At 42.7% G+C, this 121,896-nt stretch overlaps 3 protein-coding genes and 3 long non-coding RNA genes across 7 annotated transcripts in view; 1 reads left to right on the forward strand and 5 right to left on the reverse strand.

The window, feature by feature from the left end:
• LOC147156385 (ATP-dependent RNA helicase DHX8) overlaps positions 1–2,465 on the reverse strand; it is an 8,137-nt gene extending 5,672 nt beyond the window's left edge. The window contains exons 1-7 of the mRNA XM_086064459.1: positions 2,270–2,465; positions 2,020–2,105; positions 1,868–1,940; positions 1,540–1,625; positions 927–1,459; positions 263–407; positions 1–192 (exon numbers count right to left, since the gene is read on the reverse strand). The exon at positions 1–192 is cut by the window's left edge and continues 15 nt beyond it. Of these exons, the coding sequence (XP_085920585.1) occupies positions 1–192; positions 263–407; positions 927–1,459; positions 1,540–1,625; positions 1,868–1,940; positions 2,020–2,105; positions 2,270–2,378 (1,224 nt within the window). The 5' untranslated portion in view covers positions 2,379–2,465. The remainder of the gene's footprint in view (positions 193–262; positions 408–926; positions 1,460–1,539; positions 1,626–1,867; positions 1,941–2,019; positions 2,106–2,269) is intronic.
• Positions 2,466–8,903: 6,438 nt separating this feature from the next.
• Positions 8,904–33,537, reverse strand: LOC147156386 (thyroid hormone receptor alpha-B). 2 transcript variants are annotated; one of them, XM_086063606.1, is made up of 8 exons: positions 33,352–33,537; positions 25,382–25,443; positions 23,464–23,564; positions 23,081–23,228; positions 22,667–22,872; positions 19,507–19,653; positions 18,458–18,716; positions 8,904–17,862 (listed from the first exon to the last, which is right to left on the reverse strand). In XM_086063606.1, exons 1-8 carry the CDS (start codon positions 33,405–33,407, stop codon positions 17,612–17,614), a joined length of 1,230 nt encoding a protein of 409 aa, XP_085919732.1. In that variant the 5' UTR covers positions 33,408–33,537; the 3' UTR covers positions 8,904–17,611. The 2 variants fall into 2 exon arrangements, with proteins under 2 accessions (XP_085919732.1, XP_085919733.1); XM_086063607.1 differs by lacking the exon at positions 33,352–33,537 and adding an exon at positions 30,339–30,448.
• A 9-nt stretch (positions 33,538–33,546) lies between these two features.
• Positions 33,547–97,069, reverse strand: LOC147156387 (uncharacterized). Its single transcript, XR_015091498.1, has 3 exons — positions 96,681–97,069; positions 61,157–61,237; positions 33,547–33,720 (listed from the first exon to the last, which is right to left on the reverse strand). It is a non-coding gene; the product is annotated as an uncharacterized LOC147156387 (long non-coding RNA).
• LOC147156388 (uncharacterized) lies at positions 96,663–102,235 on the forward strand. The gene is made up of 4 exons (XR_015091497.1): positions 96,663–96,813; positions 97,588–97,679; positions 97,741–97,896; positions 98,009–102,235. It is a non-coding gene; the product is annotated as an uncharacterized LOC147156388 (long non-coding RNA).
• A 7,775-nt stretch (positions 102,236–110,010) lies between these two features.
• Positions 110,011–111,726, reverse strand: LOC147156389 (uncharacterized). Its single transcript, XR_015091624.1, has 3 exons — positions 111,663–111,726; positions 110,686–110,747; positions 110,011–110,064 (listed from the first exon to the last, which is right to left on the reverse strand). It is a non-coding gene; the product is annotated as an uncharacterized LOC147156389 (long non-coding RNA).
• A 4,140-nt stretch (positions 111,727–115,866) lies between these two features.
• Positions 115,867–118,486, reverse strand: LOC147156390 (ORM1-like protein 3). The gene is made up of 4 exons (XM_086064456.1): positions 118,243–118,486; positions 117,633–117,827; positions 116,644–116,795; positions 115,867–116,403 (listed from the first exon to the last, which is right to left on the reverse strand). The coding sequence occupies exons 2-4, from the start codon at positions 117,804–117,806 to the stop codon at positions 116,268–116,270; spliced, it is 462 nt and encodes a 153-aa protein (XP_085920582.1). The 5' UTR covers positions 117,807–117,827; positions 118,243–118,486; the 3' UTR covers positions 115,867–116,267.
• Between the last annotated feature and the right edge of the window lie 3,410 nt (positions 118,487–121,896).

Genomic DNA, 121,896 nt, shown 5'->3' on the forward strand with positions numbered 1-121,896 from the left:
TTTTTCCGGATCGGATATCTTGGTGAGCCTCTTCCTCTCCAGCGTGTCGTCCTGTTCCAGCTCTCGGGCGGGGCCGAGGTTGAGGGTACTGGGCCCGTCGGGGTTCCTCATGTTCACCTCCTCGCTGCCGTCGGGACCCACGTTCCTCCTCCTGTTGGGGTTCAGGTCCTCGCCCGTCTCTTGATCCACATCCTGAAAAGACAAGACCGGGACGAGAAGCGTTGAGACAGCGATGGCGCAAAGACAATGCTGCCTTGCTCACTTTCATGCTGAGGCTGGTCTTGGAGCCAGTGAAGGACAAGACTTTGATCTTGACTCGTTGCCCTTTGCTGACCACGTCGGCCACGTTGGCAACTCGGCCTTCTCGTCGCAGTTCGGAGATGTGCACCAAACCCTCCCATCGTTTCCTGCAGGAGCAGAGCGCATAACATTTATTTAGAACACGCTTCTTATCAAAGAAATGACCAAAAATGTATGCCAAGCAGTCCAATGGCTTCATTTTTTCAGATTTCAGCCCCTATGTTGCCATGTCAATCTAATCTGCCTAGTCAGGGTTTTCAGATTCAGTCGTGCTGGCTGATTGGTTGGTCAGAGTAAAACGTGATATACTCTGCAAACTACTAGCAAAACACATGTTAGTACTGTACACAGTAATACATTTAAAAATCAGAAAGTCTGATGCATGTCATACATTTTATTTAAATTCTCTATCATGTCATGAGCTAATATTGAGTCCAAAATGATCCTGGTGGCTACATGGCACAGTTGTGTGCTGTTATGTTGAACCTTTGTACACTATTGATAGTTTCCACAAAAGGGAAGTGAAAGTGTCTGTATTGCGATCGGGTAAACGCGCCCTGGTATTAAAACGCGCAGACTGCCACTGCTTCCTTGCTAAGAGCACAGGTTGGGATTGCAGCACAAACCTGAGGCCCTCCAGTTGGACAAAGCATCCAAACTGCATGATGCTGGTGACTTTTCCATTGTAGATGTCGCCCACGGAGGGCTCCTCCGGTGGCGGGCGGTCCACGTGTTTGTCCTTCCAGTCTCGGTCTTGGTCTTTACGAGGGCTTGGTGAGCGCTCGCCCCAGCGAGAAGAGCGTTCCCGACGCCTGGATCGGTCATTGGGTCGGTCATTGGGTCGGTCATTGGGTCGGTCATTGGGTCGGTCATTGGATCGGTCATTGGATCGGTCACTGTCTCTGTGTCGATCGCGGTCTCTGGAGCGAGATTTGGACCTGGAGCGCGAACGAGAGTGGTGGCGCCTCCTGCGGTCTCTATCCCTATCCCTGTCCCGATGTCTGTGCCGGTCCCGACTTCTGCTTCGACTGCGGCGTCTGCTCTTCTCAGTGCGGCTCCGATCGCTTTTGGAATCGGTGCCGCTCACGCTGGGCATGAACATCTCCAACTCCTTCATGGCATCGGCCGCGACCTTCACGTCCTCTTCGTCCAGGAGTTTCTGAGGAAGACACGAACACTTAGCGCTCTACGTTCACACGTCGCGTAATCAGTAGGTGGGTCGCGTTGTCAAGCTCATACCGGTGGTGCTTCATTTGGTCTGCAAAGCGCAGGGAACAGCTCCTTTAGCTTGTCCTTCTCAGACGATGGCTTCTGAACTTCTGAGGCTGTGATGACATCATAAGTGATTCAGTTTAAATTTTTTCTTACTAGTGTAATCTCACAGAACAACACAATGAATATCTGGACAATGCTGCATAACAGTAAAAAAACAACAACAGCTTATTGTTATTTATAATTAATGCAATCAAATATCACTGTGAATTTATCTAATGTGACAAGAATAGGGCTGGGTCCAGCACTAATCCAGCTAATGTATGTAAAGTTGAGGGGAAACATGATAAATCACCTTTACTTGTGGATGACTTTGACGGGGGTCTCATGGTCTGAATGAGCCTGAGCAAGTTGCCAATGAGGGAGTCCTATCATGACAACAACACCCACTTTATAAGCAATCAACAGATTTGTCAACTCGTGCGACATATTTTGATGAGAACTTACTGTAAACTCGGCTCCATTTTCTAGCAGGAGCGCTTTAAAACCGTCAAAGGCAGGTTCTTTTTCCGCGAGACTAATGACGAATTCAGCTGTAATACAAGTAAGCAAACATATACCATCCTAAACAAGTCGCACACAACAATGCTAAATCGCAACTTTAACATGTAATACAATCATACAACACACGTAAACATGAGCTACAACTACGTTAGCTTTAGCGAGCTAGCGCGATAGTTCGGCGTGGTGGTCAAACCTAAATCTTTGTCGCTGATTCCAAGATGGTTGTCAAGCTCCGTGCACACTTTAGACACCAAAGATAAAAACTCAAGCTGGGAGAGTTCGTCGACGTCGACGTCTGCCATCCTTGCTCGGGTTTTTGTGTCTCGTTTGCTCACAACAGAAGCTAACAATCCATGCTAGTACATACAGCATACGTCTGCGAAAGAATTACTTCCGCTTCCGGCGTGGGCGGAAATACGCAAGAGCGTCAACTTGTGGACAAATAGATTTTAGTTTCATCCCCAAGGTGGCGCCCTCACTATTTCCAAACGAAGAGCTTCGGGGGAAAATGGTTTTATGAGGACAAAATAAAAATTCTCAGTATCTTTCGCACTACGCGAAAACATTTAAATTAATAGTTCTCTCAATCTTGTGAAAAAGATAATTACATACAGTTCACCTGCTTTTTCCACTCTGATTTTAAGGTCACATGCTATTTACGGAAAATACATACAAAATAAAATATATACAAATAGTTATATGTCAGGAAGGTCGTCAAGTGTGAAATTAAACAACTGAATAACCTTTATTTACCGTAATTATCTCCTTATTTCTGAAAAACTATGTGTAAGCAGGAAGTTCTGCACTTTCGTCCAAATGTTATTCCATAGTGGGGATAATTAACATAATAACAACGCCATATGAATTTTTCAGTGAATGACCGAAGTTCCAGAGTGAAAGAACGACTTTGAGGCGGAAGCTAAAGCACTAGCACGTCAACACAAAAGGTAAGCAGAGCTGCAGTGTTAACTCAGATTTATAGTGCTACCTAACCATGTTACATCATTCCTTGCTATTCATGCGGAATATGGACCGGGCCGGCCCAAAAATCTGCATTAAAAAATATATATATTTAAATCTTTCAAATGGAAAACTCCAATAAGCACTTTTCATGAAAACAGTGGTTGCTCCCCCTAACCGACCCTCCCCCAAAAAAGTTTTGGACAATTTATTCAGAGATGAAAGCTAGCTTAGTTCAGGCCCAAGCAAGCAAGAAAGCAAACAACCCTAACCCTAACCCTAACCCTAACCCCTAACCCTTAACCCTTAACCCCTAACCCATTTTTGTTAAGATTTTTAATTTGTTATTATTATTATTATTATTATTTTTTATTATTATTATTTTTTGTTATTTGTTATTTGTTTTTTTTTTTTGTTTTTTTAATTAAACTGAAGTGAGAGACATAAGCATAAGAGTTGCGGAATGACGAGCGCCAGCCAGTGCCTTGCCCTTGGTATCTTGACAACCGTCCAGTCAATATGATGAGGCGGGAGATACCCGGGAGTTAACCCCTTTCCAAAAACCTAACCCTCACCCTCACCCTCACCCTCACCCTCACCCTAACGAATTTTTGTTAGTTTTTACATATTAGCTCTTTCTTTTCTTTTATTGTGCCCACGCCTGAGGAAGACCTCTCAAGGTCGAAACGTCGCTACGGGCACTATTTTTTTTGGACACTTCTTTTCAATTTTCTTTTTCTTTTTTTCAAATCGTTTTTGTTTCTTTCTTTTGTTTTTGTAGAATAGATAGATTAAAAACCAAAATAAATAAATAATGAATTGAAAAAAACTAAACAAATATGATGTATGATAATGGTGATGACTGGACAGTATGGCAGACGTCGCCAACGATTTGGGGAACAAAATAGGCAGCAGGTCGACCACGCTGGTACCAGGGAGGGCGAGAGCGCTGGGGGATGGACAGTGCACCTCCCTCCTCCCGCGGAAGGAGGAATCCTGTTCATAAACCTAAACCTAAACCTAAACCTAAACCTAAACCTAAACCTAAACCTAACCTAAACCTAACCCTAACCCTAACCCTAAACCCTTAACCCTTAACCCTTAACCCTTAACCCATAACCCCTAACCCCTAAACCCTAACCCCTAACCCCTAACCCCTAAACCCTTAACCCTAACCCTAACCATAAACCCTAACCCTAAAATGGCCATGTATAGTAAGGCATTTTTTTTCAATGACCAAGTATAGTAAGGCGTTTTTTTTTTTAACAACCATGTATTTGAGGCATTAAAAAAAAAAAAAAAGACCATGAGGCGTTTTTTTTTAAAAATGAAAGTATAGTGAGGTGTTTTTTTTTATTATTATTTTTTTTTAATTATTATTATTTTTTTAATAAAAAATGGCCATTTGTGGTAAGGCATTTTCTTTCAATGACCAAATATAGTAAGGCGTTTTTTTTTTTTAAATGAACGTATAGTCAGGCGTTTTTTTATTTTTTAGGGTTAGGCCATTTGTGGTAAGGCATTTTTTTTCAATGACCAAGTATAGTAAGGCACTTTTTTTTTAAACGAACATGTATGTATAGTAAGACATTTATTATTATTATTTTTAAAACAACCTTGTACTTGAGGCATTTTTTTCACAACCACGTGTAGCAAGTTTTTTTCTTTTAAATGAACATATAGTGAGGCGTTTTTTTTTTTAATAAAAAAATGGCCATGTGTACTAAGGCATTTTTTAAAATGACCAAGTATAATAAGGCGCTTTTTTTTAAACTAACATGTATATATAGTAAGAACCCTAACCCTAACCCTAACCCTAATATGGCGGGTTTTTTTTAATAACCGTAGTCAGGCGTTTTTTTTTTTAACGAACATGTATATATAGTAAGATATATTTTTTTTTAAACAACCATGTATTTGAAGCATTTTTTTTTTTAAAAGACCATGAGCCGTTTTTTTTTTACCATAACCCTAACCCTAGACCCTAAACCCTAAACCCGAACCCGAACCCGAACCCAAACCCGAACCCGAACCCGAACCCTAACCCTAACCTGTCCTGCGTGTGTAGACAGTGAGAGAATGTCGCAGCAGCGCTCTGTACTCGGCTAATAAATGCCGCCACCGTGCCGGTGACGTGATGGATTGTGCGCGTCCTTGGTGGTCATCCATCCTCTTTTAGTTTGTCCTCAGATTACACTTGCTGCACCCTCCTTCTGTCATGTGGATGTGAAACTAATGCTTACATTCCCACTGCTGTAGTGCAACTTATTAAACACTGTTAAGGCGTGTTGGACAAGTTAGTTCTAAAATGTCACATTAATAACGTTCATATATTTTGATGGCGTTTAACAAGACGCCAATGCAACACATGACAAATGATAATCATCTTAGTAGGTCAACTTTTCTTTGAGTTATGTAACTTTTAGACTGAATCACACATCAATTTATTATTATTATTTTTTTTAAATAGCTCCGTAGATTTAAATAAGAAGTCCATTCACCAGCCTGGTGAGTGACGTGGGAGTCAGCCAATCATAGTCGAGCAGGCTACTAACTTGCTAACCGTTAGCTAGCTCCCATGGTGCTTGTTTACCTTTTGGGCAGCTAGCTAGCATCAGGGGTTAAAGCCAAACTGTGGCAGGGTTTTTACTTTCTGGACCGAGATCTGCACATCGTGCAGGAAAGCGGGACTTGATCAGAAACCAAAGACACACAGCGGCGAGTAATACATGCCGACTGAGTGAAAGGAAATCACAAACGGCTTAAAAAGAGGCATCAGGAAGTGGTTGAAAGCGATACCTTTGTTGCTGCCAACGCGACTTTTATGCCTTTCTGCGTGTGTTATTGCCTGAGAAGCTTCCAGCACAAAAAGGCACAAATCTCACATAAGCTCTTCAAACACAGGGCACCTTCCCAAATATGCCTGCCTGCGCCGCTGTACACTCTACGTGCAATTTATTGTCGTACCCTCAGCGTAAGACGTGCTTTATAGCCTATCTGAGAGCTTGTCAACAAACACACATCAATGCATTTTTTTTTTTTTTGTGTTTGTGCAGAGGAGACGCTTGTGTGAAAAGCTCCAATGATTATTTATTAAGCAGCACTGAAAACAATCTTGTCTTTGTATCAATAAAATCATTTCTTCCCCCAGTAAATAATGCACATACAGGCATCCGCAGGAAATGAATCCAATTCTGTTTGTGTCCACAAACGGCTGATGTTTACCGATCACACTAAAATCTCAGTGATTTACTCAAACCTGAGCACACTGTCTGAAGGTCGTCGTGTTATTGCTCTAATTGTTATTCTTCAGATGTACGAAAGGCCTTCATGGGGGCAAAAAAGGGAAAAGTCCCAAACCCTCACCAATTTTAGTAGTGTGAGGAAAGAAAATTTCAGTAGTGCATGAGAGTATTTTAGTAGTAATCATGAGAGTTTTAATAGTGAATGTGGGGGGGGGGCAATTGGATTAAATAATCATACTGGTATCAGTCTGAAAAAACATCTCTTATGTATAAGGGTGAAAAATGTTCATCAATGTGTGTCCATGTGTTTCAGTAGTATGTGTGAGCAAAATAATCTATTAGTGTGAGAGTTTTTCAGGAGGAAGTGTGAGCGCTTTCGTAGTGTATGTCGTGAGTGAGTGGGAGCAGTTCAGTAGTGTGTGAGTGAAAAATAAACAATAATGCATGTGAGAGTGTTTCAGAAGTAGGTATGAGGGCATTTCAGTAGTGTGTGTGTGTGTGAGAGAGTGCTTCAAGGGTGTGTGCAAAAAATTCAATTGTGTGTGGAGACGTTTTGGTTAAATGTGAGCAAAAAATTCAGTTGCTTGCATGTGAGAATTTCAGTAGCATGTGTGAGCAAAATCATGACTTAGTGTGAGAGTTTTACAGTAGGATGTGTGAGCGCGTTAGTAGTGTGTGGGAGCATTTCAGTAGTATATGTGAGAGCATTTCAGTAGCATGTGTGAGCAAAACAATTTATTAGTGTGAGAGTTTTACAGCAGTATGTGTGAGTGGTGTATGTGAGTGGAAAAAAGTCAGAAGAGTGTGCGAGCATTTCAGTAGTAAATGTGAGAGCATTTCAGTAGCATGTGTGAGCAAAACAATTGATTAGTGTGAGAGTTTTACAGCAGCACGTGTGAGTGGTGTATGTGAGTGGAAAAAAGTCAGAAGTGTGTGCGAGCATTTCAGTAGTAAATGTGAGAGCATTTCAGTAGCATGTGTGAGCAAAACAATTGATTAGTGTGAGAGTTTTACAGCAGTACGTGTGAGTGGTGTATGTGAGTGGAAAAAAGTCAGAAGTGTGTGCGAGCATTTCAGTAGTATGTATGAGAGCATTTTAGTAGTATGTGTGAGAGCATTTTAGCAGTTCCAATGTGAGCATTTCAGTAGTAGGCGTGAGAGCATTGAGTGAACACTTTGTACTGTATGTAGCGGTTCAGCTGTCTCGGCACGTCGTCCTCGCCTGACCTGATTTGCGGGCCCACGTATGTGCACCGGGACGGGAGGGTGGGGGGAGGGGCTTACGTAAGAGGAGGCCTGGATGTACACGGCTCACATGCTACATGCACATGGTCTGTCTGTGCTCATGCATTATTGGACACCGAGGGAGTGGAAAAAGTGAGCTGGGAGAAGAACACCGAGGATGTCGAGCGGGTCACGTGGCTGCTCATCGTTTTCAACACTTGAGCCAACACAAAGAAAATGAGCACAACAAACAAAACAACAGCAAGAGTGGAGAATGGGAAGCGCAGCTGGCTGCGGCCTTCGCGCTCTCAGCCCAGTGGAAAATTCCCGCAATGACCGAGTAGGGAGCGTGAAATGTGTATGAGGGGAAAGAAGGGAGGAGGATGGGAGGGGGTGCTCACGGGAGGGCGTGTCCAGAGGGCGGGTCAAGCGGCAGTTACCTGCACAGGGATTGGCTGAGAGGAAAGCTGCCCGAGTGAGCTCACGTACCCCACGACAGCCCCCACCCATCCTTCGCACCCCTCCCCTACCTCAGCCGCCCCCTCCACATGGCCCACTTCACTTGACAACAACATTCTCACAACTTAAAGTTCCACACCCATACATGCATCCATTTTTCTGTATCGCCAGCCTAACGACAGTAGAGCTGTAAGTGGGGATATGTGAGAGCATTTCAATTAATGTGAATATTGTGTTCAAGCAAGAAAAAAAGGTAATGTGGTGTGAGGGTTTCAGTAGCGTGTGAGTTTTTAGTGTGTGATTGGAAAAATATCTGATGTATGTGTGAGAGCAAATTTGTAGTGTGTAAGTGAGAAAATAATCTTTAGTGTGTGTGTGTTTTAGTAGTGTGTAATAAAAACGCAAGTATGTGTGAGAGCAGATCAGTAGTGTGTGCAAGTGAGAAAAAAGTAGTGTGCCGTGTTTCAGTAGAGTGTGAGAGCGTTTTAGGATGTGATTGAAAAAAAATCTCATGTGTAGCATGAGAGCAAATAATCAGTAGTGGGTGTGAGTGTTTTGGTAGTGTGATTTAAAAATTTGAAGTATGTGTGAGAGCAGATCAGTAGTGTGTGCTAGAGAGAAAAGAGTGTGAGAGTATTTCAGTATTACAGTTGTGTGTGTTTCAGCTGTGTATGTGGGTAAACATCAGTAGTGTGTGAGAGCATTTCAGTAGTGTACTGTATGTGATTGAGGTGTGTGAGACAAAAACAGTATATATGAGAGCATTTTAGTAGTGCATGTGATGGAAATAAAACCATATGAGTGAAAACAGATGAGTACAAATAATTTTTTTTAGCAGCATGTGTGAGGAAAAAAAAGAAGAAAAGATTGTGAAACTCCTATAACAGGAAAAATGCATTCTCTATCGGGTTTAAGCCCCAAAAAAGAAAAAGCCAAAGGTGTGATGTTTGAGGTTTATTAGTGCATCATTGAAAGCAAACAAAAAACAGACCAGAGAGGCGGTGAGAAGTCACATATTTATTACATAAATATCTCATTAAAATAGACCAGCGACAATTACCATAAAAATATTCTCCTTTGAAAAGCCTGACCCACAAAGAAAAGCTCTGAAAAACAAAAACAAAACAAAACAAACAAACACATGGACATTTTACACACAAACACGCTGATTGTCATATGCGGACCACCACACACACACACACGCACACCTGACCGCCCCCACGACAAGGGAGGGAGGTGTGTGTGTGTGTGTGTTTGTGTGTGGTGGGCGAGAGTCCAGCGTGTTTTTGTTTTGTTACATGAGAGGACATCACAGTAGATCGGCGGCCATTTTCCTGCGCGTTTTTTGTTTTTGTTATTTGCTCCTCCTGTGCTTTGGCCCCAACGCATCCTCAACGTCATTCGATTATTTATTTATTTGTTATTATTATTATTATTTTGCATGTTGGCACCCGACGAGCTTGCGTGTGAAAGAAAAGCCCAACGTTGCAAAGGTTTCTTGTCAATTCCTGAAAGACAAATGGCGTCCACATGAACCCGTGTGACCAGCGTGGGACATCGAGGCGAGAAAGGTCCCTGGTGTACATTTGACCCTAACACACGACCCACAAACATGGCAAAATCCTGCTTTTGCTGGGTTCCATGTGAACAAATTTTATTTAGTTTACTATTAGTTTGTTTTAGCCAGACATCGATATCTGATTGCAGGATTCAATGTCAACTTGCACGCATACATGGTATTTCCTGATTTTGCTGGGATCTGTGTGAAAAGTGAAAAACTTCTTTCTCCCGGGATGCCAACTTTTTTATTTTTTGCCATGTACGCCAGACGTAGACATCTGTGTTGCAGGCTGGGATGCCACCTTGCACACAGACACGGCTTTTGCTGGGTTCTGCGTGAAAGGTGAATGGGCCAATTTGAAGGATTTCTTTCTCTGTCAAGGATGCCAACTACATTTTTAACACACATAGCAGACGAACTTGCACGCAGACATGGCAATATCCTCCTTTTGCTGGGTTCTGTGTAAAAGGTATTCTGCTATTCTGCCAATTCAGCAGATTTCGCCTGGGATGCCAACCGCATGAAAACACAGTAGATCTTCTTCTTGGAGCGTTTGGCGTGGACCCAAGTTGTTTGTTTTTTGAGGACCCTTTTAGTTATTTTTGTCATCTGAGAACGTCTGCCTACCATCCTGACAAACTTTGACGGTCTTTGGCACCTTCCATCTAACCTCCCTGAGTGCATGCAGGGCCAGGCCGTGGTCACATGAGGCCTTCGGGAGGACTGGAGAGCATAACTGCGAGGTGGTTTGTGTGAAACTGTTATTTTTTTTGGTCTTTTTTTCTTTTCTAAAAAAAAAAAAGAAAAAAAAAAGGAGCGAGAACTTCCCAAAGAAGAAAAAGAGTTTTGACATCTGAAAATGAGGAATTCAGCGCGTTGAAATACTGCAGCGTTCACATTGCACAGCGCACATCGCGGTCGGCGTCTTTTTTTTTCTCGTCTGCGAACAGCGGACACACATTTTGAGTACAACGTCAGTGCGACACACGAACATCGATGACCAGCAACGCGAGCGCCGTCTTTTCCCGTGTGGCGGACGGACGACGTGAGCAAGCGAAGAAGAAGAAGAAGAAGAAGAAGAAGAAGAAAACGTCGCGGGTGGACGTGAGGTCTGGAAAAGGTGTTTGGACTTTGCTGGTGTCGTGTGAGGCGGCTCGAACCTGCTACAGAGTGTTTGTTTGCTTCTTTTTTTTTTGTGTCATCCCTTCGGTTTGGGTTTCCTGGCTTTGCATACGACGGAGGACTGACATCGTGTGCGGCGGATGTCGTCGTGAGACGGGACACGAATGAAGGAGACAGAAAAGAGAGGAGGGGGGTGGGGGGCTCGAAACACCCTCGGAGGCCCGTCTTTTCTGACCTGAGCCGTGAAATAATTTTTCCACCTGACAAACATTTGCATATGTAAAGCAGACTATAAAGCATCTCCAGTTCGTCCTCTCGATTGTGTACATTCTTTGCTGTCTAGGCAGGATCGTTTCCCAGCCGCTCCTGTTAAGTGCTCTCGGTTGGCTTTTGCCGGCCTTGGGCTTACATTTCACACTCCTTAAGTCCTCCAGTGGAGAAAAAAAAAAAAAAAAAAAAGGAGCTCAAAACCTTCTCAATGTGAAAATTTAGTGGCTCTCAAAGTTTGGGCCTGGAGGTTTGTGTGATGTAACTTGCCGTGCACTCGCTTCCTTCGAAAATGATTTCCTTCATGTTGTCTCTTTCTGAGACAGGACTAAAGTTGCTATTCACTCCCCCCCCCCCCATAAAGTGTGTTGTTCACAACTCTGACCAAAATCATCAAGTATATGAAATAAACCACTCAACTCAATTCTACAAAAAAACAACAACGAGGCGCTCTAAAGCTGCCACGTCAGCCCAAAGCCCACTCAAGTGAGTCTTATAAAAAAAAAAAAATCCTCCCTCCCCGCTTTTGCGCCTTCCTCATGTTATGCGTGCACTCATGGCCAACAATGTGGCGCTCTATAGCAGCCATGCAAAAGGATGTAGGCATAGCTCGCTAGCTCATTGAAACATATCTAACTACGACTGCTAATACATGTTAAGATGGTTGAATTTTGATTCTTTTAAGACATGAAGATATGAAGTTCCTGAATGCAGCCTTTCACTGCATCTTTTTAAGAGGTTTAGCCCCCCCCCCCCCCCCTGCTAGAATCTTCCGTCATGCTAACGGCTACTCAACAGTCTAATCAACCCCCTTGAGTTGTTTTTATGAGCGTCCTTAAGTTCCGTGAACGACGCCATGTAAATCTACGCTATAATTATTTGGCACCCGATGACGTCATCCAGACGTCACTTAATCTCCCGCGCGCGTTTAATCTCCTCAGCGACAAGTTTAAATATGAAATACGACCCTCCGAATTTGCGAATCGGTTCACTCGCCTGGCCTGAATCACAGCGGACACATGATTAGGTACATTCCTCCAAAGTGTGGCGCACTTGAGACGGGCCTCGAAAGGTGCTTTGAAGGGGGGACGAGGAGAAGGGGGAGGGGCGAGCGGCGAAGTTGCCAGACGTGCGCGCGCACACACAGACACGCAGAAAAGCAGGCTGGAGTAACATAAAAAAATAATAATAATAATCCAGATATGATTCATGACTTGCGGGTATAGCAGCATCTCATTCTTGACAGGGAAGAAAAAGATGATCAAAAATCCCACATGAAAATCACAATAATAATAATCTCAAATTATTTGATTCATTTGACGTGTTTAAAATGACATGTAGTGATGTTTGTTTCAAAGCATTAACGGCCCTTTCTCCACATTTTAGTAACAGCCTCGTTTCATAATCTGAATAAAAACATTTGGGACTCAAAAGTCTACACACAAAAAAAACACGTTTCAATGTCATCATGTACAAGTTTGAGGGACAAACAAGGATTCGGTTTTTAGAATAAGGCTGCAACCAGAAATGTGGGAAAAAGGCAAGCGTTAACTTTCACAGGGAAGCAAAATTCAACACATCACACAAACGAAAACAGGACATTTAGTCAACAACCTACTTGACGGACATGTTTGACGTTCCGGCGATGGCGCAACGAAAATGCCGGACGACGGCACGTTGAATGAAGACAACAAAAATAAACGTTTGTGTCCATCTAAGTTTCATCATCATTTATTTAAAAAAATGGTCTTTTACCTGAGAGAATTCTTCAACAGCTTTTGTTACCCAGTCACAAAAAAATGCTCTGTGTGTGTGTGTGTGTGTTTGCTTGCGTGCGTGTGTGTGTGGGCGTGGCCTTGCTGCTCTCAAGTGGGCGGATCACAATTCCTCAAGCGGATGATTCGTACGCGCTTCTTACAAAATAAGGCTGACTTTCCTATTGCACTCCTTTTAAAATCGTAAACTTTCAAAGTCAAAATCACAAAAACATGCAAATCACATTTGCCTCGTCGCAACCTTTTTTTTTTTTTTTGCGTCTTTTTGGAGACGCCCGCTCGCGTCCAAAGTGCTTGTGAGTTAAGTGCTTTTCGTTGGGGATTTTCATGACGTGTCGCTAAATGGAACTTCGGTGACGGCCAATCACGTCCGTTCGCGCACTTTACATTAACTTGGTCGCTGGGTAGAAAACTTTAAAGCTTTGAACGTCTCTCAAAGAGGCGAGGAATTTAGGGGGAATAAATCTAAATCTAGGGCCTTTTTTTTTTTTGTGGACCCGCCCAGAGTGATCAGAGCAACAAGTACACAAAGGCACACACACACACAGTTTACAAAACACCATCCAGTTCAGCAGCGAGGCTAAAGGTCAACTTGGGGTGTGAGGTTACCCAAAAGGCAAACGCAAAAAAATCGACAGATTCTTTCACAGTTAAGCATCGTCAATTTTGTTTTAATATATTTGGGAGCGACTGGACGAATTTTAGTCGTCCGTCTTTGAAGGACAAATGACTTCCTGCGTCTCTCTTTTGGTTTTGACTTTGAGACTTTTTCTTGCACTGTAAAAAAGAAAAAAAGAAAATATCACTTGAAAAAAAAATCCACTCAGAAATTCTAACTACATTTTACGAGGAGAGTTTTGAGTACATTTTAACCAGTTTATTAAAAAAAAAAAAAGAAAAAGAAAGAAAAGCTACTCAAGGGTTGAGGAACTAACCTTCAGGTTAGGAGACAGCCACTCCAGCACCCGAGCCACGCCGCTCCTGCTGTGTGTTAGTATTTTGATGGTGTCAGGCGGAATCCTTGTACCTCCAAGAGACCATTTTTTTGGTCTTATTTTGGACACACCAGCAATGCAGTACAGTGGCAAACAGCAAGATTGGCATGGCTCAGGCAGTAGAGTGGCTGTTTCCCTAGCTGAAGGTCATGAGTTTGTTCCCCTTTTTTTTTTTTATAAACTGGTAAAATACTTTCACTTTTCTTTTTTTTTACAGTCTACCAAATGTCATGTTAAGCGAAACTGGCGTGAAGGAAACGTGTAATTGACCAAAATCAGCCTGCAACGGGTTTTTTCAAGCCAAAATTAGCCTCTGGGTCTTTTCAGGCATGGCTTCTTGAGTTTTTTTTTTTTTTTTGGTAGGTCTACTCATGATAGACAAGTCCACCAAATGTCATGTTCTTAAGTTGAAAGTGACTTAAGGGACGAATGACCCTCGCAAAATGAACAAATTGACCTTCAAATGGCCTCTTCAAACCAAAATAAAAGGCTCCTTGTGTTTTTTGGGATATGGCTTCATGAGGTTTTTTTGTAGGTCTACTCATTATACACAAGTCCACCAAATTTCATGGTACGAAGTGAAAGTGGCTTCGGGGGCTGAATTTTCAAAAAAAAAATCAAAGGAACCCTGAAATGGCTTCGTAACTAAAATGTCTTTTTGACCATGTCGTCCTTTTTTTTGTGCCAAATTTCTTGCTAAGTGAAACGAGCTTCGGCGGCTGAATTGGTCATTCCGGCAGATTGCAGATTGAGTTGTGCGTGCGGATTGGGTAACCACACAAGTGAGCAGATGATGTTTCACTTTGGAGGGAAATTGCATAATAACATCGAAGCATGTCGGCAAAATAAAAATGAAATGAAAATAAAATAATCGCATGTCATTGAGTCACACGCGCACACACAAAGCCTGCATGACAACGGGTAGGGGTTCGAGGGGGTCAGGGAGGGAGGGTTGGGGGGGAGGTCAGGTGACGTCAGTTAATGTGTTGGACGGTTTGGCCGTGTTGAACAGACAACATTTGTCAAACACACACAAACACAAACAACAGCGCAGGTGTGTATGTTATGTGTGTGTGTGTGTGTGTGTGTGTGTGTGTGTGTGTGTGTGTGTGTGTGTGTGTGTGTGTGTGTGCACCGTCCTCTCTGCTGGTGTGTGAAAGGTTTTTTTTGGGGGGGGGGGGGGGAGGGGGGGGGTTCGGGTGCAGCCACCCCCCACTCCTGTCAGCTACATTCAATACCAGAAACACTCAGCCTTGACAAAACTCAAGACCACCCTGGACCCCCTCACAAGCGCGCCAGTAGAGGGCGCCGGAGTGTGAGGGCCCGGCGGGCGGTGTGGGTTTGTAACTTGTCAAAACACACAACAAGCGCACGACTCTCCTATCTTTGTTTCTTTTCCAAGCGTTCACATGTGCCGGCAACAAAACAGAAGACTCCCGCGCTCCTTTTGACTTGTTCTTGTGAGGTATGACGAGATTGTGTTTCAGTTCCGTTAGTTTTTTGTTGCTGTGAGTTTCTTTTTTCCAAAGACATATTTCATCATAAAAAAACATCAATATTTAAAACAAACAAACAAAAAAAAAGGGTCATTTCCCGGTTTTGTTGGTTGTAGGTCATTTTCCGGTTTTGTTGGTTGTAAGTTGCTCCTGATAAAAGGGGGATTCTGAGGTGGCTGGGGGGAAGGGGGGGTCGGACGGCACACGCATACACACACACATGGACAATATGGCGGTTACACTGCATGCGTGGTCCGAACGTGACGACGGCTCCTTGCCCCCCAAAATGCAACAAGAAAAGGAGGAAAAGCAAAAATGAATCCGTTTTTGTTCAGGAGTTATTTTAAAAGTCATCTCTTTCTTTCTTTGAATGATTTATAATTATTTATATTTGCTTTTGCTAAACCTGCTTCAGCAGCGGTTCTCAAACTGGGGTCACCGGTTCGACAGGGGTCCAAAGGCTGTACCTTGGGGGCCGCAAAATCAATTGCAATAAATTATTACGTCACATCATCACCAAAAAAAAAGTGCTTTTGGGGTCAAAATAATAAACCAGACTCATAAGCTAATATTAGTTTAAAGCAATGTTATTAAAATATATAAAAAAGTGGAATTTTTTTAGCACATAAAATGAGGCATGAAAATTGTACAATTTAGTTTGAAATAGTGTTTGAACCGCCAAAATATAAATTTTAAGGCTCCGGTGGGAGTTGCTAGCCAAAAGCTAGCCTGCAAACTAACAGGCCTTGTAAAAATAACTAAAACTATAAAGTTCTTATAGCGTGGGGGAGGCTAGACTCGTGGCGGACTCCAAAGCGCATCATGGAGCAATGTTTAGCCCCCCCAAAAAAAAAAAAAAATAATTAAAAAAAAATCAGGAAAAATGAAATAGAAAAGATAAAAATGTCTCCCTTGTAAGAGATCCCGGACCCAACAAGATTGAGAACCCTGCACTAAAGCAGCTTTGCAACGTTTGTGTCATACACGCACGCACACACACTCAGCCTTTTCCCCTCTTCTTGTCGAATTCCAAACCTGAATTGGCATTCTTTTTTTATTTTTAATTTTTTTAAACCCAACATCCCAAGGGCGTCTGCCTTGTCTCACAAGGAGGGTCCCTTCCCACTTCGGTAAAAGGTGGTGCTCAAGCCCCGCCCCTCCTCACCCGATTGGTGGATTGGACATGGTCGCTAATACTGACAGTCGTGAGTGTTGGGCTGAGCCCGCCGCCTCTGTCACACAGAGGCCGCTTCTTCTTTCTTTTTTCTTTTTTTTACTTGCACCAGTTGGGAGTAGCGCAAAAACAAACACATCAACAGCCTGGCTGAGTGGGGATTGGTGGGCGGGGTCGGGGTCGGGGGTGTCAGGGTTGGGGTTGTTGGTGGTGGCGCTCCTGTTCGTCTCCCAGCGTCCGAGCCACAAGTTGGGCCTGTTGGAGCTTCCGGAGAGGGAATGAACACGGATGCTCCCTGGTTCGCCTTTCTCCGTGTGGCGTCCAAGCTCTCCTTTTAGGCCGCTTCTTTGAGGTGTGTGTGTGTATGTGTGTGTTCCATGTGGATTTCAATTCTCAAAAAGACAACTCTTGGTCCCGTAAAAAACAAAAAAAATCCAAAAGTGATTCTAAGGTTTCCATCTTAGAGAAAGATGGCGGGCCCTCCTGTCTTCTTCAGTGGTACGTCTTTGCAAGCAATATCACGGAGGTGTGTGCGTGTGTGTATAGAGGTGAGGTAGTGCCCGGAACCAGTGGGGGTATGTGTCCACTTTTGAGGTAAATGGTCGCCATTTTCTTGGCGTGCTTTGCCTGCACTCAATGATGTCCGTGTTTTATTTTTTTAAGACGGTTTAAAAAAAAACAAAAAAACAAACCAAAACAAACAAAAGGCAAATGTGTATGGAAGCCTGTAGGAGGACTCTGTAAAGGCCCCGCAGGTTAGGACCCCAAAAGAAGAGAAACAACAAAAAAACAGCCACCGTGCAAGGCAGCCAATGAGGCATTCACGTTACTCTGAGGTGATGCTGTGTGTGTGTCACAGGCGCCGGTCCGATGACTTAAAAAAAAAAAAAAAAAAAACTTAACAAAAAGGTAGATATGGAGCCATGGTCAAGACAACAAAATGGAGTAGTCTGAAGAAGGTTAGCACCGGTGTCGCTTGGGATGGACTTGTAACGGCTCAGATTGACTTGAGGAATTCACGCAAGAACCGTGAGCGTAATACTGAAGAGGAGCTATGGCTGCCGTTTCTGCGTGAGGTGTGTGTGTGTTGGCGTAAAATGACAGCATGCTCAGACAGAAGGGCCGCCACGACTGTATTTCCTGTTTTGCTCCTCTCCCACGTCCTGCTGGTGAGTTTTTTTTTTCTTCCAGTTTGACAAACGTTTTCGCCCCGACGCGGGTCTCCCGCTTGTTTTTTGTTTGTTTGCGGCCTTTCCGTCACACCTCCTGGTCCTCGAAGACCTCCAGGAAGAGCGGCGGGAAGAGCTCGTTGGGGCATTCCACCTTCATGTGCAGGAAGCGGCTGGCGTGGCAGGCGCCGATCATGCGCAGGTCCGTCACCTTCATCAGCAGCTTGGGCCAGAAGTGAGGAATGTTGTGCTTGCGGTAGTTGATGTAGTGCTCGAACGCCAGCAGGTACGTCTCCTGGCACGTCTCGATCTTGTCCACGGACGTCAGGCCCGAGCGGTCTGAGGAGAGCAGGCGCGCAACGTCAATCGCTCGGCCCTCTCTTTTTCTTTTTTTGTGTTAACTTGTGTCAAAGATCCGTTTTTGCTAGGCTGGCAGTGAATGAGGTGAGAAGGAATACAGTGGTAAATCAATGTCATATTTTAATATTAATATTTCCTAATTATTCATATTTTTATTATTATTAATATATATATATAATGATTAATAATTATAATTTTTTTATTTACCTTTTATTTTCACTCACTTTTTTTAAACATAAAAAACAAGAGAAAGCACATTGTGTATTTGACCAGAACACAAAAGTTACAAAGGTTATCGCTATCTTAATGCTAACAAATAATGCAAAACAATCCGTTGTTAAAATTTTACAGCAAAGAGAGAAAAATCAACAAAAATCGTCAATGTTTGAATGTGATTGTTGTAACGTGTTAATAATAAATAAATAATTAAAATAGCATAAATTGGCCAGCCAATTAAACGGTCAGACCTTACATAATGTATATCAAATATTATGTAAACATACTTTTACACAAGTCAAATAAAAATATCCCTAAAAATTGTCATAACACCAGCAACCAGATCACGCCGACTAACCTGAGCTCATGAGCAGGACGGCCTGCAGCAGCGCCACCTCCGTGTCGTCCAGGTTGAACTGCGCCAGACTCTTGCCCAGGTCAAAGATGGCGTCCGACACCACGCCCAGCCCGCCGTTCTTGAGCTGCTCGCGCTTCACCGCCATCTCGCCGCTCAGCGTCAGCGTCTCGCTCTCGGGGTCGTAGCGCATGGCCGCCCGCAGCGACATGATCTCCATGCAGCAGCCCTTCAGCAGGATGATCTGGTCCTCACAGGGCAGCTGAGGGGGGGCGGGGGGGGGGGGGCGGCATAATGAGTACATGTACCAATGTTACATGATCAAGATAAAAAAAAAAAAAAAAAACACACACACCACGTAATCAGAATACATTTCACGCCGCGCTTATGCCTCAATTTGAGCGAGGCAAAACGCTGACGTCCGCAGATGAAAGTGCCGTGATGGATGCACACTCCAGCGCCCTCATATTAATCTTGGGACTGTGCAATTAATTCTCCTTAATGAACATTTCTCATTCCGCCGGCCAGATGTGTCGTGTACATTTGTTCCCGCTGCGCTAGCTTCAACGCACACGCGACGCGGATTAATTTGTATTTGAAAATGGTATTTACTTGTTTAAGTTTCCATGTAACTTTTTAAGACTTACTTAAAACCTTGCGCGCTCCTTTTTATTTTATTTTATAGAAATTTAAACTGAAATCTATTGTCTAAGATTAAAAAAAAAAAAGTTCAATAAGCAATAATGCTTTAGGACATTACAACAAAGTCAAGATTGGCATTTGCATTTAAAAAAATGTTTGCGCCAATATTTTTCGCCGACCGTTTTTTGTGTTTGTTCTTACTGAAAATTGAAAATCGGTTTCAAATATCGTTGACTACTAATAATCGGCAACCATATTGACCCTGAAAAACCCCCATATCGGTCTATTTCTATTTTTCAGCTTTTGCGCTGATTCTGAAACTCTTCTGTTAAACTGTTAATATGGTGAAATTCGAACCGTTTTTTCAGGAGGGCGTACATTTTTACGACTGTACGGTCGGGAGCTCTCACCTCGGAGAACATGTTCAGTTTTTTGGCAAAGTCGACCACTCGCGTGATGGCGGGAGTGATGATCTTGGTGAACTCGCTGAAGGCCTCCAGGTCCACCTTGTCGCCGTCCGACGTGGGCGCCACCGGCGATTGGCCGATTTTGTCCGGCTGCGCGGGAGTACAAACGAGCGACGTTAATTGCGGGACGCTTGAAAGCGGAATTAAAGAGCTGAAAATGGAGGAGGAGGAAAAGCAAAAGGGAGTGGAGAGAAACAAGAGCAACTGGAGAGGAATGGAAAAGGAATCTAAAATGAGGAGGTGCTAATTGATTATAATTACGGTAATTATTCAAACAAAGAAGAAGTAGTGATTGATGACAATCATGCTGGTTGTTTCAAATGAGGAGGTGCTAATTGAAGAAAACATCCTTTTGTAAGACAAACATTTTACAGTACGACACAGGGTAGCCAGCTAGTGAGGGAATGTGCTAACATTGTAAATAGGGTTGCAAAGCAATGGAATTTTTCCATAAAGTTTCCTGTAAATTTCCATGGGAACTCTAGACGGGAATGATGAATTTATGGAATGAACGAATGAATAAGCATCATATTCAAACATAGAGTAAATATGAACATTTTGTTTTGCTCTTAAAGGTATACTTGACTCATTGAGCCATTTTCAGCAGTAAAACATTAATATTTTGTCCAGGATAAATGTGATAACGTCATTATTTATTTTGTACTATTAATACCTTTAAAAACAAATGTTTCCACTTGCTGTCGACTAAAGATGACATAACCTGTGCTGAGGAAGTAGGTAAGGTCCAATCTTGGCTCAGTTTGTTGACCAAACCCAGAAAACATCTGAACCATGATTGGTTGTTGTTGATGTTATCTTCAATCAGCAGAAAGTGGAACATTTTGATTTTAAAGGTATTAATAGTACAAAATAAATAATAAAGTTATCAAATTCATTCTGGACAAAATATTAACTTTTCACTGCGGAAAATGGCTCAATGAGTCAAGTATCCCTTTAACAGACATCCATGCAAAATATATAGCTCCCCTTGCCCACATGCGAGGGCATTATGCTACCTTAGTTGCTCACTTCAATCAAGTGTGGCACATCTGAAGCTTGTTTGAAACTTCAATTTGGACAATCAACAAATAACTGGAAATTCCTTGGATTTTCCAGGCCCTAATCGTAAGACTCCACACACTTCCTCAAGTACTCCTCGTGGCCTCCTTCCCACCGCACCCATCTCCATCCTTCTAGTTGCCTAGCAACCACTCTGCACAACGGCTGCTCCGCCACCATCCCTTTCTCGTGCCTTCCCCTCCCGCCGGTCCCCAAAAATCAGAATCCTGCGGCGCAATGTTTGGGTGAGACGCTCGGAAAAGTGGAGTGATGTCAGAGGATGCTGACGAGGGCGAACCCGAGTTAACCTGAGAAACAACAAACTCCCCGAGCGAACCCCGCACGGGGAGGAAAAACAGACGGGAAGGTTCGCTGTGGGACGGCGAGCAGAGAGAGCGAGAGAGGAGAGTGGGAAGAGATTAAAGCAAAAGGAGGAGAACTGAGAGGAATTAGAAGCCCAGATGGATTATGGTGAATAAAGCCGCAGAAGACTGAGGCGGGAATAGCGAGAGATGCAGTCAAGATGGGACGCCAGCTCGCACGTATTGTTCCTGCCGTTTGTTTATCCCGCTGAGCCGAGACGAGCTCGCGTGCTCGTCTTTGAGGGCCTCGTATTGCAGGTTCCCATTGCAGGGAAGCAGCCGTTCCCAACATTAGCTGGCTGCCATTTTTAACCAAACAGCTTGAGGCAGACGGGCTGCTCCCCCGTCCCACTTTTAACGACACGTGGACAAAAGTATTGGGACACCGTGTGACTCCACTGACGAAATGACAGCTCAAAATAACTCAACACACTCCCATTCATGTTTAAACGGTGTGCAACAAAAGTGAGAACACCCCAATGTGAAATTCATTTCATTTAGTTCTTCCCTGTTGACATCCCATGAAAAGATTAGTGCTAACAAAGTTAAAGCGTTAACTAATTAATTAATCATGTATTAACGCAGATTAATCACACTATTAATTTTGACCACAGATGATCCTTGAGCTTGGCAGCGGATGGTTACGTTAAAGGTAGCACAGGTTTGAGCAATAAACAATATTACATGCATTAAAGGAAAGTAGTTAAATAATTTGCTTCCAAGAACGTAAAAATATGTTCTATTTTAAATATTACCATGCTCCCAAAGACATATTTATAGTTTATGGGTTTTTTTATGCGAGAGGATGCAGAAGGCTTTGATGCAGCCTCTGAACTGAAGAGAATGCTTGAAGCAATGGTAGTTATTACAAAAGCGGCCAGCAGGTGGCAGCAGAGTATAAGAGATCAATCAGGGTCATGTTGCAACAAGTTCTTTTTTTGCCAGTGTTTTTAACAGGTTTGTGAATAATGAAGAAAACGGAAACATATACAAATATTTAAAAAAATTCTTGATGAAAGAAGATTCTCTAGTCTTTCTTTCGGTAGGTTCCATGTTTTTATAGCAATAGAACACAATATTCTGTGGGCCTTGCAAAATCAGTCAAAATCCAGTAAAACAGCCGGGAGCAAAGGGGGTTGCTTCAGTGAAAATGGCTGCGAGTGAATAAGTTAAATGTTGAAAGAATTAACACATAACAGGTGCTCTTCAAATTTGGCGGGCAAAAAATGTTGATTTAAAAAGAAAGCCTTTTTAATTCATCGTGATTGATCAAAATTCTAAGATGTGATTGAACGGATTAAAAAATGTAATCGTTTGACAGCTCTAGTAAAGATATAAAAAAAAAACATTTGTATAACCGAAACTATTCTCTGCAAAAGGCACAGATTCACACGAAACCGCAGATTTTTTTTTTCTCTTTACCACACGATACCGCCCGAACGCCAGCCGGCGAGAAGGCAAACAGCAGGGTGACGGAAGATTCCAGCAGGCCAGGCTCCTTTTGACGCCGGAAAAAGCGGGTGGGTAGACTACTCAAGATGATGCAAAGAAAGGTCCCGATCGTTAATGGAAGCGGTGGAAGTTAATTAGTAGGAGAAAATCCCCAAAATGCACATTTGCAAATGTCGAGGGACGAAATTCGCCCCAAATTCATGCGACAGGAAAGAGAAATGTCTTCCTACCAAGAATTTGCGCTTCTGCTTCCACTGGGCGCCCTGAGCGTTGGTGTGCCGGTGGGCCTCCGTCACCATGTGGATCAGCTCCCACTCCGAGCCGCTGGGCTCGGGCCGGTTCTGGAGCGTCTTGACCAGCTCCTCCTTCTTGCGGCGCTCCCGATTTTCCTCAATCAGACGCCGCTTGGCCACCCGCTTGGAGTCGTCCAGCACCACTGCCGGAACAAGACGACCATGACCTTTTCTTGTCTTTAAACGCACGTACGCAAACATGCCAAATACAGTGGTGCCTTAAACTTACAAGCTTCAAAACAACTCAAACATCTCAAAGCACTTTCTTTGGATGCAACTACTACTTTCCTAACTGTAAAAACTGGCAAGTCAAGGCACCACTGTATACGATAACGGATGATGGAGACTGACGGTCCATGGCCATGCCCACAGCGATGCACTTCTTGAAGCGACACAGCTGACACTGGTTGCGCGTGATCTTGTCGATGATGCAGCAGCCTTCATACTTGCACGAGTAGGCGGGGTGCAAGTTCTTCTGGATGGTTCTGCGGAAGAAACCCTGCAGTGGCACAACAGATAACGGATGTGTTGATCTCGCGCCCTGCTACAACTTCCTCACTTTAGTTTTTCGCGGCCGGACTATGAGAAACTACTCATCCAAAAACTGACAAGTGTATAAAGTGTAGTGTATGAAGTGCTGCCTCCATGATTGAAAATGCCTGTCTTTTTTTTTTTTTTTTTTTTTTTTAACTTTCCTTGCTGCAAAGCCCTAAAGTTGTAGCCCGTGCGTGTACCTTGCAGCCCTCACAGGTAATGCAACGGTAGTGGTAGCCTGTGGCCTTGTCGCCACACACCACGCATGGCTCATCCTTCTCCAGGTAGCTGGGGATGTACCCTGGCACACAAAGACACAACATCAACAACTTTAATCTCCCCCTTTCTATGCATTGACAGTGTCATGGTAGTAAACTGAACATGATTTACTCCAGTCCACTAAGTGGCAGTAATGTACCTCGAGGGCAGCTGAACTACTACCATTATACACTAAATGACTGAAGTGTGAAATTAAACAGAAATTTGAGATTGCGTTTGCGCTCGTTGGCTGACAGACTTTTTATAATTTGTTTGTTGTTTTTCATTTAAAAACAAAAGTTATCCAAGGAGACTCAAAATGGGGTCAGCCGAATTTTTTAATAAATCAAACGTCATTATCATTTTCATTTTCACTACCTAAGCTTCTCTACTTAAAAACTGTGAATTGTCCCACGGGAATAACAACATTTTCTCCTACTTTGAATGATTTAAATGTCTCAACTTCATCAAGTGGGGTCCAAACTAAAAACAAATATTTTGGTTGAAACAAATCATTTCTATGGGATTTAGCAGTAGTTATGTTTAGTTGCCGTTTGGAATACCAGGGGGTCCTCAGGAAATAAAATAAAAAATCTCCCCAGTAGGGAGTACATCCAAAGTTTGAGTAAGGAAGCACAGATGGCAAGGGACTTTCATGCAATTTGCTACACTTAACATGGAACGGTGGGAAAAACGAAAGGCGTCTATATACAATGAAAGCTGACAGGCCACAAAAAGAGCGTTGAGGCAGAAAAAAAAAAGAAAAAGACAAATAAATGAACGTGAACATGATATGACCGATATGGAAATTGCTGACACAAACCAGAGAAAAGAAAATTACAGTCAAAGCCCTCAGGGAGCGAGAGAAAGGACAACAGTGAAATAATAATAATCACAAATAAAGCCGAGGAGAAGTGGACGAGAAAGAACCGAGAGTAAAGACAACAAAGACCTCAAGATAATCATCATCCCAGCAGCAAAAAAAAAGAAAAAAAGTCCAGCTAAGGCGCCAGTGTGTGCTTTCGGAAAACTGGAAGACTCGGATGAAGCTTAGCAGACTTCCAGCAACTACATCCTTGACAGAGATGAAGCAGCTTCTATCAGGGGTGAATCAAGGTTAGAACATTTCCCAGCATGCCTTGAGGCACCTTCATTATGATCTCTATGACTACGGATGAGGTTTAAACAGGACAAAATACTTTTTCTTTTTTTTCTTTTTGTACGAGAAAGGTCATTCTCATGAGGCTCTTTGCCAGGTAGGATTAAGTGAGTCTTGGCAAAGTATGGACATACTGTACCGTATACGTTTGTGCTGGTTACACAACCGGTCTTACGTTCCATTAGGGAAACTTTGACATTCTTATCATTCCATAGGACAAACATGATTAGGAGTGCTGCACTTCGGAAACTTTGTGGATAGCAGTGATTATGGAAGTTTGAGGTCCTGTGAGGTGAAGTGCAAATCGGTACGCTGGGTTCCAGAAATCACACAAATAAGACGTAAAAAAGAAAGAAAAAAAAAGTCCAAATAGCTATAAAAGTATATGCCCAAGCAAAAGATGGTGTTCTAACCCCCTGCTGTGAGGTAATTTTAACCAATCAAAAGCCTGAAGAAATTCATTTCTGGGAAGCTTGATTTTGAACAAACCTTGGAAACGGCCACAAGTGACCTTTAAACGGATTTTCCTGTTTTTTAGGAGATGGTCCCTTGGGACTTTTTTGTGGGTCTGTTCATAATAGACATTCCCACCAGATTTCATATAGCTGAGTGAAACTGGCTTTTTTAGGCTGAATTTTCAAATCCTTCTTAGTGAAATTTAGAGACAGTGGAGCTCACACTTTGTCATGCAGCTGACTCACCCGTCATATTCTTAACCGAACATTGGCTGTTCTTCCTCTTCCTCTTCGGGCCATTGAGCCACCTGAGCGAGTGAGAGACACAGAAAGAGAGAAAGTCAAGAAATGACAACGTTGTGAACGTTTTTGGTCTTGTCAAACCCATCTGGCCCAAAGGTTTCATCCTTAGCAGATGCTTTATTAGCCATTTAACTAATTTGCTCCCAAAACGTATGAATACGTTCTGTTTTAAGTGTCCCAAAGATGTATTTATACGTTAAAAATAATAATAATAATAAAAAATAATAATAATAATAATAAAATAAAATAAAATAAATAAATAAATAAAATAATGTTTTTTATTTGATTTAATGCTAGAGCATACAGACGGCTTTGATGCAGCCTCTCAACTGCAAGAAATGGTTGAAGAAATGGTAGTTATTACAGAAACGGCCAGCAGGTGGCAGCAGAGCAAAAGAGGTCAACCAGTGCCATGTTGAAAAAAAAAGCTAATTTACTTACAATTCTATCTAGATTTGTGAATAATGATCAAATTTAGCTATATTCTAATGCTAATTGCTGCAAAACAGAAACAAATATACATTTTCTCCTGATGAAAGAATATACTCTATAGATAGAACACAATATTCTGTGGGCCTTGCAAAATCTGTCAAAATCCAGTAAAACAGCCGGGAGCGAAGAGGGTTGCTTCAGTGAAAATGGCTGCGAGTGAATGAGTTAAAAACCAAAAGAATAAGTCACAATAGTCTGAATTAAAGCAACTTTCCATCAATCTCAACTGCTTTTATATCCAGTGATGGAACATTAACTTTCTTGTCTCTTTTGTTTTGTTTGGGAACCACCTCTCCATGCCATGTCAAAACAAACAGACCCGTTTGCAAGGAAGAACAACAATCGGGAATTCAACCTAAAGGAACTCAGAGTTGCCAGCGTACAGGCAGGAACACAAGACGCCCGTCAAGTTGAGAGGTAAATTCCGGCAGAGAAGAAAGCCGAGCGCAGATGGAGAAGGGTGGGTGGGTGGATGATGGTGGTGGTTTTGGGGGGGGGGGGGGGCGTTTGTGACAAAAGCCTTAGAGGAGGATGAGCGAGCGTCAGAGATGGAAGTGATTCCCAATTCCCCCGAGTCGCTCTGCTCTTGGAATCCGCCGTCTTGCCGTCACATCAAGGTCGTTTAATGGCGGCTCAGTGGAGAGGAAAGAGATTCCCATTTTCAAAACCTCACTCCAAGAGAAATGCCTTGCCGGTTTTTATTTTCGTAGCTTATTCAACCTATGCCATTATTACACTATTGATGTATTTTAACCCTAACCCCAACGCATACTCTCAATGTCCTGCTTGAAAAACAGCCTCCAGTCGCATTAGCTACAGCTGAGACGCTAACTCGCCTTTAGCGCACGTGCTGTCTCTATTCAAACAACTGGAATATGAATCACTTTTGAAAGATACAGTATAGAAATACAGTTTTCCATTGTGTCATAACTACAGGTGTCAGTCGATTAATTTTTTTAATCGTAGCTAATCGCAGGATTTACGCTTTTATTTTGTCAAGTTCGGCTGCGCATTGATTGTAAAGTGACGTCGCTTTACTGCAAGCCAGAGAGAGCCGCTCCGCTGCAAGTGACAGCGGGGCCAAGAGTAAGACTAAGTGTGACACTTAACGAGCTATTTTCTGGAGTTGCTGAATAAAATACGCCTCACATCTAAAGATCAAGTGGCTTGGGGTCACTCCAACTGACAAGACGGCGTCCATTGGGCTCTTGGCTCTCACAGGGTTTGAGAGTGCTACGGACACCTCTTGCTGGAGCAACCTAGCTCGTTGCTAACGGCTAATCGAATGCGTTCTTTCAAAGCAGGGAAACCGGCGGTCGTGCTACACAGTCCAAATGGCTCCTCCACGCTAACATTCTGCCCCTTAAACATTTTAGCGACAGTGTAGTACAGTGCATTTCTATTGGGTAATTTTGACGTGGATGTGCCTGGAATTCCCTTCAGTAGAGGCTTCGTTAATCGAGCGTTTAAAAAAATGAGTGCCGTTAAAGACACTTTAAGTTATCGTGATATTAACGCGCTAATTTTGACACCCGTAGTCATGACATATCATTTGTGTCATTTGCCTTCAGTTCAGTCACTCTGCTCACACACAACAAACAGTTTTTATGCTAACGATGCCGTAAAGCTGTCTGTCAATCCTTTTCAGGGAAATGACATGATTAGCTTTAAGGGTAAACGGGTTGGATTCAAGCCAAAAGCCATCAAATGACGTCTCACTTTTAAGGACATCTCAGCAGGCATTTAGCATCTTTTCATGAATCCAGTCGCCAAGCTCACTGGTACGATAATATTCCCGCTCGCCATGCGAGGAATGTGGCGCGGCTGCTCGGAGCTGACAAAAGGCTTCTTCCACTCCACAGTGTCGTCAGTCAACAACAAAAGCAGCAACGTTCCGCAAAGACGCCGCTCTGCCGTGACTTTGCGAGGCGGTGAACTATTTGATCTGTCACCAGAAGCTGGATTGTTGACTTCCAGAGTGACAGCAACATGACACCCAAGACGTTTTTATGGCTCTAGGGTCTTGCTGTCAAACTCCCAAGTGGCAGCTCCTGCCCTTGCAAGTCAAGGTACTACTGTACTTATTTTTTTTTACACTATCTGGAAAGGAAAAGCTTTCATCAATTCCACTTCTGTGGAAGTTGATGCAAGTTTATGCAAATCCGAGAAGTGGGGATTAAAAAAAGAAGAAGAACAAAGCTTGTTTTGAATAATGTCGCTGTCACTTGTGTTTTTCTATAAGGGGGAAATCTTGATGTTTTTTTCAATTTTAGTTTGAGTTATTTTGCTAGTTTTGGTCAACAAAGTTAAATGAGTTTAATGCAAAGTTATCTAAAGCGCCATCTGTTGGCCAAACTTGCCATCGCCGTATTTAGCACCAAAACACGACGCGTCTCACTTTTGCGTTTATACGAGGACGTAAAGCCTCCGAGAGCATCAAGCCCAAAATAGCGCCGATGGAAATATAAACACGGCTCGCTAGCCAAACATGATCTTAGCATTGCTGGCACGGCCCACGGCAGGAGAAAAACAAACCTTACCTTTAACTTTTTGATTCACACGAAAATACGCAAACTTATTCCACTTTGAGAGGCGTGTGGATTTGTAAACAAACCAAATTTGCCAGGAAAAGCGCATCCACCCATCCGCTTTCTGGACACTTTATTGGTCGCAGGATGAGCTGGAGCCAATCCCAGCTGACTTGCAGCCAAAGGCAGGGTACATCCTGGACTGGTCGCCAGTCACAATCACAGTTGATTTTATGACAAATTTTCTGCTGGGAAACTTTTTTTCCTCCTTTCTGCCTTCAAGAACTCTTTTCAAAGCAGTTTTTTTCCTCAAGGGGTCTTTTTCTTCTTTTCTTCTAGGGATGTTTGATAAATTTTTCAGACTGATAGCAATTAAAATTCCAATTAACATAAGGACAGATAATTGTGAGCAAATATGTTTCTGTCTTTCTGATGCACATAAAGATTCGTGATGTGTCGGCCGCAGTGTGGCACCATCTACTGGCATGGAAGACTAATTTGACATCAGATATTACTTTTTTTGCCTCGAGTATCGGTGGCCGGTATCGCCCATCCCTCCTTTCTTCCCTCCTCTTCTCACATCCATTTCATACAACGATCATGACAGCCTTCTTTCCTTCGCTTAAACTCGCTTTTCTGCCTTTTTTTTTGTACTTTTCACCTGCTTTTTTCTTTCTTTTTGAGCTCTTTACATCCTTGCTTCCTTCCACCTCCTGAACCTGCTTTTCTGCTTTCCTTATCACCTTCTGTCCTTCCTACGACCTCTCTAACTTTCTGTCCTTCGCTTAGCTTCAAGTGCTTTTCTGACTTCCTCTCCCCCCACTTCTTTCTTTTCTTTCCTCAAACCCACTTTAAAAATGTTTTTCATCCTTCCTTCAGTTGAACCTACTTTTCTGCCTTCCTTCAAACCTGTTTATACATAAAATTCCTTCCTTCCTTCACACCTATTTTTTTTTTTAATTCATGCATACTTGTTCCTCTTTTGTTCCTGAACATCATCCTTCCTTCCGTCTTGCACACTTCCTCCCTTTGCTCAAATCTCCTTTTCCGCCTTCAGTCCCTGTCCAACACTAGAATCCACTTTTTTTGTTCTTGACTCAAATGATCCACCAGTATGTTGAAAACAAGTTAATCTAAAAAGTGTGTACCTAATTGTGGCCACCCTTGTAGAAGAGACCGACAAGCACTCACACTCACGCTGTCAGTAAGCGGGAAGTGAAGCATGACATCGTCAGTGACTTTGTATGCACACTTTTGAAGTTTTCCAGAAAGCCAAACACCTGCGGAAACCTGTTTTTTCCCCCCTTTGGCCCTCCCACTGAAACCGCAAGTGCTTAAACGCGTGGAAAAACGAGACGGCGAGCGATGACGGGAGGTAACTACAGCCCCGGAGTGTCCTTGGGCGACCGGCGGTCATGTGACACGACGGCGGCGGCGGCGAAGGCAGGGGGTTTGGGTTCGTTTGCCGTGTGCTGAGCTTGTATTTTTCTTTGCCGCTTTGTTTGTTTTCGTCTGCGCGGCTTTTTGAAACTCAAAACTTTGTTTGGGGCAAAGCAAATTCTTCTTCAAGGCCAACATAAGTGGGCCCGCACTAGCAAAAGCGCTGCCAGCGGAATGCGCGTCGTCGCAAAGTGGAATCACGGCCGCGCTCGGCAAACACGCGCACACGCCAAAAGTCAAGCGCTGCACTGTAATGTGTTATATCTCTCACATGTCGTCTCCCAGTAACCTGAGCTAAACTTGCACAAGTGTACTCAAAGTGCAAACTCGCACTCCTTCAACACACACACACACACCGACACCCGAACGCACGCACACTCACAAATCAGCTGTTGTGACAGCAGATGTGACTGAAAAGAAAGCAGTGTTGTAGTTCTAACCTGGTGACGCAGCAAGGTGATAAGATATGCATGGCAAAAAAGCAAAACCAAAACAAATCAATCCGATGTCCGAGTGGAGCGCTGGAAGCTCTTTTCCCTGCAGCAGCAGTGACAACCGGTCTAAGTTTAACTCACTCATTAAACGCACCCCATGCGCAGCTTCCCACTAAGCTCCGCCCCTGCCGCTTCCCGATTGGCCCGCGCTCGCCCTTTTCCACCTGGCCTGAGGAGCAACTTCATTAGATGAGGGCATATGTTCCACATTCAGCCATAAGAAGTGAAAATATGCCATATCTGATATCGAATTATAAAAATTTCTTTAACCCTCATGTGATAGAAATAAAATATTTGGGGAAACAGAGTATTGATTATTTAGAGAATGCCCAGGAGCGATCATGTTTCTTTAATATTCCCAAAGTAAAGCAAATCAACAAGATCATGATCCCAACATGTGACCATCACTGATGCTCCCGGGGTTGCCTGACATTCAAAGTATAATGCTCGCATTGTATAACAATTACTGTACATATTTCCCATGAGCAGCAACACCCAACAAAGTTTATATACCGAGATAATGATGATCTCGCCTCAATTTTCGCAGTCAGTGTGTCGTGATTGTTGTATGAATAGCAGGTTCATTGAAAATTTCGAAATGTACCTTCTGCCATTTGTTTCAATTGTTTTCCCTGTCACTATACATCATTGGCATGGATAGTAAATAGGGCTGCTCGATTATGAAGAAAATATTAATCACGATTATTTCGGTAATAATTCAAATCACGATTAGAACAATCATTTATTTTTTGGTACAAAACACAAAAATCATAAAAAACTAATAAAAAAGAAATAAAATTCTTTGAAACGATATAATTATGCAAGTTCCTTTTGGATGAAACAAAATGTATTAAATTAGTTATTTAAAAATTAAATATTATTATTATTATTATTAATATTAATAATAATAATTAAAAAAAAGTTAATTATATAAATATAAATCATATAATATGATTATATATAATATAAACCATTAAATAATAATTAATTCAATAATAATAATTGAATTTTGATTAATTGCACAGCCCTAATAGTAGAGGAGAAATTCATCCGATTAATTCATCCCTATTAGTTTGACAAAGTAAAATTGGATAATAATCTGCAACAATATATCTATTTTTTCTTCTGAATGACTGCTCTATACAATGTACTTGTTTACATCACGAGATCAAGTTGGCATGATTAAACATGGTGCCTTATTGGCTATAAACTTTTTTTTATTATTATTAAGGGCGCGTGCCAGTCTGTCCGAATATGCAAGTCGTACATTTAAGTGAGTCATGGGAATTAATTTACTGTAACTGGATGTGCTGTTTTATACAAAGGCAGCACGGTATCTTAGTGGTTCGCACATCTGCCTCATCTATGAATCTTGGCTGCGGCCTCTCTGTGTGGTGTTTGCACGTTCGAGCTGTGCTTATGTGGGTTTTCACCGGGTAAACCGGCTTTCATTCCAAAAATGAGGAAACCGGATTAGCATAATATCTCCATTCTTATTTGCAATATTCTGAAAAATCACAAGCAAATTGCCTTGAGTGAGTAAATAAGGCAAATGGATGGTGGCCCTTGAGGTCAAAATTGCCTCTTTCCCCTCATAATTGCTATCACATCACAGTGAAGAGAAAGATTTTCACCAAGGGAGCATCTCCAGATCCCCTTCCCGTTCTATTACGCCACCTCTATTCATGGCTGACAGGCGCCCGCCTCGAGTGAACGCCACTCACGGCCCGACTGGATATTCAAGCCCCTCGGCGCACAAAGCGTCCGTGATGTAATCAGTCACACAATCCACAGTCAAGGAGACGCACAACAATGCTTGTTAGCGCGCCGTGACAGGACATCCTTTCGGGAAGGAAAACCTCAAGCTTGTTTACACTTGCGCACACATCTGCACAAGTCGAAATAGGACCAGGAAGACCTGGAGGCCTGATCTCACTTCATCAAATGTGACAAAGTCAAGACAAATGTGATTCATGTCTCATTGATTGATTGGCGGCTCCCAGGTGTCGAAACTCAAAAGGTTCCGGAGGACGGACGAGCGCGGCTAACGCAACGCGACGCAAGCGTCGGTTCAGGCGCATGAGACGCAAAACAAAGTCTCTCTCCTATTGCATTTTTTATTTTAACCAGGTTCGAATTAAATCCACGGTTAGCTCACAACAGAATGTCAATGAGCTTGACGAGCACAGCATTTATTTGATCGGCATCTTAAAAAGGTGAAGTTGGTCATATAAAGAAAAAAAAACACTTGTCATTTTTATTAGTACGCTAATAAAATGAAAATGTAAAAAAAATAAAAAATAAAATCTGCTTCAAGTTAAATCGTGATCAGATATGAATACACGTGTGCAACAGGTTCACGTCATTTTATGACAGCATGTGAGACGCTTTATGAAATAATTGTGTATGCCAATAATGTTTGGATTTTTAGGCAAAAAGTCATCTGAACACAACAAATGACATGAGTTTTTCCTCCCCGCAAAAATCTGATTTCTTATTTTGTATGAATGGACACTTTGTCTTTGGAAAAATTCAGAGTGATTGCAGAAAGCAACGTAAACAGCCGTTCTTCTCATGCGTCACTTTGTATTCGTCCCATTCGATAAAAGGCTAAAAGTGCGACAGCACTCCTTTCCCACACGCAAGGGCATTACAGTACCTTTAATGATGGGAACTTATGCAAATGTATACATAAATACACAATGTCCTTGGCAGAGGAAACAGGCATTCAAACAATAGCCTCCACACCTTTTTGTCTAGACAGAAGTCTATATTTATATTCAAACATATAGACTGTTATTGAACTTTTAATCAAAGCGACTTTTCTAATTTATTTCAGCACATCGCCTCTCTTTGCGTTCGTACCGGCCCGACTGGATGGGCCGGTCCAGATGTGACGAGATGCACGAGGCGTGGCGGTTCTGCGTGTACAGTACAGGTACAGCACGTGTTCACTTACCGTTTTTCTTCGCCCTCGAGTGGGTTAGGCTCTTGCTCCTTGGGCATGTGTTCCATTCACCTCAATTCCATCCAGCAGCCAATCACGAGAGACTGAGGCAAGCCCCGCCCTCGGATGCACGCTTGTCATTCGACGCTCGGGATGGGTCGGTCGCCGGAAGATGGCAGGGTCCAGACCCTGCGGTGTCAGGCGGGGGTTGGGTTGGGGAGGGGGGGTGAGGGGAGGGGAGGGGAGGCGGTGGTCTCCTGAGGGACCGGACCCCTCGTAGCGTGCGGTATGAATGGCTTTGGGCCTTGACGAATGACCTTGGAGGTAGCAGAGGGGTTGATGGTCGGCCTCAAAGTTGAGGAGGGGGAAGGGCGATCCAGCCTGGAAGACGACAGGACACATTTATAGCAATGTAAATTCAAGAAATTCAAAACAAGGTATACAATACAGGAAAGTAATATATAAAAAAAACAAGAAGCAACATAATACAAGACAAAAATAGCAATCACCAATTATGATGACTATTGACTACTTAAAGAGGTGTGGATGTGTGCTTTCTGTAATGATTTGAATGTGGTTTGTTAAATCTGGTTTCAAATTTGCACGACATGGCTGTATCGCACTACACAACAAACATTAGTGGACCAAAGATTGATCCCTGTGGAACACCATTGCGTCAGTAGGTATCAAATTGTGTCAACTTTGTGGTGTCAACTTTGCTCAGCTTGGAGTGCTCACAAAATGACATAACAGCGCTATGCTCTGGAGGACCAAAACTGCAAACATTAAAAATAAATAAAATACTAAATAAATACATATATATAAGGAAGAGTGGCAAAAATCCCCCAAAGTAGATGTGAAAGACTGTTTAGATAGATTTTTTTGTATTTAATTTTTGAATGATATTTTTTTATATCTGTTTTTATTTTCACTTTTATTCATTTATTTATTTTGAATTTGGGCAGTTTTAGTCCTCCATACAATGTAACTTGACATGTAGTGGACTAATCATCCAAATCGCTCCGTGCAAATGAAACTGTAGTATTATGACTGCTCGGTGGGCCAAGTCGAACACACCAGGAGTCGCACAAAGTGTTTAATTCTTTAAACTCTATTTAAATATGTTGTTACTCTAGGTTAAACTAAATAAATATCCCAGGCTGCAATTTCCCATGTATCGATGCAGACAACTCACTGCGACCTTCATTACTGAGCAATATAGGCAGGCCTGTGGCTTGGTCGTTGGGAGCACTGGATTGGACAACAACAACGCGAGGAAGAAAAAAACAAAGAAAGCTTAAGGGCGGGTCAATTCCGAGATATATACGCGGACGGGCAGCCGACAAACGAGACGAGCTTAACGAGGGGGAGCAAGCAACGGCGGCTGTCCACTAACGGGGCGCCAAATTAAAGAGCCTCTCTCGACGGCATGAACTGCCATTACACATGGCACTCGTGTTTGTTTGCGCCGCAACAATCGGTCACTTATCGCCGCGGGAGAGCGGGAGGACGGTGGACAGATGGCGTCTTTGTTCCTGCTGGAGTGAAAGAAATGTACGCGGAATAGATGAGCTAATGTTCTTCTAGCGTCAGGGCTAAAATGTACAAAAAGCCGAGCGGCGTGGGCACAGCGGGCATGCTGAGCATTTTCCTTCATTTTTCAAAGCAGATCTACATTTGAATGGAATACATTTTGGACATATCCAGAAATAAAGCTAAGACGGTAGCTGGTAGCATCCTTGCGTCATTCTCAATGGGATACAACTTTTTTTTTATTCTCCTTCATTATAAATACACGGTAGCATTGACCTACATTTACAACCTAAATTCTAATATTTGTTCCTATGAAATTGTATTATTTTTATACTTTTTACTATTTATTTATTTTAATTTTATTATTTATTCATTTATTCACTTACTATATATTTACTATTATATGTCAGGTGAATCCAAAACATACTGGAGCAGGACGCTGGCAGAAGCCTGCCTATTTTTCTGGAAAAACTCCCCCTATAACTCTTGGAAGAACTTTTTCTTTCCACCACGACGAGGGGAGTCCTTGAACGTCTCCTCCCGCAGTGGAAGTCACCAATAATACTCGTCCGGTTCAAGGTCGTAGAGACGAGAGTTTGGCCTCGAGACGGAGCGAGAAAGCGGCGAGATAACGAGAAACAACAGACGACGGCTCACACGTGCGAAGGTGAAATGAAGATCAAAACTCCTTTGTGTGTGAGGGCATAAAAGGAAAAGTTGAAAGGGAAACTCTGGAATGAAGGCAAAAAAAAATAAAAAATAATCAATGACAGGAGATTTAAGGCATACAGATGTTTTTGTGCTCATCTCCATTTGAAAGTGTGCTATGGATTTGTGCTTTGTGTGAGCACATGGCGTCATATTTAATGAAGATAAATGTGTTGACCACATCTGTTTACAATATTAGAATACGGCGCAGTGACAGGCTCATTATGACGCAAATTAATCTTATGCTTGCGTTTGACCTAAATAAAAAAAATAAAAAAAGAGGAAAGGAAACAATGCGAGTGTGTTGTGATGCACCCAAACGGAATTTCATTCATTTCTCCACACACTGCGGGGGCTTCTTTTCCCTTCAGGTTTTTTTTAATTGGACCTACACAAAAACGAGGCATCTCCCCGCAGCAGCTTTCACCTTTAATTGCGCACGCTGACACACATTCTCAAAATACTTCAAAGTTAGCACGAGCGAGCGAGCGAGCTAATTGTGAGAAGAAGCAGCCCCGACTTCACGACTTGGCATCTTCGCTTCACGTTTCAAATTAGGCCTGGGCGATTCGGCCATTTTATCGATTCTTTGGGAGCTAATTTGGCAGGATTACTTTTATTTTTTAAATTGATGGTTTTAGCGGCTTTCGCAGTTCAAAGCGGACCCCCTGCTGAGGACGGACAGCGGGGAGTCGCCACCATATTTAGCAACTTCTCCGGCTCCTTTAATAATTTTTCAAAATGACGATGAGCGAGTTTGATTCCCACTAAAAAATAGACAACATGAGCAGATTTATTTTCTGATTGTTTTCCAAATTTTCCGCTTTTGCGGTTTCTATTCCATTACTGAGACTGCTTAGATTAAATTCCTTATCAATTCTCATTGAAATATGATAATTAACTCATTCGCTCCCAGACATTTTCACTGAAGCAACCCCCCCTTTGCTCACGGATGTTTTACTGGATGTTGACCGACTTTGCAAGGCCCACAGAATATTGTGTTGTATTATTATAAAAACGAAAGATTAGAAAGATTAGTCTGTTCTTTCATCAGGAAAAAAAGTATATTTGTATCTGTTTCTGTTTTGCAGCAATTAGCATTAAAATATAGTTATAAAGTTTCATCATTATTCACAAACTTGTTGAAAACACTGTCAAAAAGAGCTTGTTGCAACATGGCCCTGGTTGAGCTCATACTCTGCTGCCACCTGCTGGCCGTTTTTTGTAATACTACATTGCTTTAAGCCACCTCTTTATGTCAGAAGATGCATCAAAGCCTTCTGTATGCTCCCCACCCATAAAATAACGTATAAATACGTTTTTGCAAGTGAAGGACAAAGTATTAAATAATGGATTTATAAGTTTTTGGGTTTGAATGCATTACTCAAAATCATTATATAAAGTGGGCCCCTGCTGTTCACAGGGGGCAGAGACTGAGCCTGATTGCAAATAATTGACACTACCTCATAACCGCCATGACAAGAAAATGACCCCGCCCCTAAAAAGCAAATAAGCGGCGGTTTCCCCCAAATAGTGGTCAGGTAACGAAGCGGGTTTGTTGACGAGGGAGCGTGAAGTGTGATGGCGGAGGAACCTCAGGTGGAGACAGGGAGGGGTGTCGGGGGTGTATATCCAGGAGCACGTGTGTCTGGGGGGTTTAGGGGGTGGTGTGGGGTTGGGTGTTCGCGCGCCCTCCAGTAAAAGGCCAAAAGATCAAGTTGCATGTCTCGGCAGACTAATGGCTGTCATGGGAATTTTTTAATAGGTCACAAGGGCTGCTGCAAGTGTCAAATGTTTGATTTGGGACGAGGATGGTTAAGTGACGTGGACAAAAGTATTGGGACAAACCACTCAATGAATCAACGTTAGGGTCTCCACTTTCCCAAACTTCTTGCAGGCGTGTCAATACTTTTGCCCATTTTCTTCCCTTTTCACTTCCTGTAAGCGCCCCAAGTTTTTTTGTTTTTGTTTTTTGCCTATGCAGTGTGTAATGCATGAAGCTACGTGAACTTTTACCTGGTGGCCTGCAGGTCCAGCGTGTATCATGTTCTGTTTGCATGTACAGTGCGTGTGTGTGCGTGTATACAGTGAGGCCCGTGGCAGCCAAGGACACGGAGGGCGTGCAGGGTAGAACATTCTATACGGGGCACAGAAAAGAGGTCACTTGGCGTCCCGTCGGTGCAGACGTTATTTGCTTTTGAGTGGTTTGTCTTCTTGTGTCAGTCGCAGCAAGTGCTCGACTCATAAATTGAAAGCCCCGAGGCGACTCTTTAACTTTGCTCACAGTTGGACGGCGTCCCGGAGTGGTCGCAGACAACAAAAGCGAGCGGGTCGGGCGCACAGAGAGAAGGAAAAGCCGCGTTGGAGCGCCGGTGACAGTTTTAAGAGCGCTGCGTCATCAAAAGCTGCTTGCATGCCGCAGCACTTTTTCAACAGGACGTTTCGTCAAACTTGCACAGATTCAAACACGTGCGCCTCGCAAGTTCAGATAGGGTCAATGTCTGGCTGGGAAAATAATTGATAGTTGGTTTATTTTCCAAAGCTCAACGCTTCTCCTTCCTTCCAAAAGCGCTAATTTTAATAGCAGCTAAGAAACAGACAACTTGAGTGGATTCATTTTCACATTTTGTGTACGTCAAGTAAGGAGCCCAGTGGAAGGTAATTAGTCTCAAAATCGTGCTGAATGTTGCCAAAGACAAGCCGTGCATTTATATGTAGCAAAAGCAGTGATTTTGTTCCACCTTTAGGGCTAAAAGTATGACACACTCATTATTGGATTACAAATAAAGTCAAAGCAAATTTTGCTTTAGGTTCATTTTTCCAGACAGACTAATGTTACTGCAGTCGCACGCACCACCGAGTGAAGAATCAAATTGCTCTGATGGTGGGGAGGCAGAAGTCCATAAAAAGACACAATGTCCAAAGTCTGTGAGCGTTTCACAAGTGCAACACCACAACAGCATGCCTCCAATTGCCAGCATAGAAGGTGACGTATCCATGTTAGCTAATTTAATATAGCCTAATATTGCTAATGCACCACACAAATGGTCCAAAACATGAACAAAATAAACATCTAATACGCACAAACTCAAAATGCAGACGTGAACAGCCAGCAAACTCCACACTCTCATTCCCTGACACCCACGTCACTCACCAGGCCTTTTAAAGCCATATACACTCACAAGTCACAGATACCACAGTAGAACGTGAGTATGGCGAATCCAAGTGGACAAAAATAATACCCGCACATCACAAGCCCATGTTATGTAGTGTTGTTACGATACAGTTTTTTGGCCCCTGATACCGATTCCGATACCCAGCTTTGCAGTATCAGCCGATGCAGAAACCATACCGATACCGAAGTTGTTTTTTTTTTCTCAACATGAAAAATCTGTCCTGCCATTGGCTCAGAGCATTCAAGGGCCAATAGGATATCTTAGCTCGGCATGCAGTGAACATGTCACACATCAGTGAATGTCGTGCATGAGCGAGACACAAGATGCTGCATCCAAAGTCCTATATTAGCGTCAGAATTATTGGTATCGGCATGTTACTTGTTAGTACTCACGATACCGATACCACTGTTTTAATGCAGTATTGGGGCCTCTGCCGATACCAGTATCGGAACAACACTAAATAATAATAAAAAAAAAGCAAAATCCACTTTTATCTAATTACTTGGATTATCAATAGAATCAGTAGAATATTCGAATCCAAATAAAATAATTGAACAGCAGAAGCCCTACTTGCATTTTTTTGCATGCTCAAATACAATGTTTACGAGTTTAAAAGGCATGATTTTAAAAAGCTTAAATATGTTTTGACTAAAATACTTTTGAGTTTCTCTGTATGGCAGACTGTGGGTGGGCCTGAAACATATTGGGCTCACTGTTGCGTGTCACTTGTTTTTACACTCGCGCGTTAAGTCAAAACTGTTGCTTTAAATACTGTCTGTAGAGTTTATAGCGACAGTGCAACCCTGGACCACATTATTCCCATGCATATATTTTTTTAGGGAAATGCAAACAAAACGGGAGGGTGGGTCCGTGTCCCTGAATGACCGCTTAGCGGCTCCACACCCAACAGCGTATGGAAGAGTGTATAATGCTTTCCCCCTCTCCCGCCGTTCCGAGCCAAGGTTCTGCCAAGAACGCGAGCGCGCCTGTGAAACCAATTGGGCCTCACTTCCTGCTCCTTGAAGGCCCGAGCGCCCGCCGCGGCTGGGGGATACGTATGCACATACGTACATACGCGTATGCCGCCCAGGTTTTTTCCTGCGCTTCCTTTTTCCGTCCTGGCTCAGCTGTTTGTGCCATCTTGTAATCATTGTCCTTGTGTGTGTCAACTTTGCCCTTTCATTACTTTCAAATGCATAACAAACAGATGTTCGAAGCCATTGAGTTCTTCTTTGGGATTTGATTAACTGCTTTAACCCAAATTAGTTTCATAAGACTGCAAGAAAACAAAAAAAGGGCATAAATAAATTAGATTTCTGTACAGTGGAGTCAACTGAATTCACTAGTGGCGGGCACTAATATTTTCAGACTCTCAATGGGTTGGCGCCACCAAGCGAATTTCAAGTATAACTATTTTTACAGCGGGATGCTTCTAAGCTTAACTCATTCACTAGCAGCCATTTTCACTGAAGCAACCCACTTCACTCCCGGTTGTTTTACTGGATTTCGACTGATTTCGCAAGGTCCATCGAATATTCGGTTCTACTGTTATAAAAACATAGAACCTACCAAAAGAAAGATTAAAGTTTCTTCTTTCATCAGAAAAAGTATATTTGTATCTGTTTCCCTTTTGCAGAAATTTGCATTAGAAAATAGCTAAGTTTCATGATTATTCACAAACCTGTTGAAAACACTGTCAAAAAGAGCTTGTTGCAACATGGCCCTGGCTGATCTCTTATACTCTGCTGCTACCTGCTGGCCGTTTTTTGTAATACTACTATTGCTTTAAGCGACAACTTCAGGTCAGAAGGTTCTTGCATAAAAAAACAAACGTGTAAATACATTTTGGGGAGTGAAGGACAAAGTATTAAAAAACGTATTTCTACATTTTTAGGTTGGCATGAGTTCAGTCCAAACATGAAAAACAGGGTCCTCTCATGTTCAGTTTTATGGCAGTTTGTTTAGGCAGCAAAAAAATCAAGTGCGCCCACACTTGGTTGTTGACATGAAGTTAAACAACATTAAACATGTTGATTGGCTTAATTCCACATGACGGTTTTCAGTCAATCAATGATGCCCGACTGGTCATGTTTGCGGCCACAAACTTTCTTCAGTCGATGAGCTCAAAATAGCTCGCCAACAAGCTAACATCCACAACACAAATGTTATATTTAAATATGTTAGCACCTTGCAGGCTAAGCAGTGTGCACTGTAGTTGTGTGTCTGCACACCAGTAAGTTCACAGTTTACACAAGGAGCTCAAATTAAAAAAAAAAAGTCAAAAAAATACAAATATATCCTCTACGATGGGAAAAGCAGCAGAAATTCTCTCCGTCAGGCCCTAAATGTGAAGGCGCTGTCCACAACTGCTCTGCGTTCTTTCCAGAGGCAGCTAACTTTAGCTGGCAGGACTTGAAATAGCAGATGCGGGACGGCAGAAACCTGTCAACATGCGGTCAAGGGGGCGGGGCCAAAGTTGTGTTGTCATCGCGTTCCTGTGTTATGGAACCACGGAGCGCTAATGTTGCACCTTGAGCAGCCGCAAAGTGCTGCACGATTGGACGAATGACTATAACATTAAATGGGGCAATCCGTTTTATCCTATGTTGGAAACCTTTGACTTCACAAGAAAAAAAAAAGAAGTGTTTTTTGCGCCATTTTGTTTCCTGAAAGTGATCACGTCTGCCCAAAAAAAAATGACGTTTTTAGGTCAAAGGTAACCAACACAGCCTTCAGTAGCAAAACAATAAAACAAACAGAAGTACAATCCCACGTTTTTGGGCTTTGAGGTTTACACTATTTTAAAGACTCAAGTCAACATAAAACCGTTCCTTTAAGGCGGTACACGGCACCACATGAATGGAGATACACGTGTCAAGACAGGCACGCGCGGACATGCGCGCACGCACACACAGCTCGCGTCACCTCTCCGTACCCCCTCAAGTGTTTCCATTTATCGCCACATCTCAGCCACCTCTGTAATGAGCAATAAAAAAATACTGTAAAGAAACCGCAAACACACACCACACACACCAGCATGGCCACTTGTCCCCCCCCCCCCCCCGACACTCCCACACCCCCAGGGGTATGGTAAAGCCTGGTGAGGCCCCTGTGCGCCCCCTCAGCCACACATGCTATAATCCCAATCTTTTTTCCTGAGCGGATCCAGAAAAATCTATGAAAGATGAGAAGGTGGCGTGGGAGGGGTGTGTGTGTGTGCGTGTGCTTGTGTGTGTGTGTGTGTGTGTGTGTGTAGGCGTTCAGAAAGGTGGAGGCAATGGACTGGAAGGTGATTTTCTTGGCAGAGACTTGGGCTGGGGCACCCAACGGCCAGGGGCCCCGTTCCACCGTTCCTTCCACCCCTCCCGCCGGACCCTCGCGAGCGTGTGTGGTCCTGGATCTGATTAGTCTTCATCTCACCCACACACACACACACTCTCATATATATATGCACAAACACACACACACACACATAGTACATGTGCCTTACACATGCGTGTCCAAGAGCACAACACAGTCGTCGGCCCCTTGAGACCCGCTTGTGTCAGAACACATCATGAAGTTTTCCGTCTTTGGACCGGAGACTAAGAGGAGCGCTGATAAGAAACAGCAGAAGAAGAGACGAAATGAGAAGAAGAAGTCATTTTCACATTCCGCATGGCCGCACACGTGACAGAATCCTCACAGGCGCGATTCAACATCACGCAACACGTCTGATCTACTGTGGTATGGATGACTTGACACTCGGAGAAGAGCGATGGGACGGTTCAGAGTGAAAGATCAAGGTCAAGTTAAAGGTTAAAGTGCAGAGTGAAGATTCATGTTGAAGGTTCAGGTTGAAGACTTGGATTTTGGATGTCCGGGATTTAGGTTAAGGGTCAATGTTCGGGATGAGGGGGTCAAAGCTTCAAAGTAAATTCAGTGTAGAGGTAAAGATTCAAGATGAAGGTTTAGGGTCAAGATCCGAGGTGAAGGTTCAGGTTCTGGATTTAACTGTTGGTTGAAGAGCCACGTTTAAAAGTTTCAGAGTGAAGATTCAGTGTCAAGGTTTAAAGTGGTGAAGGGTGAAGAATCAGAGTAACTTGAGTAAGGATTCAGGGTTAAGGTCTGGAGCCAATGTTCAGAGTCAAGGTTCACATTAATGGTTCATAGGTCGAGGGTGAAGGATTTGGAATAAGATTCAGGGTGAAGGTTCTGGGGGAAGATCCAGGTTGAGGGTTCATCTCGAAGGTTTAGGGTTAAGGATTCAGGGTTAATGTCAGGGGCCAACGTTCACGGTCAAGGTTGGCGGTAAAGGTTCAAAGGTTCACAGTAAAGATTCAATGTCAAGGTTTACGGTGGAGTTTTAGGGTGAAGTTAAACGTAAAGGTTCATTGTGAAGATTCATGGTGGAAGTTAACCTTCCCCACATTTATCCACTTCACCCTCTTTTTTTTTTATAGGATCGACTGTGCTGTTACCGTGGCAACAACTGGACACTTTGCATAAGGTCAACACCGGACCCTGTGAATACGCCGACCGAGCGTGCAGCCACATGCTGCCACGGATGACACGGCGTTATCCATGCGGCCAGTTTGGACCGTCAGCCAGCCGTCACGGTGGCCATATTGGCGCTGACAGGATTATAGTCTGTATGATGTTTCCGAATACTTGCAGAACTTTACGACTGACCCAGAAAAGTTGATGGGAGGGGAGAGATATGGGAAGAAGAGTTACCCGGCTCGTAATTCAGGAAATGTATGGAATGTTTATCGCTAACATGAGCTGAGATATGTGACGAGTTTATGGATGCACCATAGCTGCTTATTACAACCTGAAGAACATCCCCAGAATCGAAGACGTTTTGTCCATACAAGAGACGGACGGAGAAGTTGCTTCACGTGTTCATTTTCAGTTGACTGGACTAATTGAACGGGAGATTTACGGTATTATGCTTCCAACTTGGCAAATCTCGCAGCATACTGAGACTATGTTTATAACTTACTAATTTCTGTGTTTTCTTTTCTTGCTTAGATGAAATACAAATTGCGACTTTGACAAATTTCCCTTATGGGATGGCAAGGTTTTGAGGTAACTGACTTGTTTTTGGAATTGCTTATATTTCTCTGCATCTTCTTTTGACTGATAGTTGGAACTGTTCGTAAATTCCCTCCACCTTCTGCTGACTGGCATTTGGTTCATATTTCCCCCGAACCTTCTGCTAGAAAACAAAAACCTGGCCTTTGCACAGGGGTGGGAAGACTTGTTATGCACACTCTTCATTTTCTCCCCCCCCCCCCCCCAACCTAAGCTTTCCCATGTAAACCAAAACGGATTTGCCTTGTGTATGAAATGGCGTTGTACAAATAAACTTGCCTTGGGTTCAAGTTCCAGATCGGCGCAAGCGTTGATAGAAGTATGGAGGCGTGAACTTCATGCGGTGTACTGATGCGCGCACCCAGGAAGGTGGGGGTAGGGGGGGGGGGGTGCTGCTGCACCGCCGGCTCTCTGAGGCCACATGAGGTTCTGCCGGACCCAAGGAATGCTAAATATTTATCCAGGACTTTGACCCTGCGCATTACATGTGCACTCTACACTATGTATGTGCACATATACAACAGCGGCGAATATACAACACCACTTGGCATCCATCTGTGTTGCTTTTGTGAGAAGCATGTGCTCACTTTTTGCTTTTCTACATCAACCTCGCAGTCCATTTCCACAAGTTCCAGCTTCTCCAGAGGGTCACGCCGAGGCTAGTCCTCATAAAAAAGTCAGCGGATTGAAAAAAAAAAAAGAGCCTTCCATTAGCATGACAAATTCATACATACAGCATCAAGCACTTTACGTAGACCTGACATAACTGTCGATGGAAAGAAACGTAAAAAGGGTTGGCCACGGAAGGTTTACGTAACAGTTGCAGTCAACACGGAAACTATTCACAATCCCTTATTACATTTAAATTATTTTCCCCCTCAAAATTCCACACACAAACTCTGTGCACTGTAACATTAATTAAGTAATTAATTTATTTAATTATTTTATTTTAATTTCCATTAATGTGGAAAAATGTATCTGTAGTTATATCACGATGAATATTTTAGGATACAGATGAATGTTGATGACGTATATAACCAAACATGCACGTAACTTAGAGCTGTTAAAATTAATCGAGAAGTGATCGAATATCAAATTAATCGACTATTTTAATAATCGAGTAATCGTTGGCAGCCATTTTTTATTTAAAGTTGTCCAAATCCTCTGATTTCAGCATATCAACAGTAATTGTTCACTGAATTCTGTAGTGCTTCATGAAAGAAGACTGATTATCTTCTGTGTTTAATCAAAATGAGAAATTTGCGAACTTCAGTTTTTAGTTCGGAAAGCAAATACCGAACCAGTAACAGTACAACATCAATCCCGCCTTAAAAAAAATAAAATTACAATACGAATACGAAGTACGAAATAACCACTAACAGTAATCAGGGGGAAAAAATGCTTTCGTAATACACTTTACTGTAAAATTTAAATTAATCCAATTAGTCGATTCATCAATTAAATAATCGCTCGATTAATCAATTCAAAAAATATTCGATAGTGACAGCACTAATGTAAATGACAAGTCATGGAGTCCGGAAATAATTGCATCCATTTTCTTTATTGAACAATTAATTGATGTTGGTCGGCCTAGTTATATGAAATTCAATTTAAGTTATCCATGCAAAACGTTCCTGCTGTCCGGTATACACCGTTGTCACAATGACTCCTCCTTAGCAAGTCGGGCAACTCGACCCGCACTAAGACAAAGACGCCGTGACGCCGACACGGTCGAGCGACTGGCAAGCGTAAATGGGCTTTGGGGCGCGCGACATCAGATATGACGGCCACGCCCGCGCTTACCCATCGCTGTGTTCATCGGGTTCAAAGGAGCGTCATTATTCATTGGGCTGACATCAATACTTAACGACGAGTGCGCAGGCATGCTGGTCGACAGGATTTACGCTTTCCGAAGGTGTTTAACGCAACCCTGATGGCAAAGCGACTGCAACCACAAAGTTCCATCTTTAGATCTTCACAGCACGTAATCCAGGCCTGACTAGTTTTATGTCCCAATCACACACTTTATACTCTTGTATATGCTCCCAATAGCTCTCCTTTCCCACATTACATCAAATAAGTCGACGTTAAAAAACACATAAGAGAAATTAGGGGCTGCTAATTAATTATTGTTTCCATGTATCAAAAACAATTGACCAAATCTCTCTTTCTTTTTTTTTTCAACTCAGTAGGTTGATCATTTAAGGCCTGATGAGTTTGAGCAGTAAAGCCACGGCTTTAAACTCGGGGCTGGATTCGCCCAATCACAGGCCGCCAGCGCAATCGTCCAATCGGTCGGCAGAGATAAACGAGGAAGATAGACGCTGGCGGCGGAGAAGGGAGATAACAGGCGAGAGGGGGCATATAGGGGGAGTTCTATATGGGCTGCCTCTCCCAGACGATAAACACCAGCGCTGTGTGTGTGTGTGTGTGTGTGTGTGTGCCCTCGCGCTGCATTAGCGCATGTGAGCGCTGTGTTGACAGAACAGGAGCAAGACATTCTGGGTCATCCAGTCCATAAACAGACACGTGCACATGCACAAACACACACACACCTGCTGTACACTGTGTGTGTGCGTATGGTAAAGAGGGGAGGGTCACATAGTCCATGTAAAGGCTAGAACATTCCCTGGATTAGTGGAGTCTGACTGAAGAAGTTAAGTTAGGACAAGCCCTGCCTCGTTGTGTCCTCAAGCGACACGCACGCACTTACACACATATGTATCATATACACATATATACATATACACATTAGGGGTGTAACAAAAACAGGTTTGAATTGGGAAATCTTTTTTTCTTTTACAAGATGTGAGTGCAGAGTCAAACCAAATTATTCCAGTTTGAAATATATTGATACATGTATCGAATCAAAGGAAATAATAACATTTTTTTTTTTTTTATAATTAGGGGTGTCAAAATTAATTTCGAGTTAATTGAAAGTTCCTTTAACACCAATGATTGAAACCTGTATTGGTGGAATTCCAGTCGCAGCACGTCAACATTTAGAAGTCATAAATTTTATAATGTATATATTTGTGGAGAATGAGGTTGTATTTTACAATTTTAAAAATGTGCAGAATTTCACAAGTTACTTCATGTTAAAGATTAGCATTAACATGAAAAGAAAAATGCACTGAGCTGTCACCAATGTCTGAAATGTATGAAAACTTTAAAAACAATTATTGTACATTTTATTGTTCATTTAGAACAGGTATAAAATTTCACGCGATTAATTGCGATAAAAAAAATTGTAATCGCCTGACACCCCTAAATATATCATAATAGATATACTGTAAATACTGTATAAATTAATCACGTGTAAAGTACAACAAGTATTCAAACTTGATTACTTCCCTCAATTTGCTAGTTTTGAACCAAAGTTAAAAGGAAAATTGAGGAAAACTTTGTCAGGCCATATAAAATGACGTATGGGGCCAAATCTGGCCCGCTGGCCTTGATTTGGCCACCTGTTATATCGGCCACAACTGAATGCACTTTCCCATTGCGGTGCCGTCAAAGTGCCCGCGGCAAGCGTATGGCATGATCTCATGCGGGCCCGGCCAATCGATGCACTAGCGCATCGAGCGCGTTAGCATCATCAGCTCCGTGACTCACTCCGCCGGCGATGCGGGCTTCTACGAGCGCCAAATAGGTAACCTGGATAGCGGCCAGCGTGCCTTCATCTGTGTCACACGCACGACGCAGGGATGAGACGGAGCGGACGGCTAACGTGAGCGGGCGCGGACGGCCCGCGTCAAGACGGGAGACATTAGCGTCAAGCGGGACCCCGAAGGCAACTCTGGAGAAAGGACCCGAGTGGTCCCGCACGCACGCGTCCCCTGCGCGACCCCTGCTAATCACATTGTGTGCGAGCTATCTCGTTAGCCGCCTCATGAGTCAAAGCTAAAGGCGGGACTGAGGCTTTAATCGAGCGTGCCGCAGGGCATCGTCTCGTCTGTGGTTACCAGAGCAAATGTGAAAGGGCACGAGGGATGTTAAGCAAATATTTATATTTAATGGATTCTACAAGGGAATTTAAATTGGAGATTTTTGGGAAATATAAAATGAAAATTTTCCATGAGAACTATGTGAATTACAAAAAGAGCAAAAATATAAATATGGATTTTTTTCCTACGAATCGGTGTAGCGTTGTTGGATTGTATTTTCCTCCATGGAGGCAGCACTTCATCCCCAATGTCAACTAATCACTGCATGTGGCACATTGCAAACGACAAATATCCTGACAACTGTGATCATTTTGGTCACTATAATTGTGAAACGTTTATACCGTTTGATCTCGTTTCATCATTCAAGTCGGGTTGACATGGCCGTTTGCGCCTGGCAACACTCGCCTGTGATGTCTAATGTGTGTGTGTGCGTGTGCGTGCGTGGGCGGGCATTGCAGTCTCACAACAGACATCCAAGCCTCTAATTGCCCAGTCAGACGGGCCAGCTCTCAGCTCGTGCCAGCAACCTCAGCAAGCATTTTTTTTGGGGAGGTTAGTGCAAGAGTGGGTGTGTTGGGGGTATGTACCGGCGTCGACCAATGGGATCGCAGCGGCGGCAAGAAGTTGACACACGTGGCGCTGCGGCTAACGAGAGGGGAGTGAAATAGACAAGCAAAGGAAGTGGCCTCTGATAACGATTTTTTTTTGGGGGAGGGGGGGAGCAACACGCACACACACTCACTCTCTCATTGATACCTGCTTATAATTTACGTAAAGAGGCATTAAAAATGCAAAAGACGAAAAAATGTGTTACATGCATTGACTGGATTTAAAAATAGTGCCATCTGCTATATAAGTATTTATTAAATGCCAGTCATACACACCCTCTCAAACATCACTGACACATAATTATTTTGTAGAAATGCAATGAAACAGTAAAAGATGTGAAACGTTGCTGCATGCTTTAAATATTTTTAAATTAAGGCATACACACATACTATAATTATAATTTTAGTAGAACAAGACGCAAACATAGTAAAAGATGTGAAATTTTGTTGCATGCTTTGAATGGACAAAAATTGTGGCACATGCTGTATAAATATTTGTGAAAATTAAAAGCCAGTCACACACCCTGTCAAACATCACTGATACGTGTTTATTATTGTGTAGAAAAAAAAGCATTGAAAAAGAAAGATGTCAAATGTTGCTGCATGCTTTTAATGGAGATGGGGGGGGGGGTTACCCCCTATCTGTTATATAAATAAATGTATTAAAAAAAAAAAAAAAATTTAAGTCGCACACACACGCAGACACTGGAATATCAATATCATACATGTTTATCATTTTAGTAGAAAGTCCCCAAAATAGTAAAAAGAGGTGACATATTGCTGCCTGCTTTGAATGAGAGGAAAAATAGCGCCACCTGGTGTATACATTTTTCAAAAAATTAAAACCACACATGCTAAATATTTCAGTAGAAAAGGCACAGATGTGAACATTTTGATGCATGCTTCGAATGGGGAAAATGTAGCACCAGATGGTGTATTACTTTTGAAAATTAAAAGCCAGTCACACACACACACACTTTCTGCTAAGCCATTCATATACACGCACACACCAACCAACATGAATACTGGCTTATCATTTCAGTGGCGAGGCAACCCATGAAGAAAGCACTAAAAGGTGTGAAATGTTGCAGCGCACTTTGAAAGGGGAAAAAGCAGCACCATCTGGTGTACAAATACAAAATAAAAAGGCACTCATACACACTTTCTTTCAATCATTTCAGGAGTACGGTACATTTACAGAAAAAGCGTAAAAGTCTGAATCCCTGCTGGTGGGCAGCGGACAGGAGGGAAAATGAATAAGACACGCTACGGTTGTACGAGCAGTTGCACAGGATGATAAGAAAAACTACTGTGTAATGTGGAGTTCATAAATTCAATGAACGCGGCTCGTTGGATGTTGGACACTTATTGACTTGCTATGATGTAGTGTATCGCGGGCATGGTATGGATGAATAGTGTCCACTCGCTGTGTAAATTTTCCCAGGAGCGCCACCGTGCCAGCCAGGTCCCGCTCGGTCATGGCCTCCATCCAAATGAACAGGAAATTGCTTTAATGGCTAAAAAATAAGAAAAAGAAGGGAAAAAAAAAAGCCTTCCTCTCACACCTCCTCTGCTCCCGACGCGAGGACAGGAACAGGAACAAGGTTTTTTTTTTTTTTAACGCTCCCTCCCTCAACTGCCTCAAGATGTATTTCACATTATGTTGACATCTTAAAGTAAAATGTCGGAGCAGTTTGAACACCTTCTTCATAATAAAACCTCAACACCTGCATAAATTCTGACTGGGGCAAATTCCCCAGTTGCAGTTTGAGCCCTGGAGTTCACCCAAAATGGCCGCTTTAAACCAAAACAGATAGTTTTCTGTTAGCTACTTCACACAATTTTTAAATATTAAAACTTTAAAAATGTAGGTAGATAATTGTGCTTAAATAAAGTAAGATATTCCTCATTGTTTTGTCGAGATCATTTTTTGTAGTGAAGTACGGTGTACATACATTCATCCTAAAGTTGAACAAAAGAACAAAAGCAATTGAGACCCTGCCTCCCCCCCCCCCCCAAAGAGTCAGGCAGAAGAAGAAAAACAAAAAGAAGAACAAATGATCTGACACAAGAAGAGAGAAACTAATCAAACAAGCGTACGCCAGCGGGTGATTAAAGACACACGGAGGGAGTCATATTTCACAATAAAAGAGCAAAGAATGGAAGCCAACAAGCACGAAATTCACATCGGCCAACAGTGATGATAATAATTAACGTCGCAGAGGACACATGAAGGTGAACGATGGTGATGAACGTTGACGCTTTTACAGATCATGAAAAAAGGAGGACTGATTGGCATTGATGATATCAGCTTTAAATTACTCTCACAAGCCTTTTAGTCTACTGAGAGGCCTTTAAACTGAAGTAAATCTACAATCCACACAAAAATTATCTTTTTCTGCTCTTATGTTGAAAAAGTTACAAACATGCACTTGTCTTATATATATATATATATATATATATATATATATATATATATATATATATATATATATATATATAAATAAAAATAAAAGATGCAGTCAGATAGCGGTTAAAGGCTAAAAGCGAGCTAACAGAGTCTGGCCTGCTAGCGTAGCGCATTAGCCCACATTAAAGGGCGTCACGTTACATTTAGTCACGTTAGTGAAACAGCCCTAAGCTGTGTTTTTCTTTCTTGTGTCTATTTAAAGTGTTTGTTTGTTTTTTTCAGGCAGGAGGGGGACAAAAAGGGTTGCTTTGGAAAATGTTGCTAGACATGCTAAACTTTAGCCGCGATTGTCACGTCATTTCTGCTGAATCAAGGTAGTGGATGAGATGAAAAAGTCATTGTCAGACCTTCAGTCAGTTCCAAAAATTGGTTTGCTTGCAGAAGAAGGATAAAACCAGTTGGTGAGAACAAGAAAAAAAAAATGGTATCAGAAAAAAATAAAGCCAAACAGTATATCGGGAAACAGCAAAAGTAGTCCTATAAACAATAGGAAAAAAATTATTAAAATCAAAAATTAGATTTTTGTAAAGAAAAAAAGTAAATGAAATTTTTAGGTCATATGACCCAGGCCTATGTCATGAAAAGTAGGCGTCGGCCAAAAAAAGTAAATTTTTGCCAATTTTACATCTGTTGAATCATGGGAAGTGGAAAAGCGGTATCGCTGCCACACAACTAGGAAAACATTTGCATTAATTGCTTGTTCCCTATCGTCAGTCTCCGGGCCGTCAGTCCAAATGTCACATATGCATTTTGTTTCAGCGCCAGGAATGGTGAGGTTTGGAAGAACGAAAAAATGTAGCGGACTGTGAGGAAATGGGTGGGGGAGAAAATGCAGGAAGTAGAAGCCCCCGCAGCTTGCCTCATAAACGATTCTGCGGGGTCTGTTTGTGTACGTGTGCGTACGTAATTAACTCTTCAAACAAATACGGCGGCAGGCTCAGGCTGTGGGTGGCCTCTAATAATCCACATCATTACATTTGACTGCAGATATTTTCTAATGAACGTTTGTGCTCTAGTTATCCATCAATCTGTGAAGCACTAGGACTGCTGAAAGAAAGCAGACTGGTGCAAGTCCTAAGATCCCGCAAGGCCGGCCGGATAAAAATCCTCTCGCAGCGTCTCATCCGTCCCCGCGATGACATTTACGAGCTGATGGACGGGAGAAAGCGCAGACGTGTGTCCACTTGATGGCCCGCCTTCAGGAAGTGAACGCCAACAGAGAGGCGAGCGCCATTTTGAGCAGTCTATGTTGGACATTGCTTTCTTGTGGAAAGATGATCCTGACTGGGCTGGGGTGAAGTCCTTGTCATTTTTTTATTTTCCGAGGTTGTATCATAGGTAGGGTATTGCTCAAAGCCGAGACGGGTGAGAAATTTAACGCTTGCTTCTCCTGCTATGCTATATCAAAGGTAGAATGGGGCTACTTTGCTTATAGTCTCGACAAAGTGACTAACAAATCAATATTTTGTTATATATCAATTGCCCGGCTTTTTCCAAGTCGTCGTCATGATCAGACCCGACCAGGCTAAAGCAGTGTAGAAGACTAAGTTTATTATTAGCTCCGTCACGGCATGCGATGTAATGACCCGAGGAGAAATTGCGACGACGGGCCGAGTCTCTAACCTCAAAAGGAAAGTCGCTGCGGGACGAGGGAAATAAAAACAATAATTATCGGACAATAAATTAACATGCCGGATAGTGGCGAGCGGCGGTGAGACCTCACGCGGCGACGCAAAACACATCTCGCCGGCTCCCCGGGAGATCAAACAGCTTCCAGCGATGGCGTACAATAAAGCGCATTGCTTTCTTCTAACGTGACGCAAAAAAATGTAGCAATCGATCTAAGCCACAGCAAAGACGCTCGCCAGGACGTCACGCAGCGCTGAGAAGTGCTTGAATGATGACTAAGTCTTCTTCAAGAAGTTTGCATATCTAAGGAAAAAATCCTGATGGAAAAAACACTGTTGTCATGACACATTGCAATGTGATATTCCCTTTTTATGATGCTTTGTTTTTATGTTTCCTGTTGCTTTTTTCCAAGTTGTTTTAAATGTGGAGTATCCAGATTTGTGTGTGCCCCACCCCCCGGTCTATTTTACACTCAAAATAACATTTGACACGGTAACTCATCCCCTCCCAGCCATTTTCACTAAAGGAACCCCCCTTCACTCCCGGCTGTTTTACTGGATTTGGACTGATTTTGGCCCACAGAATATTGTGTTCTATTGTTATAAAAACATGGACCCTACCAAATGATATATTAGCCTCTTCTTTTATCAGGAAAAAAAGTATATTTGTGTCTGTTTCCATTTTGCAGTAATTAGCATTAGAATATAGCTAAGTTTCATCATTATTCACAAACCTGTTTAAAACACTCGGGGAAAGAGCTTTTTGCAACATGGCCCTGGTTGATCGCTGGTATACTCTGCTGCCACCTCTTGGCTGTTTTTTGTAATAACTACCATTGCTTTAAACGCCCTCTTCAGGTCAGAGGCTGCATCAAAGCTTTCTGTATGCTCTAGCATAAAAAAAAAAACATTAAAAAAAAAAACTATAAATATGTTTTTGGGACTATGGCACTATTTAAAATATAATTTTTTTTATAAGTTTTTGGGAGAAAATAAGTTTAAAAAAAGAAAAAGAAAAGAAAAGAACAACCCATTCAAAACGTTTGAATTGACTGAAACACACTTGGTTAAGTATTCCCACAGTGCAACTCTTAACTCGGACTAGCCGGTTTAAAAAAATAATGGAAAAACGTTTACCAAAAAGCGGGACGATGAATCGCAATATTACGAAGGTTAACTGCACATTCCAAATTACAATGGATTATAAAGTTATTAAGCACACGTTGGGCGCTCTTGAGCCCGACTACTCTGCTCATACGGCGTGTTGTGCTCTCCAAAATGCTCCTCAAGGAGCTTAGAGAAGCTCAGAGGAAGCCGAATCGGAAATACCACCGTGCAGTCCAAGCGGTCTTCTCTTTAACCCGGCAAAATTGGAGGCCTCCTTGTGCGTGACAGCTGCAAATACCCGAGAGCGTCGATAAACAGCTGCGACGGACGACGTGCTGTGTATTTCGCGGATGATACGTTCAATCCCGACTTAAACGATTGCCCATCAGGGTACGGGGTGAGCGAGATCTCCCACCGTGGATGCGGCGAGCAAATGGTCGGCGGTGATCAATGAGCTGTGGACAGCGGAGCAGCAGCTTGTTAGCTGAAATGATAACGCTTGGGCCAGATCCTCAGCGGGGGGGTAGGAACAATATGACATCGCTAACAAGGCCCTTCTGTGCAAGAACATACGAACATGAACCGTCCGCACGTTAAAAGTCCATGATCTAGTTAATGCTTCTGTCTGCTAGCACATCACGCTATACAGTGTGTTTAATCGCTCAGGTCTATTAGAGGCTAACGCTAATCCGTGCATCTTACAACAAAAACACATAAACCACTTGTACTCACGAGAGACTGAAACGCCATACCAAAGTGCCAGTGATGACTTGCTGATGAGAAATGCCGTAGAGCCGCCAACAAAGCCTCCAGCTACAGCAACCCAGACAATCAGCAAGTCTACAATGAGATCCGCTCACACTCCAGGGGCGCCACCGAGACGTTGGAACTGCTAAGACCACCGCCGAGCCTTGCACAAGTTACCGTCACAGAGAGACCATCAACCTGCCGGTTATCCGACTACACCGGTCACGCTCAACAGTCCTGCCATGTGTCGTTATCCATATGCGCAGGGAACCGGATCGACTGGAAGTTTAGCATAAGATCCAAGTATGCCTTGAAGGAAAATTATACCGTGGACTTGGTTTGCAAGGGTAGAGGAGTCAGACTTTTCTGTATAGATGTTTGTTAATTTTGGAGTTAAATGATAGGATTATCTGAATAAAATAAAAGACAAAAGCTCAATTCAGTGGACGGTTCAGGGCGAACTCAAGCATTCATTGTACTGACTTCAGGTTGTTTCGAATCATAGTCTTTCACTTTAAGCCGCTGGAAGCCTTTGGCTTTGCACGAATGCCTGCTCTAGAAGTTCAGTGGTTTCATCTGGTTGGAGCATTGTAACAGCTAATAAATCTTTCCAAACGTAAAAAACAGAAAAAGTGTTGGTATAAGTTAAGCACATTGCATACATTCTGCCCGTTGAGTTATGATTAAAGCAAAAAGTAAGATCTGTGTTGATGACAGTGTTCGTCATTCACCAGCGTTGACAAACACTACAACTTAAATATATTACAAATGCAAACTTGAAATCTAAGAGTGCTATAGAGTCGCCAGGTGCACTTTGCGATATTTGCGTTAGAAATTGTGACAAGAATGTCAATATTTACTCAAAATGCGGCAGCAAGCTTTTAGCCGGATCACCAGCGGATTGGCCATCACTCACATCAACAAACATCCAAAGCGTGTAGCTGAAGGAAAAAAAAAAATATATATACATTTTGCATCAGGGCATCTATAGACACCCTCGTGATATGTGAATGTTGTTTTGGAACTCTGCAGGAGTCTTTTTGAACGGGGACGCAAACATCCCTCTGTCAGTTTTGGTTCCATAACAGAAGAGTCACAGTCAAGATGTCAGATGGCAGCTCTGTGTGTAAAAAAATGGAGTATAATTTTTTAGCACACTATTTGCCAATGGGATGTATACTTTGATCGGCATCATTGAACTATCAATTTTCCCCATTAAAATTAATTGAAATTCCATTCATCAGCAGTACCATCACCACCATAAAAACCCTCATTTTGCTCTAATACTGGTTGTACATGAGTAGTTCTTCAAACTCTTTCAGACGTCAGAAAGCAGCTGCAGCAGTCATCAGCTTCTCTGACAAAGCACAACTTGTGGGGGGGGGGAAATGTGGGGAAAAAATGTGGGGGAAAAATGTGGGGAAAATCTCTTTTCCCGGGACACCCAACAGGTGGAAAGATCGTGTGTGTCTTTTCCATATTGTTTCCTAAGCTTGATTGAGCCAAGGCACACATTTGACACGACAGCAATCTCATGGCACACAATCAAACAAACAAAAAAGTCACGAATAGAACAGTATACGGCAATGTCATTTTATGGCTTTTTACAGTCAACTCTCTTCATGTAATGCCCTCGCAGGTGGGAAAGGAGAGCCACAGCTGCCGATGCACTTCTTAGCTGTTTATTTAAAGCAAGATGAGCGCTTGGGAGCACATGCAGACTCGTTATTGACACCGCTCGAGGCCTCGTCTCTTAAAGTGGAAGTCAACCATAAACATTTCTTGACAACAAATATCTTATAAGTGACCTCACTAGCCTAAACATGACATTTTGATAAATATTACATTTGTGGAATATGAGTTATGAAGCAAAATCTATCTCAGGGGGCGGCCATTTTGCCACTCTGTCGACTGAAGATGACATCACAGTTGCTCAGGGCTCAGGCAACAACCAATCACAGCTCACCTCTTTTCTGAAGCTGAGCTGTGATTGGTTGTTACCCGTGATGTCATTTTCACTCGGGCAGTAAGTGGCAAAATGGCCGCCTTTTGCTGCTTAACTCATATTCCAGTAACGCAGTATTCATCAGAATGTCTTTTTTTAAGACTAGTTGGGGCTGCATTGAACATTTTAATATCAAGAAATTTAATTTTGGGTTGACTTCCCCTTTAAAGGCACATGTATGAACAACAACACTACAATAACAATATGTCAAGTATTTTCTACACAAACAAACACTAAGCTGTTATTCTGTTGTATGAATGACAACAGGTGGATAGTCAGGTAATGTTTTCTGCCATCTAGTGGTGGGAAATGTTATTCTTCTGCCTGTCGCTATACATCACTGGCATAGATAAGATGAACCAAGATAAATTATTGGTAGTAAATAAAGAATAAATACACTGGGTATTTTCCCATGGCACACTAATATGCCAAGGCACGTTTTGTTATGAATCACTGCTGAACACTCACAGGACAGAGAAGACAAAAAAAAAACAGTTTTAAGGCATTGCAATCCAAACGTGACGACTAAAGCCAGAAAAAAGTGCACCACTTTTACTTTATTGCGAAAAACTTAGCAGCAGTGTAGAATTATAAAGTTTCTGTGACTTGCTCTTTTCCTCCTACGCGACTTATAAAGTCGACTTTATGAGTCCCAGCTATTGTCCCCTCCGTTCCACTTTTAGCCAGTTTTCGCATAGCAGCTCGTAATTAAAGTTGGGAGGCTGATGAAGTGATGACCTCCACAATTGAAGAATGCTCAGCTTGACACTGAGACATTGTTAGATCACACTCACTCAGCCTTTCTTGCAGTCAAAATAACAAAACGGAAAGAAGGCCCGTACACCTGAGCTTCCTACTCCATTTTGAAAATCAAAAACTGGCATCATCTAACCGTTTTGTTTTCATGTTCACGTCAAACGCTCAAATTAAATCGAAACGTCAGATCTTCAGTATGCTGCGGCTGAGTTGCGCAAGCACAATAACAAGCTCATGTTTAAGGTACACTGTCAAATGTGCTGGAGGCAACGAGTGCTCCGCATAGCACCGGACCCACACAGTCCACACAAGTACAGAACGTCCTCTAACTCCTCATAAACGTTCTGCTTATTGCACAACAGCACGACACACAAGAAGAGCAATTAGTGAGGACTTTGCAGGTGTTTTTGTTTTTTTTTCAATATTTTGTTGAGCTCTAACAGATGACTTCATGTCGAACGCCGCTTCAATGCGGCCAACTGCACACATGCAGAGTGCTGGCGGCTGGTTTGGTCGCAAGGAAAAATTTGACTCACTGGTGAATGCCGTCACAGATTCAACGTCACGGATTCAACAGCCAATCAAAAGGGCACTTGAGCTTTCACCAAATAAAATGAGTTGCCAGGTTTTTACTGTAATCAAAATACCAACAATTGTAGACCTCCATGTATCATTTGACAACAATGCATTGGGGGAAAGTTGCATGTTTTTTAACCTACTAAATTCAACAACCAAAAAATGGGTGTAGAAAAAAAATGAATATATATATACATATATCAGAATATGTGAATCTGCGGGTGCCGAATGGGGGTCAACTGGCTAGAAAGCAGTAAAAGTGTGGGGAGTCTCTGTTGCTGAAACGCATGGGTGCAGTCATTGAATGGAGCGATAGATCATTGGCAGCAGACTTTCAAAATATCCACACTTCTTTTTATTTGAACTTGTTTCCTTTTGTTTGTGGCCATCTACATCTTGACAATCGCACCATGTTTTTATGGTTCTAAATAAATAATGTAACAGTGCAGTTATTGTCAGTGGAGCACGTCGGCTGACATGTTCAATCACTTGGTGTGCAGCTAAGAGTCGGCAAATGTAATTTTTTCATGATGGTCCACTTCAGTTGCGTTTTGTTGAAATCAGTGCCACCCCCTGACCATCTTTAAAAATGACTGATTGGCTATTTACCAGTTCCTAAATATGCAATCAAGCAAGCTCAACATTTACCGAGGTGCTGATTGGTCCTTTGCAGGAAGACAAGACAACTCTTGGACGGGAAGCAAAATGGATGCCGCTGGCGCAGCGGGCGGACACTTGAGAAGGTGCGTTTGAAGGGGGGATGGGAGGGGGGGGGTGTGTGCATACAGACATCAGGCGAACACTTGAAGGTTTCGGGGGTGGAGGGCGCCTTTGAAGGGGCGCAGCGTGCTCATGAGCGCCGACCTTACAGACCCCCCCCCCCCCCCCCCCCCCCCGCAGTGGGCTACAGGCGAGCTCTCTTAACACCTCATAAACCTCACCTGGTGCTGTACCACCGCTGCTGACATCTGCGCGCACACACACACGCACACACCAACTATGAAGTACATCATACTGTACATCCGGTATTGTACATACTGCGAGTGTATGAAAAGTAGAGTGGAAGCATGATGATTTCATTAATTGTTCAGCCACATTAACAAAAAAAAAGTGTTTTTTAGAGGGGTGGGGGTCAAAGGGCGCTGTAACTGACTAATGTAATTTCAATTCATTCCATTTGGAAAATGTACTTAAAGTACAAGTAAATTAAATTACAATCTTGGTCATGAAACAAATTAAAGTAATGAGTCAAGGTAGCGCCGTACAATGACGTCAGCATGATTTCTAATAACGGACAGTCAAGAACCCTATTGAGGTCGAACATGTGCGCGAGCACGCACACACTTCAATCACGAAAGGAAGAAGCCTGTTGATTTATTTTCCTGTTATATTTTCCTTCAATTTGACCTGTTTGAAAAAATTCAGATTGAACTTCCTTTGCTTTTCTTTCAACAAAAACCTGTTTAACGTGTGTTGCTATAATTGTGTTTTTTTTTACGCTTATACAAAGGATGAGCCCGACTGACCCATGAACGTCATTGGCAAGATGTCAATTCTATAGAAGGGTTTCAATAAAAATAAATTAACTATCTAACAAATTTGATGGTACAGCGAACCCTCGCTATTCAAATCTGCTGCAAATGTCATAAAAATCACCTTTTTTGTCACTACGCGTGAATAAGGTTTCTGAGACGAGTGAAGTCAGCTCATCAATAGCTTTGCGAGCATTTGTTTTCATCCGTTGGACTCCATGTTGACACGTTTTTCCACGAGAATAAAGTACAGCGAGTCCCTAAACATCTGTCCGGTCGACTCGGACTCGCATTAGTTGCTACTGGAGCGCCGCTTGGGGATTTATAGCGGGATTAAAGTGCAATTACGCCCTCCAGATGTGCGGCCAGATGAGCTGGCCGGGCGCGACGTTTGACCGGAGGAAAGTTCAAAAACGGATCCCGACAGATCTGAGCTGTGATTGGCTGCGGTTGAAACGTGTTTGTATACAATTGCCTGCAAGGTACAGGATGTCTCAACAAGAGAGACAAACACATGGCTTCCAATTCCAAGACCTCCAATTTCCAATTGCGCTCTTGTGACAAGTGATGTCATTAAGTCTACCTGTGATACCATCACTGACCACGTTACTCTGAACAACAGTTCAAAAGTTGATCACTTTATCAATTTACGTATAATTTCCACACACACAAAAAAACAGGTCTTACTCTGCTCCAACAAAATCCACCAGGGAAAAAAAAAATCTGTGGAACTTTTGCCTGTTCGTGTGTGCTTCAACCTTACAGGGGGGACCCGGCCATCTTGAATGGATTCTAATCATAACAACAGACGACATAATGAAACAGAAACTATTGGCTCCCTCCCCTGCTCTGCGGAAAGCACCAAAATCCACATTCATGAATCACTCTGTCCACACATTATTCCCACAAGCGTACGAGTGACATTATGTAACGGCAGCTGGCTTGCCATCAAGCGCCCGGGGAGGACTTTTCTGTTTTTTTTTTTTTTTGCCCTCTCCTGGCAGCACCGTCCCGGCCGCGCTCCAACACGAGCTCGGAAGTTCTGCGTCGGCCTCCGAGGGCAAAACATTGGCGAGAACAAAGTGTGAGATGCAAAAAAACAGCTCAAAAACGTCCTGCTTTTGTTGATTTGTTGACCTAGTCCCCTTTTTGCATGGCCAGGATGCAATGGCCTTTTTAACTGCAGTCAAAGCGTGATTAAGCAAAACAAACCTCGATGAAGTGCCAACACACACTCAACCAAAAAAGGCCACAAAGTAGTCGCCTGAATAAGAAATGTCATTTCAATTCTTTGTACCTTGTGCCGTTGTTTCAATTCCCAGTTGAAGTTTACTATCAAACTTAAGATCAAACCACGAGAATTAAACCTTGTGTATTTAAAACAACCACATAAAGTTGCCTTCCTATCTTAATGCTAACCAGACAGTATAGCACTACTCACAGGCATAACTCATTAGCGTTGGCGAAGAACAGCTAATATTACCGCGGCTTACTGGGGAGTTTTGTCCAGTGCCAAGTATACCCGTATGTGTGCATTATAGCACCCCCTAGTGGCAGAGGCATGCTCACCAGAAGGAGCATCACGATGCCCATTGAACTATAACAAAAAAATCTCAAAAACTATTTTATTCTTTAGGTTACGTCTAAATTCAATTTTATCATGTAAATTCTTTTTTTTTTTTTTTAAAGAGCTTATATCGACCAATTAAACTACTTCCCTGCACTGTTTATTAAATAAATTGAATGACACGGCACAAGGGTGTCAGAAATGTGCAAATGCAAATATTCTTTTGCATTATATGTCATACAATACACGTCGTAGACAGACCTTATTTCACTTCAATTTAACGCAACGCATTGGATAAGTGCTTGGCGTTTCATGTCCAATTTACATAAGAGGAAGCATAAAGCGTGGTAAAAAGGGAGGCGTAAGCGTCGGCCCACCTACCAGTCATGTTGCGTGTGTTTGCGTGCACGGCTAATTATTTCCTCGGGCCTCCTGCGTGGCACGGTCCGCCTCGTCTCCACCCTGCGGGACATGAAAAGAGCATTGTGAGGGCGGGTGGGCGTTACAAAGGGGTGGAGGACTGGGGGTGGGTGGGTTGTGATTCCTTAGTGTATAGAAAAACTAACAAGGCCGTACAGCAATTCATCACCGTCTCCGCTCCATTTCCGCTTTTATTTCCTCTAGCCTTGGCCAGTTTGCTGGAACGACAGGAGATGCAACCAGTTCCAAAGAGGCTCGCATCACGGTCGCGTTATGACACAAAACGGACTCACGCAGCTAGCACACATGCTAAGGGACTACTGTAATCCCCCGCTACATTTCGGATAAACAGTGTTGCTATACAGTGAAGCTGTTTATTACATGGGATACAGTAGGGAACCACCATAATACGTGAAAATCTGCAATATAGCGAGACCTGCTTATTGGTGGATTTTTGGGGTACACTATTCTATGTTACTGGCTGAAAAGCCACATGTAATTTAAAAATATTGCTTTGGCACCATCTCAAGGCCAAAAGACTAGTAAAGGAAAAAGGCTTATTTAGTCAGGCCATATCCTTGTCTAAATGGAAAAAAACCCCTACATAGCTTACTTAGCCTTCCAGTCCGCTACCTAATGCTAACAATACTTAGCATCAACATTGTGGTGCTTTCATACCAAGCAATGGATTCAATACAAACACTGCAACAACAACAACAACATGTAGACAAACATAGCAGTGCTCAGTCAATATTTATCCTCTGCATAGAAGGACTAATATTAGTGCCGCACTGATGAACTGAGAGATGAATGGAGATGTCTAAAGAATCAATATTATGAATCCCACGTGAGTTCTGGGCAGGACACGTCCACTGCAATATGAGTGGCTGCAGCATCCAGGCAGGACTGACTAGAAATTGGGAGTGGCAGTCATAATAACCGTTCCATGAACTGTAACATAACCGCCTGTCTGCCTTATAGTGCCCCCAGGTGGCCATGGTGGGTCCATCACAAGGAGCAGCACAACGGCTATTCAATTGATGGTGTGACAAAAAATATTTAATTGTTTTGGAGACCTATTTTTCACATTAAAATACACACTACAAGCATTTTTGTTGTGGGGGTAAGTCTGGAACAGATGGAAGGCATTTCCATTCATTTTAATGAATTTGATTCAACCACTGTACGTTTTTAATTTAATATACAATATATTGTGGTGCTTCTGAGGGAATAACTGACCATCAGAGAAATGAATGTGTTTTTGGGTGCAACCTTCTAATTTGATTCACTGACTGGGCTTAGCAACAACAGTGAAATTCTACAACACCAAACCACATTTAATCATTTAGATATTATGATAAAGTACTCCATTAGGCAGTTTTATACACAAACAGCCGATTAGATCTTCACTCATGCAGCATGTAACGCTTGTGAATCATATGCGAGGCGAAGTAAGGAAGACAAATGGATAAAGACGTTGATGAGCTTCATTTGCGGAAGCAGATAGCTAGAGATTCTGTGAGGGACAAAGAGAAAGGACAGCACTAAAAGATACTAAGTGCTTTGCAACAGGAAGGCAAATAGGAAGCTAAAGAGGAAGCTGCCCGTGACGCAACGAGTATGAGGCTCACTCATTCGCTACATTAGCACTACAGTAGTCGTCATCTGATAGACGAGTTAAGCCTTTGTTTTGACTTTTATAGCTTCTAATTGAGCTGTTCCAACTTGGCAACTGTGTGGGCCACTTTCCTGTAAACACCACCATGCAAGCTTTCGTCATATTAGCATGTTTGCTGCCTAAACGGGCTGCACTACAAAATGAAAGGCAAAAGGTGTGATTCACTCACACAGAGCATTACGACTGTAATATGGTGGAAACAGCATGGGTTGGTTATTTTCAGTAAACGTCAGCTTACGTCATATCAGCTGGTCTGCTGCCTAAAAGGGCTGCGGTAGAAACTGAAACAGGGAAAAAGAAGCGATTAAGTCATCAGCGTGATTGCAGTACTATGGTGGAAAAAGCGGAGGCCTGATCTAAACAAAGTGCAAGCTTGCGTCCTATCAGCTGCTTTGCTGCCTAAACGGGCTGCAGTACAAAGTGAAACAGAAGGCAAAAAAGAGATTTACAGTACTCCTACAGTATGACTACGGTGGAGTGGAAATGTCAAAGGCTGGCATGTAAGCTCGCGTCTATCAGATAGTTTGCCGCCTAAACGGGCTGCATTACAAACTGAAATAAAGGGTCAAAGAAGTGATTCATTAATGCAGAACGATTACAGTAGTATGAGTGGAAAGAGCGCAGGCTTGATATTTGCTGCATGGTCACATCCTATCAGCCGCCTAGACGGGCTGCACTACAAACTGAAATAAAGGGCAAAAAAGCAACTCATTCATACAGTAGTAACACAAGTGGAAATAACTCCCTGTAAACATTAGTATGCAAGCTCGTGAATTAGGTATTCTATAAAAGTCATTAAAAAAAGATGCAAAACAGCAGGGACCTGCTTTGGTTGTCTTTTACGGTTTCCCCGACGTTCAAAAAAATTCTGCTTTCTCTCACTCAAGGGAATTACAGGAAGTCTACTGTAAAGACTTTGCTCGTCAGGTGGTCGGTTATGATGTTGCTATGTGAAGACGACATGCCACAGTAGGTCAAGTTCAGCTTGTGAGCTGAGCTGACAGTTTGTGACAGAAAACCGCCTCGGCTCCTGCATCCCTTCGCCACGCAGCGTGATGGACGGCCAGCAGTCGGTCGGGCGAGTGCGCGTTTCATTGTGGGCTCGCACGCGGTAGGGAAGCAGCTCGGGTGTCACTGGACGAAGACGAGGTTCAACGCCAAGATGTTCCTTCCTTTCGCTGCCCGCAGTCACCAATGCGACCTTTTGAGCGCTGCCAGCATGAATAGACCCCTTTGTCGCCGGCAAATTCCACAGGCAGGCCTCTTATTAGCTGGAGGCTAGCACCCCTGTGGCCCGACAAAGACGCACGGCGAAAAGGTAGAGCGAGCGCTGCTGAGGGAGTCGCGTTAGTCCAATTAGGAAGTCGGCACAATTGGTTTAAATTAAACTCGTTTTTTTTTTTAGCATGATAGCACACATCAAAAACATTGAAAGTAAATTAAAATAGTTTCACGCCGCCTACTGAATTCTGCCTGTGGCCATTTTATTTGCTTTCAAGTGTAGCCCATTACCCATGATGCACTGGCTGCAAATCCTCCTTGTGCAAGTCCACAACATCGGATTCCAAACTTGCAATATTGAATTCTCTTAAATAAGAGCATGGATGAGGAATCTCTTGTTCCCGTCTTTCACGAAACAAGATCAACCATGGTTGACTTTTTCTCCCTCTGTCTTCATTATAGTCACAGAGGTTGAAATAAACTGGAGACTAGTTGATTGTTTTTTAAAAACAGATCTTAAGTTAGAACAGTTGAAAAGTATCATCACTTCACCATAATTCCGTGGCACAGATGACTACTTTCCTACTACTTTTTACGTGAAGTGTGGAACTGGGAGTTGAGTCTTTATTTACAAAAAAACAAAGTAACAACAGAGAGCTGGGCTAGATTCAAAACGTCGACGTGCTGACAAAAGGGTCCTTCAAAAACTCCAGCTAGGGTAAGGCACAATTCTATAAAACAGAATAAAGGTCTATATGACAAAATACGAGTGACTATTACAGGAGTAACTGTATAGCAACTGTCAACTTCATCATCATAAGGGACAGAGAAACCGCATAGCAACTACAAAATAAGAGTAACTAGACAAAATACAAGTGACAAACACATCTCCATCATTAGGGTCATAATACAAGACCATAGCAACACAATGACCCCATGACCCAACCCCAAAACAGTCATAACACGACCCAGGCTTTGACACCATCTTGTGGCATCTTAAAGACCACAAAATGGTTACATAGAAACAAATGTGACTTTGAGATTTTGTGACTAGAAAACCTCAAAAAAGGTGCTACTTGGCTTTGACGTTGTGTTACGCAGTCACAGAAAGTGTGAAGAAATATGAATGAATGAAGTGGTTTCGGTTGCTATGAACCGCAAAACTATTACGCAAACAGACGGGTGAAAAATACTCCATGCGTAATTTGAGCTTTCAAAAGTGTGACGCTTAAAAGCAATCCCTACAACAAGTTGACTTCCGTCTGCGTTTTTAATATGATTTATGTCGCTGTGGGTTCTTGTGGAGTGGAAAAGAGCACTCGCTCTGCTGCCTTGTGTCCAAACCAGCACCAAGACAGTTACTGCATGCTAAAAAAAGAAAAAAGAAAAACAAATCACACGCTGTTATTCTTGATGAAAAAGCGTTCCGATTACAGCGCCGCGCGGCCTCGCTTCCGCCTGAAGAGTTCTTTGATAAGTCACGCGAGACGCCCCCTTGTTTTCCTCACGCTGCGCGCGCCCTCCCTGCTCCCCCACCTCCCGCCGCTTGGATCTCGCCGGCGAGTGTTCCCCTGCGGAGGATTTGCAGGCCCAAAGCGGCGGGCAGGACAACTTGCCACATTAGAGGACGTCCGCCTGAAAAAAATAAATAGGGGGGGGGGGGGAAGACGGGGGGGTTGGGTCAAGTCAGTCCCCGAGAGTCCGCCACGGCGCCCGCTTCACTGGCGGCGAGCGGAGGGCTTTGATGGAGTCTTTGCGTGCCTGTCAAGATGGGGAATTATGATAAAAAGAGCCGCCCGCGGGCAGATGAGCCTCTGAAAATGGAGGACTAAATATGGTAAAGACCCCATTGCTCCTCCGGAGGGAGCAAAGTGACATCTTCAAAGGGGAACGAGGTAAGACCGGGTTTCATCTTTTCACATGTAGTGAAAATGATCATGTCAAATACTTCCATTCGAGCTCAGAGAGAAGCTGTCGAGAAAAGTTGCGAGCTTAGGTCTAAGAACTGAACCCGTGGGTAAAACCAGTGATTGGTCTGGACTCGTGGAGTTAAGGCAGTGTTTCAAAGGTTTAGACCAACTAATTGGACCGTTCCAAGGCAGTCATGGCAACCGCATGGGACAGTCATTTGATGTAAATATCACAGTTGAAGCTTTAGTCCTACCAACTAGCTTGCTGCCTCAACGGGCTGTGGTAGAACCTGAAACAGCCAGTAAAGGTAGCGATTCCCTTGTCCAGTGCATTATTACTACTGTAGTGGTCGTGAAGATAGCTTGGTCCAGTTATTTCCTGTAAGACTCACCATGTAATTTGACAGCGGATCAGCTAGTTTTTGCCTAAACAGGCTGGGGTCCAAACTGAAACAGTGGGTAAAAGTAGCAACTCGGCAAAAAACACATTACTAAGTTTGAACCTTTTTGTTCCAACACTTTGCTTAAGTGCCAAGTTTTGCATACTTTCCACAGAATTCCTTCAGACATCTTGTAGAAATTCTTCCCATAAGAATGTTAGTAACTTCAGCGTGTGACAACAACTCCATTTTGTTGACTTCCTGTCATTAGAATGTGACCCAATACTTCAGTCCACGTGATGTCATGACACGATGACGGCATGTTCATATATGGTAACATGCGGGTGCCCGGCACCGTACGCCCCGAGAGGACAAAAACAATATAGCGTGCATGACAACACTCTGCACATCTGGAAGCAATGTGCACTACATTTGTTGTTTTGTAGCATTCATTCAAAACAAAACCGGTTTCAGAACCAGTTTTCAGCAAACTCCTGTACCGGGCCTGGAAATATTCTGATACAGACTGTCCATTCTCCAGTAGCGGACTGAGAGACGCTTCTTCACAAGCTTCAGTCCAAACGCCCTTGACTTGTCCCCTTGTGTCAATCTGCTGCTGAGTGTTGCAAGGGCGCTTGTGTTTTGTGCCACGGCGCACGCCATCAAACGCACAACACCCGGGAGGTGATGACGAAGACCGAAAGGCAGCGCGAGACAAAAGGACTTGTTGATGGGGCGCCTGGTTCAAAGAGGCATGAAGGGAGGGCGAGGAGGCCGCGGCAAACAAGGCGGAAAAGACGCAGAAAGAAAATGGGGCCGTTGCTCGGGCTGCAATTAGCTCGGCGCCAAAGCAACGCTGCTTTTATGTCGGAAGAGTGTGGACATGGAGGAAAGTGGACCAACAAGCAATCAATTCATCAATCAAAGGTTGGCGAGCAGGGATACCATCAAGGCATGCCGGGGGAAATTATCTAATTTCATTTAACCTTTACTTACAGTTCATTTTCCGTGCGCATGTACTGTATGTTCCAGGTCTGCCCGTGAGGACATGCGTTATAGAAAATGGACGGCTAGATGGACGGTGTCCAAAGTCACATGAGGTTCGAACCCTTTCGACTACCCCATGCATAAATCATCCCGATGAGTTTATTGACGTCATGCACATCGTGGACTTTCTCCTCATGATGCCGCCATTACCGACATGAGGTAAACATTAGCATCTGGTTCTGGCAGAACAGAACCTCCTCTGAAGCCCTTTTCCCAGAAGCCTTGACATGTTTCCAATTAGGCGTCTTCAGAATCAAACCAGAAGTTGAAACGTGTTTTATGTTACATGTTCTACCTTGAAACGGCGAGTGACGCCATGCATGAACGCCATTGGCTACTTGTGACCTGATGCACAAGACAGCCCGGGTTAGCATGTGTCTGCTAATGTGTGTTTATTGGACAACTGGAACAGAGGTTTGGCATCATGTTTCTTGTCAAGAAGCTCCAAAGATTGGTGCAGTACATGAAAATATCAACGTTACGACAACAGGAATGATGCGGGCAAGAGGTAAAGAAGCTAGGTAAGGTAGCATCTTGCTAAGATAACTTGATTAGCGTCCACTGATAATCTGGCTTTATTATTTCCTTCTTAGAGGAGGTGACAATTGATCAACGGGATTAGACCACCACTTCTTGGCAGCAGGAGGAAAAGGTCCGCATAAAGTGAAACAAGAGTTGACAAATGGGAAAGTCCAGTCGAAAATTGGTGCGGTGTCATCTTACATCTGACAAATGCTAACATACTTCAAGAAAATATATGGTTTCTGTTAATGGTTCAACCTTGGTGGAGGGCTGCGTGACATTCGAGTTTCTTAACTCATTCACTGCCAGCCGTTTTCAGTTGCCCGTACTGGCAGCCATTTTGGAGCATTTTGACTGATCAACTCAACTTTATTTATAGAGCACTTTAAAACAACCACTGCTGCTAAAAAAGACTATTTGCTCTTCTTATCGAGGCCTTTGATGAGACGCTTATCATACAGAGCAGCTGAGACCATGAGCCAAAAACAACACAGACACCATGCCAGTAACACTTTTCTGACATAATAACAAAATAACCCAAATGTAGTTCATTGGTCCAGAAATGACTTATATACTTCAACTAATTATTTTTTGTTCATCTATCTATGCCAGTGACAAAGTGACAAGCATAGAGTTGGAAACGTTCCATGGGAATAATTTGTAATAAACCTGAAACTTACAAAATTGAAGGTTGGTTTTAATAGTGAACTTAAATAGAATTTTTCATGTCCATATTGTATCTTTGCCGCCGCGGGAACGCGACCCGCACAGAACACAACGCCAACCCAGCACACTTCAAACGAAAGCCGCTCTGTTTAGTTTGCTTGTGTTGACATAATGAAGTCCGTTAAGCTCAAATATCAAAGATAAGCTTATCAGCTTTATCGCTCTGCAAATAAGTGTGCGACCAGTGCATTAATTATGACTTTGACTACATTTAAAAAGATCAATTATGTTCTACTTCTTACAGGATTTACTGAGTTAATACCATTTATAACGCATACTTTTAGATTGAGACTAGCCCCTTTTCAGGCACTGCTTTCGCACCATTGAGGCATAACAAGAAGAGCCGGCGTTCTCTTTTCACACAGAATGTCACTCAATGTCAGGGCAAATATAGACAAACAATGGACTGGTCGCCAGCCAACCGCAGGGTACATATAGATCCATCCATCCATCATCTATAGTCCTCATGCTAATTAGGGTCACGGGTGAGCTGGAGTCTATCCCAGCTGACTTTGAGCAGGGTTCAAAAGCAACCGTTAAAAATGGCATTTCATTAACTTTGCCTTATGATAAGGCTCTCCATTTTACAGCCGTGTTATAAACACAGAAACACTTCTTATTTGTCAAGTGGCCGCTTTGCAGTCAGTCATGTAGCGAACACAGTTCTATCAGATAACATCATGTACAGCCTGCACATGCACACGTGATGGTTTCATGTGTTGGAGGGCTGGGTAATTTGACCTTAAAACAAAATCTCCTATTTTTTACCCCACTAAAATCTAATTTCTGATTAAAAAGCCCCCGTTTGCTAATAGGAAAGCAAATAATAATTCAAAACAGATTTTGCTCTTTGGTTTTTTTTGCTCCCTCTGAGATACCAAACTAGCTTCTAAACATCTTTTCCCCCCAAGCATTAACCTGTATCAAGTTGCACAAATTAGGGCTGTGCAGTTAATTGAAATTCAATTACAATATCAATTATTACACTCAAATGACTCAACAATTAGAAAATCAGCATAATCGCAAAAAAAAAGATTGTAATAAAAATGTTCGAGTTGTTTAAATTTATACATTTGCACCCTTTTAAAAACAATTTAAAATAACTATAACTAATTTATTTTTTTACATCCAAAGGAACTTATATTTATAGTGTTTAAAAATAATTGTATTCGTCTTAAAAAAACATTTATTTGTTACGTTTTTGCCAACATAAATAAATACAATTATAAATATATAATAATATAAATTCTGTTTGGTTCAAAAGGAACTTACAAAATTGTAGTGTTTCTATTTTTTTTAAAAATTGGTCTTAATATTTTTAAACGCTTAAACATTTTCTTGTTTTGTACCAAAAAATAAATAATCGTTTGAATAATCGTGATTTCAATAATTGGCAAAATAATCATGATTATAATTTTTTCCATAATCAAGCAGCCATAACAGAAATAATTGCATGCATTTAACAATAATTACAGATTTCACATGATGGTAAATGTTAAAACATGTCAACACAATTTTTACATGGAAAAAAAAGAGTAAACGCAGCTGTGCTTGCAGTTCTCTCATGCTCTTTTCTCATGTAACGCTGAACAGTCAAAAGTTTCTCATGTGGACAAATCACTGCTTTTGCAACGTATAAAAGGACACAGTGTCTTTGGCAACGTTCCACGCGACTGACTCCGTGACTGCCTTCCACTTGGCTCAAATCTCACCATATGGAGAACAATGGGAAAATTATTCTGCTTATAGTCTGCTTTGTAGCAAGAATTAAATAAATAGTCGCTAGCGGCGCTGGGAAAAGTCCCGACATATAGCAACCGAATCGCTAAATTGGCAACACTGACGGCTTTTGTGCACGAGCTGGATCAAATCCATTAATTACCCAATCCTGGTATGTTGTTGCCTCATGGCTCCAAACGTGAAGCTGCGCAAGAAGTGTGCAAAGCAGCAAGAGGAGCGTCCTGTCCTGCCTGGAGTCACGTGACCTCTCATCCCTCCCGGCACCGAGGTCAATGCGGGGTTATAAATCGTGGAAGTCGATCAGGTGGGACGCCCCGAGGTTACTCTTATTTCCCGCTAATGATGGAGCTTTCCTGTACCGCCTGCAGTTTGACACCTCTGGCCCCGGCCTGGTGGGCGTGTGCGAGCATGAGGTCAAGGCGGCGAGCCCCTCGTCAACTACAACAACACACAAACATGACCTCTCACCTTTTGCGGTCAAGACCAGAGCTACCACCAATTATCAGCTGACACAGCAGAACCTTGTTTGACCTTCGGGATTCAACACGTATTCATCAAAAGCTGAGATCAGGTCCAAGATTTTTTCTGTATCAAATGTTACTTTTGGAAAGCCTTGCACAGCTGGGTGACTAATTGATGCACACACGCAGACAAATTCACTGGTCCATATTTATCAATAAAAAAAATATTATAAGACCCTGTGCTAGCTAAAATTGAGTTAAAAAAAAAAGAAGAAACGAGTGAGACATTGATTTGTGTTGGTAATTTTTCTGCCACTAGATAGCATAATTGCATTTGTAAGACATTGGTGACAGCTCAGTGTATTTTTCTTTTCATATTAAGAGCCATCTAATCTTTAACATGAAGTAACTTTTTTTTGTAATTTTTTAAATGATAAAATACAACTTGACCCTAGTCTCCACAAATATATGCATTATTATTAAATGTGTTACTGCATTAAAAAAAAATTGTTAAATGAACTTAATTAACTCCGAATTAACGCATTAATTTTGACACCCCTAGTATATGCTGTACATGATTGGTGCACCTGTTTAGAACTCTTTATTCACTTTGCTACAGTATATCACACACAGAATCTTGTGCCTGGAGAAATATATTAAATCCCAAAAGTGGGGAAAATTTGTTTTGAACAATGTCAGTGTCATTTGCTTTTTCTAGAAGCGAATGCGAAGGGGAAAAAATCAATTAAAATCGGAGATTATATTTAATGTCGCTCAGCCGTAGACACATTTAACATTCACACATTGATTAACATTCTTGTAATCTAAAATCCCTCCAGTCCGCCATGGACAAATCACAAGACGTAAAGGTTCCAAACCTAAGGCTTGTAGAAACGGCCGAGTCACATGATTACCACGGGACATTACTGGAGATGCAAACAGCAAAAGGCTTTCTCATGCTCGCAGCAGCATTTGGAATCAAACTAAAACTTTCTACTCGCGAATCAAAAACAAGCACTCCCGCTTGATGACATCGTAGTCAACAAAACCAAAACATTTGCTAGTAAAAAGCAAAATGTGACCTCGTTTGAGGGTAGTCAACGAAGATGTGAATTTTCATATGGGTTCAAAAATCAAGATGACTAGTATACACAGTAGAACCCTGTATAGTGGATAGGGAGTGATTACAAGCGCATGGTAGTCAACAAAAGCTAAACATGTGCTCCTTTCATGACACGCTGAGTCACCCAGAAGCTCATGAAGGCTGACAAGCCAAATATTTCCAGCTGATTGGCGCCAAGTTTGTCTTTGGGCCAACTCCTACTACCTTCCTCTCTTTCTTTCTCGCTCTCTCTCCTCTTCCTCCCTCGCTCGCTCGCTCGCTCACTAGCAGGCCACAGACTCATGGCAACGTTGCAAGACCTTGGCAGGAGAACTAGCTCCACTAAATCCTTTCGCCGAGTCCGAATGGGCCATCTTTGGCGGTGGGAGTGTGTTTAATAGAAAAGTGGTCATGTTCAGAAGAAATCCAGTTGAGGTCTTAATGTGGTTTTCCACACTGTTATAATTGATATAAGCACTGTTGAGACTCACGATTCTATTCCGATTTTTGGGTCTGCGATTCGATTCAGAATCAATTCTTGATTTAAAATTGTTCGATTGACAGTGACTTCTGCTTCAATTTATAGATGTGCAAAGAATCATCATGATCTACTCCAGTCTGACTCGCTAATGCTAATTAGTGCGCTACTCGTGACACTTTTATCACTCAAAACAACGGCTATTCATCCAAAACATTACTCACAGGCATACGCTCTTTCTACGTTGCAAAAAACAACAACTTTATTTATTTATTATTATTATTTATTTTTTTTTTAAATAACTTGATCGTGACTTTTTCCTTTTCTCTAATGTGGCTACAACTGAACAGTGTATCAGAAGACGTGGAACCACACTGCCCCTAAGTGGCCAAATCGTGTACAACATGAACAGCGCTCCCAATAAAGGCACACACAAACAAGGGCAAGTATAAAATAATTTAAATAAAATCGATTTTGGAACATTCAAAATCGATTCTGAATCATAATAAATGAGACTCGCGATTCTTATGAGAATCGATTTTTTGGCACACTCCTACTGTTCAGTTTCAAGAGCAATAATTCAGTAACAGATTCCGCCCATCTAAAAAAGTTTTTCTAAACCAGTTATGAGCATGGTCATGTAACAATTACACTCATAAGTCAAGGTACCACTACTGTATTTGGCAGCACACATAGTCGCTGTGGACACCTGGTGTGAAAGCTAGACAAGTTATCAGGTAATGAAAAGAAGACAGAGAGGATTCTGTCTTTTGTTTGCGAGTGGTCATGTTTGGGGGCGGGGTGGCGTTTAGGAAAGCAGAAATGGGAAAGGAGGTCGGAGTTGTGATTGTCAGTCCCTTCTGGGAGCCACTAACGCTCGGGTGGGGTGTGTGTGTGGGAAGGGGGGGGGGGGGGTCCTAGCGCTGGCGTGCGGGGCCGACAGACTTGCAGCGAGGGGGCCCGACCCGGTCCGACCCGCCTCGCCCGCCCCCAACGGCAGCCTGGAGTTGATTTAGGATTCTTGAACCGCCGCCAACATTCCTGGAGGAGCGCTGTAAGAGGAGGAGCCGCGAGTGGGATGTGTTGAGAAGAGAAAAGAGAGGGAATGTGGCAAATATGGAATTACTCTGCATGTGTGTGTGTGTGTGTGTTCACATGTGAGAACACGCATACTGGGTTGCTATGGTGAAACAAGACTGTGTGTGAGCGTGTATGTGAGAGAGGGGGAGGGATTGGGAGAATTCCAAATGGGAACATTGGGACTGCTGTGTGCACAGGGAGCCAAGCACAAACGTGTGTGCGTGTGTATGCGTGTGTGATGGGGTGTTAGTGAATTACAGTAGAGGTGCAAGGGGGGGCAAATTGAGGCCACCTTTGACAGCCAGCAGGTGAATTGGAGGATTTGAAAAGAAAATGAAAAGTGTGTGTTGGTACAACACGTAATACCTTGAGTTAGATGTTTAATTTGTTCGGCGACCAAATTTAAAACTCAGCTTACTAATAGCAAATCAATAACATCCATTGACATGAAACGGAATTTCATTAATCCACTCCAGAAACAAAAAAGTCTGACATGTTTTCAATAAAGATAAATGGCGCTGTGTTGAATAAAAACTGAAAAAGAAGAAAACTGGCTTCATAAAACGACATTTCGAGGGTCATGCTGAACTTGAAAGGCCAATGCTGATTCCAATATTTGGCAAAATGGAATTCTAAAAAGCGATTAATCAGCAGATTGATTTAAAAGCTAAATAGAAAAAAATAAAATTACGTATTTTTTTGGTACTTTAACGCTTACAACAATAAAGATACGAGTTACAGGCAGAACATTTGACCGTTTAGAAATACTTTGTCCTTTAATTTTACAATATATTTAATCAAAAATGTAATGTTTGTCTTATGTTGCATTGTGTTTATATATATATATATTATACACACACACACAAACACACACACACACAGTTTTTGACTTCTTTAAAAGACCCAATGTCCGCAATTAACTCTTTGACTGCCATAAACGTTATAAAACGTTTAGCATAAACCTAGGGAAGGGCGCCGAGGACGTTAAAAGACGTCCCCTATGTTTTTTTGTTTTTTTTTCAAAAACGGGTGCAGGAAAGCCTTGGGCAGCTGTGCTGAAAGAATCAGGCTGATCTGATTAGTCAAAGACTCGTTTTGGCCCCTAGAGGGCAGCGATGACTCTCTTTGCACAAGGTTGGATGGGCCGCCCACCGTGGGCGTCAGTAGAAGACGTGAGGCGGAGCTAGAGTGTTGAGGAGACAATGGCTGATCCAAGCCACAATGGCTAGACCAAGCAACCGGTTACAAGCAGCTCACGCTTGAGCATTTTTTTCAAAGACGGAAAGCATCAATCAATACTAAAAAGCGCATTGATGTCAACGATGATGATGACAACGAGCTCTACGCCAAAGTTGGAAGCTTTGGCCTGTTACTATCACGTAGTAAGCCTCACCGGCTACGCGCGGCTAGCGCGGCTAGCGCTGCTAAGGCCGGAAAACGCGCACAATAGCCGGCCGGTTACTTCTACACAATCGGACATTCGATCGGGCGATGGAGAGTTGGCATCGACCAATGCAGATTGATGATGATGATGAAGATGACAACGAGCTCTACGCCAAAGTTGGAAGCTTTGGCGTGACTGTTATGAACAAGTAGTAAGCCTCATCGGCAAAGCGCGGCTAGCGCGGCTAGCGCTGCTAAGGCCGGAAAACGCGGAGCTGCACAAGCGGACATTCGATCGGACAATGAAGAGTACCCCGAGTCCAATGCATATTCATCGGAGGAGCGGGTACAGTCTGATCACGGAGAAGACACTGTTTCTGGACTACGATGCCACCATGAATGGAGTGGATAAAATGGATCAGAATATCTCCTACCAACCCGGTATAGCAACTGAAGGACACGGGGAAGCGAGACGTAACACCACCGTAACGTAACCGTAGCATGATCCTGATATTAGACGTGATGACACACTGCAGTATATACTTGCTATTCCCCGGAAAAAAACGGCCTGCAAGAAAGTGGCACACGCGAAGAGGCAATCTGTTGTGCAAATGCTGTTACGTCTCTTTGCACGCAGGAGAGTGTTACAAAAAGAAAAACTGTCGTTGAAACATCCACATATTTGTAAATAGCACCACAGTTGCACACATTTGTAAATAGTTTGCCAAATTGTTGTCAAATTGTTACACTGTTGAATGTAAATAAACGTATTTTGCTATCAAAAAACACTTTTTCATTCTTGGTGGTAGTGTTTTATAGAAGTAAAGCACTATTTAGGTGTTTGTGGCATCATTCATGGACAAAAAGAAGTGTCAAATTCACTAGAATGCATGAAATAATATCGTTTCACTAAAAGCTTGATTTCTCCGTATTTTGGTCCAACACGGGCGAAATTGGGTCAAACTAACCATTTTCTATTGTTGATTACTAAAGAACGGAATAAGGTAGAAACAAACTCTTTTTTTCTGATGAAAGATGAAAGTCCAATCTTTCATTTGGTAGTACGTGTGTTTCCATAGTCCAAACAGAACATTTTCTGTGGACCTTGAAAATCAGTCAAAATGCTTAAATCGGCTGGCACTGGCAGCATCCCTTTTCTGAAAACGTCTGGCAGTCAAAGAGTTAAATCGGCTGGCTGATTTTAATGGGACGCTGTTTCATGAACACGGCCAAAGTAATCAGATAAACATGGATTTTTCATTGTTAAACTTGAGGTCGCCTACATCACATTCCACACTTTAAAATCTGTGACTGAATGTGTGTGGCTTTAAAAGGTTGGGCCTGACCTGGTGAGTGACGTGGGAACCAGCGAATGAAAGAGTTGGCCGCTATGAGTTGTGTCGTGGCCATTGTTACTTGTGTATGAATGTGCTTTTTATCTGTTTATTCAAATGAGCTAGCATACACTTTGTGTTGGCGAATGTAGACATGCTGTTGTGGTAAGAATGCTCGTTATTAAAATTTTGGCTAGCAACAAAGAAAAAAACGACCAAGCAACTGCTTGTAACTGGAAAAACTTGAGTTAGGGCACTAAAAGTCCACTGTAGTAAATTATACCACACAAAGAAACATTGACATTGAATTGGTTGTCATTTAGTCTAACAGGAACAACAGGAAGTGGTATGTTTAGATTTCCCGCGTGTCCAGCGCTGAACAGATGCCCGGCAGCACAGCAAGGCTTTGGCGCGCCGCCATTGGAGCGGGCGCAGCGTTAGCGGAAGATTTAGCCTCACGTTTGTCGCCATGCCAGCTGGAGCGCAAACCTGTTTATACGTGTTGATATCGACACCAACTCTGCTAGTTTATCTTTTCAACGGGACTTTTTGGGCATCTTTTCCTTTGCCCTCTCATCTCATCAGGTTTTGTTTGTTGAGTTTAGATTCAAGTGTGAAGGATTAAGTGATGTTTGCTGTCCACAGCCTTAAGGAAGGGAATTTTTTTATAAATCAAATTTAAGAGCTACGTGAACATAATGTGAACACATAAAACAGCAAGTTCATCTAAACATTCAGCATTCACATCCGCCTGTGCCGCTGTAAACGTCAAACCAATCATCTTGGTCAAGTGATAATGTAGTAAAACAGTAAGCCATCAAAAGCTAGCAAAAATTATTTATACTGACAGCAGCGGGTTTATATCGCTCGAGGGGATTCTCACGCCTTGAGTAACGTGTTGAGGCAATGAAGCCTTTAAAACTGCCGATAACGGGCTGAATACCCAAAAGGTATATTGGACACCTTTTGCAGGCTGGATCAGAAGACTCCAGTCCGACTATGATCTGTACAAGAAGCTGCAGAAACAGAAATCATCTTGTTTCTACACACATGCCTGTTGTGCTTGTTGAAAGCGGAGCAGCTTCAGCCCGCTGTGGCCCGGGATAAAGGCAGCCCGTTAGCCCCCGGCAGCGTCTTCAAACGGCAACCGGCCTGGTGGGTCCGTTTCAAACCCGTTGCAGCAGCAGCTTCTTTTCTCTCTTCTTCTTCCCTTCCCTGGTTATCAGCGCCAGCTATTTATAGCTGCTCCACTGCAGCAGCAGCCTCGGTGGAGTACAGTATGTTCCACACAACACGGGCCTCTCCTGACCACATACCCCAACAGGCCTCATGCTTTCGCTGCTCGGTAAACAGGCAACGCTGCGTACACAGTCAGCTTTTTTTTGCGGAGCTCCGAGCATCGCCCTACAACATCAATCACGTTAAGACAAGCATGCAAATCCTTGGCAGGAGGTTCAGAGGTCGAGGACGAAGCATACAGTGACTCTGCAATAAAAGATAAGTCCGCACCAGACGTCCTAGCATGCAAATGAATGTGCAGAAACCTTTAACCTCCACACAAGCATAAATGAGGAGGGGGTGTGGGCGTGGCCACCCCCGCAGCACCAGCCTCACCTCAGTTGCACTAGCTCGCCTCAGACATTAAAGATGCAAGCAAGACTGATTTGAGGTGAGCGGTTTATGGTGAGTCATCAAATTTGGCCACCATGCGCTGTCCACACGCTACGACCAAAACTCAAATGCTTGTTTGCAACTGAGACTGGAAATAATCCTAAACACGCTGCTTCAAACCAAAATGGTAAACTCCGTCTTTTCAGGCATGGCTTCTTGAGACTTTTTTTGTGGGTCTACTCATGAGAGATATGCCTACCATGTCTTATGTTGCTAGGCGAAACTGGATTTGGGGGCTGAGTTCTCAAAAATATTCTAAGGACCCTGGAAATGACTAAACTGACTGAAAAATGGCTGCTTCGAACCAAAACATCAGAGACCCTGTGTCTTTTCAGGCATATCTTCTTGAGACTTTTTTGTGGGTCTACTCATGAGAGACATGCCTACCAGGTTTCATGTTACTAGGTAAAACTGGCTTTGGGGGCTGAATTTTTTGGGCCAATGCACTTTCCAGAAATGACTTTGTAAGGCTTCTGATTGGCTACAGTGGCCTGACTTGTATGTTACAACTAATGGCACCCCTTGTTGCTTGGACAAGCACCTGACAGCCAGCAAAAGTGTTTTCATGTAGGCTGATGCAATTTTATAGCCGGCAGACTTATTCCGAAAATAAAAAGACGGATTGGCTAACGACGACGGACGAAAAGGGCTTTAACGAGTCACGGCACGCCAACTTCCTTAACAAGGAGGCACATAATACTGTTCACTGATCTGGAATCTGTCCAAGCACTGAACAAAAAGTCCGCTTGTGAATGGGGCTGATGTATGGAGTGTGTGTGAGCATTCACCTGGTTTCTATCAGGACCACTTTAATGGACCTCCTGCATCAACTAATGAAGAACATGTTACTCCACAAAGCACAAACATGACAAATTTGGCCTTAAGAAAGCGACTGCCAGAACAACGGTGAATAGAAGGAAAGATGCAGGACAACAAGGTGGATATTAGTGTAGCGCAGAGGCCAAAAGGCACAGAAAAATGTGTTTGCGGTCTAAATTGGGATCCATAAGATGCTTTCCCCATCACTCCTAACCACCACTATCATCATCATCATCATTATAATGGCCCTGCATTTGTCAGTATGTTCCAACATGTTTGCTCCGAGAGGATATGCAATCACGTGAACCAACACAGCTGTTAGCGTCTCAGGCCAGCCACATACAAAGCGATGTGCCCGAAAACAACTTATGCCAATTGTTTGAGTAGCCAACCGATGACCATTACTTTTGCTTTGATATCAATTTGAATCACCGTCACATTTAAATAACTTAACAACTTCATGATCCGTGTAATATAAATGAAAAACTCGAAAGAAACACCAAATTCAAAATAATTAAATGAAATATGCATCCATGGTCACCTGCTGACGTGCACTGCTTCCACTAACAACATGGCTGCAAAAAAAAAAAAAAAAAAAAAAAAAAACTATGTGGGAAATTATTCACGTTGTTTTTCCCGTATGCCAAGAAAAGAGCCTGGTGGAAGGCAATCTCGAAGCTCAACATTGCGAATAGCACCCATTTATACAATCCGACGTGTTGGAAATGCCCCGAGGTGCCCTATTGAGCTTCCAAGCCGCAAATATTTTGTTGAGATCGCCTTGCCTCACCTGAACAACTCTATATGAGAAAAGAGCCTGACAGAACTACAAATGATGCAAGCAGGCATAAATCTCACTTTTATGTGACACTTCATAATCATAAAAGAGCTTTTAATTGGCCCAAGGCTGAGGTAGAGAGAGTAACTGGATTAGTAGGTTTGTTTTTCTGGTGCGCCTTTTCCCAAACGGATGTTTGGTTGGGTTAGTAATTCAGCAAAACCAAATGGCTGGCCAACTAGCTAAACGGCAGCTCAGTAGCACAAGATCCATTTCACTGTCAAAAAAGTACGTTTGCGCCAAAAGTCAATTAATTACAGTTTCCAAATGATCCTGTTAAACGTCTGAATTTCCCCCCACGTAGTGCAGACAATGGACTTTACCTTTACATATTTGCTCTGGAAGAAGTGACACCTGCTTGACGGCTCACCTTGCATGCCGACATCCACCACGAAAGGAGGCGATGAGTGACACGAGCCATCCGAGGCCAATGCTCGCCCAGCGTTTATTCGTTTGCACGTTAATTTTATTGTCATGACGTCACGGGTGCAGGTACATAAGACACCTCGCATTAGATCATCACAGCCCCCAAGGCGAACTCAAACGGCAACTTTAGCATGATGTTTGCGTTCTATTGTTATGTTACTTTTTTTTCTTTTCTTTTTTACAGTTGCTTCCTACATATGAGGGCATTACAGTAAGTACACCCTAAAAAGGCATCAATAAACCACAGATTTTCACGATATAGCAACGCTTTTAGCTTATCATTTAAGACCCTAGTAGCTAGGCGCTGTTCATGCTAGCTGCTCACATCCTCAATCCCATTTAAGAGCGGGTAAGCTATTTGCAGCATTACACAACAGAGGATTCCTGCTTGACATGATTGTGGTCTAACATCAAAGCCTCTACAAGTGACAGACGAGAACATTGCGTGTCTTACCGTTGACACGTCACAGCGAAGAACACAACAACAAAAAGGAAGTGCTTTTTTTTTATTCTGAGAAATACACACAAAAACCACTTCCTGCCCATCAATGAAACACGCGGCTTGCCAAACCAAACCACACAAATCGAACCCAGCACCCTCTGGGTCCGAAAGCAAATGTTGCGGTTACGGCCCTATGTACCGTCACACGTGGATACTGATGTTACTGCTACTCAAAAGCAGCAAATGTCAACTCCCAGCATGCTTTGCCGCTAAAGCAAAGCATCTTATTAGTGGCACTCATTCAAATGTCAGCGTCACAAAAGCAGACAGTAATTACAATACTTAAAAGTGCCCGCACTTTTTTTTTTTCTCCACTTGAATGTCACCGGGCGTTGCCCGTATGAAATAAATACGTATAAGACATTTGGATATCTGCATACTGTATGTACACAACGTATGCATGCATGAAAAACTTGCTTGTCCACATACTCAATAGAGGGAAGTGTTGACTCGAGTGAGGCAAAACAACAGAAGGCAAAATGCATTTTATTTATTTACTACAAATAATGTGTTTGTTCATCTATCTAATGTCTGTTGACAGCAATATGAATGAAAGTTTAGAAGTTGCAACCTAGTGATGCTCTGCTTCTTCGTCTTGAATCATATTTTTGGTATTAGAAGTATTTGTACTTATGTTTAGGAAATTCAGTGTCTTATCATTTTCCGTCATATATCAATCAGCTGGTATCTCGGAGTTCGGCTTTTTAGCCCAACTATATCGGTTATCCCACCCACCTGAATAGCATGACAAGAGACGACGCGCGATTGTTTGGCCTGGTGTTGCGGCGCACGGGAGAGTGAAAGGGGGCTTAGAGGCAGCGGATACTGATAGTGACAGCAGTTAGCCAAATCCCAGCAGGAACGCTACGATGCGGGAAATCCGCCGCCAAGCTCGGTTATGATAGGGGAGGTGTTCTAGGCGCCGGCACGTGGTTTTCTTGTCTATGCAAAGCGATGCTCCATTTTTTCCCTGAGACCAGCTTAGCACTAAAAGGCTCAGCAGGCTAATCCTTTAGCCAAATGAAGTGTCTAACCTGAGGCTTAGGCTGCCCACGGGAATCACGGGGGTTTAATAGTCGTGCACACCTCACACCTGTTCAGCAAAGACAGACACAGATTTGTCAAAAACCTGTGTGACCGGCACTGACACGTTAACAAGCTGCGCCAGTCAGTCATCGGGCCGCAGCTGTCAAAAGATAACATACATAAATGTCCTTAAAGTCATGTCGGGTTCAAGAAAACCTCTGCACCACGGACTAGGATCCCACAAAGACTTTACAAGTGCATAAACATCCCCCCTGAATGTCAGATTCAATAAGTTTACAGCTAAGCCGACCAATTGAATTAAGCGATGCTCTGTTTTACTGGAACTCTGCAGCAGTGGAACACATTAAAGCCGTTAGATGACATATGACAGGCTGAATGTCACATGAGACCTCCCACTTCCTACATTTTTGATCAGATATCAGGCAAAATCAACTCGGAACAAAAATCCTCGTTACGCTTGAAGGTTTCTAACTGTAAAAGAAGTGATCAAATATTCATATTCAATGTGATTTGATTTGATTTTTTTTTTTTTACAACCGATGATTTCAAGATGATCAGTTGAGACAAAAAACAACAACTTTGGTTTGAAAATTATGATTATGGAATAAAGGTGTCCAGGGTTTCCCGCAGTGCTTTATAGGACTGGCAGGGCCACCAATCTTTTCTTCGAGATATCCTGTTGAAAATTGTGACTGCTAGAAGATTGACATGAAACATATCTAGGGTTGAATACAGTACTTAACATGAACACGAGCTCTGCTCCAACAGAGAACAGTGACATGAAACAAGAAACCACAATCAATCAACAGGATTATTGTTGAACAATCTCTGATGGGTTTGAAGATTTTAAAAAAAATGTGACTGCTACAAACATGACAAGTAACTAGTCTGTATATGTCGATAGGATCAAATATCTGGCAAATCAATCAGTCCAACCCAACAGGAGCCTTACTGTGACAAAGATGTGTGAAGATGATTGGTTGAATGTTTTGGCCAATAGTGACGTAAAATACGCAACCGCAAACATCACGATACGATGTTATCACGATATGAAGGCCACAATACGATAATTATCACGACATTATAGGGAGGTTGGCGATATAAAAAAAAAAAAAGGTCATAATATTGCTCATACTGAAAAAAAAAAGACTTATATATTGGGCTTTTGTGCATAACATCAATGCATATAAACAACCTACAATCTCTAATAACACTTCATATTGAGGCACTTGCTAATGCACACATGCATTGCGTTCCTCCACATATTGACTCGGTTCACAAACATATAACGTTCTCCTTCATCTGACCATTAGCGTGGATTTTAAACATAGAAGGGCAAAAACATTCCTGTTTAAAATTAAACAGCACTAAAAAACTAGCCACCAGAGGGTGCAAGAACTGTAGAAATGGAAATCAACCTGACTTTTTAACAGATATGCTGCTTTTAATATCATGACATGACGACGACGATATTGAATTTGTTATATCACGATATCATGATACTGCCGCTATCGTTACATTCCTATCAGATACGAAGGAAAAATTAACAGAAAAACAACACATGGCAGATTTGAAGATGAAAAGATGACACATACTGTGAACTTTGGCCCATTTGCAGTTCTCTATTATCTCTATAGTTTTTACTGTGGAACCTATCCTTAGTTGACTCAAAACTCACCCCTTTGTGGTTTATGGTTCTTTATGAAATGCTAATGCTAATGTCAAAATTGGTTGTCAAGGAAGTATATTGAAATCATAAATCTCAACTGCAAGTCTTAAGATTTTTGTATTTCAGGGAGGAGCCAAGTTTAGTCCCGATTTTAGTGGAAGTTACGAAAATTCTTTGAGATTCTTAAAGACAAATAAGGTTCGAGGTACTGAGACACTCATGCGTCAAAACACTCAACGTGGCATCAACATCTGCTCAGATCAAAATTTAAAAATTACAAATAAAAAGCTATCAGTGCCCTCCAAACAGTGTCCGTTTGAGCCTCCGCCGTTTGTGCGTTTAACAGCCTCGAACGCAGGCAGCGGAGGACACAAAGGACACATTGAGCGCTACAGGCGGCGCCGCGTAAACAAACGTCGAACGCGGCGTGACGGACGAGCTTGCGCGGTGCTTGGCTGACTCCAAACAATCGAACGTTTGACAGCGCAAACAGCAGAAATGAAGTTAAAAGATGATGCGTTGCTTCTGATGCCCAACACGTCCTGCTGGCTCACGCGTAGGAAGAAAACCAAAGAGGAAAAGGTTGACAACTTGCAGGACGAGCCTTTTAGCGTATATATTTTTTTACAGTTCAAACGTGTCAGTAGTTATGTGTAGGCGAAAGAAAGACGTGAGAGAGTAGAATAAAATTTTTCCAGGTTGCCGTACGGAATTTGATTGTCAGTTTACAGTTGAGCGGGGCGTGATTTCAGCGCATTTCGCGCAAAACACCCCACAGCGTTCCAAGAGCAAAGAGAACGTCTTGATCTTTAACGACGTTGAAGCCTCGTTATATGCACTTGACAATTTTAATCATTCAAATTTGGCAGAGTTGTTTACAACACTTCTGTGATGTGTCAAATTTACAAGACATTTATTTTCCTTTTACAGGGATTTGAAGCAAAGGTTGAATCAGTGCTTCGACTCTGAGCAGAGTAACTTACTTTTACACGAGTATGTGTAATTATTTTTAAGTACAGAGTGTTGCGAGTATTTCTGCCACCTCAGTTCAGTGCACGCGGTGGTTGCTAGCTCTCCAAAACCGCAAGTGTCAAAACCTGCGAGACGCCGAGCGGCATCCCACCGCCGCCTTTTAGTTGCCAGGTTTACACTGCGGAAAGGATCTCTTACTCGCTTTTTTGATTTTGTGTGACAGCTACCGCGAGAGATCTCGACAAAGCGGGCTTTGAGCGAATTCTAGGGGAGAAAAAAAAAAAAACATTTGTGGTTAAAGTACTTGACTTGAACGGTTTCAAATTACAAACACTTCCCGCTTTGCATTGACAGAAGTTCGCAGCCAAGTCGAATGCCAGCACACCAACGTGGATGAGCGGGGATTGGCTAAGAAAAAAAAAGGATGATTATGTGACTGAATTAAAAAGTTCAAGCTAATTATTGCTTGACAGTTGCTATTTCTACAGGTTATGGATGATGCAACATCTGCCCTGAATTATTTGCGTTGATTGATTCTTGGCCTATTTTGCATTACGTCTCTAGTAGTGCTGTCAAGTGTTAACTAATTCTTTAATAATTGTTTTCTATTTTAAATTTTGCAAAGTAATTAACTGATTAGAAAAAATAAAGATGAGTGTGTGCAGTGAATAAATGTTTTTTTGAAGATATTCTAATAAAATTAAATATAGAAAAAATTAACATAAGAGGTGCTCTTTAAATTTGGCGGGCAAAATTTTTTGATAAAAAAGCCTTTTTAATTAACTCATTCACTCGCAGCCATTTTCTCCGCAGCAAACCCCTTCAACTCCCGGGTGTTTTACTATTTTTTCAATGATTTTGCAAGGCACACAGAATATTGTGTTCTATTGCTATAAAAACATTGAACCTATCAAAAGAAAAATTTGAGTCTCTTCTTTCATCGGGAAAAAAGTACATTTCTGTCTGTTTGCATTAAAATATAGCTAACTTATTAGCATTATTCACAAATCTGTTTAAAACTTGATCTCTAATACTCTGCTGCCACCTGCTGGCCATTTTTACTACTAATAACTACCATTGCTTCAACCGTTCTCTTCAGTTCAGAGGCTGCATCAAAGCTTTCTGTATGCTCTAGCATTAAAAACATGAAAAAAACGTACAAATATGTTTTTGGAACGCCGGTAATATTTCAAATAGAACGTATTTATACATTTTTGTGCGCAAATGAGTTAAGCGATTAATCATGATTAATCAAAATTCTAAGATGTGATTAATCTGATTAAAAATTTTCATTGATAGCTCTAGTCTCCAGTAAATATTGTTGAATGTCTTTTTTTTTTAACAGAAAAGAGTGGAAGCCTCAGGAAGGCTTCAAAGCGCTTGAGCGCTCGCCTTGTTGACACTTTAATCAGCACTTTGGCGCAAGTGTCGGCGCGTCTGCGTATCGTTTAAATCTCTATTAATGAACCAGCGTGTTCATTAGTGCGCTGAAGCCCGACACTTTCACGCGGGCTAAAAGCGGCTGGGATTTGCATTACAGCCCCGCTTGCAAACTTGGAAAGAAAATCTGGTTTGAGCGCAGCAATAATCCAGCGTGTGTTGCCGTCTCGCTCTCTTTCGCAGCAATCTGCTTGTTTGCATAGTTGAAAAGCTCAGCTCTCGCATGTGGACTCACTCACTCACTCACTCACTGGCGGCGCTGTAAGCGAGCCAGCGCAGAGATTGATCAACTGGGCCACGTCCAAGCCGAGGCCTTTTCCTCCGCGGGCTTGCCAAGCGCAACAACTCTCGCCACGCCTCGCCTTTTTACACCGGCCCGCGCTGCCGCGATTGACCCCGCGCTCACCGCAGAAAACATAACGGCCACCTCTCGCATGACTGACCCACTTTCTGCTCACCGGCAGCACGCGCAAAATCGTTTATCATTCCCTTTTTGAATCCAACACAAAAATCTCTATCTTCTGATCCCTGCTCACCGTGCATACCACCACCTGCGCTCTCCATTCCAGCATTTTGTTAAATTCCATTATTCAATTCTAATCTTGGAGCAAAAATACAAAGAGGGCCACAGGACTGAATTACATTTTAAGAGTTAGTTGGTCGGGCGGCACAGCGGCCAAGTGGTTAGCACATCCGTCCCCAAATTCAAAATCAGCAATTTACCGCTCATCCTGTGCTGGGTCATGGCAGAGTCCAGCTCAGCTGACGTGCAGCGACTTTGCCAAAAACTACACTGACTCCTTACTGGAAATGTATAACTTAAACAGACATGTCATCTCCATTTCAACCGCATCCGTGACAATGAGCGCATGACAAAATGGATGGATGTTTGGTTGCTAACGCGCGCCCTGTCATTAGCTGGTGGCGACTCCAGGGTAACATCAGTGTACCCCACTGCTCGCCACCTCGGCTCCAGCTCACTCAGGTTCCAAATGAGGGCAAGCGGTACAGAAAATGGATGGTTTTGATCGGTTTTGTTAACTGGACATGACCCTGAAGTTTGCCAACGAACATCAGTAAAAATATGCTAGCTTGTTAACGACCACGACCAAGATTAATCATCATTAGCCTACATTGCGTAGGCTAACAGCTACGCTAAGCAAACGTTAGCGCTTTTGCTTAAGTCATTTTAAAAAAACTGTACTGTCACAATTTAAGTAAAAAATATGAATGTGTTCTAAAAAATGTGCTTTTTTTTATTTATTTTGCTATCTAAGAGTAGCTCCACTCCGTTTAAAGCCAAATGGGGGGGACTCATGTTGGCGTTCGTTTCTCGCATGTTGTCTGCGTGTTCATCATTATGCATGATGGGAGCCGATTAATTAATCACATCCTGGCTGGCGCTGATTACACAATCAGCTGGCACACACAAATGCGCTTTTCACTATTGACATCTTCATATGAAATATATTCCTCTGATGAGTGAGCTCATTTGACTGTGGCAGCCGTGAATGCTAACTTACATTTGAAACGTATTCCTCTGCTGAGTGACTTCATTCTCCAGCACCGCAACGTTTAACATAATTCACCTCAAATATTTAGGGGACGAAACCCGAGCGTGCTAACAGAACCAGAACAGAACGTTTTGGGGTTTTATTTCATCTTATTGTTTATTTGCCTAGATGGATCCCATGTGAAACATCTGCTGTGTAAAAAGTTAAGTTATATTTGACTAATGGTCTGAAACTGATTTGAACGTTTTCATGACTAAAAAACAAACGCAAACATGCTAGCGACAAACAAGTGCCTGCTCTAAGCTTTTATTTAGTTTTCTGCACACACGTTTTTACATTTATGAACCTGTGCGTAGGGTTGTGCCATATAACTTTCAAATACAATCTCCGATTTTAGATGCAAAGATCCAATTTAGGATTTTAATTGATTTCAAAACATGTATGGGAACGCATTGAGCATGGTCTATATGTAACTGTTGAAGACTAAATGATTTTCTCCTATAGAGTTTAAGGTGAGGCAAGGAAACCTCACCTACAATATTTACACCCTTAAAGCACATACAGTACTTTGCATATTTTCAATAGCAATTAAGTCAGTGATTGCTTTCCACTGCATTACATTTTCAAACACAAAGCAAAATTAGGCAAAGCGCAATTGCTGCAGAAATTGCCGGGGAATGCTGAAAAGATGAATGCTAAGATTTGAATGTATGTGGTTATGAAGTAAATTGAAAGATAAATGATGTGATTTTTTTCTTTTGTTTTAATTGTAGTTAACTGACAAATGAATAAAAAGAATAGTTAAACTGCAATATGTCTTAAATGGGATTTAATAATTTCAGAGAAAATATAATAATTTTTCTGATCCAGTCGGTTAGTATTCGAAACATCGAATGTACTAAAATGTTGTCGTGAATTTTTGAAGCAAGTTAAAATTTGAGCGGTGTAACTCGGAAGTATTATCTGGGAGTTGTTACCCGGCAAATAAGTGTGGAGAGTAAAAATCACAATAACACATATGAAATGATTCGGAAAAGGGTAACAAAAAGTTGCTTAACTTAACGACAAATTCTCGATGTTGGCAGCCACGTTATTAAAAAAAAAAAATCTAAACCAAAAAAAATCCTGATAAACTTGAATCATCTTCTTGAGGCAAGGGACACACATATGGCAAATGTAAGATGAGCTAACGCAAAGGTTTTTCAGGTCAGCTAAGCGCTAATGCGTAGAGCAGAGGATAGCGGCAGGCAAGGTTAAAGGGGAGCAGGGGGTCGCCTCTGGTCAACTCAACTAATCACCCCCCCCCCCTGCCAGATAAAGAATGTGCACGCCTACAACACGCACGCAAGCAAGCATGTGTATATTTATAAACGTACAGTATATATGAGTGAGGAAAAGGAGGGGGGGAGGCAGTGGAGTGCACACAATGTGCTCTCGCAAACAGACACATGAAGTCACTTTGCTTTAAATGAGCGCGGAGCATGAAAGCGTATAGCACAAACAAACACTAAGGCTGGTTCCGCCGTGACACGCCAGATCACAACAGACGGCTGGAAGAATCTTTGACTTGCGCCCGTGTGACATCATTTGGGGGTTTTTTTAGCGAGGGACGACACACTCTGTTTTGTCAATCATTACACAGCAGGGGGGGGGAAAGAGGGACAATAAAATCCTTTCGTAGGCTAGCGGCTAAAAAAATTTGGCGGCAAGATTAGCATGCGTGATAAAACTGTATACGATATAAAAACTGGATGTTAGTGATAGAACGATTATTGGCTGACGATATTACGCATTTGAAGAATCATAGGTCATCATAGATAATGGATCAATTTACAAAAGTGTTCAAGGGAGAGAGAAAAAAATCAGGGAACTAATTATTTAAAGTTTTCAGAGATGCTTCGGACCCTGGGAAATCTCTCTGCACCTTCTGTCTTTGTTTGAAATTAAAACTAGATAAGTACAATTTTAATACTTCTGATATTTTAAATTTTAAAAAACTATTTACTGTAGCAAACAATAGAGAGCTATTTACTTCATTTTTTATTTAACTTTTGAAGACATGCTACTGCCCCTGGAAGATTCCTGAACTTTTTGTTAGATTTGTAAAACAAAAATGTTTGTTTGTTTTTAACTCCAATATTTTACGAACCCTAAATGTTGTAAAATTAACATATGCTTAAAAAAAGTATAATAATAAGAGCTGGAGTTTGTTTTTGTTTTTTTTATGCCAATTTTTTTTCCTTTTAGCAAAAATATCGGCTCCAAATATCGGCTCTTTACTACTAATAATCGGTATCGCCCCTAAAAAAACACACATCGGACTATCTCGACTGGATGCGTACAGAAAGCTAACATTTGCTAAATTTAGCATCCGCTAACTGCTTAAGCATCAACGTGGACCTCGGTTCACGAAGGCCCCTGCTCATGAACAAATCCGGTTAAGAAACTAAATTCACAAACTGGTGTTTCACTCTCGCTAAATTAATCCATCACAAATTCATATCGTTACGGATTTTCTCTGTAGCAAACATCAGGGGTACGCTGTAATCCTGCTTCCATTCAATTTAATGGGGGAACTTGATTCAGTTCACAGACACTGGAACAAATTAAGTTTGCGATCTGAGGATCTACTGTACCAGTTTCCCTCTGTGTAGTCAAGTTGTGAACCTCAGCAAGAACACACTTTAAAATACATGAACCACCCCACAAAAAAAAAAAAAAAAACTAACAAATGCCGATAAATAGACTCACTAAATAGTCGATCAACCCTACAGCCCCACACACGCCTTTAATGTGTTCGTACTTCACAAGTCGAAATGAACTTGCCAGCTCATTTTCACGCAAGCTTGCATTCAACCTTGTGAATGGACAAAATAAATGAGCATGTCGGGTGTGTTGGTGCTCAAAGGACAACTTAAAAGAGCTGCTAAAGCAGCAATCAGGTATACTGGCGGCATGGGGGGGGGGGGGTTGGATTGAGCGAGATAATGCAAAGAAAACGACAACACACAACTTGCGGGGGTAAAGTCCGGCGCCGGCAGGGTGCAGCTTTACAGTGATCAAGTTTCACGGTGTGTGGAGAGGAAACATTAGTCATGCCGTACACAACAGTCAACAGTCCTGCACGCACAGTATAGAAAAGGCACGTTTAATTAAGCGTTCAGTTTGCACAGCACCTTGGCGGCGTTGTGACAACAACAAATACGAGCAGCTGCCAGATTAGCAAATCTCTCCACACGGGTGGCGCGTGAGTGGCGAGCCTGCCGTTAAGTTGGCGGCGCGAGGCGAGGCGAACCCAGACGGCGAATCCAGCAGGTGGAGATGAAAGATGATGGCGGTACGCTGAGTGTTAATTATTGTCAAAATGACCCACATTTCTCCCAAGTGCGGTCTTGAGGCTCTGAAAGGCTTAATTAGCAAAGGAATTGTTGTGAGGTGGCGGCTCCGCGCACAAAATCGGGATTTAATTATCGTTGCTTTTTTTCACCCTCTCTCTCGGGGGAGAAAGTGGCAGCAAGGAGAGTTGTATTTATTTGGATTATTTGCTTGTTTCACACCCCCAGCTTAACAAATTCCCCTTTTCAGCCGACAATGGAGCGTGACGCCACACAAGCGCCGACGCGTGGAATTACTGCGCTTTGCTTTTCTTATTAGTGGATGATTGGGGGAAAAAGCAATCTGCATTATTACCTTGCTTATCTGTCTTGATGGCGCCGCGTAATTGCGGCGGCAACAAATTATTTTGGCAATAAAAGGAGACGAGTGTTCAAAGGACAAGAAGTGGGGCGCGCAGCCAACCGTTTTTTTTTGTGTTATTCTATCACTTATCGCAATTATCACTTCAACAATTAACGTTAACTTCTTATTGTTTCTTTTGTTTGTGAGCTGAAGGATGAATGAGTTGACGGCTTTACGAACGGTAAATATTGCAGTACAGTGCAGTAAACAGCCGGGTCGGGTTGGACTATTAGACAACATTGCAACATTTCTAAGACCCGGGTTTCGGCACCAGTTGTAAAGATTAGATGGGAACTTTCCCCAGGTTATTTTATCTTGAATGCTCGCTATGCTAATAATGACAACCAGGAGACTGCATATTCTCAGTTGAACTATTTACTGGATGCCAGAAAGATCGAGTACACAGCTGTGGACAGCGTGGAGCCTTTTCCGCTGAATGCGGAAGAAGGTCTTATCTATTCAAACTGGTCTCTACTCTTATACTGTCTTGGCCGCCCACCCACATGGGGGTGGTGGGTCAATTTAGCCCATACGAAAATGTGTGACCTGATGGTCTTAACTGGATAAGTGCGCCACAGTGCAGATAGATAGGAAGACGCCAAACAAGGACTGGTCACAGCGACACAACGGCCTAGCTCATTCAATCATTAAGAGAAAATCTCATTTCAGACTCCTTTAAGGATTTTTGAACACCCGAGCACAGGGTTCACCGACCTTTTGGAAGCGGCAATAGACAGAGAGGTCTTGGTTCCCAATTGTTTTGTTATTGTGTTAATTTTATCTATCTAAATTGGTATTCAGTATTGGTGAGTGAATACTCGTATTGGTATCGGTCTAGAAAAAAAAAAGGTATTGAACATCACTAGTAAACATACATATCAATATGCAACACTTTAAATCTGTGCCAATTAAAAAATTCCACAGCATTCTTAGGAAATCACAATGTGTCGACCCCGATGTGCTACAGGCGTGCTGGCTACTCATGTGGGGGGTTCTTGGGGGCACTACATTGGCTCCCTAAGCTTCTCGGGTTTGCGCCTCAATCATGGCAGTTAATGCTTATCACAAAAGTTGTAATCTCGTTAGCATAAAAAAAAAAAAAAAGACAACAATTTGTGGATAATTTGACACAATGGACATGCCAACTCAGGTTATTTTCCATAAAGTGGAGGATCTCAGCTGCATTTAGAAGATAATTGAATGCTGAAGTGGTCTCCTTCTCTCCCTAAGAGAGTCTGCACTTTAAATGTTCATTGAAAGGGAAAAAAAGCTTTGAGGGGCTTAAAAGAGCAACCGAAAAGGTCATCAATGACATCACAGACAGGAAATACGATGATTCAAAATGCATGTATATAATTTCAGCATATTATTGTCGATGGGTTACCCACATATAACTATTAATTCAAGTGTCATTATTATAGTCCTCGGAGTGGGGGGGGGGGGGGGGGGGGGCTAGACAGAGCCTCAAATTGTTGATCCCACTTGAATCTCTGCCCACATGAAGGGGATTCCTCGCTTTGCCACGACGCCAAGTGTTTATGACATGTGACAAATTTACGATCCTGGGAACCGCCGGAGCAAGCTCTCGACTCCACTTCGAGATCCACGCCGAGAGCGTCGCTTCAGCCGCCTGCTCCGGCCGGCGGAAGCGCACCTGCCTGCCTCTCTCGCCAACGTTACGTCTCGGCGGCCGTTTTGTTGGAGCAGCGGTAAACGCCTCAACGCGACAATAAAATAACAAAACGTGCCTCTCCCGGGCCGGCAGGACGCGTCGACTGATAACCTCTTGTCTCGCGCTGCATGAGGCCGTGCTTATCAGACGGCGGCCCCAGAACGCAACACGCCGCAAGTTGACCTCATTCTTCACCACAATCAAGGACAAACATAGTGGATGGCTTAACGACGTGGATTTTTTATTTTTATTTTTTTAATTTATTTTTAATGGTACTAACAGTTTTACGACGGCGCATTAGGGCCACGTCAAATTTTTGTTTTTTTAGAGGGCGGGGGCAATATTTCGAAAATGTGCCACTTTATTGCGACTTTATAAAGTGGCAAATTACGAGAAATACACGTAGCGTACTACTCGGATGTACGCAAAATGGCAGACTCGGTGTTCTTTCAGACATGGTTTCTTGAGACTTTTTGTTGGATCTAATAATGATAGACAGGCCTACCAATCTTCATGTTGCTAACGACACCGATACTGGTATCGGCAGAGGCCCCCGAAACTGCATTAAAACAGTGGTATCGATATCGGTGAGTACTAACAAGTAACAGGCCGATACCAATAATTCTGACGCTAATATAGGACTTTGGATGCAGCATCTTGTGTCTTGCTCATGCATGACATTCACTGATGTGTGACATGTTCACTGCATGCCGAGCTAAGATATCCTATTGGCCCTTGAATGACAGCTTTTTCATGTTGAGAAAAAAAAAATGACTTAGGTATCGGGTATGGTATCGGCATCGGCCGATTCTGCAAAGCTGGGTATCGGAATCGGTAGCCAAAAAACGGTATCGGAACAACACTAATTGATTTATTTATTTTTTAATACTGTATTCAAAGGACCCCAACAAGTGACCAAAAGGAGCCTATAGTGGCCATTTTGGAGCAAAACGTCTTTTTTTGGGCACAACTTTGTGGTGGGTCTGAAACGGAAGCTAAAAAAAAAAATCTAAGGAACGACAGAAATGACCATGATGAGTCTTTCATGGCAGCTTCGTAACAAAATTACAGACTTCCTGTGTCTTTTCAGGCATGGATTCTTGGGACCATTTGGAGGCTCTACTCATGATAGATATGCCTACCAATTTTCACAGTGTTTTGGGGGTTGAATTTTCTCCCCTAAAAAATCTAAGGAATCCCACAAATCACCAATATAGTCTATAATGGCCACTTCACAGCAAAATGGCCGACTCCATGTGTTTTCAGGCATGGTTTCTTGACACTTTATGGCTGTACATATGACAAACACTCTTATGAATTTAGGTTGTTCAGTGAAATTGGTTTCCAGGAGCTGAATAAAAAAAAAAACATATCCAAAGGACCCCTGGAAAATGGCCAAGCAAGCCTATAATGGCCAAGCTTAGAAAACAAAATGGAAGATCCCTTATGGTCTTTTTTGAGCATAGCTCCTTGAGACTAATTTGGTGGGTCTACTCGCGATAGACATGCTATTCTATTTCATGTGGCTAAGCGAAACCAGCTGCGTGGGCTGAATTGTCAAAGAAGTGCGGTTGGCATGGCTCATCGAGAGGATGCGGCGAACGATTGAAATCGGTCAATAAACTTGATCAGGCTGTGGCTGTCACCAGGGCGCACGCAAAGGAAAACATGCTAGCAAACATGCACCCGTGACCCGGCCTATAGTCAGAAGAGGCAAAAGTATCGGAAGGACAGATACTCGTGTAAAAACATATTTCTCCCCTTAGCGGTTTGGCTAGTTCATGTACAAAAAGTAATAGGAGGACGTACTGACTCAATTCCTGTAAACAGGTGACGTTTCAAAAGTACAGACAGAAATATGCTAAGTACAAAACATACAATGGCAAGAAAAAAACCTCCCTTGCACACCAAAATAGTTTCCCCTCTTTTATTAAATTATATAGTGCTCATACTTGGAAAGGGGGAAAAAAATGACTTATGTCATGTTTTATAAGAGCTTTTTAAGCTATCAAAACAACATGTTCTCATAGTTTTGTTGACATTGTGAAGTGACTAGTAAAATAAAAAATAAAAAAGCTAATGATAGAAACTGAAGAAAAAAAATACACTGTACTTTTATGCTGCTGTCCCTTTTTTGCAGTTACTGCAGTTGACTATCTCTCTCTACTTGGCTTTTTTTTTACGTCATGTCAGACTGTAAAAAAAAAAAAAAGTACTCTATTTTTGACAAATTAAAGGAGTGGAAAGTATAGACAATCTATTTGAAATGTAGGGAGTAAAAGTGAAAAAAAAAAAGTTTGAACTACAGTCAAGTACAGAGAGCTGAAAAGTCTCCATACAGTAAGTACAGTAACAAAAGTACTTTATTACTTTCCACCAGTGGCGATACAGCGATTTCTTAGCCCAGATGCGGCGCGCACACCCGTGATGATCAGATGACATTTCACTGTTGGCTTCGTTCTCCCGCACTGAATGGATCTTATGAAACCGCCCACAAACCAGCAAGCATATGGGTGCTATAATCTAATTAGGCGGGGGCAAACAACACACACACACACACACACACACACACACACGGGCAATGTGGGAAAGCGCTCAGGGCCTGCCTGGCTCCTATGGGACGAGCAGCAGTCAAGTCAGGTCACACTGGCTGTAAACAAGCTAAAGAACATCCAGTACGTCTAAATGAGGTCACCAAAGGCAGCCATGTGAACTACTCAGCAATCCATCGTCCACTTGTGAGGGTGTTCAGAGCTAAAAGAATAGCAATGCTCCATTTCCTTGGGGGAAATGTAATTGTAAACAAGGCCTACAAACTGATTTACAGGTCGACGTATGCAAGCTTTGCATAGCACAAAATATCCAGAGTCTTAACGGCGTCAACAATGGCAGCTATGTGAACCACTACACTGGAAAATGAGAAAACGTCGTCTCAATGAGCTTGACAGGGTCCTACTGACGAATACCGACGGCGGATTAAGCGCCGAGTCCGGCAGGTGAGGGAGTCAAAAGGCCATGTCCCACTTTTTCCCAGCATGCCCTGTTGCCTCTCCAAGACACCTCTGACATCATTAGAGCCGACCAGAGCGAGAAGTCAAGGTTATATAATAGAAGGCTCCATGTTTCGGAAAGTTGGAGCGCTGTTGGCCCGGCGAGGGGGACCTGGCGGGGATGGAGGGGGGGGGGGGGGGGGGGTGGTAAGAAAGAGAAGGAAAGGAAGCCAAGGATAAAGGCACATAGAGGAGAGAAAAAAGCAAGAGGCCCTGCTGGGGTGCTGGCTGCTGGGAAAGAGCGATGAAGGTCAGGCGGGGCCCCTGAAGGAGGCCCGGGCGGGAGGAGAGAGAAAGCAGGTCGGGTCACGCAGGGTTCCTCAATGTACAGACGGCAAACTAACAACACATATTTGGAAGGATTTATGCTAGGCTAATAATCAATTCAGTGGCAGAACGTGTATATACGAAGCTCATAGCTAACGATTGGCTAGTTGTCGATGAACACTCTCAGCACATGCTGTAACATTTATCCTCGTGCCTGTCTGTTGGCAACATGTAAACATTTCTTCTCCACTTCAAGAGCATGCAGATGAGCTGCTAAAAGGGGTGTGTGGTCCCCGCGCATGCGCAGTGCGCGCCACACCGTTCTGTTTTCCTGCTGCGCTCCGTGTGGCTCTGTCCGTGCAGCTGACCACCCCGATGGCTCCTCCGGCGGAGGAATGTTGAGACGGCCCAATATGTGGCCGGATGATAAGCCGCTAATGCGGGCTCGCATGACGGATAAAGATGTATCGAGTGCGCGTTAAGCGTCGCGCTGTCCCGATTACTGACATACGAGTCGATTGCGAGCACCCCCCCCCCCCCCTCCCCCGGCCCGCGCGTAATGCAGAACTAAGTATAACATTTCATCACACCGATCGAGGGACATCGGCGCTTCATTACGCTAAAGTGATCCGGATCGATCTCCGCGCGCGTGCGAGCGCCTAAGCTTCAAGCGTGAGGCGGCAGAAAAGCGCCAGAAAAGCGCCATTAGGGGCCGAGGGGGAGGAGGAGGGATGAGATCAACTCATCTGTCAAAGCCGCTCGCTCGTTCACGCGCTCGTTCACGCGCACGCCACTTACCGCGCGTTGCATGGACGCCGGCCGGGGAGGGAGTGCTCCTCCGCTCCCTCGGGCGGACACTGTACTGAAGAGGGGGGGGGGCCCCCCAAAGTCGTCGCGGGTGCTTGCTGGGCTCCGCCACGTCCAAGTGTAGGTAGGCTGCGTGTGTGCGCGCGCCCGCCCTCCCCCCAGCTCGGCGCCGTCCGGTCCGCGTCCTCGAGCCCACGCGGTTTGGGGAGGGAAGGGAAGAAAAAAAAAAAAACACAGCTCCCGTGTGGGCTACTGGACTTTTCTGCTTTTCCGGCTTGTCGCCCCGCTTTGCTCGCTGGCTTGCCTACGACGCCAGTGAGGGGCACGCCGAGGCACAGAGGGGTTCGTGTACGCGCTGGATGGCTCCGCCCTCCTGCATGTGCGTGTGCTGAGTAAAACCATCTAGCGCCCTCTACAGGAGCCTCAAACTCCAAAGTGCAACCTCTGAAATGTGTTGAAGTAGAAAAGTCCAAATAAGCAATAGGCTGCCCCCCAGGTACAAATATTGATAATTTGGCACAACAGTAAAAACTTCTCTGCACTTTAAAAAAAAAAAAAAACATATAGAGGTTTTAAACTGGTATTTGACTTGCGAGCATAAACTTGAAATTCTTCGTGACGTAAAAAAAAAAGAAAGAAAAAAAAGGCTTCAAGCCACTCTCAGATGAAGGTTACTGTAAAAAAATAAAATAATAAGTGTTCTCGGGCTTGGACAGACTATTAACATTTAATGCGTTTACGCTAATTTTTCTGGTCTCGCACAGCGTCTCATAAAACTAGTATTGATCTGAATTGCTGGAAATTTTGCAAAAAGATTTTTCTTTGCCCACCTCACGCTCTAGTTCCTGCGATCCTTCCGCTCAGGCTCAATGTTCCAAATGTTCCTTTTCAAATATAGTGTCCCAGGAACTTCATTGTCGCCTCTCAATGCTGTCTCCCGGTGTCGTGACGCGGAAGGACCTCCTCATTGGTGACGTGATCGACATACAGGTAAGAGATTCTCAGTATTCGTCGATAAAACCGCATTTCTGTGGCTTGTATGTTGCTTTAGGTTTCCGGGTTTAGAGTCCAAGCTTCAGCTTCATACAGCAGGTCCGACCCCAGAAATGCTTTGATTAGTTGTGATCGACAGCTTTGGGATCTAAGAAGATTGATCTCCTTCTGATCTTTGTCTTGCCAATGCTTCTGCCATCATTGTGGTTCCGAGGTAAGTAAACGAAGAAACTTGCTCCATAATTTTCGTTGCCTGAGGTCAGGATAAATTCGGGTTCCGGTGACAACTCAAAATAAACATAAACATAAACGTTGTCTCTTTGCAGTTGAGGCTCAATCCCTTGCGTTTCGCCAGAAGCTTCTGCAGTTTCAAAGACACCTTGGACACCTTCATCTGTGTATCAGATATTGTTCGTTTGCGTTCCCATTGGCGACCATATCTTCGCGGGTGTCCTCAAGACGTAGAAATTGAACAAGTCTGGAGACATTCCACATCCTTATCTGACTCCTCGTAAAATTCTGTTCCAGTCGGGTAACGTTTTGTCTGGAAGGTGGATTGCTGCTTCTGCCGCTGCATCTAATCAAGTATCTTTTAGCATCTTGAGAAGCTCTTTGTACCAAACCTTATCAAACGCTTTTTTTTCTAATCGATACAGGTTATGAATAGGTCTTGCTGAACTTGTCTGTCTTTTTTTTTTTTTTGCAAAAGCATTCCGAGGAGAAAGATTACATTGAAATCAAAGTATTACAAGCAGTGTCCGCTACCCGAATGCTAACATACAAGGGGTTAACAATTAGCATCCGTAGCGATCTTGTTACCATTTTAACAACAGATATATGAACACAAACAATGGAATGAACACAAACTCACATTTTGGGAATGTGGGCGGAAGACGGAATGCCTGGAGAAAAACCACAAAAGCACAATAAGAACATGCAAACTCCATACAGTAAGGCCAGAGCAGAGATTTGAACCCAAAACGCACCACTGTGAGGCAGATGTGCCAACCGCTATCAAGTTGATCCTGATGCTGATTTTTCTTCAGGCAGAAAGATTTTTCCGGCGGTCCAAGTGACATTTGAGTTATTTGTGGAAAGACAGAAATATTCATTGGCGCAACTTACAGTAGATCAGTGATTGCCGACCACTGCGGCGCAGCACATCAGTGCGCCGTGAGATCAGGTGCGAGGAGCATTGATGACCCACGCTTGCATAAGCAGCCGTCAGCCTCCGGGCCTCGCACTCAGCGTGACCCCGGTGTGAGCGTCGATAATGCGGCAGACACGCGGCGGGGAGCCTTACTGGTAATTGGCCGCCTCGCCGGCGGAGCTTTTTTCCTCTCGCTTCTAAATCGGACACAATGTCCAGAAAAAGACGGACACGTCGGCGCGCGCGCGCGTGTCATCATTGGTAACTGTCGGTTTCTCCGCGACGATCGGGATCAAACGCTGATCTCGGGTACAACATTTACTTTAGCGAGCAGCTTTACAGAGCACAAGTCTCGTGTGTCATTCATCCATTTGGATCTTGCCGTACGGCGTTAACGTGCCCGCGAGGCCGGCCGGGGCCGCTTGGGTGGAAAAGGACATCTGGCCTGGAGGACGGTTGGATGAGTCGCCGGGACGGCCAGATGGATAATAACCGCGCTATGTAAATCTCGCTAGAGTGCAGAGAAATACGGACCCGGGGTTGAGAGCCACAGTCAGGTCGTTTGCGGCGCAGCTGTCGGCAAAACGATTGGACGTGGGCGCGCTCGAATTTGTCGGAAGACTTGCATCGCTTTGAAATGTGGCCTACTTGAATATGGGCACACTGCACAGTTATTATCAGTTAATTGTTGTTGTTGTTTTTTTGGTTCATTATATAACCTGGATATATTTTGTAATGATGGGTACGGGTTCGCTTTCTGGTAAGAATTCATACGATAATGTGAAGCCATTAAAAACAATGCGTGAATCCTAAAAAAATATATATATACACTGCTTTGTTTCAGATAGATGGCAACCAGGTTGGCAGCATTTTCGAACCCCAATTGACACTTGTTGGAAAATCAACACATCCGGTTAAAATATCTCGTTATGTTTAAAATCACAGATGTTCACTTATGATAAACGTTAAAGCCTTGGCGGAGGACGTATAAGCTCTCGTTAGCAATCTTTTTTTTTTTTTTCCTGTTGTGGGCTTTAAAAATAGATAGTTTCTGGAACGTGTGCATAATTTAAAAGCACGCTTGCTCCTCTGCGAAGCACAATGAAATGTGCCGTATAAACGAGGCTAAGCGCTTGGTGTCTCTAATGTTGGCTGCACAGTTTGTGTTACTATTCGGTTTTAGAGCACTTCATACGGAACATGTTACACACTTGACTCTTTGAATAATGCATACGCGAGACGCACTTCCAATGCTCGGCCACTCCATTTTGTAGATTGCCGACAATCAGTCAGCTGCCATCTTAATGTCACCCATTTATTCTCGTGTCATTTGCTGTTGCTTCAATTATTAGTGATGCTGTGTTAGCAACTATGTCAAATAAAAGGATACGGCAGTCCGCACATCAGATTTGATTATTTGTCCAAACGAGACTGCTTTGTCATTATTAAGTCGTTTGATATGAAAATTGTGTATATTCAAATATCAGAGTTGCAATGACAGTTGTTAACTATGTTAGCATTAAGCTAGCAGGGGGCAATTCTTCAGGCATTGCTGTTTGGTTGTTTTAAACAAGTTTCTCTTTGTTCAACTCTGAGTGGCATTTGTTGTACACATTGAAAGCGTGATTTAAACATTCCATTCAAGGTGTTTACGTGAGTTGATTACACAAGCTTAGCTCCAATTCTTCAGCATTGACTATCAGTATTATTTTACTAATGTCTTTTTGGAATTGTCTTTTGAATACGCGTCGCCATGTCAGCTAGCGTTACCTCACGACCTAACAGAAATACCAAAGTGCATTTTTGGAAAACATTGGGAATGCTATTAAAAGTATTAACTAATTTTTGTTCCCAAAAACATATGAATATGTTCTATTTTAAATATTACCATGTTCCAAAAGACGTATTTATATGTTGTTGTTGTTTTTTTTGCTAGAACATACAGAAAAGGCTTTGATGCAGCCTCTGCAAAGGAATGCTTGAAGCAATGGTAGTTATTACAAAAACGGCCAGCAGGTGGCAGCAGAGTATAAGAGATCAACCAGGGCCATGTTGCAACAAGCTCTTTTGCCCACTGTTTTAAACAGATTTGTGAATGATGATGAATGATGCTAATTGCTGCAAAACAGAAACATATAGAAATTTACTTTTTTCCCGATGAAAGAAAAGACTAATATTTATTTTGGTAGGATCCATGTTTTTAGAGCAATAGAACAATATTCTGTGGGCCTTGCAAGATCAGTTAAAGTCCAGTAAAACAGCCGCGAGCGAAGGGGGTTGCTTCAATGAAAAAGGGTGCGAGTGAATGAATTAATATATTATTTTACTTTATTACTAATTCAGATTTATCTTTCAGTTTACACTTAGTGTAATTTTACTATATGAATGAATACTACTTTTTGAAATCAATAATTAATCTTCATTAATTGTGATTTCAATATCAATCAAAATAACCGTGGTTATTTTTTTTTCCATAATCAGCCCCGCAAATTTCTGCGAGAATTTCCCTGATCGAAAATTAAATCACTTTTCGTGTGGAACAACTCGGCGTGTGGCTAGCTTTAGCCGCCCCATTATTGGTGACCCCGCCCCACTTCATGGAGTGAGCGCACAGGTGTGCCTTCTGAACACTCGCGTTATCTCTGATGTTATTAAGGAGCGATATAACACACTGCAGCTAATAAAAGCCAGCTCGGCATGCGTGTCAAGGGTCAGGTGCGATACGAGCAGACTTGTGCGAGGCTTTCTTGACATTGTTCTCAGCGGAGTCATGACAGAAGAGATATTAAAAGACAGCAAGACGGCCTTTATTAAGAAATTGTCGAATTGTGTTCTCCAGAGAGAGGGAGAGAGGGTGGACTACCGCTTTGATTTCTTGGAAGTTTTTCTGCTTTTGGAGTTTTGAGTTTAGTCGCTTCGTAGTGTAGGGTTGCATGTGGCGTTAAATGGAAAATCATTTTTTTCTTAAAAAAAATATATTTTTACTATTGCTGACAGAAAGAGCAAATTACATTGGCATTATTCATTTATTATTTCTTTTTTTATACAATGTTTGTACTGATACTAAAGTAACAAAAATATGCTGTGGTGCCAATTTGTGACGTTTGAAACAATCTGAAGTGAGTTGAGGCACTTCTTTTAGACAAAAGTAGTGCTTTGCCACCATCATGTGGTAATTAAAATCAACTTCCATATTTACGGCGTGGCCCCTGTCTGCCGCAAATTCACGGTAAATCTCCTCACTTTTTTTTTTTTTTTCCATTCAACACAATTTATGCTCGACCATCTTAAGAGACACCCACACACACACACACACACACACACACCCACCCCCTTCTACGCTCACATGCAATGGTGGCGTCTACGGCGCACCGGAGACAGACGGCTGCTGACTAATTATTCATGGTCACCACTGGAGGTCCATGCAGAGGCGAGCGCTTTCGCCATTTTTTTTCGCATGGACGCATTGGATGTTGTCAACATAAAAGTCTGCTTGAAAATAAATGTCACATTGGAAACCTCCTCATAGCTAATCATCGTTTCTGCCTTAGCTTCAGCAAACTGAAAATGTTCATCTACTGGAGTATCTGTTATCACAGGGGTAATACATTTTTGGGTGCGGAACCCAAAAGTCATCTCTATATCATATAGGATCCCTTTTTCCTTAAATAAATAAATAAATACATGTGTATGTATTGAATAAAACACTAAGATGGAATAGCTACAAGCTTTTAAAACAAAAAACAAAAATAGCATAAAATGAAGTCAAAATTAGAATGATTTGCCCATGATGAGTAAGAGAAAAGCCCACACTAGGGGGAAAAAACTGCAATTTTGGAATCAACATGTCAATTTTAGCTTTAATCAGGATTTTATTTATATTTTTTAAGTCAACAGCAGAGGTGGCAAATCCAGTTCCAGAAAGTAAAAACCCTGCCAGTTTGGCTTTAGCCTCAGGTGCTAGCTAGCTTGCTAGCTAGCTCCCAAGCTAGCTACCATGGTGCTTGTTTACCTTTTTAGGGAAATAGCCAGCTAGCATCAGAGGCTAAAGCCAAACTGTGGCAGGGTTTATACTTTGTGGACCTGGATTTGCCACTTACAGTATGGTCAATAGATTTTTCTTCTTCTTCAAATTGTTACCCAGTGTAATTATTGGCTTTAATTGCTCATACAACAACGCTTTGTTGTGTCGTGGCTATGTTGTGATGCAATGTTTGGCTTAGTAGTATCACTTTTATTATCCTACGCCTTGAATATCGCTTTCAGGTATTTATCAGCTTGTCCGCCGCTCTAATCGGCGAATTAGCACGAGAAGTCGCTGTTTTTCAGCGCGCTTTTGCGTGCGTGAGATTCATACGTATGTGTCGGGAGGGGATTTAGTTGCTAAAATGTATTGCAGTCTCTTCAGGAATGAAACAATGTTGCCTGTAATCAACAAATGATGCCGTTTAGCTTCATTGGGATTCTAATCGACGGACACACATAACACATATGAAGGTGATAAAAAAAAAAAAAAAAAAGTTTGTTTTTGTTTGTTTTTGAATTCAATTTATTCTAATCAAACTGACAAGGGCTGCCAAAAGCCCAGCTTGCCTCCCGGCGTATTGAGTGGGTGGATGCGAACACAGCAAGCATACATGCGCAACACATGCACACTTTGCGTGTTGCTTTTCCATGGTTCCTCGCCAAGCTTGCTCAATTTATGCAGCGAAATCAGTTGGATACTTGTGAGAAGCCACACTTGAGGTGTGGTGAGCGTCTTCTGACAAAAAAATGTCGACCAAACTCTATTAATGTGGCCCTCTTTAGAAAATAATGTCGGTTTGCTAAATGGCTCTTTTCATTTCGGATGAACATCGATGCTGTTTTCTTCCCGCTGTGCCGACCTTTCCCCGCTGTGTTGTGATCCCAACGACATGTGGCTGAGGTGCTGCCGACCCAGGAGGATTCTCACGAAAAGTGTCTTCTTCACTCAAGACAAATGGCGGCTTCTTACCCATTTATCCGCACGCGGCGAGATGGCGAGGGGCCAAATTGGAGGCCGCCATTATTCGCCTCGAATTTCCCCCGCTCGGATTGCTGATGGATGAGCAGGCCGGCGTACCACCGCCGCGTTGTGATTCACGCCGCTGCTGAGTGTTGATAATGTGTCGCAGCCCGCCACTCGCCGCTGTTAACTGGAGACTTCAGACTTTGCGCATCCATCAGCAGAGATTTGCGGCCCTCATCACCCCCCCCCCCCCCCCCCCCGTTGCCGTTTCCCAAAGCAGGGCAAATCAGTCTGCGGGGCCACTGAGCAGCGCCTGTAATAAGATTTGAGACGTCAAAGTGTCTCTCCTTTTGATGAGGGGAAATGGATCTGATGGAAATGAGCCCGAAATGCAAATGTCCTGCTGGGATGATGAGGCCGGGGCACAATAGGACGCGAGCGTGACAGAAAAGATGAGCCGTTCCCAATCAAGTGTTATCATCGACGGATTCTACACTGATGTTCATCTCGGAAGAAAGACGGACTCTTGCTTGAAATCATCACCCAGACCCCTTTTTATTAGGTCGGAGTCCCAATCACTGGGATTTCTTCAAAGTTGCCTCTTACAGGACATGAGGTCGAGTTGAGAGTTTTCAAGTGGATGGAGCGGCACAGTTAAAAGATGCGGGACCGCAGGTGCGCGCAGTTTACAGGATTTATTTGCACATGCCGTAAGCTTCGATAAAAAGGCGATCAACAAGTGTTCCGAAGAACTGACGCTGAATGAGAGCCAAAGTTCTTTTTGCGGTATTGATCACTTGACAATGAAAAAGAATCACGCTCAGGCAGAACAATGAAATATCCTTTCACGAGATGGCAGAAGATGCAACTGAGCAGGCCAAGATTTCCCATGTAAATGTTAACGATGTCATCTGTATTTAAGTATATGGCCTTTTTTTTTTGTTTTTTGCCATCTCTGACAATTTCAAATATGCGCCTTGGCACAATAAAAGTTGGGATCCACTGATCTCATTAATGTAGCATTTCAGCAGAGTGAAATAAAGCTAATTAAATCTGCAACTAATCCCCCCCCCCCCCAGGCGAACAGCGGGTTTCGCATCTCTGCCGTCGATAGAGACTGCGTAAACCTTTGACATGTCAGCCACGTTAGCTCCAAATCAACTTAATCAAGGCGAGATTGGGAAGCTGCACCGGCGGAGCCACAAATCGGAGGGATGCATTATTCAGGGGGCCGGACTCTCCACTATCAGCCATTTGTCAGATTAGCTCTCACTTGTTTGCATTGGGTGGGGCGGTGGAGGGAACCCTGGACGTGCCGTAAAAGCAAACAAACTCAGAGCTAATTGGAACCATTAACATCGGGGCCTGCGCTCACTGCGGCTGCCGCATTCATATTCAAAAAGCTTTTGGCTTTCGAGGCTCTGCGAGGGAGAGACGAAGTGCGGCAGCTGCAGTCGGACGCAAAGCTCAGATTTCCTTTTCGTTAGATGTGAAACGGCACAAACAGTAAGCCGCCTCATTCCAGCATTTCAAGAAAGGTAAATACGATTTAATTTAAACAAGTGCATGGTTCAAAATGCAAAGAAAAAAAACATACTGAATGCAAACACCACCATCACACATTCACTTTCAGCCATTTTCACTGAAGCAACCCCCTTCGCTCCCGGCTGTTTGACTGAATTTTGACTGATTTTGCAAGGTACACAGAATATTCTGTTCTATTGCTATAAAAACACGGAACCTACCAAAAGAAAGATTAGAGTCGCTTCTTTAATCGGGAAAAAAAAGTATATTTCTATCTGTTCCCGTTTTGCAGCAAGTTTCATCAAATCTGTTTAAAACAGTGGGGGTAAGAGCTTGTTGCAACACGGCCCTGGTTGATCTCTTTTACTCTGCTGCCACCCGCTGGCGGTTTTTGTAATACCTACCATTGCTTCAAGCATTGCATCAAAGCCTACAGTATGCTCCAGCATTAAAAAAATATATTTAAAAAAAAGTATAAATACGTCTTTGGGACACTTAAAACATTTAAAATATAACATATTTGTAAGTTTTTGGGAGCAAATGAGTTAAAATAATAAAAGTTGACGTTTACTGACAAAAAAAAAATCTGTGTAAATAAAACAACTGCATAACTTTGCAAAAAAGCTTCAACAGATATTTAATACAAACGGGTATATATTCTTTATCCTCTGCGGAAAAACGACTAATTTGACTGCAGTGTACTGACTCAAGTCCTGTAGTTGTAATCTTTTATGTTTACAGTCTGCATGACTGTATCATAGTGCCCCCGGTGGCCAACTTGCGCATGTCAGAAGGAGTCGCAATGAGTAAATTTTGATGCACAAATTGTTGAATTTGTTACATTTTATTTAATTACTATACGTTTAATAAAGAATAATTTTCGGTGAAACTGGAACGGATTAATGGCCTTTCCACTTGCAAGTTTTGAGTCATGGAACGAATCTCAAGGCACCGCTGTATATTTGTATAAAGAGCGAAGCGTTCCGGAGAGTCTTTTCTGCCACCGGAATTGGATGCTTGAAAGTCGGCGCTCGTGCGGTCTATCATTGACAACCGCCTCTCAAAAAGCCATCAGCCGCTCCCAAGTTCCATCCTGCAGTCATTTGCAAAGGATGAGGCGTGATGGCAGATTTCAAACCGACAAGATGAAAAATGCTCTTTTCGTCACCCTTTTCCTCCTTTACAGAACAGCCTTCAAACTTTTCCCCAATAAGGACAAGGGTTCACATTTTTTGTTGCAGTTGAGTTTGTTGCGCGAAGGTCAGTTGTAATTTGTCGGCGATTGTCCGTTCCCGTCGGCAAGTTTAAGTGGACGTCCCGTGGCGCGGGGGAGGAAGCAGAGAGGCGGACCGCATGATCTCCCCGCTCATTCATTATTCACAAGTATAAGTCAAAGTACCTCTGCGGACAAATTAGAGGGGCGCAATGGGTCAAAGGTCCAAAGGAGCGGGGGCGGCGACTGGAAGTCACGTGTTGACCAACATGAATATTTCATTTAATTTCAGTCAGCAACTCTTAAAAGTAGAGCGCGCATGTATTCATGCAAGAAAGGAAGGAAGTCCAAATTGAAGAGGAGTATGCGATTGCTGCTACCTGTTAATGCGCGGATGTTGAGAGCGGGTGCCAGATGTTCCTCATCTGGGTATGTACATGACCGACATTTGCCCATGAAGGACGTGAGGCCGCACAAAGTGCCTCATAGCGAGACAGAAGTTCATTTGCTGTTTGATTTGATGCGGTGGAGCAGTTCACGTTATTGATCAATTCGGGATTCTTGTTTTCTTTTCTTTCTTTTTTAAATAAATCACTGCCGTGGAAATGCATATATTCACTACTTGGATTCCAATCTTTTACTGCCATTGACAGATATATTCGTTTTTCAACAGGGATAAGGTCTCACCCAGCTTGACTATGAAATTCAGGTCGGCAGACAACTGTAATGACAAACAAATCCCTGTAGATGGCAGCATTACATTGATTTGGAATTGATTGAAGATAAATATTAGAGGGTGAATCGGCAAATAATTTATTTTGCAATCAAAAGCACTCAAAACATAAAATAACAAAAACAAGACAACGTTTTCCCGCTTGGCATATTCATTTTCACAAAAAAGCTCGTTTCCTCTGCTTTTGGGTCAAAAACAGGTGTTTTTGGTCAAACCAAAGCATGTTCTGCTGATGATGAGTAAAGAATAGAAAAAGATAGCAACAAACATTTTTTCTATTGGGTTGGTTCCGTGCTTTTTCCACAGAACACATTATGCTGCAGGTTTTGAGTCAAAATGGTGTAACGTAAGTGTAACGGGGACCTCTGATTTGCAAACGGCTGGCAATGAATCAGTTCAGGATCAATGTCTTCATTTTTACAAGAGGAATTCTGAATTGTATGTAAAGAAATGCTGTTTTATTTCTACTATTTCTGTTTACGTTGCTGGTAATGCCCTTAAAAAAACATTGGGAATGTAATCGTCATTCGCTTTTTCTACAGGCAATAGCAGATTAACTGGTTCAAATAATAAATCTGAAAAAAAACAACTGAGATTTTGATTTTTGCCCATATTGCTCCTTTCCATGTATGACGGATGGCTAGGATAGGTAAATGTGCAAATATGTGCGCATTAAGGAAAAAACGAGGCGGGCATCAAGACAAATAGGAACCGGGCATTGTGTCCAATACAAACAACGTTGCCACGGAAACGGCGAGCTGGGCCGCAATCTTCTGGCAGGGGGAAAGAAAAATATCAGGAAATGATTTCTTGGCGCAACAACAAGAGCCAAGACGGCTCGTTGAATTGTGGGAGTTTGGCGGGCGCTTCTCTCGCTTTGCATCGGCGTGCGTAAACACCGTAAAGCTCGGAGAAAGATGGAAAATCAGGCCCGATGTGGCGCGCCTGGATTAGCGGCTGTCGCGGTCCATTGTTGCTCCCAGCAATAAAGACATCAGCAAATAATCCCGGGAAATATTCTCATATATGATTATTCTCATCTTTGGTCCGCTCGCGATGAGGACGAGCGACGCCACCATCAGGCTCGCTCGTGCTCAAGACCCGCACATGGATGGATACAGCTGCATGGTCCTAATTGGTTGTTCCCATGATTAGCACTCAGCCACTTCATTAGGCACGTCATTATCCGAAATCCAACATTCATCATTAGTAGAGATGGACCGATTTTTTTCAAGGCCGATACTGATTATCACTCGTCAAGGATAACTGATATTTGGAGCCGATATTCAATTTCAGTAGAAGGGAATAATATTGGTGTAAAAAAATAAACAAATAAATACAAATTCCAACTCTTTGTTGTTCAAATTAGCAAAACGTCGATTTTTTTATTTTAATTTTTTTAGCCAATTGTCATCTAACAAAAACTTCAGGGAGCTCCCAGGGTCATAAGTATGTCTTAAAAACTAAATGAAAACTTAAACAAGTAAATATCACAGATCCCTATAGTTTTGTACAGTAAATATTTTTCACAAAAATTTCAAATAACTGAAATGTTCAACTTTCATGTATCTTTGTTTGACTTTCAAACAAAAACAAAAGATGCAGAGAGTTCCTAGGGTCAGCAGCATCTCTCATAAAGTTAATTGAAAATTTCAATAAATAGTTCCCTGAGGTCAACACAGTTTTAAATGGATCTATTATCGGCTGTCAGATAAAAAAAAAAAAAAAAAAAGATAATGCCGATAATCAGTCTATCCCTAATCATTAGGTCGTAAACCAAACGTAGCCAATCAAAGAAGCGGCTTGACTGACCAACAAGGAAGTGGCGGTAAATAAAACAAAATGTCCTACCTGATGGACGGGGGTTTTCGGGTGTTGTGGAGGCTGTCGATACCAGACACAGATACTTCAAAATCTGGCATCGATTAAGTCCTCCTTTGCAGTAGGTGGCACCATATTGCAGTTTGATACGTCGGTGAATCATCATCTGCGTCAGAAAGAAAGGGTTTGTTCACAACTTTTTCTGTCATTGCGTTTAAGAAAATGCATGTGGTATTCGCTATTGTTGAGTATTCAAACAAGGACTGTTTTCACAGTCAACTTCAACTGCGGGGTTGGCAATAAAAAATTGTTCACTATCTGCTGCTTGTAAAGTGAGTCGAGTCGACTGCAGGCTGTACTTTTTGTGACTCCGCGTATGAGATGTTATTGAGACAAACGCCGCGTGGGAGGGCGCAGGATTTGCACTTAATTACAATCTGCACGCTCGTTAAGGCGAAGCGAGCGACTTGTTATTCATCAATTATAGTTGGGGACTAATGAGTACAGTGATGCATCACTCCGCGCGGAAACCAGACAACGAGGCGGCCTCTGGATGTTTTAAAGACAATTGACTAATCCCGACGCTTATTAGAATATTAGCAGTAACCCGCACACGCTGGAGGACGAATGTGGATGTTGTTTCGACGTCAGGAAAAATAAATACAAAAAAAAAATCACACAAGAAGAAAAAAGATACTTCGGGCGGATCGCGTTTTCACAACTCAACTTCACAAGGGACGCGTTGAAACGCAAATGACATGACAGGGCCGTGACGAATGTTGACAAAAGACGTGTACCCCGATTTTGCGAGAATTCACCTGTAACTGTCAAAAAAGCTGATGATTCATCTATCTACACGGGGGACCTTTTCAACGAATGTAATTGTGAGAGTGGTACCTGAATGCACCAGTCTGGTGTTGGTCTCCGTTTGTATGATCATCCTGGTGCGGACTGCGAAGGAAGCAAAACAAGTGACTGAGCGAGGGAGGGTCCATCAGCAACAATGTTTACATGGCCTCCATTAACCCGACAAGGATTGATCTCTTCCTCTGCCGGCTTACATGACACCAAGGGTTAAGTGTTCCTTCATTGAGCCACACTGCTGCTGGGCTCGTTCATTATTCATCGGGCGGCATCGGCAGGTGGGGAAAAACACTGCTACGTGCACCATTAGCCTGCTAGCAGCTAACATCAAAAGCCAGCTAGCTTGATCTTCACATCTCATTAAATGAGTCATGTAAAATACATTAGATTATGCTATCAGAAAACGACATCTTTGTGTGGGGAAAAGATGGATTAAAATGCAAATGTAGCGCACAAATTCAAACATTTGTAAAAAAAAAAAAAAAAAAATCTAATAATTCAAGCCGCTTTGGATGTGCTGACGCCAAATAAAGTGAGAGAAGTCTGGACTAACGAGCTTGAGCGGTTCACTTCATCCCTCGTGCACGTCATTCATGTATGACAGCGCCTTCCTCCACTTTCATCGCCAACGCCAACCACATGAAAGCTCCTTCAAACGGAATTCACTTTGCGAGCAGGCGGCATGTTGTAACGAGCCGGTGCACATACCCGGCGTGATTGGCTGGAAAGGCAACCCATGCTGGCGCTCATCCGCATTATTCCGGAGGGTTCTGCAGGAGCCAACATGAGAGAAGCTTGTAATTAGTACATGAATGTAAAGGAATCATGTTAGGATTTTTATTTTTATGTATTCATTTCGGGGTTGGGATGTGATTAAGATTGGAAGATGATGCTCGTAAACATTTAGCTATTATATTTATTTCAGTAACTGTAGTTTGTATCTTTCTTTTTCTCCCTGGCAATATCTTTCATTATTCACACGTGATAATATTTCCATCTAAATAGTCAAAATGAAGCTTCTTAATGAATAATTTAGACTAGGGTTGGGCAATATAGCCTTAAAATATATATATTTTTTTACAAATTAATTTCAATCGTTGCTTACAGAAAAAGAAAATGACAACATTATTCAAAACAAGTCTTTGTTTTATAGAATGGATGGGAGGAAGCCGAGGTAACTGGAAAAATCCACGCAGGAAGCTGAGATTCAAACCTAGAATCTCAGAACTGTGAGGCAGACATGCTCACCACCTGTCACATTACTGGGCACAATAGAATTGACAGCAATGTGGAGTTATTGCGTCAAGCTCACTTGAATCCTGCAAAGCGCACTAACCTTTGGAAATCATATTGAAGGCATTTTTTCCCCCAAAATTGTATTTCATTAATGTTGAAATGTCATTTCTTAAAAATGTTTCCAGACTTTAGGCAGTGTAATATCAGTTTTCATGCTTAACCTAATAGCTACTTAATGAAACCGCAGCAGCAACAACAACAACAACAAAAGTTGACATTTGCCACATACTGTACAAGACCGCCATTTTGTCGAAACAATTAGCTACCTTGCATAGCATGAGCATCTCATGACGTTTCACATTGAACTAGCTTGCCTGAGCTAATGTTTAGATAGTTAACAAATAGGCTAGGTGTTTTGAAAAGTACACTCTTCATGTTATGAAATTTACCTTTAGCGACTCGACTTCTCGGTATCCAGGTGAACGCAAAATAGCGCCAGTCAGTCACAGGCACAGCTGCCATTAGTGAGGCGGGCCGCGCGATGCATTCTGGGATATGTAGTATCTGGTACTACATGAATAAACACAATTAATTAGATATTCATAATGACATGAATATTCTCTGTGAGTGACTGGTGATGTGTCCAATTTTGTACTTGCTTCTTGATAAACTCTGGCTCAGATGAATAACAAGCAATAACATTAAATGCAAATTATAATTCAACAGAGAAATCGAATATCTTCTGAGAAACTTTGTTTCTGACTTAATATAAATAAAAATAAAATAAATGAGCCTACTTAGTAGCTAGTAATCTTCTTTGACAATTTAATGACCATTAAAAAAAAATTATTGCCCTTAAATGTCAAGAATATAGATGAGATGTGAACACATTTTTAATTTTAGTAATTTGGCACATTCCTCGTAAACAATCATGTCTGTCCATGGTTTGGAATTAAATGTGTAAAAAAAATGAGTGAGGATTTTACTCAGCAGATGGACATTTTTAATTCAACACCCAGGGAATGTTTTGCATAAAAATGCCTGCTGGTTGGAGGTATTTTTCTTTTTGTCGCAGAGCCAAATTAAAAGCCGGAACGATGCCCAGTGGAGTTCCCGAAGGCCTTTTGTATGTGGATATCTTCAGAAGCTTTTCTCCAGGGAATACCCCCCCCCCCCCCCCCCCCCTTACTGTAATGTTCTTACATGTGGGAAAGGAGAGCCACAGTTTCTTCTGCTTTAATAAGGTGATTTTAATACATTTAAATGTGTAACCCAGTTGGATCGGGTCCCCGCGACAAACGGGGCCCTCATCGTATTACCTCCCCGAATGTGAAAACAACATTGTTAGCTGCAAATCAATAAGCAGATAAGCCTGAGTGAACATCCCAATGACAAGTGTCAGTGTACAAACAATCGAGTACAAGCATTTTTATGTGGCGTTCGATTCGTTCATTTAGAATAAAAATAAATTTCAGATTTTCTTTTTCTAAAAATGCAGACTTAAACCACATTAGCTCTACATTCATCGTAGAGAAAGCTAATTGTGTGCTAATAAATCCATTAGCCCCGTTAGCTCGACTAAAGTTAGGGTCAAACCGTGTGAGTAAGCTAAGCCTAAGCTAATGCTAGCTACAATAGCTCCATAATAAGATAGTAAGTTTGTATGTCACATTTGTAGCTAAAGTAGATACAGGAATTTATGAAACTGAGTTTTTTATCAGCCAAGTGTGCGCTATGGAATCATTTTATCTCCTCGAAGAGTAAGCTAAGTCACATTAGCGTGGCTATCGCAATAAAAACAGCATCACGGTTGAGGCTTCCTTAATATTCCTTTAAAGGTGAAAAGTGATAAAAGGTTGTCTGGTTGCTATAAGAGATATCAGGAAGGATGCCTGCAGAAAGATTTATCAAAGCCTGCCAGTCAGTCGTAAGTAACTTCACCCAATCTCCTCTCCAAGCGCAAGAAAACACAAAAGCTGACATTTCTGTTGAAGGCCGACAGATTAGAAGATTTGAGATGAGAACGAGGCCCTGCTGGATTGCCGCGTGACGCACCAATGGTCGCGTGTCAAGACGATTTCATGTTGAAAACCGGAAGTCAAAATTAAATGTTACTGTTAGAATAGCTTGGCAAGGGGGGGGTGCACTTAGTAAAAGTTTTTTTTTTTAATGCATAATGTTACAGTGACTTGCAATGATAATTAGAATTCGGAGCTGTGTGTCCCAATACTTTTGTCCACATATGTAGCATATGCAGGCAGCCTCCGTGACATAAAAGCAAATTTATACAGCCGCATGCTAAAAGCTTTGGCGTGCATTCTGCATGCTGCGGCGGTGTTAAAAAATGCAAACCCCATCAAAGAGTCTCCTGCCTCTTCTTGAGCCTCCATGCAAAATCTGATGAAAAGCTACAGCTATTTTTAGAAACATGTTCCTCAACATGTTTCTCTCGCAGCGCAACTTTTTTTTATGGCGTTGGCAACGGGATCACATGCGGTGACTTGAGTGGCCAATTATGAGACACTGAGTACATAATTGGTATATTGTGCATAGTCACGGTTCGTAAAATTCAGCTGCTAACTAGCTCCCTAGCTAGCTAGCATGGTGCTCATTGGCTGCTAGGGAGCTAGCTAGCATCAATGGCTAAAACCATACGGTGGCAGGGTTTTTACTTTCTGGACCTGGATTTGAGTAAAATGAACATAACTCATTTAGTGCATTTATTTGCAGAAAATAAAAACTGGTCAATGCACACTCCCTCGCTCGCTCGCTCACACACACACACACACACAATTCCCTTTGGTAATTGTGCCAAGTTTTCTTTCTGGCAACGTGAAAGCGCTTTGGAAGAGAATGAAAGCAGATCCATTATTTTCTTCTTTTTTTTGGCCACTGAGTGAACACTGCAAATAAATAACACACAAAAAAAAAGTCATCCCACTGCCTGGCACGGCAACGCCACGCAATCAACGGCCAACCAGCCCAAAGAGCTTCCTCTCACGCTGATCAATAAGCGGCTCATTGGAGTGACTCCTCGACCCCCCCCCCCCTCCCTTTCCCGGGAAAAGTGCTGAGGCGAGGCCCGCCAGCGGCCTGCTGACGCTCCATCTTGTTGCATCGATCCGTTTGGGAGGAATCGGGAGCGTCGGGGTTGTTGATGGAACTGAATCATGGCAAAAAGTTGAACATTTCATTAGAGGTCAGGCGACCTGGACGGCGACTCCCGTAATCGGTGTCAAGGAAGTACGTTGAAGTGATGATCTCGAATGAGCTTCGAAATCAGGAGGCGAAGTTTAGCTTGGATTGTTGGCGGATGTAACGGAGGGTCTTCTTCTTTGGGGGGCGATTTCGGGTCATTGGTGTGTTCACGTGTCCTGGGAATGCTCAGCACTCGTGATTCTGTATGAGCCGTGCACTCATTATCACTGATGAATAATTCAAACGACGACACGAGCCATTACGAATGGAGACGAGAGGTGAATACTTACATGTACTATGTTTGCATTTATGATTTCCTATTGACCGTTTTTGGCGGCAACAGTGACAGCAACACACGCCGTTTAATCCGCGACGACGACGTTCCGACTTGAAAGCGAACACTCCCAAGAATCCTTTGGGGAAGTTTTTTCAACAGGGCGGAACGCACCACGCGGTTCAAAGTGACTTGTTTTTGTCTGCGGGTGCCCTCAAGCCAACTGTGTCAGCGAGACCTTTTCTCACAAGATGGATGCTCTGCCTTCGGATAGAGAGAAGCGCCGACAGGTCGGATTTAAAATGTTTTGATGGTGGGATGTCATTTTTTTATTTTAGGCTAATTCTGCTCCATGCTCCTTGCGAGTGTTTTCATTTTGTATGTGTTGTTTGGCTGTTTACAGTTCAATTAATAGTTGAAAGTGCACTGGTAAATGTCGCTTATTTTCCCACAAAATTTGTCAATAAAGTTTTCACTATTTAAAAAAAAAATCATGTCATGTAATTCTTTAATGAAGTTGCTGACAGCAAACACAAACCCCCCCCAAAAAGGATTTATGTTGAAAGTGACCATTGCAGCATGGTTGCTATGGTTACAAAAACATAAAACAGGAACTCACAATTTACTACCCCATGAAGGATGAAACGTGAAAAGCAGGATGTTCGCATATTATTACACTTATCTTTGTGGAATGCGAGACAGAAAAAAACACGTTATGAAAGGAAAATGAATGACTGAAAAGATTAGATGTTGACGTCTGCCTGGAGGGAAACATGGTCAAATGTCACTTACTAATCTTTGCTGCCCTCTGGTGGACATTTTGGCTTCGTGTCTTCCCCACAACAGTTATGAAGACGTCCTGGAAAATTCTGCACTTATTTTCATTCATCTTAAATCCCTGCTCAGGAATCAGGATACTATTGTGCTATGTTAGCATTAGCATACAAGCTGCTATCACGCTAGCATCAGAGTAAGCAATTGTCATGAGAAGACCAATTTTACCTGTGATTGTCCAGCAGCCAGTGATGAGTGTACTCTACCCGTCGCCCCAAAATCGTCCGTGAACCTCATGAGGACAAACATGACACTTAACAATTGTGAGTTTGAAAAATAATTTGTTTTTATACACAAGATCACATGACCACTAACTAACAACTTCCCTTAAAAAAATCAAACGACTCTTCCATTTCAGCCCTTTTAATGGCGACAGCAGGTACGCCGAAACAAACAACAGCAATAATAAGAATAATAAATAGGAAATCCTGGACATGAAATGCTACAAAAGCGGCCGATGCATGCTGGGAAGCTCCCTCTACTGGCACGACCGGGCGGAGAGGACCCCCCCCCGCCAAACTTCTCCCGGCTCATCGGAGAAACACATGAGAAACGTATGCTAACATGCTAACTAGCATCTAACCCCGTCGGGAACGCTTCCAGTCTGAAAGTCAAAAACATTTCCACTCTTCGTCCTCGATGGAGCCGTCGTCTCTTCTAGGGCGGGTACATTTCAGGGTCTGACCCTCCCCCCATTGGCGGCTGAAAAAAAAAACGCCGGCATGGCATGGCCCCCCCCGCATCCCGGTCAGTACTTATTGATCCCGAAGAGGCGGACGCCGTGCAGCTGCGGCAGCTTGGGAATGAGCACGGTGAGCAGCGACACCGTGTTGACCACGAAGTGCACGCGGTCGTATTTGGTGTAAAAGCTGGTGAGGATGTACCTGCGCGACACACAGTCACAGCCAACTTGGCGTTCTCAATAGAGCATTCCCAGAAAATAGCACTCCATAATGCCGTACGCTATAAAAACATAGTGACATCATTAAATTTGATTGCATCAATTGAATGGCCATTATGCTGCTGTCTGCTCTGGCCACAAGGGGGCAGTATAAGATGCACAGATGGATTATACGCCATAACGTCAAAACAGAATGTAACAATTGAAAAGTTTGATATCTTACAGGACGATGGGCGTGATGGTGAGGAACTTGCGCGAGGCGGTGAACTGCACGCCGTAGTCCATCTGCTCCCAGTGCGTGAGGAGGCGGGCCTTGCCCTGGTCGGGGGTCTCGAAGGGCGTCCCTTTGACGGTGTGCAGGAGCAGGTACATGCACTGCATTTTTTTTTTCACAAAAATACCATTTTCAATACATAAAATGCAAATGTCAACGACATTATTCAAATGTCCTGGGTAAAGTATTTGCTGCTTGGAAGCAAAAGTGTTGAGAAATCACTGCTTTTGTAAAGTATAATTGAGTATATTGTTTAAGTTTACAGTTTTTTTTTTACTTTTGTATTCCATATTTATTTCCATGTGCTTTATTGCTAAAATTCTTTATTTTTAAGTGAGGCGACATGCCACATTTACACGGCAGGGTTAAATATTTGAAAATTGTCCAAATTTACTCATATTTGTGTATTTTTTCGATTGTCTAAGCGTTTAAATCAAGATAAAAGCCGGATAAAATCCCGAAGAATTGGAGCATAATTTAATTGGAATTGAATCAAATGGTGAGGTTAATGCTCTGCTCTAATGAAAATTATTTTACTCTAGTCATAGGTTTTTTTTGTTGTTTTTTTTTAGCTAGAAATAAAATCACCAGTCGCCTTTTTTCTTTTAATAATTGAGATGACCCCCACATACTCGCAGCTCTGCACCCGTGGATTCGTCAATTCACTTTTTCCCCCCCAGTTTCTGTTTTGGTTTGTTTTGTTGTTTTAAAATAGAGCAAACCTCCGTTTTTCATAGAAAACACTTTTTTTGGGGGGGGGTATTAAATTATTATTTTCAATGCATTCATAATGGCAAATATGCAGATTTTGGTTAGTTGAGGACCAGCCCACTAAAGCGGTCAGAAAAAACACAGACTCCGCCTTTGTAAAAAAAAAAAAAAGTGCAGGTCAGTGAGGATGATCTTTTGGACTGCGGAGAAAGATGATGAGCACCTACCAGGTTGTGGATGAGGTTGGTGAGGGTCCACACCACGGGCACGCTGGCGAAGGGGATGCTGAGCAGGATGACGTGCAGCAGGCCGATGCCCAGGATGTACGACAGCCACATGCCGCGGCTGTTCATCACGCGCGTGTTGGGGTTCACCTCGCTGTGTGCCGTACCCACGTTCATGGCGGCGTCACCGGCTGCCACCTAAAAGTAGTGAAACATTAATCATCAGCCATCCATTTTGGATTACAGCTCGTCCTCATTTGGGGCACGGGTGAATTGTAAGCTCTCTCAGCTGATTTGGAGTCTCCCAGGAAAAAAGGGTGGATGATGAAACTAGTGTCCAAGTGGATTATTTATATACCACCCTTTGTAGTTGGGACGATTATGACTACTGTGGTGGGCGTGTTCCTAAAGACAAAGTAGTAATTAGTCACACCAGCCAATCAGAAGGCAGCATTGGAGGAGGCTGACGTAATAATACTAAAGTCAAACAAGCGACCCCCGACCTGGATATAAAACCAGACGTAAACAATAGAGCTTCTTAACTTGTCACCAGCTAGCTAAAATGGCTACACGGCTTTTTAGCGTATCACCAAAAAAATGGCTTCACACAGACCTGAGCAGGTTCGAGCGGTCCGTTATCCCGGCGTCGGTGTCGGCGAGGCTCTCAACTTACGGAACGACCGCTAGCATCTTCGCGGCGGCCAGAGCGAAGGCTTTAAAAACGCAAATTAAGTAACCGAGAACACACGCGAACGCTTCGTTTCTGTCGTCTTTCTCCAGCAGCTGACAACACGGCGGCGTTTAGAGGCCTGACGTCATCTCTACTCGCCCCCGCGTCGCGGTCAGAGTTCGCCCTTTAAGCTTCCGCCTACCCACATGGCTCTCGACTATGATTGGTTGACTTGGGTCACGCGGTCAATACGGGCCAATCACAATGCGTGCAGAAATCCACTGAATGCGCCTCGTTGAGCGGGTTGACCAGTCACGGCCTTACGTCAGTGTGAACGCCATGTTGGAGGTGGTATATCTGCCAATAAACTAATGCAGGTAAAGGGGCTGAACTTCACAAAGCAACAATGTAAAGTGTACAATGGCACTTACACAAACAAACACTAATACATTTGTGAAAAATATGGATCACATGTTCGGTAAAGCAAATTTGTGTTCCAACATGAGGCAGTACGGTTCACAAGTTATTTAGCAGGTCCACTTGGCTTAGGTTTCAGTGTACCCCCAGTGCCCTGTGATTGGCTAGCGACTGATCCAGTATTTGTCCATATGTCCCCTAAGATTGGCTGTTGATCAATACATTGTTTGTATATTAATATGTGCCCTACGATTGGCTGACAAGCAGTCTATTGTTTGCCTATGTAGCACTGTAATATATATATTTTTTTCATGGCTGGCTCTCAGGTTCACACTTGATCTGAGAACACAAAAGGAGGCCTAGTACAACCTTGCCGGCGGCCAAAAATAAAGAAAACAAGAAAAAAAGATGAGTGACAGCTGATAGACTGCTACCAACATCAAACATCAACAGTGTCATGTTCCAGATAAGCTCCGCCTCCCTCGTACTAATATTCAGGCCCGCGAAAGCCTGAGGCCAAAGGTCGACTGTGTTCGACTGGCATGTGATGTCATGTGACACCCGCAAACAGGTTGGAGCCTCCGGCACAGCGCCGTTGTTGGACGTCGCACATCTGAGCTCTGTTTGTGTGTGTGTGTGGCGGTGAAATATTCAACTCCTCACAAGTCAGGACAATGATTGTTTTATGTTATTTTATTTTTTTTCTATTTTTTAACACTACAATGATTCACTAGCGCCTCTTCAGGCAATATGTAGGCAGGGGACAACACTTGTTTTTGGACATTCAGAGAGCTTACATCATCATTATGTGACAATGTAGAAAATTAACTATTGAAATGTTTGTACACAAATTGTTGTGTGTCTGGTTGTCAATCTAATAAAAGCCAAGCTTGCCATTGGCCTGGTGATGAGACAGATCCGCCCCTATAACAAACCAATTTCACCATGGCAAGAAATGTGCTGTAAAAATATGTCAATATATATATTTTTTTATCTGTAGTGTTTTTATTTTTTTTTATTTTGACAAAAGCATGCCAAAAACGCATGAAGCTAGAAATTCAGAAAAAAAGCACACATCTCCTTTAACTTCAAGATTAAGTAAAGTTGTTTTCTCACAATATAAAACTCTGTGAAATTGTAATTACAAATTATTGATTTTATGAGGCTTCAATGCATTTTTTGGGGGTGGGGCAATTTTAATTGATTAGTTTAATGTTGTACTATTTAACCAGCAGATGTCACCATAGGCACACTTCTAACAGTGCAAATGAATTACACACACAAATATAGTTTACATTTTGTATTAGTGTTTTTCAAGCAGTATTTCAATCTCCAGCACGTGTACCAAATTTAACATTAAAATGCACAAAGGCTGAGTACTACAAACACAATTTACAACAAGCTATTATTAATGATGCAGCGGCCGCTGAAAATCATCTGAAAATAAACCGTTCAGTTTTGCTTCTGAAAATGTACCCAAAAGATGTTTTTTGTACCTTTCTGAAAATTAACATTTTGTATGTTTCTATGTTATTTTTTTCTTTATACGTTTTAGTGGGAAAAAAAAATTTTGGGCAATGTGTTTGTCTGAAAATTATCCCCCAAAATGTTTTCGCTGAAAATAAAATAAATTGTATGTTTCAGAATAATTACAAATATTGTTTTTCAGAAAATCAGCAAAAAATATTCAGATAATAATATGTTTGTTTGTTTTTTACATGAAGGAAGGTGAACAATTTTTTTTTGTATTTTGTACACTTCAGAAAATTTGCAACGACCAGTTTTGTGTATTTCAGAAATATTTGCAATTTTTCTAGGTTTCAGAAAATTCACCCCAAAAAGTCTGAACTAGAAAATGTAAAAAAAAATGGTACCATTCATTTTTCTAAAAACATAAAACGTGTTTAATTCAGAAAATTAACGTTTGTTTCTAAAAATCCTCATGATTTTTTTTATTGCAAAAATAATGCTGTTCATGTAAAAAAAACATACTTAAAAAATCTATTTTAGATGTAACGTAAGCTTAATGTTTGACATAATTAACAACATTGTTTGTGTTTCACAAAATGAACCAAAATATATTGCCGTATATGGCAACAGCCCAAAAGTTATGAAATGCAGAAAGTTACCTGCCCTGCTGGCAAGCCATAAAAAGGTCAACAGCGTGTGGCCCCTCCTATCAGCGGGTTGAGGGCGCAGGCGAGGGGGTGGACTTGTGACCCGGGCCGGCTTGTGAAGTGACAGCGGCCTGGGCTGGAAAAGGCTGATGATGCAGGGAGTCCATTATTGGGCCTGGAGGAAGCGGAGGATTAGAACAGCAAAGAATTTCAATAAAAGAAGTGTCTGTTTCGGGTGGCAGGGGGGTGCTGCGTTACGGTGTGGTTGGGGAGGGGGTGGAGGGACGTCAGGGGGTTCCCCCTTATTGTCCCAGCAGTGATTGAGAGCAAGAGGAGGGGAGTGGGTGATCTCCCGGCATTGTGGTCGCTGCTCCTGTGTAGGTGCTGCTTATTAGGGGGGATGGCTGATGAGGGGGGGGGGGTGGTATGGGGGGCTGTTGACTCTTCGTCTTGTGTGAACAAAGTCTGTGGCATGTAGCCCCCTTCTGTCCCACTGTCTTGGGTCCCCCTTGTTTACGAGTGACATGAATTCCCGCCCCCCGTCTTCCCCCCCGCCCCCCTCTCAATGACACCAACCTGCACCGCCGCACTTTGTGGGGCTTAAGTGGCCTTTAATTAGGACGCCTCAGTGTCCGGCTCAAGAGTGGCCCACCATCCCTGTGGGACACACACACATTGGATGGAGTGTTTGCTGCTCTCATGAAAAGGGTTTCTTTTGGACCAAGAGTTCTTGTCACTCTTTGTCCCCCCTCTTAAAAGGGAATCCTGACAAAAGGCATGGATATGATCCCCCCCCCCCCCCCCCCCCCCAAACACTTCCAGGACGTGTTGCACAGAAACACGACAAAAAGCCCCCCGCCTACGAAATAATAAATAACCAAAACTAAATAATACCTTCCTTTAAAAAAACAAAAATTCCTCCTTAATAAGCCGCAGAAATATTAGACGTTCTTCACAGAAGATAAAGAATATATGCCTGTAAGCTTGTGTAAGCTTATTTTCAATGATATATTTTCATTTAATTTTTTTTGCATGCGCAGAACGCAAACCAAAGTTTCGTTCA

Source organism: Leptonotus elevatus, chromosome 20 (genome assembly GCF_054856555.1).
Source record: "Leptonotus elevatus isolate MCC_2025b chromosome 20, RoL_Lele_1.0, whole genome shotgun sequence".
Lineage (NCBI taxonomy): Eukaryota > Metazoa > Chordata > Actinopteri > Syngnathiformes > Syngnathidae > Leptonotus > Leptonotus elevatus.

Excerpts from the sequence above, each read along its gene's own strand:
- LOC147156390 (XM_086064456.1), bottom strand. The coding sequence starts at position 117,806 with ATGAACGTGGGTACGGCACACAGCGAGGTGAACCCCAACACGCGCGTG. Across the intron at positions 116,796-117,632 it reads CCAACCTCATCCACAACCTG|TGCATGTACCTGCTCCTGCA; the intron begins GTAGGTGCTCAT and ends AAAAAAATGCAG. Across the intron at positions 116,404-116,643 it reads ACCATCACGCCCATCGTCCT|GTACATCCTCACCAGCTTTT; the intron begins GTAAGATATCAA and ends TGTGTCGCGCAG.
- LOC147156386 (XM_086063606.1), bottom strand. The coding sequence starts at position 33,407 with ATGGAACACATGCCCAAGGAGCAAGAGCCTAACCCACTCGAGGGCGAA. Across the intron at positions 22,873-23,080 it reads TGTGGGCATGGCCATGGACC|TGGTGCTGGACGACTCCAAG; the intron begins GTCAGTCTCCAT and ends TTGTTCCGGCAG. Across the intron at positions 18,717-19,506 it reads AACTGAACATGTTCTCCGAG|CTGCCCTGTGAGGACCAGAT; the intron begins GTGAGAGCTCCC and ends GCCCCCCCTCAG.